This window comes from Xenopus tropicalis, chromosome 9, assembly GCF_000004195.4.
Source record: "Xenopus tropicalis strain Nigerian chromosome 9, UCB_Xtro_10.0, whole genome shotgun sequence".
Classification (NCBI taxonomy): domain Eukaryota; kingdom Metazoa; phylum Chordata; class Amphibia; order Anura; family Pipidae; genus Xenopus; species Xenopus tropicalis.
The window spans coordinates 5,662,014-5,779,338 of record NC_030685.2 but is presented as its reverse complement, the minus strand read 5'-3'; the positions used below and the strand labels follow the sequence as shown (position 1 = coordinate 5,779,338).

General features: G+C 48.3%; 8 protein-coding genes and 2 long non-coding RNA genes across 12 annotated transcripts; 3 read left to right on the top strand and 7 right to left on the bottom strand.

The window, feature by feature from the left end:
• Positions 1-13,972: 13,972 nt before the first annotated feature.
• stx4 (syntaxin 4) lies at positions 13,973-28,631 on the top strand. Its single transcript, NM_001008110.1, is given in 10 exon segments — positions 13,973-14,118; positions 18,885-18,986; positions 20,094-20,193; positions 22,766-22,840; positions 23,178-23,245; positions 24,468-24,576; positions 25,573-25,646; positions 27,230-27,367; positions 27,979-28,089; positions 28,190-28,631. Coding segments are annotated over 10 exon segments (888 nt in total). The 5' UTR covers positions 13,973-14,088; the 3' UTR covers positions 28,271-28,631.
• Positions 28,632-29,977: 1,346 nt separating this feature from the next.
• On the bottom strand, positions 29,978-30,594 carry LOC116407610. The gene is made up of 2 exons (XR_004220453.1): positions 30,328-30,594; positions 29,978-30,260 (listed from the first exon to the last, which is right to left on the bottom strand). It is a non-coding gene; the product is annotated as an uncharacterized LOC116407610 (long non-coding RNA).
• Positions 30,595-32,412: 1,818 nt separating this feature from the next.
• znf668 (zinc finger protein 668) lies at positions 32,413-35,646 on the bottom strand. Of its 2 annotated transcripts, none has more exons than XM_031892577.1 (2): positions 35,509-35,646; positions 32,413-34,303 (listed from the first exon to the last, which is right to left on the bottom strand). In XM_031892577.1, the coding sequence occupies exon 2, from the start codon at positions 34,289-34,291 to the stop codon at positions 32,639-32,641; it is 1,653 nt and encodes a 550-aa protein (XP_031748437.1). In that variant the 5' UTR covers positions 34,292-34,303; positions 35,509-35,646; the 3' UTR covers positions 32,413-32,638. The 2 variants fall into 2 exon arrangements, with proteins under 2 accessions (XP_031748437.1, NP_989322.1); NM_203991.1 differs by lacking the exon at positions 35,509-35,646 and adding an exon at positions 35,342-35,359.
• Positions 35,647-36,144: 498 nt separating this feature from the next.
• On the top strand, positions 36,145-53,174 carry znf646 (zinc finger protein 646). 2 transcript variants are annotated; one of them, XM_031893161.1, is made up of 3 exons: positions 36,145-36,232; positions 42,236-42,313; positions 44,915-53,174. In XM_031893161.1, exon 3 carries the CDS (start codon positions 45,094-45,096, stop codon positions 51,340-51,342), a length of 6,249 nt encoding a protein of 2,082 aa, XP_031749021.1. In that variant the 5' UTR covers positions 36,145-36,232; positions 42,236-42,313; positions 44,915-45,093; the 3' UTR covers positions 51,343-53,174. The 2 variants fall into 2 exon arrangements, with proteins under 2 accessions (XP_031749021.1, XP_031749022.1); XM_031893162.1 differs by having other exon boundaries at positions 36,227-36,264.
• A 3,815-nt stretch (positions 53,175-56,989) lies between these two features.
• On the bottom strand, positions 56,990-62,281 carry ctf1 (cardiotrophin 1). The gene is made up of 3 exons (XM_031893382.1): positions 62,206-62,281; positions 59,316-59,443; positions 56,990-58,696 (listed from the first exon to the last, which is right to left on the bottom strand). Exons 1-3 carry the CDS (start codon positions 62,264-62,266, stop codon positions 58,268-58,270), a joined length of 618 nt encoding a protein of 205 aa, XP_031749242.1. The 5' UTR covers positions 62,267-62,281; the 3' UTR covers positions 56,990-58,267.
• On the bottom strand, positions 59,644-60,821 carry LOC101733752. Its single transcript, XR_004220471.1, has 2 exons — positions 59,851-60,821; positions 59,644-59,819 (listed from the first exon to the last, which is right to left on the bottom strand). It is a non-coding gene; the product is annotated as an uncharacterized LOC101733752 (long non-coding RNA).
• Positions 62,282-67,286: 5,005 nt separating the features above from the next.
• On the top strand, positions 67,287-73,215 carry bcl7c (BCL7C, BAF complex component; the record flags this gene model as incomplete). Its single annotated transcript, NM_001128034.1, is given in 8 exon segments — positions 67,287-67,511; positions 67,827-68,070; positions 68,978-69,056; positions 70,666-70,759; positions 71,046-71,207; positions 71,294-71,379; positions 71,526-72,676; positions 72,677-73,215. Coding segments are annotated over 6 exon segments (621 nt in total).
• A 5-nt stretch (positions 73,216-73,220) lies between these two features.
• Positions 73,221-75,065, bottom strand: pydc1 (pyrin domain containing 1). The gene is made up of 3 exons (XM_031893497.1): positions 74,720-75,065; positions 74,235-74,279; positions 73,221-73,510 (listed from the first exon to the last, which is right to left on the bottom strand). Exons 1-2 carry the CDS (start codon positions 74,992-74,994, stop codon positions 74,252-74,254), a joined length of 303 nt encoding a protein of 100 aa, XP_031749357.1. The 5' UTR covers positions 74,995-75,065; the 3' UTR covers positions 73,221-73,510; positions 74,235-74,251.
• Positions 75,066-76,909: 1,844 nt separating this feature from the next.
• LOC100486968 (apoptosis-associated speck-like protein containing a CARD) lies at positions 76,910-81,160 on the bottom strand. Its single transcript, XM_004920130.3, has 2 exons — positions 80,709-81,160; positions 76,910-77,537 (listed from the first exon to the last, which is right to left on the bottom strand). Exons 1-2 carry the CDS (start codon positions 81,039-81,041, stop codon positions 77,523-77,525), a joined length of 348 nt encoding a protein of 115 aa, XP_004920187.1. The 5' UTR covers positions 81,042-81,160; the 3' UTR covers positions 76,910-77,522.
• Positions 81,161-95,795: 14,635 nt separating this feature from the next.
• LOC101732196 (apoptosis-associated speck-like protein containing a CARD) lies at positions 95,796-116,923 on the bottom strand. The gene is made up of 3 exons (XM_031893408.1): positions 116,585-116,923; positions 101,218-101,259; positions 95,796-96,330 (listed from the first exon to the last, which is right to left on the bottom strand). Exons 1-3 carry the CDS (start codon positions 116,853-116,855, stop codon positions 96,068-96,070), a joined length of 576 nt encoding a protein of 191 aa, XP_031749268.1. The 5' UTR covers positions 116,856-116,923; the 3' UTR covers positions 95,796-96,067.
• Positions 116,924-117,325: the final 402 nt, after the last annotated feature.

Sequence of the window (117,325 nt, the reverse complement as noted above, 5' to 3'; positions counted from 1 at the left end):
GCAGGCTGAGTTATAATCATTGCTGCCATTGTTTGTAAAAGGGAAGCAGTTGGCCCTCAGCATCGGGAGACAGGATTCTGCCAGTGTATCAGCAATGTTCAAGCTGGAGCTATAGCTGAACTACAGTCCTCTCTAACCAACAATTATCAGCCTTCAAAGGACGGGGGCCATTCAGCAGGTTGGACATTTGTGTCTTTCCCCCACAGTAAGGGAGGTTGGAAGAAACTGAAGTAGAAACCCCTGCAGAACAGACTGGCAGCTGCTACAGAGAAAGGAAAAACTCCCAGAGGGACGGCAGCCAATTCCTTCTCTCAGAATGGATTCCTTCTATCCCTGAGCAGCAACCGGAGGGGCACACAGCGGGGCAATAGGAGGGGCACACAGCGGGGCAATAGGAGGGGCACACAGCGGGGCAATAGGAGGGGCACACAGCGGGGCAATAGGAGGGGCACACAGTGGCAATAGGAGGGGCACACAGTGGCAATAGGAGGGGCACACAGCGGGGCAATAGGAGGGGCGCACAGTGGGGCAATAGGAGGGGCACACAGTGGCAATAGGAGGGGCACACAGCGGGGCAATAGGAGGGGCACACAGTGGGGCAATAGGAGGGGCACACAGGGGCAATAGGAGGGGCACACAGTGGCAATAGGAGGGGCACACAGGGGCAATAGGAGGGGCACACAGTGGGGCAATAGGAGGGGCACACAGTGGCAATAGGAGGGGCACACAGGGGCAATAGGAGGGGCACACAGCGGGGCAATAGGAGGGGCACACAGTGGCAATAGGAGGGGCACACAGGGGCAATAGGAGGGGCACACAGTGGGGCAATAGGAGGGGCACACAGTGGGGCAATAGGAGGGGCACACAGGGGCAATAGGAGGGGCACACAGCGGGGCAATAGGAGGGGCACACAGTGGCAATAGGAGGGGCACACAGGGGCAATAGGAGGGGCACACAGTGGGGCAATAGGAGGGGCACACAGTGGCAATAGGAGGGGCACACAGGGGCAATAGGAGGGGCACACAGTGGGGCAATAGGAGGGGCACACAGTGGGGCAATAGGAGGGGCACACAGTGGGGCAATAGGAGGGGCACACAGTGGCAATAGGAGGGGCACACAGTGGGGCAATAGGAGGGGCACACAGTGGCAATAGGAGGGGCACACAGTGGGGCAATAGGAGGGGCACACAGTGGGGCAATAGGAGGGGCACACAGTGGGGCAATAGGAGGGACACACAGTGGGGCAATAGGAGGGGCACACAGTGGGGCAATAGGAGGGGCACACAGTGGGGCAATAGGAGGGGCGCACAGGGGCAATAGGAGGGGCGCACAGTGGGGCAATAGGAGGGGCGCACAGTGGCAATAGGAGGGGCACACAGTGGGGCAATAGGAGGGGCACACAGGGGCAATAGGAGGGGCACACAGCGGGGCAATAGGAGGGGCACACAGTGGCAATAGGAGGGGCACACAGGGGCAATAGGAGGGGCACACAGTGGGGCAATAGGAGGGGCACACAGTGGCAATAGGAGGGGCACACAGGGGCAATAGGAGGGGCACACAGTGGGGCAATAGGAGGGGCACACAGTGGGGCAATAGGAGGGGCACACAGTGGGGCAATAGGAGGGGCACACAGTGGCAATAGGAGGGGCACACAGTGGGGCAATAGGAGGGGCACACAGTGGCAATAGGAGGGGCACACAGTGGGGCAATAGGAGGGGCACACAGTGGGGCAATAGGAGGGGCACACAGTGGGGCAATAGGAGGGACACACAGTGGGGCAATAGGAGGGGCACACAGTGGGGCAATAGGAGGGGCACACAGTGGGGCAATAGGAGGGGCGCACAGGGGCAATAGGAGGGGCGCACAGTGGGGCAATAGGAGGGGCGCACAGTGGCAATAGGAGGGGCACACAGTGGGGCAATAGGAGGGGCACACAGTGGCAATAGGAGGGGCACACAGGGGCAATAGGAGGGGCACACAGTGGGGCAATAGGAGGGGCACACAGTGGCAATAGGAGGGGCACACAGGGGCAATAGGAGGGGCACACAGTGGGGCAATAGGAGGGGCACACAGTGGGGCAATAGGAGGGGCACACAGTGGGGCAATAGGAGGGGCACACAGGGGCAATAGGAGGGGCACACAGTGGCAATAGGAGGGGCACACAGTGGGGCAATAGGAGGGGCACACAGGGGCAATAGGAGGGGCACACAGTGGCAATAGGAGGGGCACACAGTGGGGCAATAGGAGGGGCACACAGTGGCAATAGGAGGGGCACACAGTGGGGCAATAGGAGGGGCACACAGTGGGGCAATAGGAGGGACACACAGTGGGGCAATAGGAGGGGCACACAGTGGGGCAATAGGAGGGGCACACAGTGGGGCAATAGGAGGGGCGCACAGGGGCAATAGGAGGGGCGCACAGTGGGGCAATAGGAGGGGCGCACAGTGGCAATAGGAGGGGCACACAGTGGGGCAATAGGAGGGGCACACAGTGGCAATAGGAGGGGCGCACAGTGGCAATAGGAGGGGCACACAGGGGCAATAGGAGAGGCACACAGGGGCAATAGGAGGGGCACACAGTGGCAATAGGAGGGGCACACAGGGGCAATAGGAGGGGCACACAGGGGCAATAGGAGGGGCACACAGTGGGGCAATAGGAGGGGCACACAGTGGCAATAGGAGGGGCACACAGTGGCAATAGGAGGGGCACACATGATTTCGTGCCATACATGAGTGATGTCTCGGCTGCTCCAATGACCCACTGACTTGGCAGGGAAAGTGTTAGCTTGTTAGAGGGGGCCCCTTCCTCCATCTGTCCTTTAATAAGCAGTGAAGCCATTTGTGCAGAAAGCCAATTAGAATCTACCTGGGAGCCTGTCCTTTCCGGTTGTGTTATGCCCAACACTTCCAGTCTGTTTCTCCCGTCACTCAGTCACTTTCCTGCGCCGAGAACGCTCCGGGGGCACGGGGGGGAGACTGTCAGCCCAATGACTCAGTATTACTGGGCTCTCCCTATCTTTATTCATTAAACATTTGTGTACATGTAATTGGGACATCTCTGCCTATCTCTTCATAATCTCTGCAGTGCTGGTTCTGACTCCTGAACAATGTAGCTGATTACCAGCACTGTAAAGATGAAGGATCTGTTACACAGACGTAGGTTGTTGCTGTTATTATTAATAACATGTATTTATAAAGCATCAATGTACAGGGCCGCCATCAGAAACTTTGGGGCCCCACACAAGTTGTTTATATGGGGCCCCCCATGAACATAATCACCCGGTACCAAAATGTTTGGCCCCGCCCCTTGTGTGTGTAATACAAACAGCTTATGTAACCCTATAATAAGCAGTTCATATAAAGAGTTCCATTGATTATTGTGCTAATTAACAGTCAGTTTATTGGGGGTCAGTGGGGTTTGCCCTGTGTTTAACCCTTTCCCGCCCACCTGCCCCGGCTCTGCGCTGTCATTGCTTGATATGGAAGCTACGTATGTTTTTGCATAAGTTACATAAACTGCGTAAGTTTAGGGGCCCGATGATCTTGCTGAGGGGCCCAATTACTAGTCAGTAGTAGCTCATAAAAATAGTAAAAACAATTCATGTGATAATAAGTCAGTATTTTCATTGAGGGGTCAGTGGAGTTTATACTTCTTTGAACGTAACATGAACGTAAATTGCGTAAGCGTCGGGGCCCAATGATGTTGCTGCGGGGCTTGTTTGCTTGATACGCAAGATACGCAAGTTACTTACGTTTCTAGGCAAGTTACGTCATTTTCTAAGCAGTTTTTGCGGAGGTTACGTAGATTGCGTAAGTTTTGGCTTAACTTAATGTGTAACTTATGCAACATGACCGGGCCCCCCGGCACAATTGTACCCCCTCTCCCCCCCTGATGGCGGCCCTGCCAATTTATACGACAGTGTTACAATAAATGGGTTTATACAGTGGCATTACTACCCGGGCCCGTACCCTGTTGGGGCCCACCAACGACACAATCTAATCGGGTCATAGGTGTGGGGGGGCCCAGTCACTGGTAGTTACACCACTGGGTTTATACATTGGACATACAGAATTACATACAAAGCAACCAATATATATTTATCAGGAGCATCTGGCAGTATCCCAAAGTATCCCGAGGTGCCACTGGCTGACAGCTGGATTTCAATGGATCTCGGAACGCTGATCCAAAAATAATCAGTACTTGCTGGGAAGGTGGATGGCATTGGGGCCATTGTGGTGGGTCAGCGGCAGTGTCGGACTGGCCCACCTGGATACCAGGAAAACTGTCATTCCCTATTTCTGAATGGGAACAAAGAGGAGAAATGGTGTAAATAAAAAAGACTAGGAGAATAAAGAGGTTTGGGGAGGAAAGGAGGAAAAATAGTTCAGAGAGTGGGCCTATGGTCTAAGGTTTTCTGGTGGCCCCTGGGGTCCCAGTCCAACACTGGTCAGCGGAAATGGGGCATGGTGGGGGCAGATGGGCTCATATGTAGGTCTGTAGATTATAGATGAGGTGCAGTATAGTTCAGCAGCCACTAGAGGGCAGCATCCCCAATAGTAAGACAAAGGGCATCTAACAGTAACTGGGCACTGGGTAACGGCACCATATTTGCCAGACATGTAACAACAATAGGGTTGGACTTACCTTAGATTGGGGGTAACCTGGGGTTGAATGGGGGCAGTAACTGGCAATGGGTGGGCAGATCAGCCATGGCTAAATGCCTCATATTATAAATGTTATTGCACAGTATTATGTAGACAGGCCAGCAGGATAACAATAAGTGTGAGTTGGTTTAAAGTCCAGTAACCTCTCGTTACCCCCCCCCCCCCGCTGTAACCACTCCCATTCACCCCAGGGGCAATAAATGAAATCCATTAGTTATACAGAGCGATCCAATGAGAGCGCAGGCCCTGCTAAGAGGAGCCGTATATGAAATAACTGGTGTATATAACAAACTGCTTTCATTAACTGGGAGCAACTGCAGCAGCAGCAGTGTAAATAATACAGTACTGGTACAATCCCATATGGGCTGACATTCATTATCCCTCACTGGGGAAAGAACCACGTATAACTGATACTGTAAATGGACCAGTCTAATGGAGCCTCCTGCCCCTCCCATGTGGGCCCACCTGCTGCCCCCCCCCCGGATGATCAATTCTACCCCCCGCACCGATGATCAATTATTCCCCCCCCCCGACCACAGGCTCAACTTTACCACCTTATTCAAGCATCATTGGGATATTTCCCTTTACTGGAAATGCTTTATTGTGATTGGGCGGGGGCACCAGAATGGCCTGCACTTCCAGCCAATTACAGCGCAGTGTAGCATAAAAAGCAAGAGGGAGGTTGGGTAGACTGAATTATAAACCAACTCTGGTTATACAAAAACCCATCTAAATCTGTGGGGGGGGGGGGGGCACCTCTGGCCCAGGGTACCCCAGGGGGGATTAATTACCCTACAAACCAAGGTAAAAGGAAAATATTTCATTTATTTTTGTTTCAATGTTGAAGATGGTAGCACAAAGCAAAATAAGGCCTTTTTTATAACAACCCCCCCCCCCAACATTTTTGTCCCCCCAGTTTCCTATTCCCCTGGGAATCAGTATCAGCTCCTTCAGTTTCATGTTCTTCTGTGATGAGATTTGCCAGCTGGGTGCCGAGGTGCCGGTGCTGGTTATGATACCGGCCCAGTTCATAATGAGGGGAAGTGTCTATTTAGCGGAATATACTCGCAGACAATGGGATATTTAGGGGGTAACAAAAAGATGCTGGTTCCCCCCTATTAACAATGGACAGAGCTCACTTCATACAGGGGACGTAAAGCTCCTCCTAGAACCTCATCTCATTATTGTCTCTCTGAACATGTTAATTAGGATTCAGATTCGGGATTCGGCCGAATCCTTCAGTGTGGGTTTGGGGGTTTGGCCGAACCCAAAAAAGTGGGTTCGGCGCATCCCTTTTATTAACATGTATTTGCAAAGCACCAAAGCAACCAATAAATGATGAGGTGAAGAGGGCCCTGCCCATAAGAGCTTACAGTCTAAAAGGAGAAGGGGTTGAAACCTTTACAAATTAAATATATGTATATATGTACCTGTTCTTGATCCCAACTAAGATATAATTACCCCTTATTGGGGCAGAACAGCCCTATTGGGTTTATTTCATGGTTAAATGATTCCCTTTTCTCTGTAATAATAAAACAGTACCTGTACTTGATCCCAACTAAGATATAATTACCCCTTATTGGGGCAGAACAGCCCTATTGGGTTTATTTCATGGTTAAATGATTCCCTTTTCTCTGTAATAATAAAACAGTACCTGTACTTGATCCCAACTAAGATATAATTACCCCTTATTGGGGGCAGAACAGTCCTATTGGGTTTATTTAATGGTTAAATGATTCCCTTTTCTCTGTAATAATAAAACAGTACCTGTACTTGATCCCAACTAAGATATAATTACCCCTTATTGGGGGCAGAACAGTCCTATTGGGTTTATTTAATGGTTAAATGATTCCCTTTTCTCTGTAATAATAAAACAGTACCTGTACTTGATCCCAACTAAAATATAATTACCCCTTATTGGGGCAGAACAGCCCTATTGGGTTTATTTCATGGTTAAATGATTCCCTTTTCTCTGTAATAATAAAACAGTACCTGTACTTGATCCCAACTAAGATATAATTACCCCTTATTGGGGCAGAACAGCCCATTGGGTTTATTTCATGGTTAAATGATTCCCTTTTCTCTGTAATAATAAAACAGTACCTGTACTTGATCCCAACTAAGATATAATGACCCCTTATTGGGGGCAGAACAGCCCTATTGGGTTTATTTCATGGTTAAATGATTCCCTTTTCTCTGTAATAATAAAACAGTACCTGTACTTGATCCCAACTAAGATATAATTACCCCTTATTGGGGGCAGAACAGCCCTATTGGGTTTAATTAATGTTTTATTGAGTTTTTATTAGACTTAAGGTATGGAGATCCAAATTACGGAAAGACCCCTTATCCAGAATACCCTTACGGGTCCTATACCTGTATATACATGGCCTGTAGCTATATTTAATTCAGGAGCTGCTACACGGCCCACTCCCATTGAGGTTTCTATAGTCGAAGGCCTGATTTCTGTATGATTCCCTCATCCTTCTGTTGTTCTGTTGGACTCCTGAGACTGCTCCTCAGCTCCTCGGCTCCTCAGCTCCTCGGCTCCTCAGCTCCTCAGCTCCTCGGCTCTTTGGCTCCTCAGCTCCTTAGCTCCTCGGCTCCTCAGCTCCTCGGCTCCTCAGCTCCTCGGCTCCTTAGCTCCTCGGCTCCGTCGTTCCTTGGCTCCTCAGCTCCTTAGCTCCTCGGCTCCTCAGCTCCTCGGCTCCTCAGCTCCTTGGCTCCTCAGCTCCTTGGCTCCTCGGCTCCGTCGTTCCTTGGCTCCTCGGCTCCTTGGCTCCTCGGCTCCGTCGTTCCTTGGCTCCTCGGCTCGCCCTGCGCAGCTCCTTGGCTCCTCGGCTCGCCCTGCGCAGCTCCTTGGCTCCTCGGCTCGCCCTGCGCAGCTCCTTGGCTCCTCGGCTCGCCCTGCGCAGCTCCTTGGCTCCTCGGCTCGCCCTGCGCAGCTCCTTGGCTCCTCGGCTCGCCCTGCGCAGCTCCTTGGCTCCTCGGCTCACCCTGCGCAGCTCCTTGGTGATCCCGGCATGTTCCAGCCTGCTAAGCAGCAAATGCAATAGGGGCTCCTTCCCAAGGCAGTAATAAGGGAATTAATCACAGGAGCAGCAGGAACATCTCCAGAATGTGTGAACTGGCTGATTATTAGCAGTTCTGGGCCCACAAACACACAGTCTGACACTCTCAGAACCAAACCTTGCTGGTTTCATTTCATTGTGGGATCATTATAGACTAATAGGCGGGGGGGGGCTAATTAAAGAGATTTTCTACATATATTCGTTTGTAGAATCAAAGAGCCAATCTGGTGCAGGAATCCTCTAATGTCCCCATTGGCCATTCCTTTGGAGACTGGTAATCTGTGGATTCTGGCCAATTCCATAGTCACTTTTTATTGGGCTGGAGGGGGCTTCTGTGTACTTGGAATGCCAGGGCCTATTTTGTATCCCAATCTGAGCCTGCTTGAAAGGAGACATATTGGATAAATGAAAAACCCCTAACCCTGTAGGCAATAATGAATAATATACGGTGCTGGTTTCCCTTTGGGCTAAACATTAACCCTATCTGTAACAATGGCCCCTTTATTGGAGCTCCCTATAGATCCTCTCAGGTCCCTGTCTGGGTTTCACATGAGGGGTGGGCGTGTCCTAACGGTCCCTGCCAGAAGCACATTAGGAGGGGGAGAGCCAATCACAGCCCTGCAGTCACACAAGCACAGACAGGCTTCAGTTCCCTATCAGGTCAGCCTAGCTGCTGATTGGTTCCTATCCTACAGTGCCGCCGCCCCCCCTGCACAGCCTGGGAAAGGAGGCAGCAGGAAGTGGAACAGATGGGCGGGGCTAGTGGGAGTTTTGGAGAAATTTTCAATAAATCAGCCCAAAACACTACTTTTTAAAAGCCAATTCCTTCTATATTTAGATGATTACAATTCATTGGCACAATATTGTTTTTCACACAACATGTCCCCTTTGAAGGTATCTAGTTCTCTCACTGGGAGTCTTGTAGTTCCTTCTTGGTAACGACCTGGTAAGTTTAAAGTCACTATGGGGGGCATTTACTAAAGTTCATATTTTTTATATTTTGAAGTCTATGGGAGAGGACCTTTCCGTAATTCGGAACTTTCTGGATAACGGGTTTCCGGATAAGGGGTCCAATACTTGTACAGATTTTAATTCAGTGCTCTTTAAAGGGAAGCTGCCATGATATTTATGGGGCACTTTTTATTTCTAAATGACACTGTTACACAGCAAATAATTCCCTCTGCCATTTAACCTTTTATTCTTGTACCAACAAATGTATTTGTAGCTGTAATATTGGTGTGTAGGCGCCATCTCAGTGCATTGTGCCTGAGTCTGAGCTTTCAGCCAGCGCTACACATTAGAACTGCTTTCAGCTAACCTATTGTTTCTCCTACTCCCATGTAACTGGAGGAGTCCCAAGCCGGACTTGGATTTCTTACTATTGAGTGCTATTCTGATACCTACTGGGAGCTGCTATCTTGCTCCCTTCCCATTGTTCTGCTGATTGGCTGCTGGGGGTGAGGGGGGGGATATCACTCCAACTTGCAGCGCAGCAGTAAAGTGTGAGTGAAGTTTATCAGAGCACAGGTCACATGGCTGTGGCACCCTGGGAAATGAAGAATATGGCTAGCCCCATGGGAAAAACAGATTACAATGCAGGATTCTGCTGGAGAAGCTCTATTAACTGATGGGTTTAAGCCTGTGCAAAAGCAATACAGGGTTTTACATAACACAGGGAAGTTGCCTGGCGAGTCTGTGCCAATAAACAGAACAGTGTTTGTGTATATTCTGTATAACCACATTTCCCAGCACCAAAACTCCCTTCTGCCATTTCCTAATACAACAACAAAATCAGCCTCTAGGGCAAATCTCTTGAATGTGAAGTCCGGCAGCTCTGTGGGGCACAGGGCATACTGGCAGCTTGGGATTCTGGGAGATTCTGGCGAGCCACCATGTTTGCTCTCTATGGTACTGAGAGATAAGGGGACTCGGCAGTGGGATCCTCTAGCCTTAGCTTTTGGCTCCAAAACTTTGGGGCTGGCACCCATTGAGTTGCCCTGAGTAGTGGGTGGGGGTTGCTCAGTGATTTGCTTTCCTGCCTTGAAGTACTTGGTCTCTATGGATCTGTACTTCCTGCGTCTGATGAAACTGACCTTAGTGTGTTGCATGAATAGGATAGGGGTGTTAGATTGTAAGCTCACTGGCTCAGGGGCTGATGGGATAGGGACCTTAGAGTGACCTTAGAGTGTAAGCTCACTGGGGCAGGGGCTGATGGGAATGTGATAGGGACCTTAGATTGTAAGCTCACTGGGGCAGGGGCTGATGGGAATGGGATAGGGACCTTAGATTGTAAGCTCACTTGGGCAGGGACTGATGGGAATGTGATAGGGACCTTAGATTGTAAGCTCACTGGGGCAGGGACTGATGGGAATGTGATAGGGACCTTAGATTGTAAGCTCACTGGGGCAGGGGCTGATGGGAATGTGATAGGGACCTTAGATTGTAAGCTCACTGGGGCAGGGGCTGATGGGAATGGGATAGGGACCTTAGAGTGTAAGCTCACTGGGGCAGGGACTGATGGGAATGTGATAGGGACCTTAGATTGTAAGCTCACTGGGGCAGGGACTGATGGGAATGGATAGGGACCTTAGATTGTAAGCTCACTGGGGCAGGGACTGATGGAAATGGGATAGGGACCTTGGATTGTAAGCTCACTGGGACAGGGGCTGATGGGAATGGGATAGGGACCTTAGATTGTAAGCTCACTGGGGCAGGGGCTGATGGGAATGGGATAGGGACCTTAGATTGTAAGCTCACTGGGGCAGGGACTGATGGGAATGGGATAGGGACCTTAGATTGTAAGCTCACTGGGGCAGGGACTGATTGGAATGTGATAGGGACCTTAGATTGTAAGCTCACTGGGGCAGGGGCTGATGGGAATGGGATAGGGACCTTAGATTGTAAGCTCACTGGGGCAGGAGAATGATGTGTAAAGGTATTGGTGCTATATAACTAGAGCATAATAAATATTACCCCTCCTTTATAACAACATAAGGGTTAGTTATTTATCTGTACATTGCAACAAAGAAATGTGAGCAATATTGCAGGATGCAGGGGCAGTTAGGGAGGTGTGTGGGGGCAGGAATGATTGGCACTTATAGAGATATGGGGGGGGGCAGTGGGCTGGGAAAGTGGCAGTTACAGGGATATGGGGGGGCAGGGGAATAATAGAGCAGGCAGTGGGCTGGGAAAGTGGCAGTTACAGGGAAAAGGGGGGTAGGGGAATAATAGAGCAGGCAGTGGGCTGGAAAGAGTGGTACTTATAAAGATTATACTTACTATTCATCCTCTCCCACAATTATTGCCCCTTCACTTACTATTCACACTGTCCCATAATTATTGCCCCTTGTCTTACTATTCACACTGTCCCATAATTATTGCCCCTTGCCTTACTATTCACACTGTCCCACAATTATTGCCCCTTGCCTTACTATTCACACTGTCCCATAATTATTGCCCCTTGTCTTACTATTCACACTGTCCCATAATTATTGCCCCTTGTCTTACTATTCACACTGTCCCATAATTATTGCCCCTTGTCTTACTATTCACACTGTCCCATAATTATTGCCCCTTGTCTTACTATTCACACTGTCCCATAATTATTGCCCCTTGTCTTACTATTCACACTGTCCCATAATTATTGCCCCTTGCCTTACTATTCATCCTCTCCCACAATTATTGCCCCTTCACTTACTATTCACACTGTCCCATAATTATTGCCCCTTGTCTTACTATTCATCCTCTCCCACAATTATTGCCCCTTCACTTACTATTCACACTGTCCCATAATTATTGCCCCTTGTCTTACTATTCACACTCTCCCACAATTATTGCCCCTTGCCTTACTATTCACCCTCTCCCACAATTATTGCCCCTTGCCTTACTATTCACCCTCTCCCACAATTATTGCCCCTTGCCTTACTATTCACACAGTCCCAGTGGAGTTGCTTTCCCTTGAGTTTCCCAAACCCCCATCCAGGCAGCTCTGATTCGTTGCCATTTGTAGCCCAGGGATTTATATTGCAGAATTCTGTTCCCAGCCCAGACATGGGGTGCGGCCATATTGGCAGCTGTTTGTAGCCCCCGCAGAAGGGAGATTAGCGGCTGCTTTGGGCTCAGTACCCAGGGCCGTATGGGATTGGCCGCTCTCTAACGAGCGCTGACTGATTTGTCCCCATCTAAAGAAAGGCTAATTAGCTGCACTCATCTCTGCACTCGAACTCCCAGTGATGCAGGATCTGAGCTTTGGCTGAATAATTGTGCCCCCCCCGGGGTTAAGATAACCCTTATACAGGGGGGCAGTTATCTCCTGCCAGTGACCCCCCAATAACAGGGCAATATGAAGGGGTCGCCGGGTGTGAGGGCAGAACTCTGCGTTATTCATACGGCTGGTTTCTCCCATGTGGTTTCCCTACTACAGTAGGAATTAGAGACGTGATTGGGCGTGGCACCTCCCCGCAGCCACATGGTATGATCCACCCTCATACTGAGCCTCTAATAACATGGTACCCAAGCCACACGGAGCTCTGTGTGTGCTGCGCAACTGTGCAACTGAGCTTTAGCGGCATCAAAGGACATAAATCTTGGCATTAGTTAATAGATTATTGTTTGCCCCAGAACATTTCTTACGTGTATATTACTATTTATTCATGTAGGTGGAAGCTGCCATATTGTTTGCCTTAGCTCAACACAAGGGTGTTGTTTTCAGTGTATATACTTATTGTATTTTGTTTCATAGGAGACAACATAAAAACTACGAGATGGGTAGAAAGAAGGAGCGGTGAGAAACTTGAGGAAACGGTAGAACCATAAGAGGGAGAAAAGATCAGAAGAACAATGATAGGGGGGGATAAAGAACCATAAGAGGGGTAGAAGGTAGATGATATAGAAAAATAATGAGAGGGGTAGAAGGGAGGAGATACAGAAGAACCATGATAGAGGGAGAGGGAAGGATTAAGAACCATAAGAGGGGCAGATAGCAGGAGATACACAAGAACCATCAAAGGGGTAAAAGGGTGTTGAGGTCAAAACCCATGAGAGGTAGGAAGGAAAGATCAGAAGAATTACAAGAGGGTAGAAGGGAGGAGATACACCATGAAGGGGGCAGAAGGGAGGAGATACACCATGAAGGGGGCAGAAGGGAGGAGATACACCATGAAGGGGGCAGAAGGGAGGAGATACACCATGAAGGGGGCAGAAGGGAGGAGATACACCATGAAGGGGGCAGAAGGGAGGAGAAACACCATGAAGGGGGCAGAAGGGAGGAGATACACCATGAAGGGGGCAGAATGGAGGAGATACACCATGAAGGGGGCAGAAGGGAGGAGAGCTCAGAAGAACCAGGTAAAGGGTAGGGGGGAAGGGAGGAGATATAGAAGAACAATGAGAATGGTAGAAGGAAATGGGGGGGATAAGGATGAGGGGGGAAGAGGGATCAGAAGACCCATATGAAGGGTAGATGGGTGGGGTGGTCAGAAAAACCAGAAGGGTAGAAGGGAGAAAAGATCAAAAGCACTCTAAAGCGCAAAAAAAGCTAAAGCTCTCAATCTGTCTAAGGGACCGATATCGGCAGCTACAATCGGCCCGTGTATGGCACCTTCAGAGGAGCAGAAACGAGCAAAGATTCGCGCCGCAACATGCAACTCGCATATCAGCCCGCAGCTACTGAGCGCACATACACCAGTATATACGGTACGGCTGCAGCACACACACAGCGTATATATGCATGTATGTGCGCACAATCGCCGCATGGAAATCGCTGATATCAGCCCCTGGCAGGTGTAAATATAGCAACATTCACATAACTACCCTCCCTAGTGTCTCTACTGCAGCCCCAGCGGCACTCAGTTCCTCCAGTATCCCAGCATGCCCCGCGCCTCAGACCCTCTAGGCTTCCTCTGAAGGGTAGTGGAGTACGCATGCGCGCTGAAGGGTAGAGGAGTACGCATGCGTGCTAGTGTGTAGAAGAGGAGAAGTTGCAGGAAAGTATTTGAAGTGCGGGGAAGGGACCGAGGGAACGTTGGGAAATATCTCCGGGGTTCCTCCGCGCACCGCCGGGGAGTGTGGGAAATATCTCCGGGGTCCCTGTGCGCACTGTCGGGGAATGACACATTTTCCCGCGGCGCAGGGATATAATATAAACAGTGTTTTGGCTGCGGGAGGAGGGATACATTGTATCTCCAGTGCTGTCCCCATCTAGGGAGTGTGGGAAACTGTCTGCGCCTTTCCTGTCACCCTCTAGGGAGTGTGGGGAAATAGTGCGGTGAGTCAGGGAGTGTGGGGCTTACAATCCCCATTGTATCTGCTGCACGGAAGCCAGTGCCTGGCAGTGCCCACCTACATTGGCACAGTATGAGGGACCGGACCAAGGAGCTCAGGCAGGTAAGTCTCACTGTTATTACTGCTATTTTATCCCCAGCACATTATATGAGATTTGTATTAAGGCTGAAGACACACTGAGCTACTTAGTAGCAGCTACTGTTTCACTGCTACTAAACTCCAGAAAATCCCCTGCCATAGACAATACTGAGAATTGCCTCTACTAATACACACACACACAGACAATTATCAGTAAATGATCAGCATGGTCTGTTTTAGTAGCCGTGACAAGTAGCTGCTACTAAGTAGCTCCGTGTGTCTTCAGCCTATGGGAGAACTTAAGTTGGAATCACTGGGCGGGGGTGCATAAAAATGTGATTTAAATCTCTGATACCCAGGCTCAGTGCTCCTGTTGGCTAAAATCTGCCCTGAGAATCTGCGGTATTTCTGCAGGAAGGAAGAACTTCTGCAGAAATACCCCGGCCCTGGGCAGTTTCCTGCTAACGGGAGCACCAGCCTGGGGTATCAGGTAAGTGATTACAATTACTGGCTCTAATTTTGGCGCTGTAGGATAGGAACCAATCAGGCTGACCTGATAGGGAACTGAAGCCTGTCTGTGCTTGTGTGAGTGCAGGGCTGTGATTGGCTCTCCCCCTCCTACTGTGCTTCTGGCAGGGACCGTTAGGACACGCCCACCCCTCATGTGAAACCCAGACAGGGACCTGAGAGGATCTATAGGGAGCTCCAATAAAGGGGCCATTGTTACAGATAGGGTTAATGTTTAGCCCAAAGGGAAACCAGCCAGTGGTCCAGGGAGTCTCCCAGTGGGTTCATTGAAAGACATTTCCCATCAGAACCAGGTCACCCTAATGTGGCTGTTAGAGTGTCTGGTTCCCTGGAGGGCCCAAGGAGCCCCAGTGCGACACTGGACATATTTTCATCTCTCCCTCGCATTGTATAAAAGAAAAGGGTAGCAGAACCAGCATTGTAAGAAGGGGTTCTAGGGTTCCAGAGGCTCCTGACGCCCTCCCAGGCCTGAATTCTGTCCCTTGGGGAACAACAAACCTTTACCGTCCCGTGAAGTATTTTCGACACCAAGATATTGGGGCACAGAGGCTTTTAGTAACCCTACTAGTTGGCTCACCTTATTATAAACATCTGGGGCCTGGGGTTACTGGGAGACTTGGGCTTACTGGGAGACTTGGGCTTACTGGGAGACTTGGGCTTACTGGGAGACTTGGGCTTACTGGGAGACTTGGGCTTACTGGGAGACTTGGGCTTACTGGGAGACTTGGGGTTACTGGGAGACTTGGGGTTACTGGGAGACTTGGGGTTCTGTAGGGAAGTGGCTGGGTTGGTTATATGTATAAATATTAATTAGGGGATATTTCCTCCTAGGGCTCAAGGTTCCTCCTACAGAATAACAACATTGTGGTTGGTTAATTGGCTTCTAATGAAATTGTGTGTGTGGGTAAACCCGTCTGACTGTGGTAGGGAAATTAGATTGCAAGCTCTGCTGTAAAAGCTGGGTGACATGTTGGTGATATATCAGGGATTCTAGACCCCCAGTGCTGCTTTGGGTAGGTGACCGTACCCCCCTACTTGTCTCAGCACTAGATTCTTACCCCCGGGCCCTCTCTCTGCTCATTGTGCGTAATTGGGGGTAATTTCTAGAGCAAAACTGAAACAACTTCATATTTCTCACTTGCTGGTTCTTGCAAGGTAGGCAATCAGATAAACCGCCTGTATAATGGACTTTTGCCCATGTGTAAGCCATAACCGCTGCAACAAAGGGGAGACTATAGAGAGCACAGTACAAGTACAGCAGTGCTGTCCAACTTCTGTTGTACCGAGGGCCGGAATTTTTCCGACCTACGTGGTGGAGGGCCGATAATGGAAGCCAGTTTTGACCACTCCCCTTTTTGAAACCACACCCACTTGAAACCACACCCATGTTATCACATGATCATACCCATATTAATTGTTGTAGTACAGCAAAAACCTGCCATACTCTGCCTGCCCTACCCTGCCTGTGTGTGCCATACTCTGCCTTCCCTACCCTGCCTGTGTGTGCTATACTCTGCCTTCCCTACCCTGCCTGTGTGTGCCATACTCTGCCTTCCCTACCCTGCCTGTGTGCCATACTTTCACTGTGTGTGCCATTCTTGGCTGGTTTGTGCCATAACTTGGCCTGTGTGTGCCATACTCTGCCTGCCCTACCCTGCCTGTGTGTGCCATACTCTGCCTGCCCTACCCTGCCTGTGTGTGCCATACTCTGCCTTCCCTACCCTGCCTGCATGTGCCATACTTTCACTGTGTTTGCCATTCTTGGCTGGTTTGTGCCATACTTGGCCTGTGTGTGCCATACTCTGCTTGCCCTATGATGCCTGTGTGTATGGCACACACAGGCAGCCTACAGTGACACAATGCTGGCACTGCTCCTACAGTCTGCACAATAACTATATATTAAAAAACTTTTTAATTGAAGTACCACCTCAGTATATGTTCTTTTAGTAGTGTGCAGGGATTATTTGTGGGTTTCTACTGCTCCTAAGGTGTGAACAGGGGAACAATGGGGGTGATTACAGTCTGAGCCTGAGGTGTGAACACTGCAGGGGGTGAACAATGCAGAGATTAAAAGGTGTGAACAACACAGGGGATTACATATTTGAACAATACAGAGGGATTACAGCCTGAATCTGAGGTGAGAACCATGCAGGGGGCCAGTTAATCTCAGTACTGATACCATTTAAAGTTTACACAAGAGTAAGCCATCAAAGTAGCCAGGCAGGTGGGGGGCCACACAGAGGGGGGTCGCGGGCCGCATGCGGCCCGCGGGCCGCCAGTTGGACAGCACTGAAGTACAGTATCCGTTATCCAGAAAGTTCCAAATTACTGAAAGACTCCATTTTAATCCTTATTCTCTGTAATAATTAAACAGAACCTTGTACTTGGTCCCAAGTAAGATATAATTACCACTTATTGGGGCAGAACAATCCTATTGGGTTTATTTAATGGTTAAATGATTCCCTTTTCTCTGTAATAATAAAACAGTACCTGTACTTGATCCCAACTAAGATATAATTACCCCTTATTGGGGCAGAACAGCCCTATTGGGTTTATTTAATGGTTAAATGATTCCCTTTTCTCTGTAATAATTAAACAGAACCTGTACTTGATCCCAAGTAAGATATAATTACTCCTTATTGGGGCAGAACAGTCCTATTGGGTTTATTTAATGGTTAAATGATTCCCTTTTCTCTGTAATAATAAAACAGTACCTGTACTTGATCCCAACTAAGATATAATTACCCCTTATTGGGGGCAGAACAGCCCTATTGGGTTTATTTAATGTTTAAATGATTCCCTTTTCTCTGTAATAATAAAACAGTACCTGTACTTGATCCCAACTAAGATATAATTACCCCTTATTGGGGCAGAACAGCCCTATTGGGTTTATTTAATGGTTAAATGATTCCCTTTTCTCTGTAATAATAAAACAGTACCTGTACTTGATCCCAACTAAGATATAATTACCCCTTATTGGGGCAGAACAACCCTATTGGGTTTATTTAATGGTTAAATGATTCCCTTTTCTCTGTAATAATAAAACAGTACCTGTACTTGATCCCAACTAAGATATAATTACCCCTTATTGGGGGCAGAACAGCCCTATTGGGTTTATTTCATGGTTAAATGATTCCCTTTTCTCTGTAATAATAAAACAGTACCTGTACTTGATCCCAACTAAGATATAATTACCCCTTATTGGGGGCAGAACAGCCCTATTGGGTTTATTTAATGGTTAAATGATTCCCTTTTCTCTGTAATAATAAAACAGAACCTGTACTTGGTCCCAACTAAGATATAATTGAAGGGGTAGTTCACCTTTAACTTTTAATTTGTTGTAGACATTGATATTCGGAGACAATTAGCAATTGGTCTTCATTCTGACTATACAAATGCTATAAAACTATAAAAAATAATGAAAACCAATTGCAAAGTTGCTAGGAATAGGGCACTTACTAAACGTTAACGTAAAAGTGAACCATCTCTTTAATCCTTACTGAAGGCAAAACAATCCCTTTTGGGTTTATTTAATGTTTAAATCATTTTTTAGTAGCCTCAAGGTATAGAGATCCAAATTAAGGAAAGATCCTTTATCCGGGAAACCCCATGTCACGAGTATTCTGCATAACAGGTCCTATAAAAAAAGGTGTGTACTGCCCCTTTAAACTTCTGGGAAAGAATACATTTATTTGTTTCATGGGCCCCCAGAGATCTCAGGGCCCCAGTGGGGGGGACCCCATAAGCCAAGCTGCTAGGAATAAGTCCATCTATAACATGCATTTAAAGGTCAACTTTATCTATACATGAAGCAATTAGGGGTGGCAGTTTGGCCGGGTAGTTGACTTTTAAATTAACTATCAATATGATGTAGATATTAATATTCTGAGGCAATTTGTCTTGGTTTTTTTTTATTTTTTATGGTTTTTCAGTTGTTCAGCAGCTCTTCATTTGGTACATTAGCATCTCTCCGGTTGCTAGGGTCTTATTTACCATAGCAACTGGGCAATTGTTTAAGTGAGTGATGGGAATATGGAGAGTAGAGGGCCTACATAGAAAAAGGAACAATAGTAATAAAACTGGAGCCTCACAGAGCCAATGGTTTCTGGCTGCCGGGGTCAGTGACCCCCGTTTGAAAGCTGCAAAGAGGCAGAAGAGAATGAAAAATAATTAAAAACTGTAAAAAAAATAAAGTTGCTTGAGCTTGGACCCCTCCGGGCAGTTGTAATGGAATGACCTACATTATGTTTTTCCTTCCTCAGGATGATAGCGACTCGGAGGCCGAGGAGCACAAGGTTTTTATCATCACCGTACCGAACGGGAGCAAAGATGAGACAGAAGTCAATGAGCAGTTCTTGCAGACGGTAAGTGCTTCAGAGCTTTCCTTTCCGTAAGGGACAGCCATACCCCCCCCCATGGGAGGAACACATAGGCAGGGCAGTCTTGGGGCATTTGCCCTCAGACAGGGTCCTGTGTAGGTGTAATGCCCATGCCAACTGTACTGCTGTCATTGTGTAAGCCCAACCCCCTGAATCAAAATGGCCGACTCCCCTAGGGCTACGGATTTCTTGCAAATCAGTTGGTGGTTTGGGTGTTATGAGCTAAATCAGGGGCCCCTCCTAATGATACATACAATGCATCTTGGATATATTGTGCCCCAGCTGTGGCCCCCTCTCTGGCAGTCACTAATATTCCTATTGGTTGTATTCTGCTTTGGCTTTGGGGTGTTGAGATAGAGCAGGGCCCACCCTCTATTCGGCCTGACACCTCGGAGCATCAGAGCTAAAGTATCGGATAAAAAAAAAAAAAATCCCTTCTCCCCATTGGTTTCTATAGGCTAGTGTCCCCAGAATAATGTCAGAATTTTGAAACATCACTAGCCATCTAGTTGCTAGGGTCCAAATTACCTTAGCAACCGGGGAGTCATTTAAAAAGAGAAGACAGGAATATGAACAGAGAAAGATCAGTAATAAAAAGCAACTGTCAGAATAACATTGTAGCCTCACAGAGCAATAGCTTATAGGCCTCTGGGGTCGGTGACCCTTATTGCAAGCTGGAGTCAAATGAAGGCAAATTCAAAAATTGGTCTTTATTTTTTATTATTTGCAGTTTTTCAATTATTTCATTAATTGTTCAGCAACTCTCCAGTTTGGTTGCTAGGGTCCAGCTATCTGGTTGCTAGGGTCCAGATAACCTTAGCAACCAGGGAGTGGTTTGAATAAGAGACTGATAAATGAATAGAAGGACTGAATAGAAAAAAAAAGTTGAAGAGTTTGAAGAAGAAGGGAAATAATTAAAAAAAATATAAAAAAAAAAAAATAAATAAGCCCAATTGAAAAGTTGCTTAGAATTGTTCATTTCTTAACATAGTAAAAATTAAATTTAAGGTGACCCACCCCTTTTACTCAGTATCCCATAATAAGTCTGGGGATTGGTCAGGGCTGCCTAACATGTGACCCTCGCTCCCACAGACCCGCCAGATACGGGATGCGCTGCAACTTCTCCGGGAGAAAGTCAAGGAGCTGGACACAAGTCAGATGAAAGTCCTGACTACACCCATCCCCGAGGAGAGTAAGTCTGTGCCTATTTACCTTTATTCATGTTCTGCTAACTAGCTCCTTATCCAGTGTGCCCCCTACTGGCCAATCATTATTACTGCCTCTGTACCTGGCTGTGTAAGATGGAGCAGAGAACCGGTGCCTTTTTGGGGGGGGGGGGAGGAATTATACAGGATGACAGATGGTACATCCCTGTCCCGGCACCCTGGGGGTCAGGTAGTTATTAATGCGCCAGCATTTCCCCCACTGACATGGCGATGATATTAAAGCTTATAAAGCAGGGGGCACAGTGATTCATTGGCTGAAGTTCTGCCACCCAGCACCTCTGTGATGGATGATCTGTGATAAAAGATAAGAATGTGATGATGTGATGTGTATTTATAATCTGTACTGGGGCTTCTTGTACTGTGAGGAGGCCCAGCAGCCGCTCTCTGTTGTATTTAATGGGAAAAGGCTGTTAGCTGATTAATAATCCTGCCCTCTAACGAGTAGCCTATTTATGTCTATATGTCTATATGTGCCCTACAGGAGCCCTGGGGGCATGCAATGCAGGGGGGTACAGACAGGGCTGATGGTGCAGGCATAGGGATACAGGGGGTTGCAGACAGGGCTGATGTTACAGGCATAGGGATACAGGGGGGTGCAGACAGGGCTGATGTTACAGGCATAGGGATACAGGGGGGTACACACAGGGCTGATGTTACAGGCATAGGGATACAGGGGGGTGCAGACAGGGCTGATGTTACAGGCATAGGGATACAGGGGGGTACACACAGGGCTGATGTTACAGGCATAGGGATACAGGGGGTGCAGACAGGGCTGATGTTACAGGCATAGGGATACAGGGGGTACACACAGGGCTCATGTTACAGGCATAGGGATACAGGGGGTGCAGACAGGGCTGATGTTACAGGCATAGGGATACAGGGGGGTGCAGACAGGGCTGATGTTACAGGCATAGGGATACAGGGTGGTACACACAGGGCTGATGTTACAGGCATAGGGATACAGGGGGTGCAGACAGGGCTGATGTTACAGGCATAGGGATATAGGGGGTACACACAGGGCTGATGTTACAGGCATAGGGATACAGGGGGGTGCAGACAGGGCTGATGTTACAGGCATAGGGATACAGGGGGGTACACACAGGGCTGATGTTACAGGCATAGGGATATAGGGGGTACACACAGGGCTGATGTTACAGGCATAGGGATACAGGGGGGTGCAGACAGGGCTGATGTTACAGGCATAGGGATACAGGGGGGTACACACAGGGCTGATGTTACAGGCATAGGGATACAGGGGGGTACACACAGGGCTGATGTTACAGGCATAGGGATACAGGGGGGTACACACAGGGCTGATGTTGCAGGCATAGGGATACAGGGGGGTGCAGACAGGGCTGATGTTACAGGCATAGGGATACAGGGGGGTACACACAGGGCTGATGTTACAGGCATAGGGATACAGGGGGGTACACACAGGGCTGATGTTACAGGCATAGGGATACAGGGGGGTACACACAGGGCTGATGTTGCAGGCATAGGGATACAGGGGGGTACACACAGGGCTGATGTTACAGGCATAGGGATACAGGGGGGTACACACAGGGCTGATGTTACAGGCATAGGGATTCAGGGGGGTACACACAGGGCTGATGTTACAGGCATAGGGATACAGGGGGTACACACAGGGCTGATGTTACAGGCATAGGGATACAGGGGGTACACACAGGGCTGATGTTACAGGCATAGGGATACAGGGGGTACACACAGGGCTGATGTTACAGGCATAGGGATACAGGGGGTACACACAGGGCTGATGTTACAGGCATAGGGATACAGGGGGGTACACACAGGGCTGATGTTACAGGCATAGGGATACAGGGGGTACAGACAGGGCTGATGTTACAGGCATAGGGATACAGGGGGTGCAGACAGGGCTGATGTTACAGGCATAGGGATACAGGGGGGTACAGACAGGGCAGATGTTGCAGGCATAGGGATACAGGGGGTACACACAGGGCTGATGTTACAGGCATAGGGATATAGGGGGTACACACAGGGCTGATGTTACAGGCATAGGGATATAGGGGGGTACACACAGGGCTGATGTTACAGGCATAGAGATACAGGGGGGTACACACAGGGCTGATGTTACAGGCATAGGGATACAGGGGGGTACACACAGGGCTGATGTTACAGGCATAGGGATACAGGGGGTACAGACAGGGCTGATGTTACAGGCATAGGGATACAGGGGGTACACACAGGGCTGATGTTACAGGCATAGGGATACAGGGGGTACACACAGGGCTGATGTTACAGGCATAGGGATACAGGGGGGTACACACAGGGCTGATGTTACAGGCATAGGGATACAGGGGGTACACACAGGGCTGATGTTACAGGCATAGGGATACAGGGGGTACACACAGGGCTGATGTTACAGGCATAGGGATACAGGGGGTACACACAGGGCTGATGTTACAGGCATAGGGATACAGGGGGTACACACAGGGCTGATGTTACAGGCATAGGGATACAGACATGCAGTTATAATATAATGCATTTTGTATTTGTCAGATATGAAGAAGGATTTACAGGCTATTCGTGAAGACATAAAACGCATGGCTAAAGATATCCGCTCCAAACTTCAGAGTGAGTGTGTCTCCTATATCCCTGGGTGTCTGCTGCTCCCCGTCCCGCCTCTGCGGGGCGCTCCCCGTCCCGCCTCTGCGGGGGCCCTCCCCGTCCCGCCTCTGCGGGGGCCCTCCCCGTCCCGCCTCTGCGGGGGCCCTCCCCGTCCCGCCTCTGCGGGGGCCCTCCCCGTCCCGCCTCTGCGGGGGCCCTCCCTGTCCTCTCTGTCTGTGTCTTGGCATCCTTTTCCTGTCGTTCCTTCTCCAGACTTGGCTCTTTTCCTTCTTGCTGCCTCGTGTCTTGTTATGGCCGAGTCTGTGGTTTCCCTTCATCCTGTTTGTGCCATTCTTTGTCTCAGGTATTGAAGTGAAGGAGGATGAGGAGCATATCCGCAGTTCTGTGCATACTCGCATGAGAAAAACACAGGTAGGTCTGTGCACAGGGAACTCACTTATGTATTATAAGGGATAATGTACCACCTACTGTAAATGATAAGGATATTAGCAGTCACTGAGGGGTTCTGTGCCCATATAAAGGCACAAGGCTGCAGGCTGAGTTATACAGGGAACTCTGAGTATCACTCATGTATTATAAGGGATAATGTACCCCCTACTGTAAATGATAAGGATATTAGCAGTCACTGAGGGGTTCTGTGCCCATATAAAGGCACAAGGCTGCAGGCTGAGTTATACAGGGAACTCTGAGTATCACTCATGTATTATAAGGGATAATGTACCCCCTACTGTAAATGATAAGGATATTAGCAGTCACTGAGGGGTTCTGTGCCCCCCATATAAAGGCACAAGGCTGCAGGCTGAGTTATACAGGGAACTCTGAGTATCACTCATGTATTATAAGGGATAATGTACCCCCTACTGTAAATGATAAGGATATTAGCAGTCACTGAGGGGTTCTGTGCCCATATAAAGGCACAAGGCTGCAGGCTGAGTTATACAGGGAACTCTGAGTATCACTCATGTATTATAAGGGATAATGTACCCCCTACTGTAAATGATAAGGATATTAGCAGTCACTGAGGGGTTCTGTGCCCCCCATATAAAGGCACAAGGCTGCAGGCTGAGTTATACAGGGAACTCTGAGTATCACTCATGTATTATAAGGGATAATGTACCCCCTACTGTAAATGATAAGGATATTAGCAGTCACTGAGGGGTTCTGTGCCCATATAAAGGCACAAGGCTGCAGGCTGAGTTATACAGGGAACTCTGAGTATCACTCATGTATTATAAGGGATAATGTACCCCCTACTGTAAATGATAAGGATATTAGCAGTCACTGAGGGGTTCTGTGCCCCCCATATAAAGGCACAAGGCTGCAGGCTGAGTTATACAGGGAACTCTGAGTATCACTCATGTATTATAAGGGATAATGTACCCCCTACTGTAAATGATAAGGATATTAGCAGTCACTGAGGGGTCCATATAATTGCACAAGGCTGCAGGCAGCATCAGCAGTAAAATGTTAGTCAAACACCAACTTCTTTGCAGGCCTACAGTGCCACACAACTAAATCTGGGGGCACCTTGGGGGGTGCGGGGCCCCTGGGGTGGAAGCGCCGGGGGACCCTTTGCCCCCCAGTCCAATCTTGGTTGTTTGTGACTAACCACTTTCCCATCTCTGCCTTATAGCATGGGGTGCTCTCTCAGCAATTCATCGAGCTAATTAATCACTGCAACAGCCTGCAGACCCAGTACAGAGAGAACAATGTAAAGCGGATCAAGCGGCAACTGCAGATCAGTAAGTGATGGTGGGACTTGGGTCAGTTGATGCTTCCGTTTAGGCTGAAGACACACGGAGCTACTCAGTAGCAGCTACTTGTCACGGCTACTAAACTCCAGAAAATCCCCTGCCATAGACAATACTGAGAATTGCCTCTGCTAAACACACGTAGAGACAATTATCAGTAAATGTTCAGCATTGTCTATTTCTGTAGCTGTAGGTACTACTACTATTGTAGCTGCTACTAGTAGCTCTGTGTGTCTTAACCCATAAAGGTGTATGTTACCATTGGTAAAAAACAGGGTGTGGCTATGTGCAACAGATGTTTGCTCCATTTGTATGGATCGGCTTCTGTAGTCATGAACATACCCTAATAAAAGCCCCTCTACTTTTAAAGGGGAACTCCACCCGAACACAACTTAAACTTGATTTGTAATGTAATAACATGGTTTGGAACCGTTCCCTAAGCCCCGCCCCCTGTTCCCCTGCTGATCTGACTAGTCGCCTGTCTTTAGTCTGCCTTCAGCCTGCCTCCTCCCAATCCCACAATCCCCTGCTGCACATGTGATATCAGTAAGGAAAGGAACATCCCAGTGCAATGCATTGTGGGTTATGTAGTTCCTGCATGCTGTATGTAAGCTGTGGGGAAGTTGTTACAATTTGTAACATCAGTGTTTTAGTCCCTCCTCCCCTGCCTGGAATTCAAATGACGCAGAAAGAGAAGAACTGTTTTACAGCTGGTTTTCAGCATATAAAATGGTATTTATTCCTACTTTTTGAAGGAACAGATTACAGTGATAGGGATATTAGGGGGTTCTGTGTCGTATGGGGCTCTTTGACAAATTTTGGGTCGGAGGCCGGAGTTTCCCTTTAACTTAGAAAGCTTTTCTTGTAATAAGTCCGTTGGAAAAGGAAGGCAATAATAGTGCTTTATACAGGAACCGTGTTACAATCTTGCTGGGGGTTATGTGATTGGAAGGGGCCGTATTCTACTGACCCCCCCCTGTCTCACAGCCGGACACAATGTCACAGATGAACAGTTTGATGAGATGCTGGAGGCCGGGCAGACTGACGTGTTCACGTGCAATGTAAGGAGGGACACACGCGTGTGCATGGGGATTGGGCCAGTTACAGGATATAGGGGTTGGGCAAGTGTGGGGCAGTCTGTACAGGCCTATGTGCTGGGTGTGTGTGTGTGGGGGGGTATTGATTAGCTGGGAGAGCGAATGATAAGAGCAGAGGATGCTGGGTAAGGGAAATACCTGTTAAGTTAGGGGTGGGTCTCAGCGGGTATTAGAGGACTGTGGTTACACAGCGCGGTCCCTTTATTATTATTTATTTATAAAGCGCCAACATACCCCGCAGCGCTGTACAATAAGTGGGTTACATACATTGGACATACAGAGTAACATATAAAGCAATCAGTAACCGATACAGGAGGTGAAGAGAGCCCTGCCCAAAAGAGCTTACACTCTACAAGGAGTAACATATAAAGCAATCAGTAACCGATACAGGAGGGGAAGGGAGCCCTGCCCAAAAGAGCTTACACTCTACAAGGAGTAACATATAAAGCAATCAGTAACCGATACAAGAGGGGAAGGGAGCCCTGCCCAAAAGAGCTTACACTCTACAAGGAGTAACATATAAAGCAATCAGTAACCGATACAGGAGGGGAAGGGAGCCCTGCCCAAAAGAGCTTACACTCTACAAGGAGTAACATATAAAGCAATCAGTAACCGATACAGGAGGGGAAGAGAGCCCTGCCCAAAAGAGCTTACACTCTACAAGGAGTAACATATAAAGCAATCAGTAACCGATACAAGAGGGGAAGGGAGCCCTGCCCAAAAGAGCTTACACTCTACAAGGAGTAACATATAAAGCAATCAGTAACCGATACAGGAGGTGAAGAGAGCCCTGCCCAAAAGAGCTTACACTCTACAAGGAGTAACATATAAAGCAATCAGTAACCGATACAAGAGGGGAAGGGAGCCCTGCCCAAAAGAGCTTACACTCTACAAGGAGTAACATATAAAGCAATCAGTAACCGATACAGGAGGGGAAGGGAGCCCTGCCCAAAAGAGCTTACACTCTACAAGGAGTAACATATAAAGCAATCAGTAACCAATACAAGAGGGGAAGGGAGCCCTGCCCAAAAGAGCTTACACTCTATAAGGAGTAACATATAAAGCAATCAGTAACCGATACAGGAGGGGAAGAGAGCCCTGCCCAAAAGACAGGGGGCAGGTGTCTGTTTGGGTAACAGAGGATTCTGGGTAAGGGAAATACATTTCTGTTCAGTTAGGGGTGGGTCTCGGCGGGTATTAGAGGACTGTGGTTACACAGCGCGGTCCCTTCCCAGAGACAGTAGGTGTCTCTTTGGGTAACGGAGGATTCTGGGTAAGGGAAATACACAGTTAGGGGTGGGTCTCGGAGGGTATTAGAGGACTGTGGTTACACAGCGCGGTCCCTTCTCAGAGACAGTGGGTAGGTGTCTCTTTGGGTAACGGAGGATTCTGGGTGAAGTGGTTTGTGTGATCAGCAGACAGTACTAGGCACTGTGTCTCACTAAATAGTAGGGAATGATAGCCAATAAGCAGAGAGTGTTAGGTGAGGGCGGTGCCTCATTGAATAGCAGAGGATCATGGGTAATGTGGGTCACACTCCTTTACAGATCCTTAAGGACACACAGCTCACCAAGCAGGCTCTGAACGAGATAGAAGCCCGGCACGAGGAGATTCTCAAGTTAGAGAAGAGCATTGTGGAACTGCATGACATGTTTATGTATTTGGCCATGGAGGTAGAAGCCCAGGTGAGTCCCATCAGCCCTTCTGTCTCCCCAATTCAGTGCCTCTTAAAGGAGACATATTGGATAAATGGAAAACCCTGTAGGCAATTATGAATAATATATGGTGCTGGTTTAGCACTCAATAGTAAGAAATCCAAGTCCGGCTTGGGACTCCTCCAGTTACATGGGAGTAGGAGAAACAATAGGTTAGCTGAAAGCAGTTCTAATGTGTAGCGCTGGCTGAAAGCTCAGACTCAGGCACACTTTACTGCTGCGCTGCAAGTTGGAGAGATATCCCCCCCCCTCACCCCCAGCAGCCGATCAGCAGAACAATGGGAAGGGAACAAGATAGCAGCTCCCAGTAGGTATCAGAATAGCACTCAATAGTAAGAAATCCAAGTCTGGCTTGGGACTCCTCCAGTTACATGGGAGTAGGAGAAACAATAGGTTAGCTGAAAGCAGTTCTAATGTGTAGCGCTGGCTCCTTCTGAAAGCTCAGACTCAATGCAGCACATGAAAGGCTGTCTGTTGGGGAACATGGCTAGTAACTGTCCCGGCTGCCATCTTTCTCCTCTCCATGTCTCCCCATTGCTCCCCATTTCACCATTTTGTTTCTGGCTGTGTGTACACGGCAGGGGGAAACCATAGACAACATAGAGAAGAATATAATGCGCTCTAACGATTATGTGGAGAAAGCGAGAGAGCAGCTAAGCCAAGCTGTGGAGAACAAACACAAAGCCAGGAAGGTAAGTACCTCGCTATTGGTCAGTTAGGAAGGGGTGGGGCTTCAGAGCAAAGGCGGGGTCACCAGTATGATATGTAAACCCTTCCTTTTTGCTATTGCAGAAGAAATTGTACATTGCCATTTGTGTCCTTATCCTGGTCATCGTCCTCATCATCATTATCACTGTGGCTGTGATGAGTTAGAGGGAACGGGGTGCCTGGGAGTTGCACCTTTGTACCTCCCTCCAGACCAATACATGCTGACTTTACTCACCATGTGGGCTTGTTTGGACCCTCTGCTTCTGCCAATCGCTTTACAGCTTGTTGGCCCCCCTGGCAGAGAAGGGGGGGGATCGGTGTTTGTCTTCTGGGAGCCGAGCAGCAATTCGGGGGTCAGAGAGACTGAAATCCTGTGGGTGCTTTTAATTCACTTATTTTGTTCTGTGTTTCGCACGTTTGCCTTATTCCTGCTGTTCATAAAGTGCTTTATAAATAAATGTATTTCTATGGGCTGGGGGGGGGGGGGGTTTGTGTGTGTATCCAGATGAGCTGTGTGTGTGTGTTACAGTTGTGTGTATCCAGATGAGCTGTGTGTGTGTGTTACAGTTGTGTGTATCCAGATGAGCTGTGTGTGTGTGTTACAGTTGTGTGTATCCAGATGAGCTGTGTGTGTGTTACAGTTGTGTGTATCCAGATGAGCTGTGTGCGTGTGTTACAGTTGTGTGTATCCAGATGAGCTGTGTGTGTGGCATTCTCTTCCCTCCAGCAGTATCGGCACTCTTCCCTCTTCCCACAAACACAAGGGAAATAATAGGAATTCAGCGATTGCTCTAACTCTGGGCCTCGGCTATGAGCAGAGCCCGATGCTTACTGCTACTGTTATGGGGGGGGGATGTATTTGTCTTCATTGAGGCCCTGATCATGGGGGGGGGGTAACAATAAGTGATATACATAATGCTGTCCTGTCACGGGTGCGAGGGAGCGACTGCCACTTGGTCTGTACATTTCATCATGGGCTGGCGGTTATTGTGTAATAGGGGGCAAGGGGGAGGCTGCCCATGTCACTGCCTGTTTGTATGGGATCCTGAGTGAGGGGCTGCACTGTGTGTAGGGGATCCTGAGTGAGGGGCTGCACTGTGTGTAGGGGATCCTGAGTGAGTGAGGGGCTGCACTGTGTGTAGGGGATCCTGAGTGAGGGGCTGCACTGTGTGTAGGGGATCCTGAGTGAGGGGCTGCACTGTGTGTAGGGGATCCTGAGTGAGTGAGGGGCTGCACTGTGTGTAGGGGATCCTGAGTGAGTGAGGGGCTGCATTGGGTGTATGGGATCCTGAGTGAGTGAGTGAGTGGGGGGCTGCACTGTATGTAGGGGATCCTGAGTGAGTGAGTGAGTGGGGGGCTGCACTGTATGTAGGGGATCCTGAGTGAGGGGCTGCACTGTGTGTAGGGGATCCTGAGTGAGTGAGGGGCTGCACTGTGTGTAGGGGATCCTGAGTGAGTGAGGGGCTGCATTGGGTGTATGGGATCCTGAGTGAGTGAGTGAGTGGGGGGCTGCACTGTGTGTAGGGGATCCTGAGTGAGTGAGGGGCTGCATTGGGTGTATGGGATCCTGAGTGAGTGAGTGAGTGGGGGGCTGCACTGTATGTAGGGGATCCTGAGTGAGTGAGGGGGGGTCGGTGCCTGTACACAATGCACTGTAATAGGACGGTTCTTGCTGCCTGTACTGTATGAGTGCATTAGCTGAAGCTTGTGCTGCCCACGTGAGTGAGAGTACCTGGGGCACCGGGCACAGATCATGGTGCATTTGGGGGGGGTAGTGCTGCCCCAGTGAGTGAGTGAGAGTACCTGGGGCACCGGGCACAGATCATGGTGCATTTGGGGGGGTAGTGCTGCCCACGTGAGTGAGAGTACCTGGGGCACCGGGCACAGATCATGATGCATTTGGGGGGGGTAGTGCTGCCCCAGTGAGTGAGTGAGAGTACCTGGGGCACCGGGCACAGATCATGGTGCATTTGGGGGGGGGGTAGTGCTGCCCCAGTGAGTGAGTGAGAGTACCTGGGGCACCGGGCACAGATCATGGTGCATTTGGGGGGGGTAGTGCTGCCCCAGTGAGTGAGTGAGAGTACCTGGGGCACCGGGCACAGATCATGGTGCATTTGGGGGGGGTAGTGCTGCCCCAGTGAGTGAGTGAGAGTACCTGGGGCACCGGGCACAGATCATGGTGCATTTGGGGGGGGTAGTGCTGCCCCAGTGAGTGAGAGTACCTGGGGCACCGGGCACAGATCATGGTGCATTTGGGGGGGGTAGTGCTGCCCCAGTGAGTGAGTGAGAGTACCTGGGGCACCGGGCACAGATCATGGTGCATTTGGGGGGGGTAGTGCTGCCCCAGTGAGTGAGTGAGAGTACCTGGGGCACCGGGCACAGATCATGGTGCATTTGGGGGGGGTAGTGCTGCCCCAGTGAGTGAGTGAGAGTACCTGGGGCACCGGGCACAGATCATGGTGCATTTGGGGGGTTGGGGGGGGTTGTGCCCCCGGTTGCACTGTATAAGGTATAAAGTGATGTCCAATACATATTTTTTTGACAATATTGACTAATAAAATAATTATTTACACATCTGACTGTTTGTTCTCCCTGTGACTGGGCAGACGGGGGGGGGTGGCATTATTATGCCTGGCACAGCCAAGCTCCGCCCTACCAGCTCCAGTGCCCCCAGCTCAGCACAAACCCTATTACACATCCCATGCAATGCGGCTGCAAACGGATATGCGGAAGTGCAATATACTAAAAGGGGTGTGTCTTAACTGAAATAGGTGTGGCCTGGGAAATGTGTTTTGCTACGGTGCGGTTGGTCATACATACACCTAGTAAAGGGGGGGGGTTCACCTTTAAGTTAACTTTTAGTATGTTATTGAATCGCAAATTCTAAGAAACTTTTCAATTGGCCTTATTTATTAATGATAGTTTTTAAATTATTTTCCGTCTTCTTTTAACTCCTTGCAGCTTTCAAATGGGGGTCACTGACCCCGGCAGCCAGAGACTATTATTGTCAGGCGAGTTTTGTTATTGTTACTTTTTATAACTTATTTTTCTATTCAGGCCCTCATCTATTTATATATCTGGCCCTCATTTAAACCACTCCCTGATCGCCAAGGTAATTTGGACCCTAGCAACCAGAGAGCTGCTAAAAAAAAATTGACATACAGTACCTAAAAGAACTAAAATAATAAAAAATGACCAATTGCAACCTGAAAAAATGAAACTTCCCAGAGACTATTTGTTTCTCCCTCACCCACTGTCACAGCTACATGAGCAAATCCGCTCCAAATGGACTTGAGCTCCCTCTGAATGTCTGTAACTTTATTTATAAAGCGCCACAAGGGTACACAGCGCTGTACAAAAATGTGCGCCAAACGCAAGTGGAACACGTCATGTTGCTTTATTACCTGCGCCTTGTGCCTTTATATGGGCACAGAACCCCTCAGTGACTGCTAATATCCTTATCATTTACAGTAGGGGGTACATTATCCCTTATAATACATGAGTGATACTCAGAGTTCCCTGTATAACTCAGCCTGCAGCCTTGTGCCTTTATATGGGGGGCACAGAACCCCTCAGTGACTGCTAATATCCTTATCATTTACAGTAGGGGGTACATTATCCCTTATAATACATGAGTGATACTCAGAGTTCCCTGTATAACTCAGCCTGCAGCCTTGTGCCTTTATATGGGCACAGAACCCCTCAGTGACTGCTAATATCCTTATCATTTACAGTAGGGGGTACATTATCCCTTATAATACATGAGTGATACTCAGAGTTCCCTGTATAACTCAGCCTGCAGCCTTGTGCCTTTATATGGGCACAGAACCCCTCAGTGACTGCTAATATCCTTATCATTTACAGTAGGGGGTACATTATCCCTTATAATACATGAGTGATACTCAGAGTTCCCTGTATAACTCAGCCTGCAGCCTTGTGCCTTTATATGGGGGGCACAGAACCCCTCAGTGACTGCTAATATCCTTATCATTTACAGTAGGGGGTACATTATCCCTTATAATACATGAGTGATACTCAGAGTTCCCTGTATAACTCAGCCTGCAGCCTTGTGCCTTTATATGGGCACAGAACCCCTCAGTGACTGCTAATATCCTTATCATTTACAGTAGGGGGTACATTATCCCTTATAATACATGAGTGATACTCAGAGTTCCCTGTATAACTCAGCCTGCAGCCTTGTGCCTTTATATGGGCACAGAACCCCTCAGTGACTGGTAATATCCTTATCATTGACAGTAGGGGGTACAGGCTCGTGACCTAAGGAGATATTGCACGCTAGACATGGGTTTTGCGGCAGCACGTTTGCATTTATTTACATGGTGTCGATGCAGAATAGAGAAGGAACATTGTGAGGATACATGACACAGTATTAGGCAGGGAGGAGCCAAATTAAGGTGGGTGGAGCAGCTGCCCATAACACTCATTTGCCCCTTCTGGCCAGTTTCAGCGAGACTGGCTACATACATTACAGGCAAGTGAGCCAAGAACACGAGGTGCCGGAACGTTCCCCATTCAGTTTGAGGGAGAAGGGTCGATCACCTCCATGTTTCCCTCTGCTACCTTCTCCAGGAAGGACACCAAGGGATCATAGAGAGGGGGCGGTTCTACAGATGCAGGATGGAGGGTCAGGGTGGTTATCTCTTCCTCCTCCTCTTCTTCCTTTTCCTTCACCTCTTTGCTGTGTGTCCGCTGGTGCTTCCGCAGGTCGGAGGGAACCAGAAAGCCCTTCCCGCAGGTGGAGCAGACGTAGGGGCGCACGTCGCTATGTATCCGCTGGTGCTTCTTCAGTCCCGCCCTGTCCACAAATCCCTTCTCGCACTGATCGCAGCGGAAGGGGCGCAGCTCCGGGTGGGTTTTCTGGTGGTTGCGCAGGTCCATCATGCTGGGGAAGCTGAGGGAACATTTCTCGCACGTGGTGGTCTCTTCTCTCCTTTTGGTGGCATCGTGCTCGGGTTTCTGGTGGGTGCGCTCGTGCTTCCTCAGGCTGGAGGAGACCACAAAGCTTTTCCCGCACTCCGAGCATTTATACGGTCGCTCCCCGCTGTGAGAGCGCTGGTGTTTACTCAGCCCGGATCTCTCGGCAAAACCTTTGCCACATTCTTGGCACTGGAAGGGTCTCTCGCTGCTGTGAGACAGCCGGTGGCGCTTCAGATCCCAAGACGCCACAAAGGTCTTATCGCAGTCCGGGCAGCGGAAAGGCCTCTCGCCAGTGTGGATGCGCTGGTGCATCGCCAAGTCCGCCGGCTGCCGGAAGGGTTTCCCGCATTTGTCGCACTGGTACGGCTTGACTCCCTGGTGGGCCCGTTGGTGCCGGCGGAAACTGGATGGGTCGGAGAACATTCTGCCACACTGGGGACACAAGTAAGGCTTCTCCCCGGAGTGTGTGCGTTGGTGGCTCTGGTATGAAGACAGCTGGGTAAAGTCTTTGCCACAGGTGGCGCACTTGTAAGGCTTCTCCGCGGCGTGGATGCGTAGGTGGCATGTGAGCGAGGAGGCGCGGGAGAAGGCCTTGCCGCAGTCGGAGCACAGGAAGGGTTTCTCTCCGGTGTGGCTGCGCTCGTGGTTCTTCAGATCCTTCAGCTCACTGTAGGACTTGTCACACTGCTGGCACTGATACGGGCGCAATCCGGCGTGGCTACGCATGTGCTTGCGGAACACAGAGGGGTCGGCGAAGCCTTTGCCACAGTCTGGGCAGGAAAAGGGCCGCTCTCCAGTATGGAGTCTCTGGTGAATGCGCAGCTTGGAAGGCGTAGCGTAGGCTTTCCCACAGTGCTCACAGGGGAAGGGCAGCTGGCCGCTGTGGGTGGCCATATGCACTTTCAGGCAGATCGGCTGCATAAAGGAACGGCCGCACTCCTTGCAGGTGAAGGGTTTCTCCCCCGTATGGCTGCGGGCGTGACTGCGCAGCAGGGAGGCCGACTTGTACGACTTGTTGCAGTGCCCACACTGGTGCCGCCGCTCGCACCGCGCCGCCCGTTTCTTCGTATTGGGTGAGCTGGGGGACCTGTCGGCATGATTGGCCTCGCAGTGGCGCCGGGCACGCGGCTGGTTGGGGAAAGTCTTGTGGCAGTTTAAGCAGCGATAGCGTCGGCCGGCCTGCACGAACTTGGGCGCCTCGGGCTCGTCCTTCACCTCCGCGCCGGCCTCGCTCTTGGTGGAAGTCATTGTGTGAAGGTTCTGCGGGAGAAAAGAACCCCGAGTCAGTGTTTATTCCCATTAACTCCATGCAAAGTCCCCAACCAATAGGAACATCTGAGCTTGGCATTCTGGGAGCGGGTGGGATAGAGATTAAAGGGAAAGCAAAGCCAAAGCAAACAACGAGAATTGTCAGGGGGACGTTTGGAATTAATTTGTTAATTAGAGATTCAGCTCGTGGTTGGAATGGGGAGAATGGGAGAGAGAAGACGGGAATTTGCTCCCTCTCCGGGTGTTCCCAGCGTCCAAAGTACCCTAGCAACCAGGCAGTGGTTCAAATAAGAAAAGGTATATGAAAAGGAGAGGGTCTGAATAGAAAGATACGCTAGAAAAAGTAACAATGAAAGTGTAGCCTCAAAAAGCAATAGGTTTTTTGGATGCCGGGGTCAGTGACTCCCCCTTTTGAAAGCTGGATAAAGATAAAAAATGAAGACCAATTGAAAAGCTGCTATGAACTAGCCATTCTACAACATATTAAAACTTAACATGAAGGTGAATAACCCCTTTAAAAACGATTATATTGATCATTTATCTTTCTATTTTGACACAGTTTAGGGAGATATTGGTCTCTCTGCCCTATAGGGATAGTCAGCTGTACCTGCCCCAGCCTGGGGTGGGAAACCCTTGGTACATCTGCCCCCCCCCCCCCATGGGGATAGCCCAGTATGTAACACAGGCCCCCCAGGAGCTTACAGTTTAGGGAGATATTGGTCTCTCTGCCCTATAGGGATAGCCAGCTGTACCTGCCCCAGCCTGGGGTGGGAAACCCTGGGTACAACTGCCCCCCCCCCCCCCCCCATGGGGATAGCCCAGTATGTAATACAGGCCCCCCAGGAGCTTACAGTTTAGGGGGATATTGGTCTCTCTGCCCTATAGGGATAGCCAGCTGTACCTGCCCCAGCCTGGGGTGGGAAACCCTGGGTACAACCGGCCCCCCCAGAGACACTCCCTGCCCCCCTATAGCTGATATCCAACTGCAGCTTCTCCCCCAGCCAAGCCCGGAGCATCCAAGGTACGCACCTGGCTCCTGTCACTGCCCAGTCCTGTGTGTAGGAAGGAGACAATGCTAACATGGCCGGACCTAGGACCCTGGGGGTGGGAGGAGGGGCCGACACAGGAAGCGAGCGGTGCCACTGGATAAGGCGCTCTCCCGCTACAGGAAGTGCATGCAGATACCGGACACTTACGTTTCCGACTGCGCCGAGGGTGACGAAAGCAAATAAAGCTCAAAGAAAAGAGCGCAGATTAGAAATTCCTTTTGTCTGCTGATATCGACGCTTCTTTGCTATCCTCCCTCTGACCATGTTGTGACTGGCAGCCAGGGATAACACTTCCTGCCTGGCGGCCATCTTGAGACTGGCACTACCCACTTCCTCTCCCCCCTCCATCTTGCAAGCTGGCAAGCTTGTTTCTCCAATGCGCGGCCGCCATGTTGGAAGCGGGCAGCCTTAGTCACTGGGGAGGAGACCGTGTCTGGAACGTGTGCGAGCGGGTCGCAGCGGAGGAAAGGATTTCGCGGTGCACATTTCCTGTTTCCTAGCAACAAAAGGAAGTGTTTTGTTGTGCTGAAAGAGATGCTTTAAATTCATTTTCTGACCTTTGGGCCCTGCCAGTGGGGCTGGGAGTCTGTGTGTGAGGATGAAGGGCCCCTGCGGGGCGGGGAATCCCTGCTGCGGGGGCTGCTCCGGCCGCCAGTGTGTCCCTCCCTCTGCCCCTCAATAAACCATTCATAGCCCGCAGGGTGGGCCTGCCCCTGGGCTCCTGTGGGGCCCTCCTGCCTCTCTGTGCTGCCAGGCTGCCATTCTACTCTCTGGGCACAGCTGCTCCTGGGGACTGGGAGACATGGACACATCTGGATTGTTCCACTAATATTTCCAGCTGAGGATTGTGCTGCTGCAGCCATGGGAATAGGTGAGTGTGTATTGCCCCAGCCATGGGGATAGGTGAGTGTGTATTGCCCCAGCCATGGGAATAGGTGAGTGTGTATTGCCCCAGCCATGGGAATAGGTGAGTGTGTATTGCCCCAGCCATGGGGATAGGTGAGTGTGTATTGCCCCAGCCATGGGGATAGGTGAGTGTGTATTGCCCCAGCCATGGGGATAGGTGAGTGTGTATTGCCCCAGCCATGGGGATAGGTGAGTGTGTATTGCCCCAGCCATGGGGATAGGTGAGTGTGTATTGCCCCAGCCATGGGGATAGGTGAGTGTGTATTGCCCCAGCCATGGGGATAGGTGAGTGTGTATTGCCCCAGCCATGGGAATAGGTGAGTGTGTATTGCCCCAGCCATGGGGATAGGTGAGTGTGTATTGCCCCAGCCATGGGGATAGGTGAGTGTGTATTGCCCCAGCCATGGGGATAGGTGAGTGTGTATTGCCCCAGCCATGGGGATAGGTGAGTGTGTATTGCCCCAGCCATGGGGATAGGTGAGTGTGTATTGCCCCAGCCATGGGGATAGGTGAGTGTGTATTGCCCCAGCCATGGGAATAGGTGAGTGTGTATTGCCCCAGCCATGGGAATAGGTGAGTGTGTATTGCCCCAGCCATGGGGATAGGTGAGTGTGTATTGCCCCAGCCATGGGAATAGGTGAGTGTGTATTGCCCCAGCCATGGGGATAGGTGAGTGTGTATTGCCCCAGCCATGGGATAGGTGAGTGTGTATTGCCCCAGCCATGGGAATAGGTGAGTGTGTATTGCCCCAGCCATGGGGATAGGTGAGTGTGTATTGCCCCAGCCATGGGGATAGGTGAGTGTGTATTGCCCCAGCCATGGGGATAGGTGAGTGTGTATTGCCCCAGCCATGGGAATAGGTGAGTGTGTATTGCCCCAGCCATGGGAATAGGTGAGTGTGTATTGCCCCAGCCATGGGAATAGGTGAGTGTGTATTGCCCCAGCCATGGGAATAGGTGAGTGTGTATTGCCCCAGCCATGGGAATAGGTGAGTGTGTATTGCCCCAGCCATGGGAATAGGTGAGTGTGTATTGCCCCAGCCATGGGAATAGGTGAGTGTGTATTGCCCCAGCCATGGGGATAGGTGAGTGTGTATTGCCCCAGCCATGGGGATAGGTGAGTGTGTATTGCCCCAGCCATGGGAATAGGTGAGTGTATTGCCCCAGCCAGTGTGTCTATTGCACCAATGGGCCCCCTGCTCTCCACCTGATGTTGCTAAACTACAATACCCAGAATCCCATGCTTGTAGTTCAGCCAAGTCTGCATGGTCCCCAGTTGCCCCCTCATCGCTGCCCAACTCCTTTTCTCCAAATACTGGGTTTCTCATCCAATAGAATTGGGGGACAGATTTCATTAAACTCCACCCATAGCGCAAGAAAGTTTAATTGTAAGCAGCTCCCCAATACAGACATTACACATTCCCACTTGCCTTATAGTTACTTGTATGTTTGAGCTCAGGGAGTAATGTTTGTATGCAGTGTCCATGGCTGGGATAACTATGTGGGCTCTGAGAATTGCAGATACCAATATATATATATATATATATATATATATATATATATATATATATATATATATATATATATATATATATAATGTAGTGCTTGCTAGTTTTTATTGTATCCATTTGTTCTTATATGTATGTATGTATGTATGTATATGTTTATTTATAAAGTGCTACTTATATACACAGCGCTGTACAGTAGGATACATTAATACAAACAGGGGGTTATTAAGATAATAATAGATAAATACAAAGTATAACAATAAATACAAATAAATACAAGATACAGTTGCAATAAGTTAAGAGTCAAAGACACACGAGGATGGAGGTCCCTGCCCCGTAGAGCTTACAATCTATATGGTAGCACAATGGTTTGCATTGATAAATGTATATATCTGACCATATAAAGGTACGAGGCTGAAGGCCGAGGTGACTTCTAAAGGTGAATTTTAATATTTATTATGAAAAAAAAGTTTCAGTGAGTCGTCGTGACAAAAATTACATCACTTACCTGTAACTGATGACATCACTAAGCACAGTTTCTAAGGATATAATTTACAATGTGGATACGGTCTTAAAAATGTCTGTGTTAATATGGGTGTGGTTTAAAGTGGGTGTGGTTTAATAAAAAGAGAGTGGCCAAAGCTTGTGGGACTGCCCCCCTGTATAAAGCCAACGCAGCTGTATTAGATTAGATTGTCAGTTCTTTTGGGCAGGTCCCTCTTTACTTGTCATTGTATGTTTCTATGGAATCTGTATGTTCGGTGCAGGCAGCCATTTATTGTATGGCTTGTGTATTATAGAGAGGTTTAGTGTTTCATTGCATTTCTCTCTCGGCCAGACACTATTCATAGAGTTGTGCCAAATGACTGATGCAATTAAGCGGGTTGTTCACCTTTGAGTTAAGGTTTAGTATAATATAGAGAGTAATATTCTGCGACAATTTGCAATTGGTCTTCATTTTTTTATTGTTTGTAGTTTATTTTTTTAATTATTTACATTTTTGTTGAGCAAACAGTTTGGTGTTTTAACAGCTATCTGGTTGCTAGGATCCAAATTACCTTAGCAACCAGGGAGTGGTTTGAATGGGACACTGATATATGAATAGGAGAGGGACTGAAAAGAAAAAAAAGTTATAAAAAGTAGCAATAACGATAAAACTGGAGCCTCACAGAGCAATCATTTTTTGCCTGCTGGGGTCAGTGACCCCCATTTGAAAGCTACATCAGCAGGTAGGCAGACCTGATAGGGAACTGAAGCCTGCCTGTGCTTGTGTGAGTGCAGGGCTGTGATTGGCTCTCCCCCTCCTACTGTGCTTCTGGCAGGGACCGTTAGGACACGCCCACCCCTCATGTGAAACCCAGACAGGGACCTGAGAGGATCTATAGGGAGCTCCAATAAAGGGGCCATTGTTACAGATAGGGTTAATGTTTAGCCGAAAGGGAAACCAGCACCGGATATTATTCATAATTGCCTACAGGGTTAGGGGTTTATCTATAATTTTTTTTTTTTTTTTAACTATAATGATTGTTTTTTTGGCCACCAAACCAGTCCTCGGGCTGCAGTGAAACAAACCCTTATCCATTTCAGGGCTTTCTCCCTTTAGGTGCTTACGGCACAGTCTCTTTATTCAGTCCCTTTGTTCTGTGACCCGACCCCTTGTACTGCCCGAGGCTAGGGAAACACTGCAGGTATTGTGTGGCGCTTCATTGGGCTAGATTATATACCTGCGGGTATTGTCTTCAGAGCTTGCACTCTATCTGCAGCCAGCATGTAGTGATTATATATTATACCAACCAGTTCTGCTTTGTATTTATCTGTTGGGGATGCCATAGTGATAGCCTGGCTTGTATGGATATTATTGTGCGTATGGGAGAGAAATGTCACGGCCAGCGTAAATACACAGAATAATCTCTGCCATTTGCTCCGTGTCCCTGCTGTGCTGCTTTATACAGGCCAGGAAAAGGTTAAATATGTTCTAGGTGCAGTTTGCTTTCGCTGACAGCCTGTATATTTGGCACCGCGGTGAGGAACATACATACGGAGTGTGTGGCATTTCACAGACAGAGCAGATCTGGATCTTTAGTGCAAGATATTCCCTCCCCGGCCCGTATTAACTATATCGATACAGTAACCTACGTTATATTCATAGCGCTATGGTAACCTACGTTCTCTCTATAGCCCTATGGTAACCTACGTTTTATCTATAGCGGTACGGTAACCTACGTTATATTCATAGCGCTATGGTAACCTACATTCTCTCTATAGCCCTACGGGAACCTACGTTCTCTCTATAGCCCTACGGTAACCTACGTTCTATTTATAGCGCTACGGTAACCTACGTTCTCTCTATAGCCCTACGGTAACCTACGTTCTCTCTATATCCCTACGGTAACCTACGTTCTCTCTATAGCCCTACGGTAACCTACGTTCTCTCTATAGCCCTACGGTAACCTACGTTCTCTCTATAGCCCTACGGTAACCTACGTTCTCTCTATAGCCCTACGGTAACCTACGTTCTCTCTATAGCGCTACGGTAACCTACGTTCTATTTATAGCGCTACGGTAACCTACGTTCTCTCTATAGCCCTACGGTAACCTACGTTCTCTCTATATCCCTACGGTAACCTACGTTCTCTCTATAGCCCTACGGTAACCTACGTTCTCTCTATAGCCCTACGGTAACCTACGTTCTCTCTATAGCCCTATGGTAACCTACGTTCTCTCTATAGCCCTATGGTAACCTACGTTCTCTCTATAGCCCTACGGTAACCTACGTTCTCTCTATATCCCTACGGTAACCTACGTTCTCTCTATAGCCCTACGGTAACCTACGTTCTCTCTATAGCCCTACGGTAACCTACGTTCTCTCTATATCCCTACGGTAACCTACGTTCTCTCTATAGCCCTACGGTAACCTACGTTCTCTCTATAGCCCTATGGTAACCTACGTTCTCTCTATAGCCCTATGGTAACCTACGTTCTCTCTATAGCCCTACGGTAACCTACGTTCTCTCTATAGCCCTACGGTAACCTACGTTCTCTCTATAGCCCTACGGTAACCTACGTTCTCTCTATAGCCCTACGGTAACCTACGTTCTCTCTATAGCCCTACGGTAACCTACGTTCTCTCTATAGCCCTACGGTAACCTACGTTCTCTCTATAGCGCTACGGTAACCTACGTTCTCTCTATAGCCCTACGGTAACCTACGTTCTCTCTATAGCCCTACGGTAACCTACGTTCTCTCTATAGCCCTACGGTAACCTACGTTCTCTCTATACCCCTACGGTAACCTACGTTCTATCTATAGCCCTACGGTAACCTACGTTCTCTCTATAGCGCTACGGTAACCTACGTTCTCTCTATAGCCCTACGGTAACCTACGTTATATTCATAGCGCTATGGTAACCTACGTTCTCTCTATAGCCCTACGGTAACCTACGTTCTCTCTATAGCCCTACGGTAACCTACATTTTATCTATAGCGTTACGGTAACCTACGTTCTCTCTATAGCGCTATGGTAACCTACGTTCTCTCTATAGCGCTACGGTAACATATCTATAGTACATTCTAGCTGGGCTTTTGGTTGACCCCTACTAACTTGCCTACACAACTGCCATCGTCACTGTGCTCTTCAAAGGATCAGGCAGGAAACACAAAGCTGTGTGTCCCCAAACAAAGCATCTCCACACAATGTAGGTTCCCCTCCCTGTAAGTGCCCCTATTTGCTTTACCTGCCCCCTTCTATGCCAAGGCCCTGAGGGAGGCTGTGTGCTTGACCCTCACACTGGCTTTGCTTGCCTTGTGTCTACTGACATTACTGGAAGAGCCCATGTTGTGTTTGTTTGCTAATTGCTACACACATTGGCTGAACATGCTCACAGGCACTATAGTCTTGGAACTGCATGGGAAATTTACATTAAAATGGTGGAATTCACTGTATTGTCTAGGGTTATGGAGTAGGACACAGTAAAATAGGCTGTTCTGCCTAAGGAGTTTAGCGGTGTTATTAGCACGGGCAGCCATGATTGCTCTGATGAGGTAACTTCCTAGAAGACCCGGAAAAGCCATTACTACTTATATACCAGTGCCCCACTCCTCTCTGCCGTCTCTGAACAGGGCAGGATGGAGCAGGCACGAGTATATTAATAAGTGGCGGAAGGAGGAGGAACAGAGGTGCGCTGATGTCACAGGAGAGGAGGGCTGTGGGCGGAGTCTGGCCTACAATAAGCTCAAATGCACTGCCAAAGCTATTTAAACTGCCCCTAGTTACTTCCATGGGGATCTTCTGTGGGTATTTATTCCAAATGTTCGATCTACACAATCCTGAACACCAGGCATGTCCTGTTGCCCTAAAATGGGCCGTAAAAAGCTATAAAAGGCCGTTCCTGTGCATCTGTTACTGACTTAATACATGTTTACTGATTCACACAAAGTAATTCTGATTATTTTCTATCCGTAGGGACAGCACTGTGAGACTGACTTCTTAACAAATGAATGCGGTGCGAGAGGAATGGGACTCTGCTGCTTTGGTGTTCAGGTAATATGGCGCTTACGCTCCCCTTCTGCTCTGTTCATAGGGGCAGTATCGCAAGCCCCTCCTTTTTGTTTCATAGACACATAAGCATCAGATCTGTGAGTTGGGAAGGCGGTCTCAAGGTCATGTGACTGCTATCAGTTGAAGGCAGTTAACAATTGCCTGAGCTAATGAAGAAGAACTCGGCCAACCGTTAACTGCCTTCAACTGATAGCAGTCACATGACCTTGAGACTGCCTTCCCTACTCACTGATTTGGTACTATACCCCCAAACAATGTCGGTCTCTATAAAAATAAACCAGTTCATATGTAAAACCCTGCTTCATCTAAATAAACCATTTTCATATAAATATACTTGTTTAGTAGTATGTGCCATTGGGTAATCCTAAATAGGAAACTGCCATTTTAAAGGAGACATATCCTATAAAAATGATGAATGTACCAGGGAATTATACTCCTCTAGATATAGAAGGATTGTGCTTAAAGTTGTGTTTCTGACTGATTTATTGAGAAATTCCCCCAAACCCCACTAGCCCCGCCCATCTGTTCCACTTCCTGCTGGCTGAATTCTCTGGATGAGCTGGGGAGCCGGCGGCCCTCCGTACCCTGCACTGTAGGATAGGAACCAATCAGCAGCTAGGCTGACCTGATAGGGAAATAAAGCCTGTCTTTTCTTGTGTGACTGCAGGGCTGTGATTGGCTCTCCATACCTACCAACATTTGAAAAGCAGAAGGAGGGACAAAAATGTCTGCCGCGCTTAGCGCGGCAATTTTTAGGCCACACCCACTTTTTGGTCACGCCCCCCATCCAAACAGGCCCATTTTACAAAACCACGTCTGAAAAGCATAACATACACAAATTGCACCAGAAGACAGACACGGTGGCCCGAATCATTTTATGACATATTGTGGCCCTAAGGATTTCATTATGCACTGTGGCACCTGTATTTAATGACAGACTCATGACAGACATTGGTAGCCAGGGCCCCCTAAAATACTGGTAGCCAGGTGTTATATTTTGCATTGGTGCTAGAGCAGGGACCCCCTAAAATATTGCTGGTCCTCCCCCAGTGTCCCCATACTATGGGCTGCTCCCAACTGCAGCATCCTCCCCAACATCCTTCAGCTCTCCCCAGCATCCACCCAACATCCTCCAGCTGCCCCTTACCTTCCTCCAGCTCCTCCCAGCGTCCTCCCCAACATCCTTCAGCTTCCCCAAGCATCCGCCCCAACATCCTCCAGCTCCCCCCAGCGTCCTCCCCAACATCCTCCAGCTCCCCCCAGCGTCCTCCCCAACATCCTTCAGGTCCCCCCAGCGTCCTCCCCAACATTCTCCAGCTCCCCCCAGCGTCCTCCCCAACATTCTCCAGCTCCCCCCAGCGTCCTCCCCAACATTCTCCAGCTCCCCCCAGCGTCCTCCCCAACATTCTCCAGCTCCCCCCAGCGTCCTCCCCAACATTCTCCAGTTACCCCCAGCGTCCTCCCCAACTTCCTCCAGCTGCCCCAGCGTCCTCCCCAACATCCTCCAGCTGCCCCAGCGTCCTCCCCAACATCCTCCAGCTGCCCCAGCGTCCTCCCCAACATTCTCCAGCTCCCCCCAGCGTCCTCCCCAACATTCTCCAGCTCCCCCCAGCGTCCTCCCCAACATTCTCCAGCTGCCCCTTACCTTCCTCCAGTGTCTTCCCCAGCATTCCCCTGCTTTCTGCAGCTCCCCCTGCTCCTACCACCATCTGGCTGGGCCCCAGGGCTCTCCTTCTCCTCCTCGTGATGTCACACGCACCTGTTAGCGCCGCAGCTTCTGCACTGTGAAGGCCTTTATGTTAGAACTGAACTGAGCAGAGCTGCGGCGCTAAGGGGAGACATGCGTGTGACGTCACGGGAGCGGAGACCTTTAAAAGCGGGACAGATCGGCGGCTATCCGGGACAGCGGGATGGGGTAGCAAAATCGGGACTGTCCCGCGTAAAGCGGGACAGTTGGGAGGTATGGCTCTCCCCCTCCTACTGTGCTTCTGGCAGGGACTGTTAGGACACGCCCACTCTTCATTTCAAACTCGGACAGAGAAGTGAGAGGATCTATAGGGAGCTCCAATAAAGGGGCCATTGTTACAGATAGGGTTAATGTTTAGCCCAAAGGGAAACCAGCACCGGATATTATTCATAACTGCCTACAAAATAAGCGTTTTTTCCCATTTATCCAATATGTCTCCTTTAACTACTAAGGGCCGCCCCCTGGGACCATAGGATTCACAGTGCACACAAACAAACCAAGGCACACATACATGCTAGGCCCCATCAGCCAATGAATGGGCAGAGTTCTGCCTTTTGCTCCCACACTACTTCCTGTTACAGTTAAAGCTGCATCACTTCCTGTCAGCTGATCTCTGAGGGAGCACACAGCCCATCACAAAATGGCGGCTCAAGGGAAAGGCTGTAAAAGGGCAATATTTACTGATATATATATATATATATAATATATTCCAGTTTGGGGAGATTCTTTAATAGGTTGCCTAACATCATATAAACTAATATAATATGATAATATAACGGTTTTATTTTTATTTTTTTTTTAAATATCCCTAACGTGTCGCTGCAATTTCTCTCCAGGTCACCAGAGATGCAAATCAAGGAAAGTTCTCATCTTGAAAACCTGCTGAAAATGCTCTTTTCCTACCTCGATCTCACCCTTCCCGAAGGCGATTCCTGCGATGCGCTCAGGGCCGAGCGACCACCGTCAGTGACTGGGGAGAGTTCATGTTAAGCATCTGATCTATTCCACCTTGGATATGGATGAAGGACTTTTTGGGTCGGACCAGTTGGACGAGGCAGCTGATCATCCAATGAGCTTCTCTAGCATGCCGGAGCTAGAGGGCCCCCTGCAGTCTCCCAAGGAAGAGCGACCCTACAAATGCAACCAGTGCGACAAGACTTACCGCCACGCAGGAAGTTTGGTAAATCATAAAAAGACCCATCAGATCGGACTCTACACTTGCCTCATCTGTCAGAAAGAATACTCCAACCCCATGGGACTGAAAAACCACCTGCGTATTCATTCTGAGGAAAAGCGCTTCAGGTGCAGCGAATGCGGGCTGTGTTTTCGGATGGCGCGGCAACTGTCCAGTCATCGCAAGGAAGTCCATGCCTTTTACTGCGTGACCAACGGAGAAAATGTACCGGGCAGCCAAGAAAGCATGGACTCCGCTGCTCCTGTACTGGCAGAAAACAGCAGCTTGATTAGTAACATAGAGAATTACATTGCCGAGTCCATGGTGCCAGGAGATTTCTCCCAACTTATTTCAAAGTATTACCCAGATGTAAAAGGCGCAGTGGAGTATGAAGCGAGCCACGACGAAGAACTGGAAACTGCCACAGAGCTAAAGGATGTCCACGTAGCTGACAGTAGCTCGGAGGAACGCCGGTACAAATGCAAGCAGTGTGGCAAAGCCTACAAGCACGCAGGTAGCCTGGCCAATCACAAGCAGAGCCATAAAGTTGGAGTCTATCAGTGTGTTGTCTGCTTTAAGGAATTCTCGAACCTTATGGCAATGAAAAATCACTGCCGTCTCCACTCAGACTCGAGAAATTCAAGGCTTTTGAAGTCACCCTGTTCCATAGCAACGCTAGTCGAGCATGCTACGGTAAACAACGCAGCACTTGTAGCACCACAACCAGCCATATTTAATGCACAAGAGAAGTGCGATGAACAGCTGGCTATGTTGGATGGTTCAGAAGGCAGCATCTCAGATGAAGAGACACTAAAAACGCCTCCTGATAGACTTTGTAGTTTGCAAGATCCTATGCTATTAAGTCCCTCTGGAATGACCAATGGGCAACAGACTGGTATAGACACTAGTATAGACCTTGGCCTTCAGGGTTCATGCAAAGATAGTACAGTTTATGATATGAGTGCAGCAGGTCTTACACATTCTTTTAGACCAGAGGATAAAGTTGGCCAGGGCCAATCAGAGCAACCTGGGCCAGAAGGTACAGATGAAGAGGAAGCTAAAGCAGGGGAGAACTTGGAAAGCCGACCTTTTAAGTGCCAACTGTGTGAAAAAAGCTATAGGCATGCAGGGAGCCTCATTAACCACAAAAAAACTCATCAAACCGGAGTGTACAGTTGCTCTGTGTGCTCCAAGCAGCTTTTTAACATGGCGGCCTTAAAAAACCATGTCCGAGCTCACTTCAAGTCCAGGGCGGGAAGGCGCTTGGAAGACGGCTATTATGAACCTGTTAGCTTTTCTGATGAACTCTTCCACCGTACAGAGGAATTGTACAAGTGTGAGGTTTGCAATGAAATATTATCGTGCAAGAGAGACTTTCTGCAGCACCAAATGTTTCATCAGCAAGAGTTCATGAAAGATGGCTGCAACGATGTCCCTAAGGCAGGAGTTGGCTCTGGCATGGAGAATTGTTTGGGAGACAATCTCCAGGGTTCTCATGGCAGCATTGAGGACTCTGCTTACTCCAATGGTCCTGCGATTCTAGAAGCAATCAAGAGGGAGGTGGAAAATCTGTCTTCTCAGGAGTCGATACAGCAGAGTTCTCGTCAGGGCACAATGCAAAGTCCTGGGGAAGGCTTCAGGAAAGAGAGCGTAGGTGATGATTTCCAGGATACCTTTGCATGCGTTGAACAGTCTTCAGAAGACCACATTATTTCAAAAGAGACAGACTCTTCTGGAGTGGAAGAACATGACCCAACACAGGATGACCGGCCTTATAAATGTGAAGCCTGTGGAAGGACTTACAGACACAAAAGCAGTTTATTGAATCATAAATTAACTCACCAGACAGGAGTTTATCAGTGCTCCATCTGCCCCAAGCAATACTCCAACCTGATGGCACTGAGAAACCACCTCCGCTTCCATGCTAGACGGTCTTCCGGAAGACAAAGTACCTCCCTACAGAGCCATCAGTTTCCTCATAACAAGTCGGATGAATCTCAGAATATGGGAAGTCCTATCGATGGAACATCTTTACAATTTAGTTTAAATGAAGAGGAGACCTACACAACTGATGTAGAGGGCACTGAGCAAACACCAGGTGAGCTCTCCATCACTTGCTCCTGTGGGAAGTTCTTTAATTGTGCCGAAAGCTTTCAGACTCACAGTCAGGTCTGCGTGAAAGCGGCGGCCGACTCTAGTTCTACAGCTGCCCCGACAGAATTAAAAGGTGATTTGTTCAACATTTGTGAAACAAAAGAGGCAACAGAGGCCCATGAAAACATTCCAGAAGCCCAAGAACAACAAACAGGAAAAAGGCTTTATGAATGCAACCTTTGTGAAAAGTCCTATAGACATTCAGGTAGCTTAATCAACCATAAGCGAACACATCAGACAGGAGACTACGTGTGCTCTGTTTGCTCCAAGCATGTACATAACCTGGCTGCCTTAAAAAATCACCTCCGAATTCACCACAAACTTAAAAGAAGACAAGGAGAAAGAAGTGACAGCTCCGGGTTTCTCTTTCCTGATATGTATTACTCCCAGGGAAGCAAGGAAATGTTCAACTGTGGGAATTGCGATGAAGTATTCCAAAGCGAGCAGGACCTCGTGTCTCATCAGGAGATGCACGTTCTGCTGGGGGATAGTTGGGATCAGGGGAAAGATTCGGGTGTGATGGAACTGAATGTGACCAGTACAGAAGAAAAAGAAGAATCCTGTTTTATGAGTATTGACGACTATAATGACTGGGAAGGTTTAAAGTCCTCAGAACTTGATAGGAAGACCGATCAAGATCCCGAAAATAAAGACATTGATTCTACAGACAATATGACCGATCACAATTACTCCTGCGAAGAGTGTGGAGAGCAGTTTACGAGTTCTGTCGAATTAACTGATCACAAACATACTCATCAGACTGGTATCTACCAGTGTTCATTCTGCCCCAAAGAATATCCTGACTTGTTATCCTTAAGGAACCATTTTGTATCTCATACAAAGCTCCAGGTTCTCAGGAATGGTAACCGAGAAGCCTCAGATGGGTCAGATGATAGGGAACATGTAGGCAGCCTTCCATCCTTTGATAATCGCTACGACTGTGGTCACTGCGGAATGATATTCTCAAACGAAGCCGATTTCCATCAGCACCAGGTTGCCCATGAAAATCAGGTGATCAGTAGTCTCCCTGGTAACCCTACTGACGATGAACAGATACAAGAGTTTACCTTCCCTATGCACACATCAGAGCAAGAGCTGCTAAGAAGCATAAACAATGAGATGGAAGGCGGGGAGTCCACTGAAGTGTCTGACGGAGGTCCTCATCTATCCCATATATGTGGCTTCTGTGGAAAAACCTATGATGATTTGGCAAGTTTAGAGGCCCACAGTTTAAGTCATGCTGATGAAGCACCTCCTGCAGATAAAAGCCCCGTCCATGCTGAAGTGGATCTAGAGGATACAAATGTGCAAGCAAACACCGATATAAAGCAAGAAGAAGAAGAAAATACTCCCGCTGAGCCTCCCAATAATGACGAAAGTCAAGAGCGTCGGCCATATACTTGCGACAAGTGTGGAAAGTCTTATCGACACGGAGGGAGCTTAGTAAACCATAAAAAGACTCACTTGGTGGGCAACTTTAAATGCTTTGTATGTTCCAGGCAGTACCCCAACCTAGCGGCTTTTAGAAACCACCTGCGGCATCATCCCAAGTGTAAAACGGGGGCATCGTACAGCAATATTCAGGAGCTGCAGCCGCAAAGCCCACACGATAATAATGGAGAGATTCCGAACAGTTCCTCTGCTTCTAGTGTCCCCCTACCAGATCCTTATTCTTCCCAGGAAAACTCTAACGAATGCTTCAACCCACTACTTAGTAACCTAGGTTTACAAAGCCACGGCTCAGTCCATCTTCCTTTCCAAACCCACAAAACCCGTTACAAGTCTTTAAGTCGGCCTGCTGGAGTCAGATCTTCAAGAAAGTCTGGCAGAAGGAGGAGACTAGTTGCAAGTCGTAGCCTAGAAGAAGCTGCTCAGAACACAGCAAAAAGGGATTCTCAGAATGCGTCGGAGGCTTCGGACAAACCTGTTCAAATATGTCCGTTTTGTGACAAGGTGTTCCTTTTTGTCGACGAGCTTCTGAAACATCAGTCCGACAGCTGCGATAGCGCCAAGTGCAATAAAGAAACAAGGCCTGCAAATACCGTAGACCAAGTGGACATTAAAGAAACTCCTCCCCTGTCTCTTGACAGGTTTGGTCAGAAAGGGGAGGCAGAAGAGGCGTCTCAGCAACGTCCGTTCCGCTGTGAAGTGTGTGGAAGGAGCTATAGGCACGCTGGAAGTCTCATTAACCACAAACAAACTCACAAAACTGGCATCTTCCGCTGTGCTATTTGTCAGAAGCCCTTTTTTAACCTTATGGCTATGAAAAATCACAACCGCATCCACTTTGAGCTGAAGAGGCACAAGTGCGTGGACTGTGGCAAAGCCTTTCGCCTACGCAAACAGCTGGAAACACACCAAAGAATACACAAGGAAAAAGCTTCAGCTAAAAGGCCTGGCCGACGCAATCGCCGGGTTGCCCGATCTCGCAGGGGCTCTGCGTTGCAAAAGTCACTAAGTGACGGCGTCCCGGCTTCCAATGTTCGGAAAGAGTCTTCTGTTAAAGATAAGGAAGGAAGAGACCAAATCGGACTTGGGGCTTCGGTTAAGAGGGATCCTGACGCCCGGCCTTACCAGTGTAAGGATTGTGGGCGTTCGTATCGACATGCAGGTAGTCTTTTTAACCACAAGAAAAGCCACACCATGGGACACTACTGCTGCTCTGTTTGTGGCAAAACCTACCCAAACCTCATGGCCATGAAAAACCATCAGCGAACTCACTACGAAGCAAAGAGGCACGCTTGTGGAGAGTGCGGCAAGAGCTTTAAGTGGAAGCGGCAGCTGATTAGACATCAGCACGTCCATATCAAAGGGCAGATCAAGCAAGAAAATGGCACCTCAGCAGGAGAAACTGTTGGCATGAGCGCAGGTCTTCCAGGAACCATTGCGGCATTTACCCAGGAACTGGAGGACAATCCCTCCAAAGCCTCGTTACAGACCAAATGTAGCCATTGTGGAATAGTATTTGTCGGTTACGATGACCTGGAATGTCACGTGTGCATGGAAACCGGTGTTAATGAAAGTCCAGTAAAAGCGGAAAATGGCGTGAATGAAGTGGGCGTGTCTCTAGATCCAGCACAGATACAGCAGACGGAGGAACGGCCTTACCGGTGCAACTTGTGTGCCCGTACCTATCGCCACGCCGGAAGTCTGCTCAACCACAAGAACACTCACAAGACCGGACTGTACAAATGCTCCGTCTGCCTTAAGCAGTTCTCTAATCCCATGGCGATGAAGAACCATTTCCGAACCCACACGGCAGAGAAACGCTTCCAGTGCCTTGAGTGCGGCAAAGCATTTCGCTCTTCCAGAGAGCTGATTTGTCATCACAGAGTCCACACCGGCGAAAGGCCTTTCCATTGCCCAACCTGCAACCGTGGGTTTAGCAGCAAGCTGACGCTTCGGCACCACCAGCGGAGCCACACAACTTCGCTCACTACTCAGACTGTTCCTTCCTCCCTCGATGTGCCCGCTGAAGGTACGGAGACCTGCGAGGAGGATCCCTCAGGTTCTGCCGAAGATGCTTCTAAACTCGGTTCTTCGAATAGCCAAGAGGAACGTAGGTTCAAGTGTAACCAATGTGACCGGTCTTACCGGCACGCAGGGAGTTTGCTCAACCATCGTAAAACCCACAGCACTGGGGTGTACCAATGCCCCGACTGCCACAAAGAGTTCTTCAACCTCCTTGCCCTGAAGAACCACCTCCGAATCCATCGATACCCGTGTCCGGACTGTGGGAAAGCCTTTCGTATTGCCAGCCACTTAGCCACTCATCGTAAGATCCACGAGCAAGGGGGGCCATTCACCTGCCAACTCTGTAGCAAGCGCTTCTTCTGCCGCTCCACCTTCGAACAACATCAACTCACCCATAGCAGCCAAGACACCGACCTACTAGAGCCTCAACCCATGGGCAACTTAATGGTGGAAGTCACATGAAAGTGACCAAAGTCGGTAAAGGCACTACCCCGTTGCCATGGAACCGCTCCGCCTCCTGGAAAAAAAAGACTGAGGTTCCGTTTTTTTTTGTTTTTCACGTTTATCTGTGTGCCATAAACACTTTAATGACTTGTCCGCCTGTAAATAAGAAAGCTTAATAACGACCGGACGCCGACACTTTCTAAATTGTAAGCAAAAGTGGTACAGGTTTTTCTTTGTTCCTTCACTTAACTGATTTTTCTTTTTCATTTCGTTTTTCTATAAAAACTGCAAAAAAAGGAAAAAAAAAAAAATAATCCAAGGAAAAATAACCCTTTTTTAGCAGATGCACTTCTGTGAAATATTAATGGTGCTTTAACGGGACTTTGGACACTGTCGGGGGTGTCTCTTATAGAGATAAGACATAACACATCGGCCCTATCCCTAGTTAGAAGATCACCGCCCCCTATTACTAGTATTATAAACATTCAGGTGGGGGGGGGGGATACGTTAGGGGCAGCACATTCGCTTGAAACGGGTTTACGCCGCCCTCCTATAAGGCTGTTATTGGGGCTCATTCCCTGGGCGGCGTCGGCCTGCAGCGCTGTGCAGCCGTGGGGTTAATTTATATTGTACAGAGTTCTGGGAACCTGTAATGCTCACAGTGAGGGACGGGGGTGATACACATAAATTAATATGGAAAGTCTACCTGTGTGCGCTGTCTTTTTATTCCCCTTCCCAAGGAGTAAACAAGGGATTCTTAGTCTGACTCCTCCCATGGGAACTCCTGGGCGGGGCCATTCCATGGAAATGCCAGGGTGGGGCTATTACAGTGACTCATATATTGTTCTGAATCTGTCCCCTCCCATGGGAACTGCTGGGCGGGGCTATCACAGCTATTACCTTCTTATTCTGAACCTGTCCCCTCCCATGGGAACTGCTGGGCGGGGCTATCACAGCTATTACCCTCTTGTTCTGAACCTGTCCCCTCCCATGGGAACTGCTGGGCGGGGCTATCACAGGGATTAACCTCTTATTCTGGATCTGTCCCCTCCCATGGGAACTGCTGGGCGGGGCTATCACAGGGATTAACCTCTTATTCTGGATCTGTCCCCTCCCATGGGAACTGCTGGGCGGGGCTATCACAGGGATTAACCTCTTGTTCTGAATCTGTCCCCTCCCCTGGGAACAGCTGGGCGGGGCTATCACAGGGATTGCCCTCTTGTTCTGTATCTGTCCCCTCCCCTGGGAACTGCTGGGCGGGGCTATCACAGCTAATACCTTCTTATTCTGAACCTGTCCCCTCCCATGGGAAGTTCTGGGCGGGGCTATCACAGGGATTACCCTCTTGTTCTGTATCTGTCCCCTCCCCTGGGAACTGCTGGGCGGGGCTATCACAGGGATTGCCCTCTTGTTCTGTATCTGTCCCCTCCCCTGGGAACTGCTGGGCGGGGCTATCACAGCTAATACCTTCTTATTCTGAACCTGTCCCCTCCCATGGGAAGTTCTGGGCGGGGCTATCACAGGGATTACCCTCTTGTTCTGAGTCTGTCCCCTCCCATGGGAAGTGCTGGGCGGGGCTATCACAGGGATTACCCTCTTGTTCTGAGTCTGTCCCCTCCCATGGGAAGTGCTGGGCGGGGCTATCACAGGGATTACCCTCTTGTTCTGAATCTGATCCCTCCCATGGGAAGTGCTGGGCGGGGCTATCACAGGGATTAACCTCTTGTTCTGAATCTGATCCCTCCCATGGGAATTGCTGGGCGGGGCTATCACAGGGATTAACCTCTTGTTCTGAATCTGATCCCTCCCATGGGAACTGCTGGGCGGGGCTATCACAGGGATTAACCTCTTGTTCTGAATCTGTCTCCTCCCATGGGAACTGCTGGGCGGGGCTATCACAGGGATTAACCTCTTGTTCTGAATCTGATCCCTCCCATGGGAACTGCTGGGCGGGGCTATCACAGGGATTAACCTCTTGTTCTGAATCTGATCCCTCCCATGGGAATTGCTGGGTGGGGCTATCACAGGGATTAACCTCTTGTTCTGAATCTGTTCCCTCCCATGGGAACTGCTGGGCGGGGCTATCACAGGGATTAACCTCTTGTTCTGAATCTGTCCCCTCCCATGGGAAGTGCTGGGCGGGGCTATCACAGGGATTAACCTCTTGTTCTGAATCTGTCCCCTCCCATGGGAATTGCTGGGTGGGGCTATCACAGGGATTAACCTCTTGTTCTGAATCTGTTCCCTCCCATGGGAACTGCTGGGCGGGGCTATCACAGGGATTAACCTCTTGTTCTGAATCTGTCCCCTCCCATGGGAAGTGCTGGGCGGGGCTATCACAGGGATTAACCTCTTGTTCTGATTCTTTCCCCTCCCATGGGAACTGCTGGGCGGGGCTATCACAGGGATTAACCTCTTGTTCTGAATCTGTCCCCTCCCATGGGAAGTGCTGGGCGGGGCTATCACAGGGATTAACCTCTTGTTCTGAATCTGTCCCCTCCCATGGGAAGTGCTGGGCGGGGCTATCACAGGGATTAACCTCTTGTTCTGAATCTGTCCCCTCCCATGGGAAGTGCTGGGCGGGGCTATCACAGGGATTAACCTCTTGTTCTGAATCTGTCCCCTCCCATGGGAAGTGCTGGGCGGGGCTATCACAGCTGTCCCCTCCCATGGGTTACAATAGCAATCAGCATCTTTCTATGGGCTCCCTAGGGGGCTGTCACACAGTGTGACTATATATTCATGTCTGCGGCCTTTAGTTAAGTTACCCAAAAAAACAGGGTTGTTATTCTTGAGAACAAAATTAGCAGTAAAAGAAAAGGTAGGGGGGTCCATCCATCTCTCTTTGCCCTGGGAGAGTAGGAATGAATTGTTCTCTCTTCTCAGACCCCTGAGTCTGTGTTTGCAAAGATAAACATTTTATATGTGTGTAGCGGTTCCATGTTGAATATGGGCCGTTCCTTGGCGGTGGGGGGGGGTGGGTATGTAGCCATTGTCTCACCCCTGGGAATGGTTCAGCCCATTGGAATCTTACAGAACATTGTTTCTGGTACATTTGGGCTCTGTGCCGGTGGCACAGTTACTCCAGCGCTGGGGGTAGACTCTCTCACTCCTTACCCAGTGGCACAGTTACCCCAGTGCTGGGGGTAGACTCTCTCACTCCTTGCCCATTGGCCGGTGGCACAGTTACCCCAGTGCTGGGGGTAGACTCTCTCACTCCTTACCCATTGGCCGGTGGCACAGTTACCCCAGTGCTGGGGGTAGACTCTCTCACTCCTTACCCATTGGCCGGTGGCACAGTTACCCCAGTGCTGGGGGTAGACTCTCTCACTCCTTACCCATTGGCCGGTGGCACAGTTACCCCAGTGCTGGGGGTAGACTCTCTCACTCCTTACCCATTGGCCGGTGGCACAGTTACCCCAGTGCTGGGGTAGACTCTCTCACTCCTTACCCATTGGCCGGTGGCACAGTTACCCCAGTGCTGGGGTAGACTCTCTCACTCCTTACCCATTGGCCGGTGGCACAGTTACCCCAGTGCTGGGGGTAGACTCTCTCACTCCTTACCCATTGGCCGGTGGCACAGTTACCCCAGTGCTGGGGGTAGACTCTCTCACTCCTTACCCATTGGCCGGTGGAACAGTCCAGTTCTGGAAGCTAAAGCCTTGGGTACAGGTATGGGAAGCTGGGGGGAGGGGGTAACAGTCCCTATAGTTCTACCTGTCAGTCAATAAATTGATACATTGGTTTGTCTGCTCCATAGACTTCTATTCCCAATGTCACCACTAGGGGGCAGCAGTGGGGCAGCTTCTTGGTGCCAAAGAACAAAGTGTGCCGGGCTGGGAACGCCATGGACCTGGAATCTGATTGGCCATTCGCTCCCATTGTGCTTGTTCTTACACGGCCGCAGCCTTTGTACTCAGCCACAGTCATTAGTCGCACCTTTGTAAATATTTATGTCTGTACTTACCCATAATTATAGAGTGCTCTGTGTATAGAATCACCCCGTGCCACCGCTCCATGGCAACCGGGCACCAACGGCAAATCCAATTGCACCATCAAAGTGATTCTATACCGAAAGGGAAGAAGTAGTGCATATAGGGAGCAGCCCCCCCTGGGGGGTAATAACAGCAATCTGACTCACTGATTGGATTAGGTTCCGACCCTGACTGTGGATTATGAGCTAAATCCCAGCATTTTGGGCAGGAAGTTATGTTGTAGATGAGGTTGAAAAAAGACACTTCCATCAAGTTCATCCCTTGGCTGAAATACTACCCGCCCTCCCTTCACCCACTTACATTGCTCCGTTAATGCCCCTCCCCCCAAACCTATGATCCTAGCACACATGCACCCCTCTAAATTGTGCCCCCCAGTTGCACCAGATGCCTACCCCTAGTTCCAGCCCTGGGCCCTCTAAGGGGCAGATTTATCAAAATGTGAGCTTAATACATATAAACTCACCCACGTTCCATTCATTCCTATGGGATTTACAGAAGTGTATCTATCTATCAAATGGCGAATTCTTTCACCCACTGACAAATACGCGTCTAAAAATCCCATAGGAATGAATGGAACGTGGGTGAGTTTATATGTACTAAGCTCACATTTTGATAAATTTGCCCCTAAGGTGCTTAATACATATAAACTCACCCACGTTCCATTCATTCCTATGGGATTTACAGAAGCTTATCTATCAAAGGGTGAGTTCTAACTGTCACTCACTGACAAATACGCGTCTAAAAACCCCATAGGAATGAATGGAACGTGGGTGAGTTTATATGTACTAAGCTCACATTTTGATAAATCTGCCCCCTATTGTGCCGATTTATCAATTTTCACATTTGCTAAATTCCAGTTTGTTTTTCTAAATCGATTAAACCCGCATATCGGCCGCTCACTTATTTAATAAAGTGGTAAACGGATGCAAACAAACTCGTAAACCGGAACTGAATATACGACGCGGCTTTGCCCAGGACGACTCCCATTGACTTCTATAGAAACTCGCTAAGTTTTTTTTGGGGGGGGGGGTTGCGCTTAATAAATACCCACATTCAGAAACTTGAATCGAGAAAAAAAACTCAAACTCGACCGTCGATAAATCAACAGTAGGAAGGTGATCTCTGCCCCATAGAGCTTACACTCTACAATATATTTACACAATGAAACCTCTGTTCTGTTGCCAATTTAACGAGGACAAAGTCGCACAATAAAATATTTTATTGCAATGAATCTTCTTAACGGCGACACAATCTGCTCTCGGCTGCCCCTCTGGGTATATATATATATATTACGTGTGCAGCTAAAGGGTTTGCCCCATGGTATATACCCTGTATGCCCTTCATGCCTGGATGGTTGGAATAATGATTAACTGTATGTTTGTTGCACTACAATTCCCAGCATCCCCCAGCAGCCACTAGGGAGGGGTGGGGGGTGGGGAGAAGATAGAAACTGATTACTCTGTGCAGGGGGGGAATAATAGGGACGGTGGAAACACATGGGGTTTTTATTGCGGTTGCTCCCGGCAACGGGAGACGTCAGACTGATTGTGCAACTGCCATTAAGGGCAAATACCGACAGATGAAAGGCAAAGTAGAACCTAAGCTGGCACGGATCCTTCTGCCCCGCACGGATTGGGTTTACGGCTCCAATAGAACAAAGTCAAACCAGATTCTAATAGAAAATATTTTGTTTTATTTAGGAAAATCTAAAAACAGCATTAAGTACACAGATTAAGGAGTGTCTAAACCTGTCTGCAACAGCAAGCCCAGCAATGAACTACCAGTCCCTGGCAGAGGATGATGGGAGATGTAGTCAGAAAGACTGCTCGTTTAGTCAGATCCCTCTCCTCTATGGGGTTATGGGATAAAAGTTTGCCCAGGAGCAGTAACCCATAGCAACCAATCAGCAGGTAGACTTTACTGGTTACCTGTTTGAAAGTAAAACATCTTATTGGTTGCTATGGGTTACTGCTCCTGGGCACACATAGTGCCTTTTATTACATATGGGGGTTAGTATTTTAGGCAGAGTCGTCCAGCATCTCCCAGAATCCCCTCTTTCCTATATCCTTCATTTTAATGGGGGGTCTTCATACTCACCCGCACAGCCTAATGGGAAATTGCTCTTCCGAGCACATTTGCAATATGCATTACGTATATTTTGTTTTTAGATTTCATGATATTAGCAGTTTTACACACCATTATTGCTCTGCTTTGTTCTCAGATGCTATTCTGTCCTGCCACTACCTGCCCAAAACAGCAGGGGGCAGCCCTGTCAGCATTCATGATATTAGCAGTGTAAAACTGCTAATATTTACTCTCTTACTTTTCAAAACTGCTAACATCATTAAAATTATAAAAAGGTAAATCACAAAAATGCTCAGTCGCTGTTTGCAATTTGCTAAAAGTTACTAAAAAGGGAGATTTCACCGTTCCGGTGGCATCTTTGGTTCTAGGGTCGCCGTCTCTAGCAGCCAGACGGGCTTGAGTGGGGCAGAAATACAGTATAAAAATATCATAGTATCCAGCCTCGTGCCTTTTACATCTTCCGTTATTATGATCTCCAACCAGGATCACGCCACTGAAAGCCGGAACCAGTGATCAGTGTGGGAGGTTCGTTTTGTGCAAAATAGGGTTTACTTTCCCTTTAACCGAACATTTTGGAGTTTGGTGGAAGCTGATAAATCTCAAACGCTTGGGAGCTGCCCGACGTAATTAGCCAACGTGAATACGGTAAGTTTCCCTTTTGAAAAGGCGGTTAGAAGAACTTTGCAGTTAGTTGGCGATACCACGAGGTTCCCTCCATGATTGGTTGCCCCTTCTGCCCAATGGTGTCCAGTGTTGCTATGGCAAGAGTGCTAAAAACAAAGTCCTCTTTGAGGTAGGTTAGTTGTCGCTGGCTATTAGGGAATATTAAAAAGGAGCTTGGTGAGGGAGTCCATTTGCCGCATCTACACCGACGTCTCGGCCACCAGGATCTCCATATCTCTCTTGGTTTGTTCCAGCCAATCGCAGAAGCACTGGCACACACCGTAACCATTGACCTTCTGGGAGAAGACCTCATTGACCTCAGGGACGGCTTGGGAGGTTGGAATGGGCTCCTGTAGGAGGGAGGCCAAGCTGGAGCTCAGGACCCTCGCGTGTTGGTAAGAAGCCTCCAGGCGCTTGAGGAGCAGCGGAGCTTTAGAGTTCAGTTTCCTTTGCCACTTCAGGGTGGAGGCGAACCATCCAATCAGAGCAGAGTAGGCGGAGAGGCTGAACACCAAGCTTTTCCATGGGGATAATGGGAGCAGGTTGATGTCCAACCACGGCAGATCTTTGAGCTGATGTAACGGGTAGGTGAAGCCATCGCGACTGAAGGGGGCGCCTTGGTGGCTGAGCTGTAGGAGAAGAGGACAAGAAGTTAGAGATGAAACAACATCAGTGAATGCAGATATTGACCAGAAAGGTCTAAAGAACCCAAAGGGGGGACATAAGGGTCATTTGGGGACCTCACCAGGCAAGTGAATCTGTGTGTATGGCCGGCCAGTGGGCTATATAGGCTGGCTACTGGGCCAACTGCTCTTGTAGGACCCCCTGCCTGCTCCATTGGGTCTGTGCACAGACCAGTACGTGATTGGCTGCATTCTAAACATGGAAAGTCTACCATTTGCAGTCAGGATTTTGGGGGCTCAGAGCAGATTAGATCTCAATCTAGTCTTTTTATGATTTTTATTATCTTTCTATTTTAGTCCCCGATTTTCCCTTTAGCCTTTCTACAACTGAAGAACCACAACAAGTGGGAAAGGAAGACCCACAGCAACCGGCTCCATCCCACTCCCTGTTTGTCAGAAAGAATAAAGGGAAGAGAAGGTCACGTATAACTCATGGAGGATATTGCACTCCCATCAGGGAGTTCACCCAAAGTCAGGCAGAGAGGAGTGACCCGGCTTCCCTAGAACTGCCCCCCTCACTTGCCCCGAGGTAGCCCAGAGTGGGAGAGGGATGCGCCTCACGTACATATTCTCTCACTAGCCCGTCCGACTGCTCATGGATACTGGTGACCAGGTTCAGGGCTTGTTGTTTGGCCGCCAAGGTTTCCTGCTCCTGCTGCATCGACAGAAGGTCTGGGGAGGCATCCACAATGGCTGAGAGAGAGAGACACAGAGAGAGAGACACAGAGAGAGAGACACAGAGAGAGAGAGAGAGAGAGACACAGAGAGAGAGAGAGACACAGAGAGAGAGAGAGAGAGAGAGACACAGAGAGAGAGAGAGAGAGACACAGAGAGAGAAAAGGATTAGATTTATGTATCACACACAGTGGTATTGCAGAGATAGCTGAAGCCCACCCTGGTACCCAACAGGTACAGTCTGTGAAACTGTGGTACCTAACCCACTGAACCCATACAGTCATGGTACCTAACCCATTGCTCTGGAACCCATACAGTCATGGTGCCTAACCCACTGAACCCATACAGTCATGGTACCTAACCCATTGCTCTGGAACCCATACAGTCATGGTGCCTAACCCACTGAACCCATACAGTCATGGTACCTAACCCATTGCTCTGGAACCCATACAGTCATGGTGCCTAACCCATTGCTCTGGAACCCATACAGTCATGGTGCCTAACCCATTGCTCTGGAATCCATACAATCATGGTGCCTAACCCATTGCTTTGGAACCCATACAGTCATGGTGTCTAACCCCTTGCTCTGGAACCCATACAGTCATGGTGCCTAACCCTTTGCTCTGGAACCCATACATTCATGGTACCTAACCCATTGCTCTGGAACCCATACAGTCATGGTGCCTAACCCATTGCTCTGGAACCCATACATTCATGGTACCTAACCCATTGCTCTGGAATCCATACAATCATGGTGCCTAACCCATTGCTTTGGAACCCATACAGTCATGGTGTCTAACCCCTTGCTCTGGAACCCATACAGTCATGGTGCCTAACCCCTTGCTCTGGAACCCATACATTCATGGTACCTAACCCATTGCTCTGGAACCCATACAGTCATGGTGCCTAACCCATTGCTCTGGAACCCATACATTCATGGTGCCTAACCCATTGCTCTGAAACCCATACAATCATGGTGCCTAACCCATACAGTCATGTACCTAACCCAGTGCTTTGGAAGTGCTACAGAACCAGAATCTTACCCCTTGCCTTGGAATGGTTACAGCCCGGGGACATGGCCTGTTGCTTTGGAAGGAGCACAATGACTGAGCTTGTTCCTTGGAAGCTGAAGGCACGCAGACTTCACACGGAAACCAAACATCCCTTATAATGTCCCCATTGATAATGACACCCGTGTGCCCCCCCCCCCCCGGACTGTTCCTTTATCTCAAGTGTTGGATCAGACGCCTCAAACCCACATAGAACTGTCTGACTCCAAGAATTGTCTCTCTTGTTCCTCATCCACTGTCCCATCTTCCAGTAAAGAGCATCCCTGCCCACTTGTCCCACCCCCACGCCGCTTCTTGGTTATCAACAGTGATGATGGGGCTTATTCCCTCCCCAGATTCCAGTAATGGCGCATTCCAGGCATGATCACTACTTGCGCATCTCCCCCCCTGACCCTTCCATCGCACCCCCCTCGATCCTACTCATTCCCCAATTCCCAATAATGATCCTGCCCCAAATTCTTCTTACGATGGGAAATCACTTTGTATAGGATTTGTACCCTTGTGTTACAAGCTCCCTGCCCCCACTCAGAGGTACCCCCAAACTCTCACAGGTAACCCCAAACTCTCACATTCCAGTACCCACTGTACCCCATCACTGTGTATCCCCCCAGAAACCCGTCACCCCCCCATTCCCTTTATACCAGTAACATCCAACACTGCCTCCCCCCACCCAGTATCTGACACCCCCATCCACCCTGGGACCCCAGTTGCACTAGGAGGCAAAAACTAAAGGCAAATACTGTAGCCAAGGTCTCTTTAACAGTCTCCACTTACCTACAATCCCCCCCCCCAGTTCAACTGCTTCACCCCAACATGTTACACCCATCCCTGCCGCTATCAGGAATGTGACCCAGGGTTCCCCTGCTAAGACTTGCTGGTGGCACGGTGCCCGCTAATGAGATTACACGATTAGAGCGCCACCGCCAGCACCTGCTTTCTGCCCACATGGTGCGGAGATGCAGCTATGCAGTTGGTCAGCTTTACATTCCCTCTGATGAAGACATTATGGCGCCGAGTCAACTATCAGTTCTGTGCTGGGAAACAGGTGGTGGGTATATTTATAACCCAAGCAGGACCCTGTAGCCCTGGCACACCCTCTGGCACTGCCCAGGTCATTTACAGGAAAAATAGAATAAATAACACAATCCCCTACACTTGGTATCACAACTCCCTGCACTGTGCTGGGAATCCCTAGGCACTAGGCAGGCAGCGTAACAAGTGGTGTAACAGTCCCACAAGCACCTGTGGAGCCTCCCCCCCCGGCACCAATGGAGAGAAGCACAAAGTGTGGCCCCGGGCCCCGCAGTCCCCTATCCCAGCCACTGTGTGGGGTTGTCTTACCTCTGAGCACTTCCATGGTGTGTGAGCGCTTGGGGCAAACTGCTGCTGTCTCCCTGCTGCTCCTGTTTGTGCTGCTCTCCTCCCCTCGCTCTGCTCTCCTCCCCCAGGAGCTTGGCCCACACACACATTCCCTGGAAGTTCCTTCTCTCTGATGTCAGAGCTAAATACCTTCCCGCCCCCTCCCCCCTAACTGCCCCCTCCCCCCTAACTGCCCCCTGCCAAGCTGCACACAAGGCCGCCTCTCCCTCCCAGCACCTGTAGCCCTGACTAGCCCCAAGAGCTGGCACTCTAGCCCACGTCGGTTCATCCCAAGTACCAAGGTGACTAAGTTTAATCACAGCCGGTCCTTAGTTTTATAGATTTTCTCACCTGGGAGCAGCACCGTGGCCTCTCCCCCAAGCACAAACCTATAGCCAGAAAGAAATTCCATCCACTAAATGGAAATTCTATTACTCATATATATAGAAAGTAGAGTGCATGGCGGCAGGGAAAGCGGTGCAGCCTGCAGCGTGCATGGCAACGAGCCGCTAATTAGCCCCACAGGAGGCAGATATCAGAGCGGCCAGACGATAGGGAGGGTTGGCCAATGAGCAGGAAAGTGCGGATGCATCTGGCTCTGACCCTTATCATGCTGCGTTATAGAGCCGTTCTATGAACTGGGCCGGCAGGAAGTGGTTCTGCTCTTCTTTAACCCCTTCACTGGATGCTGGGAATTGTAGTCAAACAACAGCACCCCCTCAATAGTTCTTACTCAGGACTTACTCAGACTACAATTCCCAGCATCCTCGGAAAGCCGTTGGCTGTTGCTGAATGGTGTGAATAATAAGGCAACATCCGCAGGCTTTATACTCACCATAGCGCTGTAAAAAGCCTTCATCTTGCCTTACTACGCACACCCAGACAATATTATTATTATTAACATTTATTTATAAAGCGCCAACATATCCCGCAGCGCTGTACAATAAGTGGGTTACATACATTGGGCATACAGAGTAACATATAAAGCAATCAGTAACCGATACAAGAGGGGAAGGGAGCCCTGCCCAAAAGAGCTTACACTCTACAAGGAGTAACATATAAAGCAATCAGTAACCGATACAGGAGGGGAAGAGAGCCCTGCCCAAAAGAGCTTACACTCTACAAGGAGTAACATATAAAGCAATCAGTAACCGATACAAGAGGGGAAGGGAGCCCTGCCCAAAAGAGCTTACACTCTACAAGGAGTAACATATAAAGCAATCAGTAACCGATACAGGAGGGGAAGGGAGCCCTGCCCAAAAGAGCTTACACTCTACAAGGAGTAACATATAAAGCAATCAGTAACCGATACAGGAGGGGAAGAGAGCCCTGCCCAAAAGAGCTTACACTCTACAAGGAGTAACATATAAAGCAATCAGTAACCGATACAAGAGGGGAAGGGAGCCCTGCCCAAAAGAGCTTACACTCTACAAGGAGTAACATATAAAGCAATCAGTAACCGATACAAGAGGTGAAGGGAGCCCTGCCCAAAAGAGCTTACACTCTACAAGGAGTAACATATAAAGCAATCAATAACCGATACAGGAGGGGAAGGGAGCCCTGCCCAAAAGAGCTTACACTCTACAAGGAGTAACATATAAAGCAATCAATAACCGATACAGGAGGGGAAGGGAGCCCTGCCCAAAAGAGCTTACACTCTACAAGGAGTAACATATAAAGCAATCAGTAACCGATACAGGAGGGGAAGAGAGCCCTGCCCCAAAGAGCTTACACTCTACAAGGAGTAACATATAAAGCAATCAGTAACCGATACAAGAGGGGAAGGGAGCCCTGCCCAAAAGAGCTTACACTCAAGATAAGATAAGACAAATAGATAGGCCTGGGGGTTGCAAGGTGTTCCTGTACTTCCCCCCCCCCAATACTGCGCCCCAGGGAGGTTGCCCCCCTATAGGCAGTTCTGTTGGACACACAGTTTAGCTGCAGCAAAAAGGGAAAGCTGAACCCCCAAATAAGTGACCCCGGGATGCCCTTGCAGAAGGGGTTAAAAGTGCTGCCCCAGTTCTTGGTTACAGAAAGTATTGGGTTTCCGTGTTTCATCGGATACCGACGCACCGGGGTATCACATATCTGCCCCACTATTGGCTCACAATAGATTTTATTCCCTGTGTCAGATAATACCCCCCCTGCTGGCCAAGTGGAACAGTCTGGAATCTGATGCAAGGCAGCAGCCAAGCCTGGCACAGCACCCATGGGTGCCAACATCTGATCTGACCCAGTATCCATACTGGGCTCTTTCTACTCCCTCTGGGGGTCTCTCTCTACTCCCTCTGGGGTCTCTGTAGCCCCCCGCTAGCAATGCTTGCACTGTATATTCCGGGGCTGCTAATGTGGTACTGACCCGTTTGGGTGCATTTGGGCCCCAGTACAGTTATTAACCCTACATTACCTGTTGTATTTGGCTTCCCCATATAATGGCCAGACTATGGGCTCTCAATTACAAACCTGACAGCCCCCCAAGAACCACCCGTACCTGTTACTGGCCCAGCCCAGATACCTGGGAGTCTCCATTACAAAAGGGAAATTTGCACAACACAGAAGGAGCATTATGGGAAAACTGACCCTTGTTTCCAGTAAAGGCCCCCCCAGGATCATTATAATGCACAGTAAATATGGCCGCCCCCTTCCTGCCTTGTCATTTGCTAATGGGCATCTGGGCTATCACTTATCTGCCCCACTATTGGCTCACAATAGATTTTATTCCCTGTGTCAGATAATAGCCCCCCCTGCTGGCCAAGTGCAAGGCAGCAGCCCAGCCTGGCACAGCACCCATGGGTGCCAACATCTGAACTGACCCTACTGGGCTCTCTCTTCTCCCTCTGGGAGGTCTCTCTCTCTACTCCCTCTGGGGCCTCTCCCTCTGGGGTCTCTCCCTCTGGGGCCTCTTCCTTTGGGGCCTCTCCCTCTCAAGGTCTCTCTCTCTACTCCCTCTGGGGTCTCTCCCTCTCAAGGTCTCTCTCTCTACTCCCTCTGGGGTCTCTCCCTCTCAAGGTCTCTCTCTCTACTCCCTCTGGGGTCTCTCCCTCTCGAGGTCTCTCTCTGTACTCCCTCTGGGGTCTCTCCCTCTGGGGGTCTCTCTCTCTACTCCCTCTGGGGTCTCTCGCTCTGGGGTCTCTCTCTCCCTCTGGGGCCTCTCCCTCTGGGGTCTCTCCCTCTGGGGGTCTCTCTCTCTACTCCCTCTGGGGTCTCTCTCTCTGCTTCCTCTGGGGTCTCTCCCTCTGGGGTCTCTCTCTCTACTTCCTCTGGGGTCTCTCCCTCTGGGGCCTCTCCCTCTGGGGTCTCTCCCTCTGGGGCCTCTCCCTCTGGGGTCTCTCCCTCTAGAGGTCTCTCTCTGTACTCCCTCTGGGGTTTCTCTCTCTGGGGGTCTCTCTCTCTACTTCCTCTGGGGCCTCTTCCTCTGGGGTCTCTCGCTCCCTCTGGGGTCTCTCCCTCTGGGGTCTCTCTCTCCCTCTGGGGCCTCTCCCTCTGGGGTCTCTCCCTCTCGAGGTCTCTCTCTGTACTCCCTCTGGGGTCTCTCTCTCTGGGGGTCTCTCTCTCTACTCCCTCTGGGGTCTCTCCCTCTGGGGTCTCTCGCTCTGGGGTCTCTCTCTCCCTCTGGGGCCTCTCCCTCTGCGGCCTCTCCCTCTGGGGTCTCTCCCTCTGGGGGTCTCTCTCTCTACTCCCTCTGGGGTCTCTCTCTCTACTTCCTCTGGGGTCTCTCCCTCTTGGGTCTCTCCCTCTGGGGTCTCTCCCCCTGGGGTCTCTCTCTCCCTCTGGGGTCTCTCTCTCTACTCCCTCTGGGGTCTCTCCCTCTGGGGTCTCTCTTTCCCTCTGGGGTCTCTCCCTCTGGAGGTTTCTCTCTCTACTCCCTTTGGGGTCTCTCCCTCTGGGGTCTCTCCCTATGGGGGTCTCTCTCTCCCTCTGGGGCCTCTCCCTCTGGGGTCTCTCCCTCTGGGGGTCTCTCTCTCCCTCTAGGGTCTCTCTCTCCCCCTGGGGTCTCTCCCTCTGGAGGTTTCTCTCTCTACTCCCTTTGGGGTCTCTCCGTCTGGGGCCTCTCCCTCTGGGGTCTCTCCCTATGGGGGTCTCTCTCTCCCTCTGGGGTCTCTCCCTCTGGGGTCTCTCCCTCTGGGGTCTCTCCCTCTGGGGGTCTCTCTCTCCCTCTGGGGTCTCTCCCTCTGGGGTCTCTCTCTCCCTCTGGGGTCTCTCCCTCTGGAGGTTTCTCTCTCTACTCCCTTTGGGGTCTCTCCCTCTGGGGTCTCTCCCTATGGGGGTCTCTCTCTCCCTCTGGGGTCTCTCCCTCTGGGGTCTCTCTCTCTACTTCCTCTGGGGTCTCTCTCTCCCTCTGGGGGTCTCTCTCTCTAATCCCTCTGGGGTCTCTCCCTCTGGGTCTCTCTCTCCCTCTGGGGGTCTCTCTCTCTACTCCCTCTGGGGGTCTCTCTGTAGCCCCCGCTAGCAATGCTTGCACTGTATATTCCGGGGCTGCTAATGTGGTACTGACCCGTTTGGGTGCATTTGGGCCCCAGTACAGTTATTAACCCTACATTACCTGTTGTATTTGGCTTCCCCAAATAATGCCCAGACTATGGCCCAAACCTGACAGCCCCCCAAGAACCACCCGTACCTGTTACTGGCCCAGCCCAGATACCTGGGAGTCTCCATTACAAAAGGGAAATTTGCACCACACAGAAGGAGCATTATGGGAAAACTGACCCTTGTTTCCAGTAAAGGCCCCCCCAGGATCATTATAATGCACAGTAAATATGGCCGCCCCCTTCCTGCCTTGTCATTTGCTAATGGGCATCTGGGCCCCCCAGGCTTCCTGTGTCTGGGTCTATTTCCATCCCTATTATAACCCCCCAGCCTCGTTATATCTCTGTGCTAACGAGCTACAACTAATATTGTATTTCTACCTCTGTACTTACTGTCCCTGTATAACAGCACCCGGCCCTCCCCGGGGGGAATGGTAATGGCCACATACAGACACAATAAACATTAACTGTAAGTGAACTTTCCCTTTAAACTGTGCAAGGCAAACGCATGGCCTGGGATTCTAATGATAAGGCCCTTCTGGGCACCTGTACAGCTCTTGCTAAACGGAATTTCTGTAAAGGGTTATGGGAGTTGTAGTTCAGCAACTCCCGGAGGCCCCCTGTGCCCTGAGCAGGGAATATGTTTTGCTCCCTGTAAGGAATAAGGGGCACAAACCCAGTGGGGCCCAGAGGGAATGAGCCATGTGGGTGCTGGGACAGGGGTGGGTGGGAGTGTTTACAACTGGATCACAATGGAGGGGGGAGAGTTTCCTGGAAGGGGGTGTGAGTTACAGAAGTTTCCCTGGGACACCAGGGGGCAGCAGAGAGCTCCCAGGGACATGGGCTGTGTGACAGTTGGATATCCGGAGACAGGAACACTCAGAAAAGTGACAGGCACAAAAGTGAAAGGGATTCAGCAAGGGGGAGAGACTGCACAGCAAGGGGGAGAGACTGTACAGCAAGGGGGAGAGACTGCAGAGCAAGGGGGAGAGACTGCAGAGCAAGGGGGAGAGACTGCAGAGCAAGGGAGAGAGACTGCACAGCAAGGGGGAGAGACTGCAGAGCAAGGGAGAGAGACTGCACGGCAAGGGGGAGAGACTGCACGGCAAGGGGGAGAGACTGCACGGCAAGGGGGAGAGACCGCACGGCAAGGGGGAGAGACCGCACGGCAAGGGGGAGAGACTGCACAGCAAGGGGGAGAGACTGCACAGCAAGGAGGAGAGACTGCACAGCAAGGGGGAGAGACTGCAGAGCAAGGGGGAGACACTGCACAGCAAGGGGGAGAGACTGCAGAGCAAGGAGAAGAGACTGCAGAGCAAGGGGGAGAGACTGCACAGGAAGGGGGAGAGACTGCACAGCAAGGGGGAGAGACCGCGCAGCAAGGGGGAGAGACCTCACAGCAAGGGGGAGAGACTGCATAGCAAGGGGTAGAGACCTCACAGCAAGGGGGAGAGACTGCACGGCAAGAGGGAGAGAGCAAACGAAGGAGGAGACCCCCAGAAAGAAAGAAGACAAGGAAGAAATGAAAAAAAGCTGAAGATATTACAGGCCAGAGAGAGAGAGAGAGAGAGAGAGAGAGAGACTGCTGGGCCCCAGACATGGCCAACAGGACAGGCCGGGCAGAGACCAGGAGCCGGGCGAGAGATGACATCAAGAGAGTCATGGCAGTCATAGAGCACGTGAGGCGCTGGTATGGCAGCTAGTGGTTCTGCCCCAGGTGTGGGGTGGGTGGGAGGCAGAAGAGTGGGCTACTAACCCCTGGGCAGCCACAGCCCCTTTTTCTTTGTGATCCAGTTGCCCAGTGGGTCATGTGCTGTGGGGATTGGTCAGTGGGGAGAGGGGGGGCTGATACACGGGGTTAGTGGGCAAAAAGGGGTTCATGCACTTGTACAGCAGTGAGATTTGTGCCTACAGTCTGTGTGTGCTAGATTGGCCGGTAGGCATCACAGGGTAGGTACAAAGGCATGTACTAGATCAGGGTGGAGCAAGCTGGTTGGTGGGTAGGCATCACAGGGTAGGTACAAAGGCATGTACTAGATCAGGGTGGAGCAAGCTGGTTGGTGGGTAGGCATCACAGGGTAGGTACAAAGACATGTACTAGATCAGGGTGGAGCAAGCTGGTTGGTGGGTAGGCATCACAGGTTAGGTACAAAGACATGTACTAGATCAGGGTGGAGCAAGCTGGTTGGTGGGTAGGCATCACAGGGTAGGTACAAAGGCATGTACTAGATCAGGGTGGAGCAAGCTGGTTGGTGGGTAGGCATCACAGGGTAGGTACAAAGGCATGTACTAGATCAGGGTGGAGCAAGCTGGTTGGTGGGTAGGCATCACAGGGTAGGTACAAAGACATGTACTAGATCAGGGTGGAGCAAGCTGGTTGGTGGGTAGGCATCACAGGGTAGGTACAAAGGCATGTACTAGATCAGGGTGGAGCAAGCTGGTTGGCGGGTAGGCATCACAGGGTAGGTACAGAGAGGGGCCTTGGGAGGGCGGAGCCACCCGGCGGTGGGGAACATCACTGTATGGGCATGACGGTGCTGTGGGGCAGGGGGAGCCAGTGACCAGTAAGCTCAGTAATGTCAGTGCCTGTCCCACAGGGAGAAGCGTTGGGTGACAGTGGGAGACACCTCGCTCCGGATATATAAGTGGGTGCCAATTGTGGATCCCAGGGACGAGGTGAGTCTTTGTCTTGCTTTGTGCATTGAGCGAGGGATTCGCTTCCGCTCTTCTCATCGGCATTGGGTTCTACTCATCATCTGTGCCGCTCTACCGGCCAAGCTGGGCATCTTCCTTTCCAACCTGCAGAGCATCTCACTCCCCTCTAACAGAACATCTGACTGACTGTTTCTAATCTGCAGAGCATCTCCCTCTCCACTTCTAACCTGCCAAGCTAATTTCTCTTTTCCAACCTCCAAAACACCTCCACTATACACCACCAGAACTTCTCAATCCCTTCACCTCCCACATCTCAGTCCTTGCTACGCACCTCCAGAACACCTTAGTTATCCTTTCTATACTCCTCCAAACAACCCAGTCCTTTCTATTTACCTCTAAAACTTCCCAGTCCCTTCTATACACCTCTAGAATATCTCAGTCCCTTCTACACACCTAAAGAACATATCAGCCAGTGCTATAAACCCCCAGGACTTCCCGGTTCCTTCTATACACCTCTAGAATATCTATAAACCTTAAGAACATATCAGCCTCTGGTATAAACTCCCAAGACTTCTCAGTTCCTTCTATGCACCTCCAGAACACCTCAATCCATTCTATATACCTCTAGAACATATATGTCTCTTCTCTATACCTCCAGAACATCTTGGCCCCTTCTATATGCCTTAAGAACATATAAGTCCCTGCTATAAAGCGCCATAACTTTTCAGTTCATTCTTTTTACCCCACAACATCTTAGTCCCTTTTATAAACCCCCAGAACATCTTAATTCCTTCTATACACCTCCAGAACATCTCAGTCCCTACTATACTCCCCCAGAACATCTCAATTCCTTCTATACTCCCCTAGAACATCTCAATTCTTTCTATACACCTCCAGAACGTCTCAGTCCCTACTATACTCCCCTAGAACATCTCAATTCCTTCTATACACCTCCAGAACATCTCAGTCCCTGCTATACTCCCCCACAACATCTCAATTCCTTCTATACACCCCCAGAACATCTCAGTCCCTACTATACAACCCCAGAACATCATAATTCCTTCTATACACCTCCAGAACATCTCAGTCCCTACTATACACCCCCAGAACATCTCAATTGCTTCTATACACCTCCAGAACATCCCAGTCCCTACTATACTCCCCCAGAACATCTCAGTCCCTACTATACTCCCCCAGAACATCTCAGTCCCTACTATACACCCCCAGAACATCTCAATTCCTTCTATACACCTCCAGAACATCTCAGTCCCTACTATACTCCCCCAGAACATCTCAGTCCCTACTATACTGCCCCAGAACATCTCAATTCCTTCTATACACCTCCAGAACATCTCAGTCCCTACTATACTCCCCCAGAACATCTCAGTCCCTACTATACACCCCCAGAACATCTCAATTCCTTCTATACACCTCCAGAACATCTCAGTCCCTACTATACTCCCCCAGAACATCTCAGTCCTTGGTATAAACCTCCCTGCAGAACATCTAATTACTTGCAATAAACTTAGAGACCACCTTATTCCTTGCTGAAAACCTGCAGAGCACATTTCTCCTTACTATAAACCCCCTGCTAATATCTCTGTCCCACCCAAATGATCCCCTTCTGCAGGAGAAGCCTGGGGCCCAGACTCCCACAGACCAACAGAAGCGCAGAGCACAGAGGCGCAGGAAGAGCCAGGCTCTGCTAATGATGGAGATCAATGGTGAGAGAAGTGCTGGGATTGGGCAGCTCAGAATGGGAATGGTCACATGTTACTGGGTAAATGCCACCTGGGCAGGTGCTTTATTGGCCTTTTTCTTCTACCACCATTTACATTTCTGTAAATTATTATTTAGGATACACGTGTGCCAGTAAGTCAGGGAATCATGTGACATCACTAAGTGCCAGTTAGAAGTGATGACATCACTAAGGATTATTTATGAGGAAGTAATTTACAGGGTATTTATTGGTTAATATAAAAGCATAACGGGTGCCTCTGTGCCAATTAGATGACAGCAATAACAGTTCCTTCTCGGATGCCTCTGGGGCGAGGGGCGAGGGAAGCGACAGCCCAAGTCGGACCCCCGAACTGAGCCGCAATGTCAGTCCCTGCCCCTCATCCAAGCCAAAGACTGAGGACTTCCAGCCCCCTGAGTTGGGCCAAGAAGGGGGTAAGAACCATAGAGATGACTTCTGGGTGGGGCTGAGGGGCAGAATAGGGACAGGGTGGGACTGATTGGTTTATTTGTATGTACAGATGGTGCCCCCCTGCTCCCCATCAGAACAGATGAACCCCCAATGTTAACCAAAGAGGAGCCGGTGGCTGAAACCCCTGCAGCCCAGGTGAGTGACATGTTGGGACCTTGGGTGGCACTGAGGGGCTTCCAACTGAATCTACAGCTGATTGGAGGGTTGCCTGGCAGTCGTTATGTGGCACTTAGTGTCCTACTAGGGATTCAATAGAATCTTAAATTCTCCCTTCCCCCCAGGTACCCAGCGCTGCCGCCATGTTCCCGCCTCTGACAGAGGAGGAGGAGTCTCTGGACGCCCCGGCACTAAAGAGATTCTGTACAGACCGAGACATAATGGGCAGATAATCCTCACAGGCTGGCGGCCATCTTACTACTCCTCTCGCATCTTTTCCCGCCTTCTATTCTCTCCACAAAACCAGCTTTTCCCTGTGGAAAGATGAACAAGTGCGTCTGACTGTAACCCGGAAAGTGACCCCGGGACCCCGAGCCCCCATAACAGTGAATTCCATCGCCTGTAGAGAATCAGTCCTGTTGGCCATTTTGTTTCGCTTCATGCCCCAAGCTCCAATGGCTGCCGCTCTCTCTGGGGGTTGCGACTGCTGCACAATTGTATCACTGCAGCCTCTGGTATCCACCATTATATACTCCTCTTGTGGGGAGTGTCATGTTGCCAGGACACGCCCCTCTCTTACACCCTAGCAACCAGGCTGCAGTTTCAAATCCAAAGCGGAGAAATGCAGAAAAATGTATAAAATATACAATTTTCCAATTTATATTTGTCTTTCTGTACGAAGTATAAATGTCAGTATTATATATTATAATATCCATGTCATGCTGATGGAATCTGCAGCGCTATATAAATATATACTTACACCAATACATTTAATTCTACTGACAGACTGCGCTCCTGGGCCCTGGCACTTGTGGCCCCTGATTGGCCGGATTTTGCCCTTATACACAGTGGCGTTTTATAAGGAGAATCTCCCAACCGTTGTCATACATTCTTTTGCACTTCCAAATCCAACCACCAGATGTCGCACCTTAGTGTATGGATAGGAATGAGTAAAAAGCAAAGGAAGCATCGCCATCTAATGGACGAAAGTGGAAATACATCTATTGGGCGATTTCTCATTATTAGCGTTGTTGCTGCATGTTTATTCACTTGTAAATGTAAAGTCCCTTTATCTCTCCAATATATAAAATACCCAGAAACCCTCCCGGGACTCTACTCTATTTTGTCTAGACAGCTGCCCCAGGATTGAGCATGTGTCTCAACCCCTTCTCCTTGTAGAGTGTAAGCTCTTTTGGGCAGGGCTCCCTTCCCCTCTTGTATCGGTTACTGATTGCTTTATATGTTACTCCTTGTAGAGTGTAAGCTCTTTTGGGCAGGGCTCTCTTCCCCTCCTGTATCGGTTATTGATTGCTTTATATGTTACTCCTTGTAGAGTGTAAGCTCTTTTGGGCAGGGCTCCCTTCCCCTCCTGTATCGGTTACTGATTGCTTTATATGTTACTCCTTGTAGAGTGTAAGCTCTTTTGGACAGGGCTCCCTTCCCCTCTTGTATCGGTTACTGATTGCTTTATATGTTACTCTGTATGCCCAATGTATGGAACCCACTTATTGTACAGCGCTGCGGGGTATGTTGGCGCTTTATAAATAAATGTTAATAATAATAATGTTGCAGACTACACCAATTCCCAAGCAGCCATGGCTCATGTATCTAAACTAATTACTAATGAGCTCTGAGCAGCGAATTGGCTTTGCATCTGTGTAGATAATAAGTAATAAAGTGGTCGGGTAACACTGTCCAATCAGGGGTTGCACCATAAAACCGGGCAAATGTTAAATACATTTATTCCCATTCATTCCTAATAATGCAGGGCAGCCCTGGGCACTGCAGGGTTAAACTGGGAACAAATTAAACACATTGGGTTCATTTTCTGTCTTTTTATTTGTTACAAAATAATCGATTTCCAGTGAAAAGTCGAATCTTTATCACGTACAAAACAGTATAAAACAATGGGTGCAACAGGGAGCCGGTCCCACCCACAAGGAACAGGGATGAGCCAAAGGGCATCGTTGTATGGAATTGCCCACAGATCTGGGGAAACTGGGCTGAAGAGCTGACAATCAGATTGCATGTGAGTGGGGATGAGAAACTATCATTGTCGATTACCGATCCCCCCCCCGCAGGCCCAGTGTGGGGGTCTGTGCAATTCAATCTGTAGGGAAAGAAAACAAATGATCAGGGAATGTTCCATCTCATCCCTCCTCTTATCTAGATTCGGTATTTGGCACAACCCCGAAACCTTCATGAAAGTTTCAGCCGAATCCGAATCTGCATCCGATAATAGTGGATTCAGTGCATCCCTAGTTACGACCCCATCATAGACTTCACACTGCTTATTGTCAGTCTAAATATTAGGGGCCCCTGTGCCTGTATGCGGGGGCCACAGTAAGGATTTCTTTAGCGGGATGAACCCTACTGTTTATTAGTAGCAAACTGGGTAACGTTTCGGGGGTATGCCCCTTCCTCAGACATCTGCCGCATAGTGATATGCCAAACAGTGGCATGCTGGGAAAATGTAAAAACAAAAACAAAAACACCCCCTGCTTTTTCCAAAAAGGGCCCCAGAGTATCATTAATGTGACTTGTACTGTCCCTACAGTGACGGGTTGTAGCAGGAAATGTGTGCGCACACTGCCACCTGGTGGTGAAGTTTGATTATTGCAGATAAGGGAATTCCTTACCAGGCCGGCGAGCAAAATGCTGGGCAAGAACCGCCACTGGATTGACCCAGACATAAAATATTCCATATATCGCTTCCCTGTACTCCTGCAGCCAGGTCTATAGCCAAGGACTGACGCTATTAGGGCGATATTTTGCCTTCCCTGGGAGCTGCTGCATCGCTATTTTATTTCCGTGACTGTTATTTCCAGACTCACCTGTAGATGTCGCCCTTTTAGCACTTGGCTATTGCGGTTGATTTTCTGTAATAGAAGGAGAAAACAGGTCTGAGAGAGAGAGAGACAGAGAGACAGAGAGAGAGTGCAAGAGACGCTCAGGGTTCTTTGTGTTTGTGAGTAATAAGGCAACAAGCAGCTAATGGAACCTGGGGGAGAGTGTCTGTATTTTTGGGCACAGTTTTAAAGAACTGTCTAGTACCAGGCCAATTGAGATCATCATATGGGGACCAACCAGTGTGACAAACAAAATGTTATCCAGGGATATTGCGTCTGTAAATGTCCAGCTGTTGTTGAACTACAGCTCCCAGCATCCCCTGAAAGCTCTCGGCTGGGAGATACCATACAAGGACAGCAGGGGGGTTTCTGGTTGGACATCTCTAATGTATAATATGTGTAAGTGACAATTAATAACCTATAACAGCCCATATTTAGGAGCAATAGGGATCAATGTGAGAGACACTTACCCCCTGGAAAGGTTGTTCAGCTTCTCATGGGCATTCATCTCCCCAATAGCAGCCAGCACCCCCAGGGCCACCTCAATCGCATGGGACTCTGTGTAGAAGCTGATAATGGCACTGGCGACATCACCCTCATCTGCCCCCTCCAGGCGGTTCTTAGGGATCCGTTTGTACCCGTCAGGGACCTCCCAGTCATTCAGTTTCCCCTTAAACCTCTTGAACTGCCTCTCCCCTAAATCCTCCAGGGTCTCCAGCAGCAGGTCCCTGGCGGTCTTGGCCATTGTGCCTCACCGGTCTCCTCATACATATAAATCATCTTACGGAACGTCCTATAGGTTCCTTCCCACCCCTTCCTGTAAGCAGACACCTGAGTGGCTCTGTAGCGACTCCCTCCTCCCCCGGCACAAAGATCATTGTTCCACTACTGAGTCACTGGGAAATGAAAGTGAAACCGGTGCAGCTACGTGGCCTCCATCTTACACAGTGACATCTGCTTGTCTGGCCGGGTCACCAAGCGAGTGGATCTTGGTTGGTCCAAGGTGGGCGATATTGACTAATTCCATCATTTGGCCCTAGGGCCAAAGGATTGAATTACAATGACAGGAATAAGAGCCTTTTCTCTGTAATAATAAAACAGTACCTGTACTTGATCCCAACTAAGATATAATTACCCCTTATTGGGGGCAGAACAGCCCTATTGGGTTTATTTCATGGTTAAATGATTCCCTTTTCTCTGTAATAATAAAACAGTACCTGTACTTGATCCCAACTAAGATATAATTACCCCTTATTGGGGCAGAACAGCCCTATTGGGTTTATTTAATGGTTAAATGATTCCTTTTTCTCTCTAATAATAAAACAGTACCTGTACTTGATCCCAACTAAGATATAATTACCCCTTATTGGGGCAGAACAGCCCTATTGGGTTTATTTCATGGTTAAATGATTCCTTTTTCTCTCTAATAATAAAACAGTACCTGTACTTGATCCCAACTAAGATATAATTACCCCTTATTGGGGGCAGAACAGCCCTATTGGGTTTATTTAATAGTTAAATGATTCCCTTTTCTCTGTAATAATAAAACAGTACCTGTACTTGATCCCAACTAAGATATAATTACCCCTTATTGGGGCAGAACAGCCCTATTGGGTTTATTTCATGGTTAAATGATTCCCTTTTCTCTGTAATAATAAAACAGTACCTGTAATTGATCCCAACTAAGATATAATTACCCCTTATTGGGGGCAGAACAGCCCTATTGGGTTTATTTCATGGTTAAATGATTCCCTTTTCTCTGTAATAATAAAACAGTACCTGTACTTGATCCCAACTAAGATATAATTACCCCTTATTGGGGCAGAACAGCCCTATTGGGTTTATTTAATGGTTAAATGATTCCTTTTTCTCTCTAATAATAAAACAGTACCTGTACTTGATCCCAACTAAGATATAATTACCCCTTATTGGGGCAGAACAGCCCTATTGGGTTTATTTCATGGTTAAATGATTCCTTTTTCTCTCTAATAATAAAACAGTACCTGTACTTGATCCCAACTAAGATATAATTACCCCTTATTGGGGGCAGAACAGCCCTATTGGGTTTATTTAATGGTTAAATGATTCCTTTTCTCTGTAATAATAAAACAGTACCTGTACTTGATCCCAACTAAGATATAATTACCCCTTATTGGGGGCAGAACAGCCCTATTGGGTTTATTTCATGGTTAAATGATTCCCTTTTCTCTGTAATAATAAAACAGTACCTGTACTTGATCCCAACTAAGATATAATTACCCCTTATTGGGGGCAGAACAGCCCTATTGGGTTTATTTAATGGTTAAATGATTCCCTTTTCTCTGTAATAATAAAACAGTACCTGTACTTGATCCCAACTAAGATATAATTACCCCTTATTGGGGCAGAACAGCCCTATTGGGTTTATTTCATGGTTAAATGATTCCCTTTTCTCTGTAATAATAAAACAGTACCTGTAATTGATCCCAATTAAGATATAATTAATCCTTATTGGATGCAAAACAATCCTATTGGGTTTAATTAAGTTTTATTGATTTCTTTAGTAGACTTAAGGTATGGAGATCCAAATTACAGAAAGACCCCTTATCCAGAATACCATTGGTCAGTACCTGTACTTGATCCCAACTAAGATATAATTATCAAAAAGCATTTATAAAACATGAGCAGTAAAATTCTTTTAATTGACATTAGACAGAGAGGAAAAGGTTAAACAAGAGTGTGGGGGGGGGGGGGGGACAGCAGTGAAAAGTGGGGCACAGCCCTGTAGATTTGTTCCATATGGAATATCCCATGGATATTGGTGGCTAAATCTGCCCCTAATAGAAATCCAACCCCACCGGGGGCAGTAATGGTGCAGTAACTTCCCAACACGCGTTTCGTGCGACAAAAACTTCAACCTGGGAGAATAAAAACACACGTTCTGCACAGTCATGTTCTGTATCCAAGCCTTGCGCAGCTGGAGGTTAATGGGCCAAGGGATCAAATGTCCCTGATGGGGACATATATAGCGTAGGCTGGGCAAGGCCATCAGGTTTGCATAAGTTGCCTAACTGCCAGCTGATCCAGAGGAAGGCAAAAAACCGCACCTGAAGCCTCTCCAAGATGGCAATTGCACCTGGATCAGCTTGTACTAAGAGAACAATTTCCCGTATGAGAGTTTGTAATGCACTGAAGTCGTCTTGTTGTCCTTCGAGTCCAAGGGAGTCCATGTTGGGGTCTTGGCGCATCGGGTTGGTACCAGCGGGAAGCGGATCAGCAACACGTGGGACACTCTTACAATGACATCTCCTACAGCAGAGGGACAGAAGGACAAATGATCTTTACTATGTGATGTCTCTGAGAGCTGTCAGTATGGGTCTTTAGTCTCTAATCTCACCCAGTTCTGATAACCCAGATCCTTTTGTGGCCTGAATGGCCCAGATATATTTTGGGTTCTTAGCAAGTTTTCCCACATCCAAGGAAATGATTAGCCAGAGTCCAACATCTCAACTGCCAGCTCCTCCCTGCCCCCGATGCCTCCATCACCCACAGCCCCTCCCACCATGGCCACTGTCCCAACCACTTCCCGGGGTACTGGTGGGCCAGTCCGACCCAGTTAGGAGTACCGGCGGGGAAGGGCAGGCTGCCCAGATAATGCTATCGGCCTCTACTGAATGTAATGGCGCCATATTCTGTGTAGAACATACAGGAACGCTCAGCCAATGAGTGGGTATAATTTGCATGGTATGAAAAGTGGATTCTAACTCTCTTTTTTCCTCCATTCATTCAATTTTCCCATTTACATTTCACTTTCTACTATTCTGCCTCAACATTTTCTGTTCACCTTCCTCTGCCTTATTCCCACTTGTATTTATAGGACATTGTCCCTCTTCTTCCTCTCCTAAAAGTAACATCATAAACCAGTGGCTCCCAAACTTCCCAAAAAATGAGGAGGCGGGGCAAAGCAATGGCTGATGGGGGGCAGCGAAATGGCTGATGGGGGATGGGGCAGGGCAATGGCTGATGGGGGCGCAGGGCAGAACAATGGCTGATGGGGGCGGGGCAAAGCAATGACGGATGAGGGGGTGTGGCAAAGCAATGGCTGATGGGGGCAGGGCAGAGCAATGGCTGATGGGGCAGAGCAGTGGCTAATGAGGGGCAGAGCAATGGCTGATGAGGGGGTGGGGCAGAGCAATGGCTTATGGGGGGGCGGGGCAGAGCAGTGGCTGATGGGGCAGAGCAATGGCTGATGAGGGGGTGGGGCAAAGCAATGGCTGATGGGGGCAGGGCAGAGCAATGGCTGATGGGGCAGAGCAGTGGCTAATGAGGGGCAGAGCAATGGCTGATGAGGGGGTGGGGCAGAGCAATGGCTTATGGGGGGGCGGGGCAGAGCAGTGGCTGATGGGGCAGAGCAATGGCTGATGAGGGGCAGAGCAATGGCTGATGAGGGGGTGGGGCAGAGCAATGGCTGATGTGGGGCGGGGCAGAGCAATGGCTGATGGGGGGTGGGGCAGAGCAGTGGCTGATGGGGGGCAGGGCAGAGCAATGGCTGATGGGGGGGCGGGGCAGAGCAGTGGCTGATGGGGGGCAGGGCAGAGCAATGGCTGACGAGGGGGCGGGGCAGAGCAATGGCTGATGGGGGGGCGGGGCAGAGCAATGGCTGATGGGGGGGCGGGGCAGAGCAGTGGCTGATGGGGGGCAGGGCAGAGCAATGGCTGATGAGGGGGCGGGGCAGAGCAATGGCTGATGGGGGGGCGGGGCAGAGCAATGGCTGATGGGGGGGCGGGGCAGAGCAATGGCTGATGGGGGGGCGGGGCAGAGCAGTGGCTGATGGGGGGCAGGGCAGAGCAATGGCTGATGGGGGGGCGGGGCAGAGCAGTGGCTGATGGGGGCAGGGCAGAGCAATGGCTGATGAGGGGGTGGGGCAGAGCAGTGGCTGATGGGGGCAGGGCAGAGCAATGACGGATGGGGGCAGGGCAGAGCAATGGTTGAAGGCACAGATCATACTGACCTTCAAGGTAACCAATTACATCTTCTGACTTTCTATCAGAAGAAAGATGGAACATGGCCCTATGAGCATCAAATTCCAAGTGCCTTTAACCAACTCAGCACAGTGTGAAGGGACCATGTGGCCCAACCTAGTCCAGAGGCCCAGCGAGGGGGTTGGGCTACAGTAAGTTATGGTCATATCATTTATATATGGGAGTAACTATTCCCCATAACCCCCCCATTATGGGACGTGCAGCATTGGGGCTTATCTGTAGGTTAGTGCCGCAGGGCCTGATATCAGCCATAGCCATCTGTGCCTAATGCCTCTCAGCCCCATGTTTTCTCTTTGTGTTATGGGCAAACTGCCCAACGCTGCCATTAGCTGTACGTACTTTGCATTGGGAATTCACTCACTTATTATTTCAGTTGATTCTATGGGGGCAACCATTAATGCATAGGCTGCTGGTAATGCCAGGGACCCCCTTGTCAGAGCAGGCTAAGGTGGGGCATTGGCTGCTTTAAATCTACTTCTATAGCCCACGGCCAGGAAAGACTGTTTGCGGCTCAGTGTTAAATATTGGGTATTGGAAAATAAGTTGTATCCCAGGCCTGAAGGAGTTAATATGGTTCAAATGTGCACACTGACACTGACACACTGAATTTACACTATATCTCTGTACATACACTATACATACCCCATTGTTCCTTGAGTCTGGAATGTGATTGACAGGAAACATATGGTCTTAGGGGTAATACAATGGGGGAGGGTTTTCCAACAGGGATATATATCAGCAACAAAAGGCTGGTCTCACAGATATACACACACACACACCCTTACACACTCACACACAGGCTCTCACTTACACACATTCACTCTAACACACATGTATACATTGTTACTATTTTAAATGAATACACACATACTTTGTATTGTATTGGGAAGCTGTCAATATTGTTTGTGACTGGCTTAATCATTGGTAATTTGTATGTAACTTCTGTAACTCTTTTCCACACATTAAATATACTTTAAATATCACCTGGGTGAGTGGTGTTTGTTGACCATAGTACTTACACAAATATATTAGAGAAAGGATAGTTATAACACTCAGCTCTCCGGGGTGCAACTGTAATGTCAGCAATCTGGTTCCACAACTTTGTTTCAGAATGAAGGAGCCGTTGGCCTCGGCAGAACGATGGGCAACAACAAATAAAGTTACTATAAAAATATGGCCTCACAGGGGGCAAGTTCTATGGATATTTGGGTTGCTAGGTTTATTTACCCCCCCAACGGAAGAATCTGAATGTAAAGGGAGCTAAGGCCTAGGCTGCAAGTCCAGACAGAGGGGATTGCCCTATAGCTTCCCACCTAACAGCATAACCATATAATCGGCTGATTAATGGCCCATACCATGAGCAGTATTATAGGGGTAATTTAATGCACTATTTCCCCCTACTGGGTGCTCTGTATCCAGTCACTATAAAGTCACTCACCTTTATTTTCTCAAGGTGGTTGGCAGCAGACTTGGCGCCAATTGCACCCAACACCCCGAGAGTCACTTTCACCCCATAGGAGTTTTTGTAGTAGTCGATGATCAGGTCGGCAACTTTGCCCACGTCTGCCCCCTGCAGAGACCCCATGGGGATCCTTTCGTACCCAGGAGAGACATCCCAGCCGCTCAGTCTTTCTTTAAACTCATTAAACTGTCCCCTGCCCAACATCTCCAGGGTCTTCACCAACGTTTCCCTCAATGTGGATCTCGGCAGCTTGTTGATCAGATCGTCTGCGGTTTTGGTTGGCAACATTTTGGATTGCTGGAGCCCCATTGTGCCCGAAGCCTTTGGGTCTGTGCCCCTCTCGGAGTTATTTGCCTATAGCACCTCTGTTAGAGGCTCAGTACGACTCCCAAGTCCCATACAGAGGCCAAGGCTTTATCTCTCGCCCCAGTCCCTCCCATATCAGTCTGGGCTGCCATCCAGGGACACAGACGTTCACTTTCAGTTTGGGATCCCCCTTAGAAATTCTCCCATATTTTGAAAGCTTAGGTTGTCCTGAAAAATAATATTTCTTTAAATAAACATAAAGTCCCCCCGAAGGAAAGGCCCCTAAAGTGAAAGAGAGCAAAATGTTCAAAAACGCTCTAGCAATAAAAGTTCCACCAGCTGGCAGTGAAAGGGTTAATTACTTGCCTGTACCTTTGGGTTGGGTATTGGACTTATATGTGATATTCTGAGACTATTTGCAATTGGTCTTCATTTGTAGTTTTTTAATTATTTTAGTTTTTGTTCAGCAGCTCTCCTGTGTGGTGTTTCAGCAGCTATCTGGTTGCTAGGGTCCAAACTACCTTAGTAACCAGGGTGTGGTTTAATGGAAGGACTGATATATGAATAGGAGAGGGGCTGAATAGAAAAATAAGCAATAAAAAGTAACAATAACAATAAAACTGGAGCCTCACAGAGCAATAGGGTTTGGCTGCTGGGGTCAGTGACCCCCATTTGAAAGCTGCAAAGAGTTGGAAGAAGAAGACAAATAGTTTAAAAACTATAAAAAAAAAAATAATGAAGACCAATTGAAAAGTTGCTTAGAATTGCCAATTCTATAACTTAAAGGTGAACCTTTTGCCCCAGACTCCCCCAGTATGGGCTCACCTGAGAGAGAGGGGGCTGCAGGGTAACCAGGGGCGGGTTTAAGTGACGTGACCAATATAGGGGCGTGCCTAGGGCAGCACTGGTCCTAAATACACCCCTGAAAGTAACAAACCCTGAAAGTAACAGTGCTCTGCCGCCCGGCAGCTGTGGTACGAAATGGAAGTCATTTCAAACTCACTTCTATCAGGCTACGTACAGGGTCGCTGCTGCCAACTCACAGGGGCGACAAAAAGCCGCTCCTAGTAACTGTAAGAGCCAAATTAATGTTAAAGCGGACCTGTCACCTTAAGAAATAATTCCAAAATGTTTTCTATTGTGGTTTTCAAGCAAAAAAAACTTTACTTACACTATATAAATTATTTTAATCTTAGTTTCTTCAGCCTTGGAATTCACAATTGCAGCAAGCAGGCAGGGGCCATTTTGTGGACACTGTTCTCAAAGCAGGCATTGCATTCTGCCAATATCTTGTTTCTGTGCCAGTATGGGGGGGACCTAATGCCCATATCCATGCACTGGTTACACAATTACATGGTGAGGAGGGAGGGGGAATGTGAGGAGTGCAGCAACATCTAAGAAGTTCTGAATGGAAAGTGAAAGTAACTGTCTGCCTAAGGCATAGAGGCGGGGCAGCCAATATATGATTGACAGCTGGGAATTTAAAATGCTTTTATAATGGGTATGGATGTGGTAATAAAAAAATGATTTTGGGTTTCTTGTTTAATTTGAAAAGGGCTTTTATTATACAGCTTTTTATGTCTGGGTGACAGGCCCACTTTAATTACAGGAAATTTGCTCTGCTAATGAAGTGAGCACAATTGTGCCATTGTAGGAGACGCCTCCATGCAACTTTAGAGCCAGAAACGCCCCTTGCTACATCCATAAGTACCTTGGCACAGCGTGGGCGCAGGAAGTAGCCCGAGAAACACCATGGGGAAGACCACCTGGGATGCGCTAGTACTGACTCTGGGAAACCTGCCCCCAGAAAAGTTTATAATGTTCAAAGGAAAGCTGAATAACTTCAATGTTCCTGGCATTAACAGGGTTACCCGCAGTGAGCTGGAGGGTAAAAGTGTCATTGATGTGGCAGATCTTCTAATCAGACGCTACACTAAGGCCAAAGGGATTCAAGTGACCTTAATGGTGTTGGCTGAAATCGGAGAGAGGGAGGCTTGCGAGGAGCTCAGAGAAGCCTTGAAGGGAGGTAAGTGACTTATATCCTGTATCGTTTCATTGGGCCCCTATCAGTGGTGTGTGAGGGGCCACAGGGGCATCAGGCTAAATATATATATTTTTTAAATGGGCTGCTGTGAAAGTCAAGAAGGTGTGTAGAGGTGACAGTTTTATATGTGTTTATTGCAGGGATAAAGCAGTTACAAGTGTGTGAGCTTATGGCGAATTAGCTTCTACTTTATACCACATGTTAAATATTGGGTATTGGAAAATAAGTTGTATCCCAGGCCTGAATGGGTTAACATGGTTCCAATGTGCACACTGACTCACCAATTCACACTATCCCTCACATATACCATTGTTCCCTGGAATGTGATTGACAGGAAACATATGGTCTTAGGGGTAATACAGTGGGGGAGGGTTTTCTAACAGGACATACAGTATTCGGAACTTTTCCACATTTTGTCACAATTACAGCCACAAACATGAATCAATTTTATTGGAATTCCACGGGAAAGACCAATACAAAGTGGTGTACACGTGAGAAGTGGAAGGAAAATCATACATTTTTTACAAATAAATAACTGCAAAGTGGGGTGTGCCTCACAGAGCAGCTGTATTTGTACTGACATTAGATTACACACAGGGGCACTCTATTTAGTCATTAGCACTCATCAGGCAATGTCTATGGGCAACTGACTGCACTCAGACCAAAGGGGGCTGAATAATTACGCACACCCCACTTTACAGTTATTTATTTGTAAAAAATGTTTGGAATCATGTATGATTTTCCTTCCACTTCTCACATGTACACCACTTTGTATTGGTCTTTCACGTGGAATTCCAATAAAATTGATTCATGTTTGTGGCTGTAATGTGACAAAATGTGGAAAAGTTCAAGGGGGCCGAATACTTTTGCAAGCCACTGTATATCAGCAACAAAAGGCTGGTCTCATATATACAGACACACACACCCTTACACACACACACAGGCTCTCATTTACACACATTCACTCTGACACACACGCATACATACATTTTTACTGCTTTATATGAATACATACATACTTTGTATTGTATTGGGAAGCTGTCAATATTGTTTGTGACTGGCTTAATCATTGGTAATTTGTATGTAACTTCTGTAACTCTTTTCCACACATTAAATATACTTTAAATATCACCTGGGTGAGTGGTGTTTGTTGCCCATAGTACTTACACAAATATATTCGAGAAAGGATGGTTATAACACCACATCCTATATCACCGGAACGAGACTTATTCCCTCAGGCCTGAGCTCTCGCTTGAGTTGGAGGCCAGGTAGTTGTGTAACTGTAACTCTCCAGAAATGGCCGTCAGTGGTTCTTAGCGTTGAACAATGAACTGTTTATTTACACAGCCACTTGGGAGTAATTACAGCACAGAATAGGCAGGTAGTAGCATCTTACAGGTCAGGCAAATGGTCACAATGACTGTCTCCCCGCAGGGCACAATGGGTTCCCCCGGTTTCACTAGCTAATCCTGCCTGTCTATCACCTAGGGAATCTATTACAGGAGCTGCCTGACCTGTGTGGGCCCAACTACACCCAGTATCACAAACACGCCACTCTCAGGCGCACGTGATACCGGGAAACAAGGGGTTACACTCAGGCACCTAACACACAGGTTAGACTAACGTCAGGAACCCCCCCCCCCCGCCCCAAATTACTATTCGCTGCCCCCATCTATCATTAACAGGCGATAGAAACCTAATGTGAATATCTCCCTGCTCCCTGCACAGGTACTATTCCAAATACACAATGTATCCCTCACTGTCTCTCACTATAGTTAGGGTTAGCTTCTAACAAGCACTCTAGCAGCCAAAGGGTTAAATTACAGTCAAACACACTCTCCTGCTAGCAGTCAACTAGTTAATTAGCATTTACACAGGCAACTTTCCCTCCAATCACAGACAAGCAGTTAATACATTTTATGCCCAAGCGCCATACAAGCACGTGAGTTTGTTGTTAGAGCCAAAGGACAAGACTTATTAACTTTTATATTTAATATTACAGGGGTAAACAGTGCATATACAATGATATAACAAAAGATACATACACATAACAAAGGAAACAGTAAATAGAATAAAAGGGAATAAAACACAGAGAAACCCTATGTACGTTACCAAGTTAGGAATTCCCTTTGTGTCCCCCTGAGGCAAGAGTGGGAAACCTGGGCACACACCCCGACAGAACTGGGACCCCAGGTATGAGCTGTCAGTAACTGGGTCTGTGGCCCTTTTATCCCCTGCTGGGCCCCTCCCTCATTACCGTATGCATGAGGGGGGAGTGTCCCAGAAACTTGTCACATGACCCCCCTGTAGGGGCTGCACTTCTCAGTTTCTTGTCATATAATATTGCCACTTGCCTGTATCCAATATTATAATGAAAATATGGGCTTTCTTTAACCCATATGTGGCCGATCAGAATGATACCAAACATAAGGGGTGTCTCCTGTCCCAGCCCCCCAGAAACTCTCCCCACTAACTGGTGGGTATAGGCCGCCCCTGTTTGGTATCATTGGGAAGCCTGGGGCCCCCAATAACCCTATGTGATTTATGAGGTTGTGAACCCTTTCTATAATCCATATTTTCTCCTAGCGGTTCCCCCCTGCAGTTCTAGGTCCACAGGTCCCTTTCTTTGATCAACAGATCCAAGAAACCAGTTGCCCCAGCTTCCTGCCCCAAATGGTCTGGCTCCGAATTGTCTTCTAACCCAGATAAATGTGTCACCTTCCCACAGTCCCTTGTTGCATATTTAATTAAGGGTCTTTTGTGGACCCACAGCCAAATGTTGCCAGGTTTAACCCTGGACATGCCAGAAAATACTGCTCTGTCATGACACCCAGGTTCCACAATATCTGTCCAGCTGCTTGTTCAGGTGAAGCGATTTCAACAAAATGGCTTCCAACCTCGTGGCTGCTCAGCCTTTTATACTATATCACACTGCCACCTTATGGCCAAACTGTGGTCAGGCTATGACCCAGGAAAGGGGACTTACTTCGCATTACATTAAGGGCCCTTTATAGCTGTCCAAATAACTAGGGACTGCCAGTGAGAAAGGGCACAATTTACAGATTCCCTGCATAATGGAAATATAGCCAGTCATAGTAGTGTAAGGCAAGATGGGGTCGGGTAAGGAGATATGACTGTGGAATAGTGTGTTTAATGAGGTCTTATCATGGGAAAATACTGTGAGAGTAGGTAGCACTCCTGGTTACTTGTGCAGATAGATAGTGTTAACGCTGGCCCTGGGGTTGTACCTTTTCCAGTGTTTGCCAGCTGCAACTGCCAGCTTTAAAGTGCCCAGGGATATGGATCCCGGGAGTCACTGCCGACATGCTTTCCCTCTCCCATCTACTATTCTCTGGTGACTGACTGGCGATGAGCCCACAATGGTGCCTGGATAACTTCCAGGTGTTAATATATTGCCATTATATGTATATACATGTGTTACTGGAGATGTGAAAGGAACAGAGATATGGGAGCAATGCAGGAAAGGGCCATTAGGCAAAAGTATAAAAACCAGGTACAGCAAAAGGGACGGAGTCCTGAAATGAACAAGCGGAGAGTTCAGAATCAGATGGTGAAGGGAAGGAAAGATACCGGCGAGGGGAAAGATACCGGCGAGGGGAGCAAAACTGTCAGATTAATCGGAGCTGTGAGGGGAGAGAGCAAGAAAGAATAGGTGTCTGAAAGGGAAGGAACAGAGAGAAAAGCATATGAATTGTAATACTCAGTATCATATGGAAAGCACAAGAGGCTTTTGGGGACTGGGTTGGAAGAGGGGGTACAATGCTGCTGGGAATGGCACAAGAGGAGCAGAGTATAGGACATCGGAGGGGGACTAATGGTGGCACGGAGGAGATATAGACTGGGGCTACAGGGGGAGTGAATGGCACAGTAAGAGATGGAGAAAGAAGGAGAAAATGACATGTGAGAGGGGGACAATTGTGTGTGGTGGGGAGGAATGGGGAAAGGGTGACACTGTGGGGGGGGAGGAATGGGTAAAGGGTGACACTGTGGGGGGGGAGGAATGGGGAAAGGGTGACACTGTGGGGGGGGGAGGAATGGGTAAAGGGTGACACTGTGGGGGGGGAGGAATGGGTAAAGGGTGACACTGTGGGGGGGGGAGGAATGGGGAAAGGGTGACACTGTGGGGGGGGAGGAATGGGTAAAGGGTGACACTGTGGGGGGGGGAGGAATGGGGAAAGGGTGACACTGTGGGGGGGGGAGGAATGGGGAAAGGGTGACACTGTGGGGGGGGGGGGGAGGAATGGGGAAAGGGTGACACTGTGGGGGGGGAGGAATGGGGAAAGGGTGACACAGTGGGAGGGAGGAATGGGGAAAGGGTGACACAGTGGGGGGGAGGAATGGGGAAAGGGTGACACTGTGGGGGGGGGAATGGGGATAGGGTGACACTGTGGGGGGAGGGAAAATAGAATGTCAAAAGGAGAAAGGAGGAGAAAGGCAAATGCTAGGGAAAAACATGGGACATTATATTTATATACTAACATGTATAATGTTACCCTGGAAAACAAAGAAGTGGATGGATGAGGGCTGCAATGTGTCGATAATTTATATCTCCTGATCTTTGATCCTCTCGTCCTACAGTCGAAGATTACAATGAGCCAATGGAAACAGCCGACTCAATGCGCTAGTTACCCGGGGATCAGTGGAACGGCGGCGCGGCCCCGGCACTTACCTTATGGATGAGTCTGTGCAAGAGAAATAGAAGAACCTCAAAACCATCGTTCATCTGCTTCATCCAAACAAACATTCACTGTGCTGTATAAATAACAGATAATTGTGCAGCTTTGTGCCCTGTAGTTATTCCAATAAAACCTTCATCAGACTTACAGATGGTATTGTTGTGTCTGTAACCCTTTCCTGGCACTAATATCCAGGGCCACACTGGGGCGCTAACGGTAGGTTCCAAACCCCCGCTAAGTGGGAGAATGGGGGGTTTGGATAAGTTATATGTCTGCGCTCAATATTGAAGTAAAAACATTTTAGTTTATTATATCCATACACATAGCACCAAAGCCTTACGCCTTTTCTAGTTAGGATTACCCAATGGCACATACCACTTAAAAAAATGGTTTATTTAGATGAAGCAGGGTTTTACATATGAGCTGTTTTTATTATTTATCCATTGCTTTTATTGGAATCCTGATAGAACCAATCAAAACACACCAATGTTGCCCACATTGATGCCATTCATAAAGGGAACTTGGATTCAAAGAATGACTCACTAATGGCATTTTAAAGTGGGGTGTTCACCTTCAGGTTCACTTTTAGTACAGGTATAGGACCCGTTATCCAGAATGCTCGGGACCAAGGGTATTCCGGATAAGGGGTCTTTCTGTAATTTGGATCCCCATACCTTAAATCTACTAAAAAATCATTAAAACATGAATTAAACCCAACAGGGCTGTTCTGCCCCCAATAAGGGGTAATTATATCTTAGTTGGGATCAAGTACAGGTACTGTTTTATTATTACAGAGAAAAGGGAATCATTTAACCATTAAATAAACCCAATAGGGCTGTTCTGCCCCAATAAGGGGTAATTATATCTTAGTTGGGATCAAGTACAGGTACTGTTTTATTATTACAGAGAAAAGGGAATCATTTAACCATGAAATAAACCCAATAGGGCTGTTCTGCCCCAATAAGGGGTAATTATATCTTAGTTGGGATCAAGTACAGGTACTGTTTTATTATTACAGAGAAAAGGGAATCATTTAACCATTAAATAAACCCAATAGGGCTGTTCTGCCCCAATAAGGGGTAATTATATCTTAGTTGGGATCAAGTACAGGTACTGTTTTATTATTACAGAGAAAAGGGAATCATTTAACCATTAAATAAACCCAATAGGGCTGTTCTGCCCCAATAAGGGGTAATTATATCTTAGTTGGGATCAAGTACAGGTACTGTTTTATTATTACAGAGAAAAGGGAATCATTTAACCATTAAATAAACCCAATAGGGCTGTTCTGCCCCAATAAGGGGTAATTATATCTTAGTTGGGATCAAGTACAGATACTGTTTTATTATTACAGAGAAAAAGGAAATCAGTTTTTAAATTCTGTATTATTTGATTAAAATGGAGTCTATGGGAGACGGGCTTTCCGTAATTCGGAGCTTTCTGGATAATGAGTTTACAGATTAGGGATCTGATACCTGTATATAGAATGGCCAGTTCTACGCAACTTTCTAACTGGTCTTCATTATTTTATAGTTTTTGCATTATTTGCCCTTATCTTCTGGCTCTTGCCACCTTTCAAATGGGGGTCACTGACCCCGGCAGCCAAAAAACTATTGCTCTGTGAGGCTCCATTTTTATTGTTATAATTACTTGTTATTCCTTATCTTTCTATTCAGCCCCTCTCCTATCCATATTCCGGTCTCTCATTTAAACCACTTGTTGGTTGCTAAGGTAATTTAGAACCTAGCAACCAGACAGCAGCTGAAATTCCAAACTGGAGAGCTGCAGAACAAAAAATGAAATAAATAAAAAAAAACCCCCCATAAATAATAAAAAATGAAGACCAATTGCAAATTGTCTCAGAATATTTCTCACTACATCTTACTAAATTTAACTCAAAGGTGATGCCAAATGCTGGAAGTGACACAATCCCAATGCTGCACACAGATCTGCATTTATTTTGATGCATTAAACACAATTGCGACAGACACAAATGCAACTTCCTAAGCAGCCGCAATTATCCTGGAATTCTTTGCAAAAAATACTGCGTTGTGGGTTAAAAAAGGGCAGTTTATGTCCAAAAATTGGATGATCACTATCAGCTTTATTGAATCACGTCGCTGAGGAGTTGAGGGACTGGTTCTCCTTTTCCATCAGATCCAGGATGAGCCATTTATCATATTTAGACAGAATGGAGATGAACGTGTCCTTCTGATTGGGCCCCCAGGCCCTGGCGTAGTCATAGAGTTTCCTCATCATCTCGTGGGAGGCTCTGTTGCTTCTCACCGTGTTGTACTGAACATCATTGAGGATCTTCTCGCTCAACAGCTCGTCCATAACAAGCATAATGTTGGTATCGGACATTCTGACAACCAGAGCTGCCCGGTTCCTATCCATAAAGTGCTCCCCATCTGTGAGAAACAAGAGACGATGATAAAGGTTCCTATCAATGATCTGATGAAGGGGTATTAAATTGGACAAACAATGGTCACAATAAAAGTAACAATACCACTTGGTGGGTCCAGGGCTCTTCTATAGTTACTCAAGGTGTTTTGCCAGGAAGACATTTGTCAGTTTGTCACTACAGCAAACAACTGTTTAACTCCACTCACAGTTTATTGGGCCACGGACAGTTATTGACAACATGTTTGTGGGGTACCGGCTCCTGGTTTTGTCTGTGTTGTCAGAGCCTTATAGGAGCCCCTAAGGGGTCACTTACATTTCCAGCAGGCTGAGGGGTGAAGCAGCAGCATTCATGGGGTGGGTGGGGGAGTCATGTGGGTGTCATTCAGATGTGCAAGCTAGGGAGTGCCAGTGGGTGCTGGGCACAATGGAGCCGGTGGGCTGATATATTGAAAAAATCTGCAAAAACTCCACTTGCCCCGCCCATCTGCTCCACTTCCTGCTGCCTCCTTTCCCAGGCTGTGCAGGGGGGACGGCGGCACTGTAGGATAGGAACCAATCAGCAGCTAGGCTGACCTGATAGGGAACTGAAGCCTGTGCTTGTGTGAGTGCAGGGCTGTGATTGGCTCTCCCCCTCCTACTGTGCTTCTGGCAGGGACCGTTAGGACACGCCCACCCCTCATGTGAAACCCAGACAGGGACCTGAGAGGATCTATAGGGAGCTCCAATAAAGGGGCCTTTGTTACAGACAGTGTCAGGGGTTTTTCCTTTATCCAATATGTCTCCTTTAATGCATCCAGACCCTGGGCTCTAAATAAGCACTAAGGGGGGGGTACTTCTGCACCCCTTAGTGCTCCTGCACTTGCATTCAGGTTTAAAGTATATGACCTCTATTGAATCTATGATATGGAATGCTTGGTAACTGAGGTTTTCCCAATAAAGGGTCTTTATGTAAATAAACCCAATAGGATTGTTTTGCCCCAATATAAATTCATGCAGTTCATGCTACTGTTTTATTATTACAGAGCCATTGGCTGATTGGGTGCACTCTCTGACCAATCAACCCACAGGCTGAATGGACGTAGAGTGTACCAGGGGCCACACACATTATGGTGACTTTTCTATTGTTCCAATCGTTTGGGCAAAAAGCCCTCTTTTCTGAAAAATGCACTGCCCTGAGGTTCCTTCTACAGGAGATCCTGTGCTGCTATCTATTAAGGATTTCTCAGGGGTCCCATAGGGTTAACAATCCCTATGGCCTTACCCCCTACCACTTCCAAGTTTTGCTGTTAATATGCAGAAATATATGTTACCACTTTTGCTACTTACATATGTGCAGCTATTGGCCCTTAGTCAGGATGACCACTTCCTGCAAACTGTAATATAGTGTCAGGCAGGGGGCGGGCACTTCCTCTTCCCATCAGAAGGTTGTGTTCCAGGGAGCCCGGACCAACTAGGCCCAGAAGCCTTGAGCCCTAGAGGAATCCACTACTCTAGAGATATAAGTCAGGGAGCTGGGACCCCGGAATGAGGGTAAGTCAGTGTGCAGGTTATACATCTGTAAGAGATAGCTCAGGATTATTTAGAAAGAGCAGTTGTGGCTCCAACAAGGAGAAGTTATTGGCAGTAGGTCTCCCAAGGCTCTGATGCCTTAGTGAAGGGGCCACAGTAGGAAATTCAGCCTTGTGATTCAAATCAGCTGTAGGGATCTGGGGCCATTTAAGGTGGAAAACATTGGGACTTCTGTCTCCCACATTGGTCTCCACAGTGGTACCATAACATTCTGCTCATTTATTGCTGCATCTGATATTCTACTGCTCTACCTCATTGCTGTGAGTATTCACCCTACATACATTTGCTTTACTTAAATAAAATAGTTCCAGTGTGCTTTACATCACTATTACATCTGGCAGTGGGAGGTGTAGTCCAACAACACCCTCCATAATAATCCTTCCCCATAGTGAAGGCCCATCCTGTGGAAAGGGAATCCAGTGTACCCCATGCTCTATTACTAGCTGGACATTTGCCCATTCTAGCCCACAAAGGGTTACACTTCCCTTGCACAGAATAGTAATATGGCTACCTTTACTCTACTGCGGACACAATAGGCAACTCAGGTTGGTGGGTTTTTCACCCAAAAGAAGCGCTGGCCCTGGGGCTGAGGGTAAAGTTAATTAACTTGCCCGATGCTAACAGCACGTGGGGAGACAATAGCAATTGGTTTAAATGAATAAATGACTTTATACCTGCACAGATCACACCATTGGCTGCTAAATATCCGTACAGAATATGGATTTAATAAGTACCCATTTTTCAAGGGCAGAGGAGGCACATCAGGTTACTATGGCATCTCTCCTAGCAACACAGCCACAGGCTAAAGGTAATTTTGCACAATTTCTAGGATTCATTACATAGTATATAGGCTTTTGTTTTCCAAGGCACGTGTACAGGATCATATTACTTATCCGTATTCCCCGGCCGCTCCTCCAGTTGTCTGGATTTACAGTATTGCTATTGGTCACTTACCTGAACTGAGTAAAAGTCCTTTTCTAAACATGGAGGCCGTACGATAACGCAGTGTGTGTGCCCGAGGGTCGCCGCTTGTTCTTCTGACTCTCTGACATTTACCTGTTTTATCTACAAATCAAGCCTTTCACTTTCATTCTGACTAAACCCTAAATATGTCACCGCACCATAAATAACAGTTTAAAATCTTGAGACTTCCTGCAGAATTTTATTAGTGCTCTTTGCACCCAGCACCCTGTGTGGCCTGAGATGTGCACTTACAGCTTCATCCTCTCCCCCCCCCAAAACTGCCCCCTCACCCCTGATCGGCAGCTTTACAACTTCACCCACCCAGAGTCAGACTGGGGGTGCAGGGCCCACTGGGGCTACTGGCCACAATGGGCCCCTGCCACGGCCTTCACACCCTCACAGGGGCCCCCACTGCCTGTCTGACCCCAGGGGGGAGAGGGAGACTGGCGGCTTGGGGGAGAGATTTCTGGGTTGCCACCTGGCTAATATATTACTTACTTGGCCAGTAAAAATGATGCTTGATGCCAATATTATTAGAGGGGACCTGTCACCCAGGCATAAAAAGCTGAATAATAAAAGTCCTTTTCAAATTAAACATGAAACCCAATTTCTTTTTTTATGAACACATCTAAACCTGTAAAAATCCCAGCTGTCAATCATATATAACCTTCCCCGCCTCTATGCCTCAGGCAGAGCTTTCACTTTCCATGTAGCACTTCCTAGAGGGCACTGCATTGCTTAACTTTCCCCCTCCCTTACCATCTTGTGGTGCAGTCTGTGCATGGGAATGAGCCTCAGGTCCCCCATTTTGCTGGGACAATGTGGTAACGGTTCCTCACAAAATGGCGCTTGTCTGTTGGGAATTTCAAAAGAATGAAGGAAAGAAGTTTTTAGTGTCAGTAAAGTAAAGTGTCCTTCTGTATAGGAGGGAGTCAGGCTTGTATCGATCAATCGATCGTCGCATAGTGGATTCTGCCAAATGACGAGAAGCCAAGTTTTAACAGGTATTTCCTAATAAAGCATTCAAAATACTAAATGGTGCGCAGGATAGGGCAATTATTGGAGCAGGGTAGAATAGATTTTGTACTTAAACATTTTTAGTGTTACTTTTCCTTTAAAGGGGAGGGAATTGCTTGGCAGCTTAATGCACAGAATGGGTTAATGCCCTATATATATTGCTAATGGGTATAGAGGACCTTATTGCACCTCCTGCCTAATGATTTAAAATTTAGTGGTGACCACAACTTTATGGACAGGATGGTTATGACCAAGATGCACCCGAATCAGAAGCGATCCAGACTGACATCTCTACAACTGTATCCTTTACTCCCATTGGTCTGCGGGGGATGCTTTGCTTTGTGGTCATATGCCATGTAAAAGTGTGAAATGGCCATCAGGCACGGGGAGTATGGGCCAGCATGGGGAGAATGGGCCGGCATGGGGAGAATGGGCCGGCATGGGGAGAATGGGCCGGCATGGGGAGAATGGGCCGGCATGGGGAGAATGGGCCGGCATGGGGAGAATGGGCCGGCATGGGGAGAATGGGCCGGCATGGGGAGAATGGGCCGGCATGGGGAGTATGGGCCGGCATGGGGAGAATGGGCCGGCATGGGGAGTATGGGCCGGCATGGGGAGTATGGGCCGGCATGGGGAGAATGGGCCGGCATGGGGAGAATGGGCCGGCATGGGGAGTATGGGCCGGCATGGGGAGAATGGGCCGGCATGGGGAGAATGGGCCGGCATGGGGAGTATGGGCCGGCATGGGGAGAATGGGCCGGCATGGGGAGAATGGGCCGGCATGGGGAGAATGGGCCGACATGGGGAGTATGGGCCGGCATGGGGAGTATGGGCCGGCATGGGGAGTATGGGCCGGCATGGGGAGTATGGGCCGGCATGGGGGAGAATGGGCCGGCATGGGGAGAATGGGCCGGCATGGGGAGAATGGGCCGGCATGGGGAGAATGGGCCGGCATGGGGAGTATGGGCCGCAAGAGGAGTATGGGCCGACATGGGGAGTATGGGCCGACATGGGGAGTATCGGCCGACATGGGGAGTATGGGCCGCAAGAGGAGTAAGGGCCGGCATGGGGAGTATGGGCCGACATGGGGAGTATGGGCCGCAAGAGGAGTATGGGCGGGCATGGGGAGTATGGGCCGCAAGAGGAGTAAGGGCCGGCATGGGGAGTATGGGCCGCAAGAGGAGTAAGGGCCGGCATGGGGAGTATGGGCCGCAAGAGGAGTAAGGGCCGGCATGGGGAGTATGGGCCGACATGGGGAGTATGGGCCGCAAGAGGAGTATGGGCCGGCATGGGGAGTATGGGCCGACATGGGGAGTATGGGCCGCAAGAGGAGTATGGGCCGGCATGGGGAGTATGGGCCGGCATGGGGAGAATGGGCCGGCATGGGGAGAATGGGCCGGCAAGGGGAGAATGGGCCGGCATGGGGAGAATGGGCCGGCAAGGGGAGTATGGGCCGGCACGGGGAGTATGGGCCGGCATGGGGAGAATGGGCCGGCAAGGGGAGAATGGGCCGGCAAGGGGAGTATGGGCCGGCACGGGGAGTATGGGCCGCAAGAGGAGTAAGGGCCGGCATGGGGAGTAAGGGCCGGCATGGGGAGTATGGGCCGACATGGGGAGTATGGGCCAGGAATGAGTATTGGCAGCAGTGAATATGTCCGGCCCATCCCGAGGGGGAGTGTAAATACCACTGGAACATGAATATGTTATTACATGTCACAAATTTACTCTTATGTCTAAATTCCCCCCTTCCCCCAGGTATGCGCAGATCTGTGCTGTACTGATAGTCAGTCTGATAGAGAGGATGAGCTGAAAGATTAGAGGTATTTACTGCAGGGGGGTCACACCGAGGAGCAATTACAATGTTTGACATTAAGAACAATGGCACACAGGCAGCTTTGTCCCCCGCCCCAAGGGCAAAAAAGAGCCTGAAATACCTTGGCGTTTGTTGTGCAGTAAGTGAAACTGTTGCTGTTTTACAGGGCTGCTACAGACACCCACAGGTACAGCAGCCTAATGAGCCCTCAGCTTGATTTCAGGAGGTGGGACTTATTCACAACAAAATTAATGTGAACCCGAAAAAGCAGTTTTATTTCATTAAGGTACAAAATGTAGTCAATGTTCCTATCTAAGTAAACAATATGACACCAGTGTCTCCCATGTTGTGCCCGTATGGGCCAAAAGCACCACTTTATGGATTGTGACACTTGGGTTTTCAGATACAGAAGCTAACAGTCCGACTGGCAGCATGAGAGGGTGGCATTCTGGGGGGGAGGCTGGCAGTCTGTAGCTGGAACTGGCCACGTATACAAACTGGAGCATTCTGGGAAGGAATCTTAGTTGTTTTCTAGGTCTCTGACCAGCGGCCCATTTTCCTCCAACAGGTACTGGTAGAACTTGTCCTTCTCAATCTTCCCCCAGGCCCTGACACAGTCATAGAGTTGCCTCATCCTCTCCTGGCAGGTTCCCTTGCTTCTCACTGTGTCGTACTGTTCCTGGGTCAGGGTCCCATCACCCAGCAGCTCATCCAGGACTGGATCAATGAGGGACACCCTGGCAATCAGAGCTGCTCGGTGCCGATCCACAAAGTGCTGCCCGTCTGTGGGAGGGAAGGAGAGACAATTTAGCCAATAGACAGATGAGGTTTAGGCTGGGTTTCCATGATTCCCTTTAATACAGTGAAATCTCCTCCCATGGCGTCTCCAAATCAGTAATGAAGAGAGGAAAGTAAATGTGGGGAGCTCAGTCCTTCATTGCGTCATTGTAGATTTGAGTCTGACTTTTCCTCAACTCACCTGTAGGGGTCACTCTCTGACTATCTGCCCCAGGCTTTACCGGAGGGGTTGAAGCAGCAACTGGAAACAAAACAGACAATGAAAGGGTAAATATTGAGCAGCCAGACCCTTAAGGTCCCCGTACACGTGAAGATTCGCTTGCTTGGCGACCTTGGACCTATGGGTGGGCGATATTGGGGAACGTGTAGGCTAATTCGAATCGAATTATAACGATGGGTATAGGCAAAGTCGGTTTGGGGGCCGCATCAACGAGCCGATGCGGCCCCCGATTTTTTTAACCTGCCCAATCGATATCTGGCCAATTTCAGGCCAGATATTGGTCGGGTATGGCCATCGTTTCTGCCCCTACATGGGCCGATAAGCTGCCGAATAGGTCCAAGGGGCCGATATCAGCGGCTACAATCGGCCCGTGTATGGGGACCCTTTGGCACCACATACTGTCCATGTATCAGCCCTTATATATGCAAAGTTATTCATAAAAGCCAACCTATAGCCTTACAGCTGTACTTCATCTGAAGGGCTTCAGTTTGCACTATTGCAGTATAAATTATTCCCACCCCCACCTTGCCCTTTACAAATTCCACTTGCCCTAGTGCCACATCCAGAGCCGGATTAAGACTAAATGGGGCCCCAGGCGAGGTAGCACTTTCAGGGGTCGGATTTACTAACACGGGTACAAAATTGCATCATTTCTACTGGTTAATATTTGCCCTGAACTGCAGTAAAATCATTTAGCTCTTTATTTTAGAATTTAAAGTTTTTGGTTGCCAGGGCACTGTCCTTAGCAACAAGGCAGCGGTATGAATGGCAGGCTGATAATGACAGATTTGATAATGCACCACTACTAAAAAAATAAGCTTCATTTTGAATTTGTCTATGGTTGCTACTAGCATTAACCTAGCAACTAAATCACATTTTAGAAAATAAAAAAGAAATGCAAATTTAATAAACACGATATATAAACAAGAAATATAAACTTGGCCTATTTGGGAAGAATTCTAGTTTTAGAAAGCGTTTTGCTAATTGTTAGTGAGATGAGTGCAGCGGCTTTATCTGCTACGACCTCTATCAGCGGCGAGACAAAAGGTGAAACTAGAACTTTCATGGCCCCACAGAAAAATCTTTAGCCCCCAACCCCATAATAAAAACATTTTGTGCCTATGGAGTAATTTTTTGTGCTAAAATTAATTTTTTGACGCTAGAATTGGTTTGTGCACACGGAATACATCTTGTTCTGACAAAATGCATTCTGTATTTACAAAATTATTTTTGCACTCAGAATTCATTTTGTGATAACAAAAATCCTTTTGTGACCATGGAATGTACACTGTGGTAAAAAAATGGTATAACTAGTAAAAAATACACACACTTTGGCTTTAAAAAATGCATTTTGTGGTACATGTTTCAGTGGATACAAAAAGCACCTCATATTAATGGCACCAGAATGAGGAATCTACATGTGCTTTATATGTTTTTATAAATGAATCAAGTCACAAAAATCAGAAAGATAACCACTATACAGCACTTCCAGGTAGAAATTCAGCCTTATTCCATACCACATATGTATCATATTGTGTGTGTTATGACATGATGTGACATGTATGAAGTATGGCAAGCTACAGTAGTGCCCCATCCCCCAAAAAACCCCTGAGGTCTGGAGCTTTATTTTCCAATATATGCTAACAGAAGCAATAGATATAACTGACAAACTATCTATAGTAATAGCAGTGTCAGGCTGAAGCACCAAAGTCCCACCAAAGAACCTGATAGTAAGGCCCCCCAACCATTAGGGACCTGTAAAATATCTATGGTCAGTAGAACAGTATCTATTATACTCATTGTTAGGCTGAAGCACCAAAGTCCCACCAAATAACCTGATAGTAAGGCCCCCCCAACCATTAGGGACCTGTAAAATATCTATGGTCAGTAGAACAGTATCTATTATACTCATTGTTAGGCTGAAGCACCAAAGTCCCACCAAATAACCTGATAGTAAGGCCCCCCCAACCATTAGGGACCTGTAAAATGTCTATGGTCAGTAGAACTGTATCTATTATACTCATTGTTAGGCTGAAGCACCAAAGTCCCACCAAAGAACCTGATAGTAAGGCCCCCCAACCATTAGGGACCTGTAAAATGTCTATGGTCAGTAGAACAGTATCTATTATACTCATTGTTAGGCCGAAACACCAAAGTCCCATCAAAGAACCTGATAGTAAGGCCCCCCAACCATTAGGGACCTGTAAAATGTCTATGGTCAGTAGAACAGTATCTATTATACTCATTGTTAGGCCGAAGCACCAAAGTCCCACCAAAGAACTTGATAGTAAGACCCGCCCCCCCCCCAACCATTAGGGACCTGTAAAATGTCTATGGCCAGTAGAACAGTATCTGTTATACTCATTGTTAGGCCGAAACACCAAAGTCCCACCAAAGAACCTGATATTAAGGCCCCCCAACCATTAGGGACCTGTAAAATGTCTATGGTCAGTAGAACAGTATCTATTATACTCATTGTAAGGCCAAAGCACCAAAGTCCCACCAAAGAACTTGATAGTAAGACCCGCCCCCCCCCAACCATTAGGGACCTGTAAAATGTCTATGGCCAGTAGAACAGTATCTGTTATACTCATTGTTAGGCCGAAACACCAAAGTCCCACCAAAGAACCTGATATTAAGGCCCCCCAACCATTAGGGACCTGTAAAATGTCTATGGCCAGTAGAACAGTATCTGTTATACTCATTGTTAGGCTGAAGCACCAAAGTCCCACTAAAGAATCTGATAGCAGTGTCAGACTGGGGTGTCAGGAGCCCACTAGGGCTGCTTCCTGGGGGCCCCCCATCCCAGTCACAAGCTTCTGCTACCCCCCCCCCCGGGCTACTGGAGGGAGTGGGAGGAGTGGGCTGGACAGCAGGGCCTACTGGGTTTTTTCCAGTGTCTTGCCAGTTTTTGGAGCTGGGGTTACGATCAGGAAGGATGGGGGGGGGCTGCTTCTTTAGGGGTTGGGACAAAAGGCACGGGGAGATGAGGGATGGGTACTGGGGAGGAAATATGAACCAAAACAGTGATATATTCAGATCATTGTCCCGAGGGCCCTGAAAGATTTGTCTGTGGGTCCCATTACTTTCTAGTTCCTCCAATCAGAATAAATGTAATTTGATAGATTTGATGATAAAAAATATGTTTTATTGAAACAAAACTATTTCACTGGAGACTGACACAGATCCATGGTATTGGCTGGAGATCAGCAACAACAAAAGGAACTTGAATCGTTTAGGAAATCCAGCAATTTAGAAACATTTTGACTTTTTTGATGTTGCCTGGAGGACAAATTCATCCTTCTGAGAGACCAATGAGCTCCTGGTGCCTATCGCAAGTCTGGACGGTTAGATGGGTGGCGCGCATTGGGGGGCACCATTGCAACTGGCGGTGCTGCTGCAGCTGTGGGGCAGAAGAACAAAGGATCATGGGATGCACATCAGTGTCTGTACATTACCTGCACTTTGTATTGGGTAATTATCTGCATACATTCATATGAAAGGGTCAGGGCCCTATTGAACATAGAGGACTAATTCCTGTGCTAAATCCCTGAGAGCAATCTGTATTGGGCCATGCCGGCCTCTGATTGGCTGTATAGTCATGTCTACAACATTCAGGATTTCAAATAATGCCCCCCTGCAGTGAGGCCACTAGGGGCAGTATTTACTCCTTAGTGTACTTCTATTAACCTTTATCTACTGTATATAGCACTGACTCATTTGTACAGAACGTTACAGAAATTTCGCACTATGACGAGTTTAAAGGAGACATATCCTATAAAAATTAAGAATATACCAGTGAATTATACTCCTCTAGATATAGAAGGATTGTGCTAAAAAAAAGTTGTGTTTCAGGCTGATTTATTGAGACATTCCACAAAAACCCCACTAGCCCCGCCCATCTGTTCCACTTCCTGTTTAACTTCTCCTTAAAAATGTGTCAATGACGGGCTGTCACTCACTATACTATTCTTATACTATTCTAAGCCTCCATAGGACTCGACAGATCAAACCTGCCAAATTGTTTTTTGATAAAAAAAACTTAGGAGAAGGAAAGGCTAATAAAGAGTTAATCCCAAGCTGCAGGCATACCTTCAGTTCTCTCAATAGTGCCCTCAAGTCTCCCCAAATTTTGCCTGTTCAGATGATCAGAAGCTTCTTAGGAAAAAAAAACGCCGAGCTGTGTAAACAAAATTCCCATAATGCCTCGCTCCTGCACCGAGACCCCTGTACATGCTCAGTTAATAAGACTATGAGGAAGCTTCCTGCTGATTGGCTCAGATCCACATTCCTAACGGGGGGAGGGAGTTCTTAGCATTCTTGTGGGAGGGGAGCAGAAGTGGGGAGAGAGCTGGGCAGACTCTGGCACAGGAAAAAAGGAGACAAGACATCCTGTTTCTTTTGATAGAGGACTCAGTGCAGCGTTTCTGTGAGTGCTTATGGCTGTATTTACATTGACCTTTCTGATAAACCTACTGAGTTTTTACCTTTCCTTCTTTCCTTCCAGTTATTCTCGAAAAACTCGAATATATCGGGGAAAATTTCCTAAAAACTCTAATTTTTTGAGAAACAATATCAGAAAAATTGAGTAAATGTGCCCCATAATCTCGGTATATTTCTACTGATTTGTTACTATGCTTGTTGCTACTCACCTCTCTGATCAGTTTCCATAGGCTGCTCTGTATGCTGGAAAACTGCAAACAGGAAAAGACAGATGAGACGAGTGCTCCCCGACACCCTAATAGAGGCAGGCAGTACTATCTGGGGCACGCCCTGTTTAGGGTCACACTGCTTACAATTAAAATGCAGCTCCCCTACTTATATTTGAACCCCAACTTCCAGTATCCCATATTAGCCATTGGACGCTGCATGTTGAAACAGTCCCGTCCCCAACATCATCTTGCCTTACTATACACTATCCCACACTCACAGCCCTATTCCCCTCACTATACACACAATACCACAGCTGCCTTACTATACACTATCCCACACTCACAGCCCTATTCCCCTCACTATACACACAATGCCACAGCTGCCTTACTATACACTATCCCACACTCACAGCCCTATTCCCCTCACTATACACACAATACCACAGCTGCCTTACTATACACTATCCCACACTCACAGCCCTATTCCCCTCACTATACACACAATGCCACAGCTGCCTTACTATACACTATCCCACACTCACAGCCCTATTCCCCTCACTATACACACAATACCACAGCTGCCTTACTATACACTATCCCACACTCACAGCCCTATTCCCCTCACTATACACACAATACCACAGCTGCCTTACTATACACTATCCCACACTAACAGCCCTATTCCCCTCACTATACACACAATACCACAGCTGCCTTACTATACACTATCCCACACTCACAGCCCTATTCCCCTCACTATACACACAATACCACAGCTGCCTTACTATACACTATCCCACACTCACAGCCCTATTCCCCTCACTATACACACAATACCACAGCTGCCTTACTGTACACTATCCCACACTCACAGTCCTATTCACCTCACTATACACACAATACCACAGCTGCCTTACTGTACACTATCCCACACTCACAGCCCTATTCCCCTCACTATACACACAATACCACAGCTGCCTTACTATACACTATCCCACACTCACAGCCCTATTCCCCTCACTATACACACAATACCACAGCTGCCTTACTATACACTATCCCACACTCACAGCCCTATTCCCCTCACTATACACACAATACCACAGCTGCCTTACTATACACTATCCCACACTCACAGCCCTATTCCCCTCACTATACACACAATACCACAGCTGCCTTACTATACACTATCCCACACTCATAGCCCTATTCCCCTCACTATACACACAATACCACAGCTGCCTTACTATACACTATCCCACACTCACAGCCCTATTCCCCTCACTATACACACAATACCACAGCTGCCTTACTATACACTATCCCACACTCACAGCCCTATTCCCCTCACTATACACACAATACCACAGCTGCCTTACTATACACTATCCCACACTCACAGCCCTATTCCCCTCACTATACACACAATACCACAGCTGCCTTACTATACACTATCCCACACTCACAGCCCTATTCCCCTCACTATACACACAATGCCACAGCTGCCTTACTATACACTATCCCACACTCACAGCCCTGTTCCCCTCACTATACACACAATACCACAGCTGCCTTACTGTACACTATCCCACACTCACAGCCCTATTCCCCTCACTATACACACAATACCACAGCTGCCTTACTGTACACTATCCCACACTCACAGCCCTATTCCCCTCACTATACACACAATACCACAGCTGCCTTACTATACACTATCCCACACTCACAGCCCTATTCCCCTCACTATACACACAATACCACAGCTGCCTTACTATACACTATCCCACACTCACAGCCCTATTCCCCTCACTATACACACAATACCACAGCTGCCTTACTATACACTATCCCACACTCACAGCCCTATTCCCCTCACTATACACACAATACCACAGCTGCCTTACTATACACTATCCCACACTCACAGCCCTGTTCCCCTCACTATACACACAATACCACAGCTGCCTTACTATACACTATCCCACACTCACAGCCCTGTTCCCCTCACTATACACACAATACCACAGCTCTTTCTGTTATCTTGCCTTACTATACACCAGTGATCCCCAACCAGTGGCTCGTGAGCAACATGTTGCTCACCAACCCCTTGGATGTTGCTCCCAGTGGCCTCAAACAGGTGCTTATTTTTGAATTTCTAGTCTGGATGCAAGCTTTAATTGCATAAAAACCCAGTGTAATTGCCAAACAGAGCTCTCTGTAGGCTTTCAGTCAATATAGGGGCTATCAAACAGCCAATTATAGCTCTCATTGGCACCTCCAGGAACTTTTTTCATGCTTGTGTTGCTCTCCAAAACCTTTTTCATTTGAATGTGGCTCACAGGTAAAAAAGGTTGGGGATCCCTGCTATACACTATCCCACACTCACAGCCCTATTCCCCTCACTATACACACAATGCCACAGCTGCCTTACTATACACTATCCCACACTCACAGCCCTATTCCCCTCACTATACACACAATACCACAGCTGCCTTACTATACACTATCCCACACTCACAGCCCTATTCCCCTCACTATACACACAATACCACAGCTGCCTTACTATACACTATCCCACACTCACAGCCCTATTCCCCTCACTATACACACAATACCACAGCTGCCTTACTATACACTATGCCACACTCACAGCCCTATTCCCCTCACTATACACACAATACCACAGCTGCCTTACTATACACTATCCCACACTCACAGCCCTATTCCCCTCACTATACACACAATACCACAGCTGCATTACTATACACTATCCCACACTCACAGCCCTATTCCCCTCACTATACACACAATACCACAGCTGCCTTACTATACACTATCCCACACTCACAGCCCTATTCCCCTCACTATACACACAATACCACAGCTGCCTTACTATACACTATCCCACACTCACAGCCCTATTCCCCTCACTATACACACAATACCACAGCTGCCTTACTATACGCTATCCCACACTCACAGCCCTATTCCCCTCACTATACACACAATACCACAGCTGCCTTACTGTACACTATCCCACACTCACAGCCCTATTCCCCTCACTATACACACAATACCACAGCTGCCTTACTGTACGCTATCCCACACTCACAGCCCTATTCCCCTCACTATACACACAATACCACAGCTGCCTTACTATACGCTATCCCACACTCACAGCCCTATTCCCCTCACTATACACACAATACCACAGCTGCCTTACTGTACACTATCCCACACTCACAGCCCTATTCCCCTCACTATACACACAATACCACAGCTGCCTTACTGTACACTATCCCACACTCACAGCCCTATTCCCCTCACTATACACACAATACCACAGCTGCCTTACTATACACTATCCCACACTCACAGCCCTATTCCCCTCACTATACACACAATGCCACAGCTGCCTTACTATACACTATCCCACACTCACAGCCCTGTTACCCTCACTATACACACAATACCACAGCTGCCTTACTATACACTATCCCACACTCACAGCCCTATTCCCCTCACTATACACACAATACCACAGCTGCCTTACTATACACTATGCCACACTCACAGCCCTATTCCCCTCACTATACACACAATACCACAGCTGCCTTACTATACACTATCCCACACTCACAGCCCTATTCCCCTCACTATACACACAATACCACAGCTGCCTTACTGTACACTATCCCACACTCACAGCCCTATTCCCCTCACTATACACACAATACCACAGCTGCCTTACTATACACTATCCCACACTCACAGCCCTATTCCCCTCACTATACACACAATACCACAGCTGCCTTACTATACACTATCCCACACTCACAGCCCTATTCCCCTCACTATACACACAATACCACGGCTGCCTTACTATACACTATCCCACACTCACAGCCCTATTCCCCTCACTATACACACAATGCCACAGCTGCCTTACTATACACTATCCCACACTCACAGCCCTGTTCCCCTCACTATACACACAATACCACAGCTGCCTTACTATACACTATCCCACACTCACAGCCCTGTTCCCCTCACTATACACACAATACCACAGCTCTTTCTGTTATCTTGCCTTACTATACACCAGTGATCCCCAACCAGTGGCTCGTGAGCAACATGTTGCTCACCAACCCTTGGATGTTGCTCCCAGTGGCCTCAAACAGGTGCTTATTTTTGAATTTCTAGTCTGGATGCAAGCTTTAATTGCATAAAAACCCAGTGTAATTGCCAAACAGAGCTCTCTTTAGGCTTTCAGTCAATATAGGGGCTATCAAACAGCCAATTATAGCTCTCATTGGCACCTCCAGGAACTTTTTTCATGCTTGTGTTGCTCTCCAAAACCTTTTTCATTTGAATGTGGCTCACAGGTAAAAAAGGTTGGGGATCCCTGCTATACACTATCCCACACTCACAGCCCTATTCCCCTCACTATACACACAATACCACAGCTGCCTTACTATACGCTATCCCACACTCACAGCCCTATTCCCCTCACTATACACACAATACCACAGCTGCCTTACTATACACTATCCCACACTCACAGCCCTATTCCCCTCACTATACACACAATACCACAGCTGCCTTACTATACGCTATCCCACACTCACAGCCCTATTCCCCTCACTATACACACAATACCACAGCTGCCTTACTGTACACTATCCCACACTCACAGCCCTATTCCCCTCACTATACACACAATGCCACAGCTGCCTTACTGTACACTATCCCACACTCACAGCCCTATTCCCCTCACTATACACACAATACCACAGCTGCCTTACTGTACACTATCCCACACTCACAGCCCTATTCCCCTCACTATACACACAATGCCACAGCTGCCTTACTATACACTATCCCACACTCACAGCCCTATTCCCCTCACTATACACACAATACCACAGCTGCCTTACTATACACTATCCCACACTCACAGCCCTATTCCCCTCACTATACACACAATACCACAGCTGCCTTACTATACACTATCCCACACTCACAGCCCTATTCCCCTCACTATACACACAATGCCACAGCTGCCTTACTATACACTATCCCACACTCACAGCCCTATTCCCCTCACTATACACACAATACCACAGCTGCCTTACTGTACACTATCCCACACTCACAGCCCTATTCCCCTCACTATACACACAATACCACAGCTGCCTTACTATACACTATCCCACACTCACAGCCCTATTCCCCTCACTATACACACAATACCACAGCTGCCTTACTATACACTATCCCACACTCACAGCCCTATTCCCCTCACTATACACACAATACCACGGCTGCCTTACTATACACTATCCCACACTCACAGCCCTATTCCCCTCACTATACACACAATACCACAGCTGCCTTACTGTACACTATCCCACACTCACAGCCCTGTTCCCCTCACTATACACACAATACCACAGCTGCCTTACTGTACACTATCCCACACTCACAGCCCTATTCCCCTCACTATACACACAATACCACAGCTGCCTTACTGTACACTATCCCACACTCACAGCCCTATTCCCCTCACTATACACACAATACCACAGCTGCCTTACTGTACACTATCCCACACTCACAGCCCTATTCCCCTCACTATACACACAATGCCACAGCTGCCTTACTATACACTATCCCACACTCACAGCCCTATTCCCCTCACTATACACACAATACCACAGCTGCCTTACTATACACTATCCCACACTCACAGCCCTATTCCCCTCACTATACACACAATACCACAGCTGCCTTACTATACACTATCCCACACTCACAGCCCTATTCCCCTCACTATACACACAATACCACAGCTGCCTTACTATACACTATCCCACACTCACAGCCCTATTCCCCTCACTATACACACAATGCCACAGCTGCCTTACTATACACTATCCCACACTCACAGCCCTATTCCCCTCACTATACACACAATACCACAGCTGCCTTACTATACACTATCCCACACTCACAGCCCTATTCCCCTCACTATACACACAATACCACAGCTGCCTTACTATACACTATCCCACACTCACAGCCCTATTCCCCTCACTATACACACAATACCACAGCTGCCTTACTATACACTATCCCACACTCACAGCCCTATTCCCCTCACTATACACACAATACCACGGCTGCCTTACTATACACTATCCCACACTCACAGCCCTATTCCCCTCACTATACACACAATACCACAGCTGCCTTACTGTACACTATCCCACACTCACAGCCCTGTTCCCCTCACTATACACACAATACCACAGCTGCCTTACTGTACACTATCCCACACTCACAGCCCTGTTCCCCTCACTATACACACAATACCACAGCTGCCTTACTGTACACTATCCCACACTCACAGCCCTATTCCCCTCACTATACACACAATACCACAGCTGCCTTACTATACACTATCCCACACTCACAGCCCTATTCCCCTCACTATACACACAATACCACAGCTGCCTTACTATACACTATCCCACACTCACAGCCCTATTCCCCTCACTATACACACAATACCACAGCTGCCTTACTATACACTATCCCACACTCACAGCCCTATTCCCCTCACTATACACACAATACCACAGCTGCCTTACTATACACTATCCCACACTCACAGCCCTGTTCCCCTCACTATACACACAATACCACAGCTCTTTCTGTTATCTTGCCTTACTATACACCAGTGATCCCCAACCAGTGGCTCGTGAGCAACATGTTGCTCACCAACCCCTTGGATGTTGCTCCCAGTGGCCTCAAACAGGTGCTTATTTTTGAATTTCTAGTCTGGATGCAAGCTTTAATTGCATAAAAACCCAGTGTAATTGCCAAACAGAGCTCTCTGTAGGCTTTCAGTCAATATAGGGGCTATCAAACAGCCAATTATAGCTCTCATTGGCACCTCCAGGAACTTTTTTCATGCTTGTGTTGCTCTCCAAAACCTTTTTCATTTGAATGTGGCTCACAGGTAAAAAAGGTTGGGGATCCCTGCTATACACTATCCCACACTCACAGCCCTATTCCCCTCACTATACACACAATGCCACAGCTGCCTTACTATACACTATCCCACACTCACAGCCCTATTCCCCTCACTATACACACAATACCACAGCTGCCTTACTATACACTATCCCACACTCACAGCCCTATTCCCCTCACTATACACACAATACCACAGCTGCCTTACTATACACTATCCCACACTCACAGCCCTATTCCCCTCACTATACACACAATACCACAGCTGCCTTACTATACACTATGCCACACTCACAGCCCTATTCCCCTCACTATACACACAATACCACAGCTGCCTTACTATACACTATCCCACACTCACAGCCCTATTCCCCTCACTATACACACAATACCACAGCTGCATTACTATACACTATCCCACACTCACAGCCCTATTCCCCTCACTATACACACAATACCACAGCTGCCTTACTATACACTATCCCACACTCACAGCCCTATTCCCCTCACTATACACACAATACCACAGCTGCCTTACTATACACTATCCCACACTCACAGCCCTATTCCCCTCACTATACACACAATACCACAGCTGCCTTACTATACGCTATCCCACACTCACAGCCCTATTCCCCTCACTATACACACAATACCACAGCTGCCTTACTGTACACTATCCCACACTCACAGCCCTATTCCCCTCACTATACACACAATACCACAGCTGCCTTACTGTACGCTATCCCACACTCACAGCCCTATTCCCCTCACTATACACACAATACCACAGCTGCCTTACTATACGCTATCCCACACTCACAGCCCTATTCCCCTCACTATACACACAATACCACAGCTGCCTTACTGTACACTATCCCACACTCACAGCCCTATTCCCCTCACTATACACACAATACCACAGCTGCCTTACTGTACACTATCCCACACTCACAGCCCTATTCCCCTCACTATACACACAATACCACAGCTGCCTTACTATACACTATCCCACACTCACAGCCCTATTCCCCTCACTATACACACAATGCCACAGCTGCCTTACTATACACTATCCCACACTCACAGCCCTGTTACCCTCACTATACACACAATACCACAGCTGCCTTACTATACACTATCCCACACTCACAGCCCTATTCCCCTCACTATACACACAATACCACAGCTGCCTTACTATACACTATGCCACACTCACAGCCCTATTCCCCTCACTATACACACAATACCACAGCTGCCTTACTATACACTATCCCACACTCACAGCCCTATTCCCCTCACTATACACACAATACCACAGCTGCCTTACTGTACACTATCCCACACTCACAGCCCTATTCCCCTCACTATACACACAATACCACAGCTGCCTTACTATACACTATCCCACACTCACAGCCCTATTCCCCTCACTATACACACAATACCACAGCTGCCTTACTATACACTATCCCACACTCACAGCCCTATTCCCCTCACTATACACACAATACCACGGCTGCCTTACTATACACTATCCCACACTCACAGCCCTATTCCCCTCACTATACACACAATGCCACAGCTGCCTTACTATACACTATCCCACACTCACAGCCCTGTTCCCCTCACTATACACACAATACCACAGCTGCCTTACTATACACTATCCCACACTCACAGCCCTGTTCCCCTCACTATACACACAATACCACAGCTCTTTCTGTTATCTTGCCTTACTATACACCAGTGATCCCCAACCAGTGGCTCGTGAGCAACATGTTGCTCACCAACCCCTTGGATGTTGCTCCCAGTGGCCTCAAACAGGTGCTTATTTTTGAATTTCTAGTCTGGATGCAAGCTTTAATTGCATAAAAACCCAGTGTAATTGCCAAACAGAGCTCTCTTTAGGCTTTCAGTCAATATAGGGGCTATCAAACAGCCAATTATAGCTCTCATTGGCACCTCCAGGAACTTTTTTCATGCTTGTGTTGCTCTCCAAAACCTTTTTCATTTGAATGTGGCTCACAGGTAAAAAAGGTTGGGGATCCCTGCTATACACTATCCCACACTCACAGCCCTATTCCCCTCACTATACACACAATACCACAGCTGCCTTACTATACGCTATCCCACACTCACAGCCCTATTCCCCTCACTATACACACAATACCACAGCTGCCTTACTATACACTATCCCACACTCACAGCCCTATTCCCCTCACTATACACACAATACCACAGCTGCCTTACTATACGCTATCCCACACTCACAGCCCTATTCCCCTCACTATACACACAATACCACAGCTGCCTTACTGTACACTATCCCACACTCACAGCCCTATTCCCCTCACTATACACACAATGCCACAGCTGCCTTACTGTACACTATCCCACACTCACAGCCCTATTCCCCTCACTATACACACAATACCACAGCTGCCTTACTGTACACTATCCCACACTCACAGCCCTATTCCCCTCACTATACACACAATGCCACAGCTGCCTTACTATACACTATCCCACACTCACAGCCCTATTCCCCTCACTATACACACAATACCACAGCTGCCTTACTATACACTATCCCACACTCACAGCCCTATTCCCCTCACTATACACACAATACCACAGCTGCCTTACTATACACTATCCCACACTCACAGCCCTATTCCCCTCACTATACACACAATGCCACAGCTGCCTTACTATACACTATCCCACACTCACAGCCCTATTCCCCTCACTATACACACAATACCACAGCTGCCTTACTGTACACTATCCCACACTCACAGCCCTATTCCCCTCACTATACACACAATACCACAGCTGCCTTACTATACACTATCCCACACTCACAGCCCTATTCCCCTCACTATACACACAATACCACAGCTGCCTTACTATACACTATCCCACACTCACAGCCCTATTCCCCTCACTATACACACAATACCACGGCTGCCTTACTATACACTATCCCACACTCACAGCCCTATTCCCCTCACTATACACACAATACCACAGCTGCCTTACTGTACACTATCCCACACTCACAGCCCTGTTCCCCTCACTATACACACAATACCACAGCTGCCTTACTGTACACTATCCCACACTCACAGCCCTATTCCCCTCACTATACACACAATACCACAGCTGCCTTACTGTACACTATCCCACACTCACAGCCCTATTCCCCTCACTATACACACAATACCACAGCTGCCTTACTGTACACTATCCCACACTCACAGCCCTATTCCCCTCACTATACACACAATGCCACAGCTGCCTTACTATACACTATCCCACACTCACAGCCCTATTCCCCTCACTATACACACAATACCACAGCTGCCTTACTATACACTATCCCACACTCACAGCCCTATTCCCCTCACTATACACACAATACCACAGCTGCCTTACTATACACTATCCCACACTCACAGCCCTATTCCCCTCACTATACACACAATACCACAGCTGCCTTACTATACACTATCCCACACTCACAGCCCTATTCCCCTCACTATACACACAATGCCACAGCTGCCTTACTATACACTATCCCACACTCACAGCCCTATTCCCCTCACTATACACACAATACCACAGCTGCCTTACTATACACTATCCCACACTCACAGCCCTATTCCCCTCACTATACACACAATACCACAGCTGCCTTACTATACACTATCCCACACTCACAGCCCTATTCCCCTCACTATACACACAATACCACAGCTGCCTTACTATACACTATCCCACACTCACAGCCCTATTCCCCTCACTATACACACAATACCACGGCTGCCTTACTATACACTATCCCACACTCACAGCCCTATTCCCCTCACTATACACACAATACCACAGCTGCCTTACTGTACACTATCCCACACTCACAGCCCTGTTCCCCTCACTATACACACAATACCACAGCTGCCTTACTGTACACTATCCCACACTCACAGCCCTGTTCCCCTCACTATACACACAATACCACAGCTGCCTTACTGTACACTATCCCACACTCACAGCCCTATTCCCCTCACTATACACACAATACCACAGCTGCCTTACTATACACTATCCCACACTCACAGCCCTATTCCCCTCACTATACACACAATACCACAGCTGCCTTACTATACACTATCCCACACTCACAGCCCTATTCCCCTCACTATACACACAATACCACAGCTGCCTTACTATACACTATCCCACACTCACAGCCCTATTCCCCTCACTATACACACAATACCACAGCTGCCTTACTATACACTATCCCACACTCACAGCCCTGTTCCCCTCACTATACACACAATACCACAGCTCTTTCTGTTATCTTGCCTTACTATACACCAGTGATCCCCAACCAGTGGCTCGTGAGCAACATGTTGCTCACCAACCCCTTGGATGTTGCTCCCAGTGGCCTCAAACAGGTGCTTATTTTTGAATTTCTAGTCTGGATGCAAGCTTTAATTGCATAAAAACCCAGTGTAATTGCCAAACAGAGCTCTCTGTAGGCTTTCAGTCAATATAGGGGCTATCAAACAGCCAATTATAGCTCTCATTGGCACCTCCAGGAACTTTTTTCATGCTTGTGTTGCTCTCCAAAACCTTTTCATTTGAATGTGGCTCACAGGTAAAAAAGGTTGGGGATCCCTGCTATACACTATCCCACACTCACAGCCCTATTCCCCTCACTATACACACAATACCACAGCTGCCTTACTATACACTATCCCACACTCACAGCCCTATTCCCCTCACTATACACACAATGCCACAGCTGCCTTACTATACACTATCCCACACTCACAGCCCTGTTACCCTCACTATACACACAATACCACAGCTGCCTTACTATACACTATCCCACACTCACAGCCCTATTCCCCTCACTATACACACAATACCACAGCTGCCTTACTATACACTATCCCACACTCACAGCCCTATTCCCCTCACTATACACACAATACCACAGCTGCCTTACTATACACTATGCCACACTCACAGCCCTATTCCCCTCACTATACACACAATACCACAGCTGCCTTACTATACACTATCCCACACTCACAGCCCTATTCCCCTCACTATACACACAATACCACAGCTGCCTTACTGTACACTATCCCACACTCACAGCCCTATTCCCCTCACTATACACACAATACCACAGCTGCCTTACTATACACTATCCCACACTCACAGCCCTATTCCCCTCACTATACACACAATACCACAGCTGCCTTACTGTACACTATCCCACACTCACAGCCCTATTCCCCTCACTATACACACAATACCACAGCTGCCTTACTATACGCTATCCCACACTCACAGCCCTATTCCCCTCACTATACACACAATACCACAGCTGCCTTACTATACACTATCCCACACTCACAGCCCTATTCCCCTCACTATACACACAATTACCACGGCTGCCTTACTATACACTATCCCACACTCACAGCCCTATTCCCCTCACTATACACACAATGCCACAGCTGCCTTACTATACACTATCCCACACTCACAGCCCTATTCCCCTCACTATACACACAATACCACAGCTGCCTTACTGTACACTATCCCCACACTCACAGCCCTATTCCCCTCACTATACACACAATACCACAGCTGCCTTACTATACACTATCCCACACTCACAGCCCTATTCCCCTCACTATACACACAATACCACAGCTGCCTTACTATACCACTATCCCACACTCACAGCCCTATTCCCCTCACTATACACACAATACCACAGCTGCCTTACTATACACTATCCCACACTCACAGCCCTATTCCCCTCACTATACACACAATACCACAGCTGCCTTACTATACACTATCCCACACTCACAGCCCTATTCCCTCACTATACACACAATACCACAGCTGCCTTACTATACACTATCCCACACTCACAGCCCTATTCCCCTCACTATACACACAATACCACGGCTGCCTTACTATACACTATCCCACACTCACAGCCCTATTCCCCTCACTATACACACAATGCTACAGCTGCCTTACTATACACTATCCCACACTCACAGCCCTATTCCCCTCACTATACACACAATACCACAGCTGCCTTACTATACACTATCCCACACTCACAGCCCTATTCCCCTCACTATACACACAATACCACGGCTGCCTTACTATACACTATCCCACACTCACAGCCCTATTCCCCTCACTATACACACAATGCCACAGCTGCCTTACTATACACTATCCCACACTCACAGCCCTATTCCCCTCACTATACACACAATACCACAGCTGCCTTACTATACACTATCCACACTCACAGCCCTATTCCCCTCACTATACCACACAATACCACAGCTGCCTTACTATACACTATCCCACACTCACAGCCCTGTTCCCCTCACTATACACACAATACCACAAGCTCTTTCTGTTATCTTGCCTTACTATACACCAGTGATCCCCAACCAGTGGCTCGTGAGCAACATGTTGCTCACCAACCCCTTGGATGTTGCTCCCAGTGGCCTCAAACAGGTGCTTATTTTTGAATTTCTAGTCTGGATGCAAGCTTTAATTGCATAAAAACCCAGTGTAATTGCCAAACAGAGCTCTCTGTAGGCTTTCAGTCAATATAGGGGCTATCAAACAGCCAATTATAGCTCTCATTGGCACCTCCAGGAACTTTTTTCATGCTTGTGTTGCTCTCCAAAACCTTTTTCATTTGAATGTGGCTCACAGGTAAAAAAGGTTGGGGATCCCTGCTATACCACTATCCCACACTCACAGCCCTATTCCCCTCACTATACACACAATACCACAGCTGCCTTACTATACACTATCCCACACTCACAGCCCTATTCCCCTCACTATACACACAATACCACAGCTGCCTTACTATACACTATCCCACACTCACAGCCCTATTCCCCTCACTATACACACAATACCACAGCTGCCTTACTGTACACTATCCCACACTCACAGCCCTATTCCCCTCACTATACACACAATACCACAGCTGCCTTACTGTACACTATCCCACACTCACAGCCCTATTCCCCTCACTATACACACAATACCACAGCTGCCTTACTATACACTATCCCACACTCACAGCCCTATTCCCCTCACTATACACACAATACCACAGCTGCCTTACTATACGCTATCCCACACTCACAGCCCTATTCCCCTCACTATACACACAATACCACAGCTGCCTTACTATACACTATCCCACACTCACAGCCCTATTCCCCTCACTATACACACAATACCACAGCTGCCTTACTGTACACTATCCCACACTCACAGCCCTATTCCCCTCACTATACACACAATACCACAGCTGCCTTACTATACACTATCCCACACTCACAGCCCTATTCCCCTCACTATACACACAATACCACAGCTGCCTTACTGTACACTATCCCACACTCACAGCCCTATTCCCCTCACTATACACACAATGCCACAGCTGCCTTACTATACACTATCCCACACTCACAGCCCTATTCCCCTCACTATACACACAATACCACAGCTGCCTTACTGTACACTATCCCACACTCACAGCCCTATTCCCCTCACTATACACACAATACCACAGCTGCCTTACTATACACTATCCCACACTCACAGCCCTATTCCCCTCACTATACACACAATACCACAGCTGCCTTACTATACACTATCCCACACTCACAGCCCTATTCCCCTCACTATACACACAATACCACGGCTGCCTTACTATACACTATCCCACACTCACAGCCCTATTCCCCTCACTATACACACAATACCACAGCTGCCTTACTGTACACTATCCCACACTCACAGCCCTATTCCCCTCACTATACACACAATACCACAGCTGCCTTACTATACACTATCCCACACTCACAGCCCTATTCCCCTCACTATACACACAATACCACAGCTGCCTTACTGTACACTATCCCACACTCACAGCCCTATTCCCCTCACTATACACACAATACCACAGCTGCCTTACTATACACTATCCCACACTCACAGCCCTATTCCCCTCACTATACACACAATACCACAGCTGCCTTACTGTACACTATCCCACACTCACAGTCCTATTCCCCTCACTATACACACAATACCACAGCTGCCTTACTGTACACTTGCTGCTGTGAGTGGCCCCACAAGGAGTGGCCCCTGGCTTGGTTCTTACAGTTGGCATCCCTAGGCTCTAGAGACCAAGCCGCTGTGGGTCACATTAGACAGACACCGGATGAGAGTCACTTACTTCCCAAAGCTTTAGCAAGGTCCTGACAGGCCTCCTTCTCACCAATAGAATGCAACACCCGTAAGGCCACATTAATCCCAACGGACTCAGTGTAGTTGCTGATAATACGATTTGCAACATCGCCGGCATCTTTATCCTGCAACTGACTCCATGGGATCGGTTTGTAGCTGTCAACTTCCAATTTATTCAGCTTTTCCTTAAACCTCTTGAACCTCTCCTGGGGCAGGTTCTCCAGGGTAAAAACCAGTTTATCCCAGGGGGTCTGTGCCATTGTGGGTGCGCGGCTCCTGTTTGCGCCCGTGCCAGTTACACACAGTTAAACTCCTGCTCAGTGTGCTCTTTTCCTCTGTACCTGCCCCTCTGCCCCTCCCAGTTATACATTATTATGTGTCATATCAGTCAGGTTTGTGAGTTCCAGGAAACTGAGACGGAAACTGCTGCTGCCTTTCTATGTATAGCTAACACTACCACAATTTTGTTGGTGTTAATTCCCATAGAGATTTATTAAAGGGTTAGTAAACCCTGCTGCACGGCTCAACCAAACTTGTTACTAATTACATATCCCAGAATAATGTAACATATAATGATGGGTATATGATGCAAGCGATTTCATTAATTTGTTTACCCAGATATACAGTCAATCCTGGGACTCCTACCAGTGAGAATCCTAGCGCTATTATTTCAGACTTAGACATTAGGAGTCTGACCCACAATCTTCAGGTAGGTGTACATAATCTGTGC

What these genes read in the sequence shown, in the direction of transcription:
- znf668 (XM_031892577.1), bottom strand. Translation starts at nt 34,291, where the DNA reads ATGACTTCCACCAAGAGCGAGGCCGGCGCGGAGGTGAAGGACGAGCCC.
- znf646 (XM_031893161.1), top strand. Translation starts at nt 45,094, where the DNA reads ATGGATGAAGGACTTTTTGGGTCGGACCAGTTGGACGAGGCAGCTGAT.
- ctf1 (XM_031893382.1), bottom strand. Translation starts at nt 62,266, where the DNA reads ATGGAATTTCTTTCTGGCTATAGGTTTGTGCTTGGGGGAGAGGCCACG. An exon ending in GGCCACGGTGCTGCTCCCAG is followed by an intron (nt 59,444 to 62,205) that starts GTGAGAAAATCT and finishes TCTCTCTCTCAG; the next exon opens with CCATTGTGGATGCCTCCCCA. An exon ending in ACGGGCTAGTGAGAGAATAT is followed by an intron (nt 58,697 to 59,315) that starts GTACGTGAGGCG and finishes CTTCTCCTACAG; the next exon opens with CTCAGCCACCAAGGCGCCCC.
- pydc1 (XM_031893497.1), bottom strand. Translation starts at nt 74,994, where the DNA reads ATGGCCAAGACCGCCAGGGACCTGCTGCTGGAGACCCTGGAGGATTTA. An exon ending in CTGAACAACCTTTCCAGGGG is followed by an intron (nt 74,280 to 74,719) that starts GTAAGTGTCTCT and finishes CTTCTATTACAG; the next exon opens with AAAATCAACCGCAATAGCCA.
- LOC100486968 (XM_004920130.3), bottom strand. Translation starts at nt 81,041, where the DNA reads ATGGGGCTCCAGCAATCCAAAATGTTGCCAACCAAAACCGCAGACGAT.
- LOC101732196 (XM_031893408.1), bottom strand. Translation starts at nt 116,855, where the DNA reads ATGGCACAGACCCCCTGGGATAAACTGGTTTTTACCCTGGAGAACCTG. An exon ending in CCTTGCTAAAGCTTTGGGAA is followed by an intron (nt 101,260 to 116,584) that starts GTAAGTGACTCT and finishes TCCTGTTTGCAG; the next exon opens with TTTTCCAGCATACAGAGCAG. An exon ending in TATGGAAACTGATCAGAGAG is followed by an intron (nt 96,331 to 101,217) that starts GTGAGTAGCAAC and finishes TCCCTCCCACAG; the next exon opens with ACGGGCAGCACTTTGTGGAT.